Raw genomic sequence first — 144,179 nt, forward strand, 5'->3', positions numbered from 1 at the left:
TGAGCTATGATTGGTCATTGCCTTAGCCCTGAGCAACATTGATGCCATCTTCAATCGAAAGCAAGCGGCAAAATGAGATGGATAAAAATGGCTGGATTTTGCTTCATAACTCATATTCCACAAACGCAATATTAACCAGAATACTATATTTAGACCATTTGGTCTGCATAGAACATTTTTGGGGGTTGACTTCCCCTTTAAATACTCAAGACCAACAGGGTTATTTTCTTAAAGGGCCGGTGCAGTGACTAAAGTGAAGGTACAGATGTCCCGGCCACACAAACAAACACATTCTTAGGTGTCACGTTTGTGTTGCAAGGTGGCAGCAACACAAGTGCAGGTGAAGCGGGAATGCAGTCCAGCTGGGTGAGAAGGCAGATTTGGAAAAGGGCAGCGTGAACAACTACGTGAACCGCTGCACTAACGCTCCTCATCAGCCTTCAGGGGACCAGGAGTGTCTCGACAAGTTTTCAGAAAAATGTTCACCATCAACTGGAAAGACCCTCAAGAGCCGCGGTTTCACACAGCTATCGCAAAATTGTTATGCCAATCTCTTTCACATAAACCCTCTATAAAATGGTCACCCCAGTGCATCTTTTTCATACAGAAATCTTGCAAAAATACCACATCAGCTAACCAAAATGTAAAAATTTAACCAAAATGCAAGGTCAATACTACTGATTGACACGAAGCATTAGTTAGATAAGAAAACAAGATTAGCTAGGTGCTAGCTAATAGCAATCCAAAAGTGTTTTCCTCTGCGATGCTACATTAGCTTAGCTTATTGTGATTTATTCACCTTTGCGACTTGTGCAATGCTGCTTCTAATTTCTTGTATCGAAATAAATGGGATTTTTGAAGCTGCGGAGGCTTGTTTGTGCGCCGAAGACGTTCTTGAGATGGCGTGCCGCAACCCGTTTAATCAGTCAGTCAGTCGTCGCGCTGGCCTTCAATGGCCCCGGGACACCTTCATCTTCATCATTACCTTTTAAGCTTCTCTGATGCTCCACTCTTGTAAAATGTTTGCCCAAAAGACCAATGGTGACTTTTTATTAGCTTGCTGCTCTTTTTTCTTTTGTAACTTTCGAAAGGCTGTTTTTTGTTGCAGCAACATGATTATGAAACCAAATCCTGTGGGCAAATTCTTGCAAAAGTTCAAATGATTTTTTTATTTATTTTTTTTTTTTTAGGGCGGTGGTCACACTGTCTGGACATGCATTGCTGTAATTTTGCACCATTTTGAAACTTTTTTAGATACAATGTAGCTGGCAAAGCAAAGTTCAAGTAAATAAACAATAATTTAATAAATACATATATATATATATTTTTTGTAAATGTAGGCCACAGCACATTAGTAAATAAATACATTACATAATTTAGATAATAATAATTTACTAATATTGAGATTAACTTTTTATCAAGCTAACATACGCCGATGAATTAATTAGAATTTCAAAGTAATTATTTAAAATGTTTATGATGATCTAGAGTGTTACAATATTCCATCATATAAATAGGATTGTAAATAATAATTGGATTAAAAGGTTAACATTAAAGCAATCTACAGCACACAAGAACATTTTAAAAAATCAATAAAATATTTAAATAAAAAAAACATAAATAACTGTATGCATAATCAAGCAGACTGTATCACTCCTGCAAAAATAATAATTGAAATGAAAGTAATATATAGTTATTTAATAAATGGTGGTATGGAGAATGGAGAATCAAGAAAGGTAAAGCATTCGTTACTGGTGTGTTTATAAAAAATATTATTAGTATAGATAAGAATTTAATAATCAGGCAGTTTGAGCAATGTAGTATGCTATTGCAACAGTAAACATGCAACATTAAAACAATATTTTTTTTAATAATAATGAAAATAATAATAATATTTGCATTCTGTACAATCTACTAAATTAAAATACACCAGTAAATAAATTATAATTTTAAAGTAAAAAAATAATTATTTTATGACCAATCTAGCAAGTTACAAGCTACACCATCAATTCAAAAATAATTTAATAAGAGTAAAGACAATCTACAGTTGCCTGTCAAATTGCGATAAAAATCAGACTTCAAAGCATCATGAAATATATCATTAAAATAATTTAGCGTAATAATCTCATTCATGAACTGAATGCTGATATGGACAATCCGGTGAGGTTAAAGGCACTCGTAAACGAACCATAACATCATCATGATTTGGAGAATGCAGCAATCGGCTCCAAGATGTGTTGGATGCGTCATTATCGCCTGTCACTCAACCACATTTTCCATGAAGAACATTCATGCATCCTTCAGGAGCGTCACACCTTACTCACTGCATTCCCAATACACACACACACACACTTATACACACTTGTTGCAGAAGTCTGTTTAAAGAGGTTCTTGGTTGGTCCTGCTTCAGTCAGCCTGGGGCAGGCACAAGAATGCATGCAGGGCCTGGCTGGCTCTCTCTTGGCAACAACAGTGTGTGTGTGTGTGTGTGGGTGTGTGTGTGTGTGTGCAGAACGAGCCTATCACTGGAATGTGCCGCTTCACACAAAATAATAATGTGGACAGCAAATCAGAAATCAATAGATGGGGATAAACGTGTGATTGCGATTGGAGCACATATGCGCTACAGTAAGGAAAATAGTAAATAAATAAATAAATGGCATCTAAACATGGGAAAGGTCCACTGCGATTTCCCGTTTGGGACCATTTTTTCCCCATTGGAAATGGTGAAATATAAATAAATAAGAAAAGCCATATAAGTAAATAGTTAAGTGAACTAGACAATTTCTGCACAAATTGTGTGGGAATGCTAAAAGCTGAATGATTATGAAGTAAACTGAAAGATAAATCAAGTATTAATTGTAGTTGAAAGAGAAAAAGAACACTTGACCCCGGGAGGCGTGAATTTTTGAAGCAAGTTGAAATTTATATAGAAAAGCGTTATCTGAAAGTACCCTCCATTCATTTAGATGGAAAAGGGGAATTAATGATATCCAATGGAAAAATTCAACAACAACAAAATCACTCGATAGCGCCACCTAGGCATGGAGTACCCTCCATTCATTCAAGTGGAACTATGATAGTCAGTTGGTATACATGTACAGTATATCCCTTAGCATAATTGCATTGGATATATTTGCAATGGACAGTTAGAGATAATTGAACCCGCAACCTCCTGATTACTGGACAATGCAATTTACCAAATGCGCCACTGAGCAGTAGCAGACAGCTGGTTATGATGATCATCTGTATGCATGAAAGTGGGCGTGATAAGTGGGACTTGTCAGTCCCATTGAAAATGAATGGGGAAAAGTTGATATTTAACGTTAAATTGTGTTACTATCGTAAGTAATGTGCAATCAGACGATAAATACCCCCGGAAGGCGTGAATTTTTGGAGCAAGTTGACATTTGAACGGTGTCAAGTATTGTGCGTGAGTCGTTTCACGGCAAAAAATTGTGGAGATTAAAAATCACATTACCATATGTGGGAATGCTTATTGTGATTACATACATACATACTTACACGCACACACACACACACACACACACGCATACACAGGCAGAGTATTTTTCCAGCGGCCTCCCATGTTGCCGTGTGAATGCTGCTTTGACTTACACGTGTGTGATGGTGTCCAAGTAGCACAAAGCTTCTTTTAAGGCACAAGTCAAAAATGTGAGTGTGCTTTTGAAGCGCCCACTGTGAGGAAGAAGAAGGGCAAGTGTGCCCAAATATGGCAAAAATGCACCCGTGAGTCAGTTTTTCCCCACAAAATTGATTTTGAACGGGATATTGTTTGTGTTTTGGACCTTTCTTTTGGGTAACCATGGCAACGTTGTGACAAGTATGCGATTCCTGTTAGCCAGATCTAGGTGGAGGAATCTCCTGCTGAGGGAGTGGCGGCCATCTTCTCCTCCTCCAAGAGGTGTCATGGGTAAAAACGTCCCAACTTGCTCTCTAATTATGAGTCATCATTCCGCACTCACATACTCGCTTGCTCACACACGCTTACATACACTGGCTCTCTCACACATACTGAGACACATATGTTCACACACTTGCACAGACATTGACTGGCATATACTCTCCCTCACAAACACTCTCTCACATCATTCACTCTCTCGCATCTCTGGCATACTTGCGCAGGCACATATTTGCTCATGCACTCCCACACACTCCCTCTCACATTGGCACTCTCTCACTATCATTCACTCATACTCTCTCTCTCATTCCCATACACACTCCCGTGCAATACACACACATTCATTCTCTCACACACTCACTCTTTCTTGCATAATTGCACAGGTACAAGTTTGACACATTCTGTCTCTCTCCTTCAGATACACACTGACGTACACTCGCTCTCTTACAACATTGACTCTATCGCCCTCTTGCTCTCTCTTGCATACTTGCACAGGCACAAAACTTGCTCATGCACTCACACATTCCCTCTCACATGAGCACTCTCTCACATTCATTGACTCATACTCTTGCTCTCATTCATATACACACCCGCTTCCACTTGCTCTCCCACACACATTCATTCTCTCACACTCTCTCTTACATACTTGCACAGGCACAAATTTGCTCATGCACTCACACACTCTCTCACGTAAACACTTTCTCACATTCATTCACATACTCTCGCACTCTCATTTACATACACACTCGCACAAACTTGTTCATACACTCACACACTCACTCTCATGTAACATTCTCATTTTTGTTCACTCATTTTGTCGCTCTCTCATGACATACACATTCGCGTACACGCACACTCTCACACACATTCACTCTCGCACTTTCTTGCTCTTGCTTGCATACTTTCACAGGCACAAACTTGCTCATGCACTCCCATACTCTCACATTAGCACTCTCTCACTGTATTCACTATTCACTCACTCTTGCTCTATCATTCACATACACAGTCGTATACACTCACGCTCTCATGCTCACATTCACAGACTCACAGTCACACACCTAGAATTGCTCAGTCACTCACACACAATCACTCACGCACACATCAAAACACACACAAACACACATTGAATTGCTCATACACTCACACAAACTCTCTCACATTTATATACATACTCACACAACTCTCACATGCTTGGTCACACACTCTCTCTCACACAAACACTCTCATAATTTCTTGCTCACACACACACACACACATGTTCTGTCTCACAATTTTGCTCACACAGACACACACTCTGTCATACACTCACATGCACTCCCACACACACACACATGCATACGCACATGGAGCTTAGCTTGTAGCTTTTCCCAAAGTAGCAACAAATACACTTTTCACACATTTTTCTGTGGGGAGTCACAATACTTTTGTCCCTGTACACTTTTATCAATTTTGCAACATTTCTGTGTCAGAGTTACAGAATTACGCCACTTGTGTCACAATACATTTGCCCCCGTTGCGCATTTCTGAGAATTTCAAGAGAATTCCCACACTTGTGTGTTGCGCTAATTGGTCGGTGAAGCGGGGAGTGATGGAGGGAGTGTTTTATTATGGCGGTCGGGTCTCCAAGGAAGCATCTCCAAGGTTTCTGTTCAGCCCGCTCGTTGCTCCTCCGCCTTATTTGGAGTGAGCGCTTGCTGAACGCGCGCCAGGAAAGTCTGCGTCCACCGACTTGACCGGGATGGTGGGAAGAAGGCAAGCGAGGCAGTGAGAAGAAGAGCGCTTTTTATAGAACGCCATGCACTGGAACATATGTAAAAAGGTGGTAACCACTATAGAGATTCCCATAGGAATCCCAGAGAACCTTAATTAAGTGTGCTAGCAATGTTTTAAAGCACATTCAACAGTATAAAATAATTAAACCACTGTTAATAGTTACATTCTTTTCCCCATAGGAAATAACGTGTCAAGTTGTTAGCCGATTAGCTGTCAACAGTGATGTTATCACTGTCAGCATTCCAGTAGTTAATGTAGTATCCGACCGGGGGGGCCTGAGGGTTCGCGATAAAGTCTCCACTTGCAACAATGACAACAAAGTGCACACTTCCTGCTTGCTAGCATCAATTAGCTGGCCCATTAGCGCATGAATAAAAGCAAACACGCACAAACTCGTTATCGGAGCTACTACACACTTCCTGGAAGTTGTGCTTATGTGTGCGCGCGTGTGTGTGAATTCCTGCATTGTGAGCTCATCACTTGAAATGACCATACTTTTATTTTGTTGAATTAGTCACCATATGCATGTGAATGTTCTTGCTTTTATTTTGTAGAATTTCGTAAGCTAATGACGTTCATGCTTTTATTTTGTTGAATCAGTCACTTGTGAATATTTATGCTTTTATTTTGTTGAATCAGTCACCATAAATGTGTGCATTTTTGTGCTTTTTTTTGTTGAATTTGGTAATATAATGACGTTCATGCTTAATCAGTCACTTGAAAATAATATGCTTTTATTTTGTTGAATAAGGTGACCTAATGAATCGTTCATGCTTTTATTTTGTAGAATTTGCTAAACTAATCCCGGTAATGCTTTTATTATGTTGACTCTGTCACTATATACGTGTGAAAGTTTGTGCTTTTATTTTGTAGGATTTAGTAAATTAATGAATCGTTCATGCTTTTATTTTATTATAATCAGTTACCATATACTTGTGAATATTCATGCTTTTATTTTGTAGAATTGGGTAAACTAATGACATTCATGCTTTTATTTTGTAGAATTTGACAGCTTGTCACGTCGTTCCATGGTGCTCACTATTTGTCATACGGATACTACTGGATAGCACTGTATGCATTTATGTGCTGCTCAGTATTTGTCAGGTACTCCAGCAGATGTTCTGAAGACACACCCAGCAGGTCTCCCACGTAGCGTTAAGAACAACAAGGGAGAGGTCGCCTCCCGACTGGTCGCCTCCTCTTTTCCCAGGAATGTTGAACACAAGCACACGGAGGAGGAAAGAGGAGGAGGATGACCTCTGAACCTGCACTTGACTCTGTTCAAAAGTCAGCAGCTCCACCAAAGAGCTTCTGAAAACATCAACACCATGCCTACAAAATAAAAGCATCAGCCATACAAGTTTATATCCGCCTAATTGTATTTGAGAAAATAAAAGTTTGCCAAATTAAAAGCATGAACACGTCCACTTAACCCCTGGCCGTTATTTGACCATTTTTTGGCTTTTTGTTGGTTCTGACCAAGCCATTTCAAAATAAAATAACGCCCAGGGGTTTTAACAATGAGAACGTCAACAAAATAAAAGTGAGAAGATCTCCACTTTATAGTGAGAGATTCAACAACAACAAAAATAGTGCTCTTGATGATCCGTCTCTTCCTGTATTTGGACACAGCAGCTCTCTTGCATGAAGTAGTGTAAACTTTCACTGCCGCCTGTTCCTTTTCAACTTCCCTTGGATGCTCCATTTGTGTTCAAATACTAAAACAAAGCTCTTCAGTGTTGGAAAGCGGCCCATACACTCAATATTTCACATTTAAAACACACTTTCTCAAAAAAAAAAAAAAAAAACTAAAAATAGACGTCATACTACTTTCCTCTCAGTGACTCACTCTTGCCCTGTGTGTCCCATATGTAGTTGTGCATAGGTTTACCTACTATTTATTTGGTCTAACAAACTTGAACAGTAACACCAAAGTGATGTCACACACATATGCACACACACACACATTCCCCTCAGCTGATGTCAGTGGGAACGCTCCGGGCTGGTGTGCTGCCCATGATTTTTTTCCAACCCCCCTGACTAGAAGATTGTTGTGATGTGGTTGCCATGGTGACAGAAGGGAATCACAGCTTTCATAAGAGCCTTCAAAAAATTCTTTAAAATGTTATTAGTAAGAACTCTCAACAGTATCGCACTTTACGAAAACATACCGTAATAATATATATATATATATATTTTTTAATAATTAGTGCTTTAACCTCCATCAGGGTCACAAAATTTAGTTGAAAAATTCAGCTGTCAGAATCTGTGAACTCGGGTTTTAAAAGAGTCAGGCTTTCAAAGTAAGGTTTGGGTTCCACCAAGGGTCCTAATTTTTAAGGGAGGTTACAAAATTTAGTTGAAAAATTCAGCTGTCCGAATGTGTGACCTCAGGTTTTAATGGAGTCATGGTTTCAAAGGAGAGTTTGGCTTCCAAGCAGGGTTGTGATTTTTAACAGCAGTTATAAAGTTGAATTGGAAAAAAAATTCAGCTGTCAGAATGAGTGAGATTGGGTTTGAACAGAGTTATGGTTTCAAAGGAGACTCTGACCTCCAAGCAGGGTAATGATTTTTAACGGCATTTGAAAAATGATTTGAAAATTCAGCTGTCAGAATGTGTGACCTCAGGTTTTAATGGAGCCATGGTTTCAAAGGAGAGTTTGGCTTCCAAGCAGGGTCATGATTTTTAACAGCAGTTACAAAATTAAGTTGGAAAAAAAAATCAACTGTCAGAATGTGCGTCCTCGGGTTTTAATGGAGCCATGGTTTCAAAGGAGAGTTTGGCTTCCAAGCAGGGTCACAATTTTCAACAGCAGTTACAAAATTGCTTTGAAAAATTCAGCTGTCAGAATGTGTGACTTTGGGTTTTAAGGAGTCAGAGTTTCAATGGAGGGTTTGGGTTCCACGCCAGGTCCTGGTTTTTAATTCTGTGTCCATTTTACACTAAACTTTTAGATGGAGCAGCGAATTAAGTAAATTCTAAACTTATTTTGAGAACTGTTGGAGCGAGAGAGGCAAAATTTGAAGTGTTTTAATATGTTTCAATGTGTTTCAAGTTTGTGGCACTTTCTTTATACTGGCTCTACATCGCTGGTTTCCACTGTACAGTTGATGTTTATTATTTTTCATCAAGGAGACAAGTTCAACATTTCCCGAATCATCCTTTAAAATGTTGCTAGTCTGTCAAAACTCTTCAGTAAAAATATTTGGACATGAGGCACTGGGAGTGAAATGAAGTATGATGCCATCCGCCACATGCGTACGGGAATTCCGCCCGCCTTGGAAACCGGGGGGAGAGTTTGTCAAAAGGGCCGACAGGGAAACCCTCACATCGCAAGGAATTCCTTCCAAAGCCACTCACCGCCGCGCATAAACACATCAAGACGCGCATTGACACACACGCTGGCTGACACAATCTCACATCTGCTCCACCAACAGGGAAAACCCTGGGAGAGGCCACGTGGAATATCCAATTCAGGGATTTCCTCACCCGCCCTCGTCCTCGCCGTGTCCCGACTATTGTGTGTTCCGGAGACCCCCGCCCCACCCCGGGCCAAAACGACACCCCAGAGAGGGTCCTCCTGGCCCCGCTTTAAGAGGCGGGAATCAGCTGGCTGCTTCCGTCTATTGTTAGAGCACGGAAAATAATATCCCGACAAACATCCCAGCTGTCAAAAGCAAAAGGCCGGAATGTTGTGAGGCTTGGAAGAAAAAAAAAAGGTCACCAGAACATCCTTTTGCCAGTGATACTGAATATCATGATACTGGCATTGTGATACTGAAACAGCTATAGCAACTTTATACCAAAACAGCCATATTGATATTTTACATATTAGTATCATGTATCAATATAAAGATGTTTTGCCAATTATACTTTTGCCCTTAAACACGTCAGTTCAAAAAATAAAAATACAATTTGATTATATTGGTAAATGGAGGGCACTATTCACCTTTTTGACATATCTTAACATATCGGAGACACAGCCGCTTCAACCTACGAAAAGGTTTTCTTTTTAGTTTAACTTCCAGTATCCTTCATCATACACTCGCCAATGGCAAGACCCAGGGTGCTTGCTTGTTTGTTTTTCATTTTTAGTAAAGCTTAAAATAAATCCATCCGTGTTCCGTCATACCCGCTAGCTAGCGCTAAGCTAGCCTAGGAAGGTTCTTCTCGGTTCAGCATGAAAGTTTGCGAACTCCTTTCTTGCTAGGACGGCGTCAGAAGCCAAAAAGTCAAAAAATGACACTAGACTAATAAGCAAACATACAGCAAAAATATTTTTAAAACATTTTGATAATTATACCGATATCACGACAAAGAGATAACCAATAACTTACCAGATAAACGAAACCAGAGATCGAATCCACAAAGCTACATAACCGGAGTTGTGAATGTATTTATTTATTTTATTTTACACTAACACAATTTTTCCTGGTAATATCAGAATCCTGATAATGCAATTCTTTGAGGCAGCAAAATAAAGTATTTCTGCATAAAACAATACTGTACTTAGTGCTATCGCCTCTGTGTTCTGGGGGGAAAATATTTTGAGAGTACCTGAGCGATGATGGAATGTCCTGACAGGCCCCAAGGAAAATAGCTGAAACAATGTGTGGAGATGAGAGACTGGGCGGGGCTCGCACACTTACACAATGGCCACACAGTACACATAAACACGCACACATTCCTGGTGTAGCTCCGTGGAGCCGTGCTTTGTGAGTTGGCGCGATTTATTGGAGCCATTCGGGAGGTCAGAGTGGATCCTGACAGGAGCACTGAGCCTCCCGTTCATGCGCCTAAGATTTATTATCTTCACTCTGAATGACATGGTGGGCATGCCTTCCAGAACCAAATTCTGAGACCGTATCAACTTGTTTAACCATATTAAAACATATATTTTAAACATATTGTGAAAGAGTTTAAACAAACAAAAATATATTGCAAGCATATAATGTATAGAATGAGCTGTATGTGGTGATTGGTCTGTGTCCATGAATGTACACTCTAAAAACAGTTAGGTCAAAAATGGACCAACCCAACTTTTCGAGTTATTAAAGAAATTATTAAATACAATTATTAAATTCAAATAAATTTCAAAAATAATCAACAAAACAACCTAATTAGTTTTGGCTTCTTTTGTGGTTTGACCCATCTTCTTGGGTTAATGGAATAAACCAACAGAATTTGGTCAAAAATGAACCAACCCATCTTTTTGAGATATTTAATCCAAAACATTGGGTCAAATTAAATAACAACCCAAAAAGCAACCCATTTTTTTCTTGTTTTTTTGTGGGGTATTCATTTGACCCAAATGTTTGGGTCAAATGAATAACCCAATATAATTGAGTGAGAAATGAACCGACCCAACTTTTTGAAACATTTTTAACCAAAAAACTTGGGTAAAATGAATAACCCAACGAGCAACCCAATTTTTGGTTTCTTTGTGGGCTATTTATTTGACTTAACTTTTTGGGTTAAATCAATAACCCAAAAAGTTGAGTTTTGGGTTATTTTTGACCCAACTGTTTTTAGAGTGTACCTATAAGATAGTCAGTACACTGTAAAAAGCATTTTAAAAAAAATCGCTTGAAAAACATTTTAAAAACGAGAGCACAGTAGTGCTTTATGTTATGCTTAATGAAACGTTCATGAACCAAAGCAATTTTCCCATTAAAAAGAATAGAAATGTAATCAATCCGTTCCAAATCAACTACCAAGTCGCCTTTGAGAGCTCACCGTTTGGGCTATTTATTATCTCGCATCAGTGATTCTCAAATTGTGCATGGGCTCCCTCTAGTGGCACTTATTAAATATTGAATCTCTGCATAATGTTATGGTTGCTTTCTGCAATTTGGTAAGTTCCCTAGGAGTCTCATTAGCCTCATCTGCTTCCTGTCATCGCGGCTTGTGCTTCAACACATCATCCCTGACATGGTGCACACCAGTTGTGGTACCACTTGGAGACGGGGAGGTAAAAGGCGGCCAGTGGGTGTGGTGCTAGAAGCTCCTTGGTGGGCTTGGGGATGTCTTCAGTAGGAAGATGGAGGAATTTCCTAGTGTTGAACTGGTTACGCCGTGATATCTCCGTATCAGTGGGAGTGAGTGAGTAGCACATTTTCCAAACAATTCCCTCCTCACCTTTCATCAGAGAGTGGGGGAAAAATTTCATTGGTAAAGGTTGTTTTCCTGAGGCACAGCTTTCACGCGTCAACAATTTTCAAGTAATTTTCATTTTGTACATTTGTGCTGGTCACATTGTGGAAAGTGTCAATGAAAGCCTTGTTTTCCAAGGGACTTTTTTTCCCCTCCAATTTGGGAGTTGGCCCTTTGGAACTGCTGGTTGGGAATCACATGACCAAGTTGGCACACAATATGCCATATTTGGGTGAACTGGGTGACTGAGAAGCTATGTAGACACAGTGGATTAAAACAATATACAGTAGGCTACAGTGGTGGCTTGGCATACTAGTTCAATTCAGTCCACGCTTGTAATGCAAAATAGTTATACAAGTGACCGCCCACTCCATTTGCCACAAATTGCGTAGCGTAGCGTTCCTAAGGAAACAACATGCATTGGGAGAGTCACCCTCCCCTATGCTGTGCTCTTGTCGTTCACCAGACGCATTCAAGAGTTTTGATCGTCCCTTTAGGAACGCTACGGAGACTTACTTGCATTCAGTATAGGCGTTTCACATTGCTCGGCAGAGAGCCAGCCGCCATTCTACGTAACTATGCACTGAATGCGTTGCGACGTAAATAACAATGGCGGCGCATGTCCACAAACTTTCTACAAAATGTATTAAACTGAAAATGAATCTCATAGTTATGTTAGTTACAACCAAATAAATAATATAAAGCAAACTTGTCATTACAGTCGGGATTCCTTTTAAATTACCTCCTTTTATGAAACAGGCTAGAGTTACCTCTTTTCCTTTGGTTTCAGTTACCTCCCTTTCTGAAACGGAAAACGCAGAGTTTCCCACATTTCAGGGTTTCTTGACTCAGGGTTCTCACTATACCTAGTTTGTGAAATAGTACCCTAATCTACTATAACTCTAACCCCAAACCTAAACCCCACCCTGACCCTAAACTCAACGCTCGGTTTAGGCTAAGTTAACATTTGAAGATAATTGCCTGGCTTGATCTCCCACTTCTCACTTCCCACTAAAACATACAAACTAAGCGCATGTTGTTTTTGCAGCCGTGCTGCTAAATGTTACAAAAACTAAGAGGCACCATCCCGTCTGCTAACAGGTATGATAGCGATGCTGCAAGATGGAGGAGGAGGAGAAGCAACAGCCGGTTTGGCCAAAACTCAAAAGACGTAAACCTGACAGGCATGCTGGGAATGAAGTAAACAAAGTACTGTACAGCCTACTACACGCTACGTAACCATGAGAGACACTGTTGAGTTGTTTAGTCATACATTTCTCCTGCGTTTGTGTTGAAAGCATTTTGTCACTTCCAACAGTTGCGGACACAGATGGCTTTACTAGGTTTTTGTAAAAGATGCCAATGTAAGACCAAAAATTGGGGTGTTCATCTTGGGCCGTTCCATTTTAACACCCAACACTTACTCTTCGATAGTCAGACTTGCTGGGTTATGTGTGAATGGTGAAGTCAGGTAAAGATCTTCTGTTTTGGCTCTGATGCGCCAATTTTGCACATCTCTTTGTGGCTTGTAAAAGCCGGAGTCATTTCCCAGTTGACTCGCTCCTACTAGCGCCCTCTGCAGGATGCACTGACAAAAACTACGACAAGTTCACTCTCTTTCCAATGTTTATGGGAGGGAGCTTCCAGAAGGAAAGTTGTCATTCCATAATCATCTCTTTGACCTGCTCTGGTTTACCTCTAACCCTGGCTGATCCCTTGCTACAAACTAATGAGTGCAAACCAGATAAGTTCCTCCTCTTCCTCCTCCATGTAGAAGAAGTGTGGTACCGTGTCCATGAGAGAGTCAGGAATGTGTTGAGGCCTTGTATGGTCATAAACATGGAGCAGTGCCTTGGCCTCTCCAAGCTGCTGTGTAAGATTGTTCTTACAAAAATGGAGGATGGATGTTTGTGTCTGAGCAGCATGTCAACACGAGAAAACCAGAAAAGTCAAACAAAGTGAAAACTCACAGACCCATTAAATTAATAAACTGACTGACAAATTGACATCTAATTAAACTTATGATCAGAGTTATTCCCTGGCTGACCAACTGTCGAGCAAACTAAACTAGCAAAGGGACTGATCGACATCTAGCTAGCAATATAAACAAGTGACTAACTGACCTACAATGGTAAACTACTGTAGAAGACATATAGAATAATGTCTAACTAACAAACTAACCATTGTTGGTAAGTTAGCATCAGGCCAACTGACTTATTGACTAAACTGTCTATGACTGACCAACCGACCTCTGACTAACTGACACACTAATTAACAAACTACTGGAGTGACTGATAAACATAACTGACTATCTTACAGCAAATAATTAACTAGCAACCAAACTGACTAACTAAAAAATAAACAATAATGAACTAACAACAGTAATTGGCGAACTGACTTAAGTAACAATAAACAATAATGAACTAACAACAGTAATTGGTCCATCCATCCAACTAACAACAGTAATTGGCTTACTGACTAAATAACAGACTGACTAACTAGCTAACGTAAGCTTCTGACTGATTTGGCAAGCCAACTGACTTACTAACTAAACTTACTTGCCGACTGACTGACCTACCAAACAACTTAGTAGCTGACTGGCTTACTGAATAAATAACTGGTCAACCAATTAGCTTGTAACCTGAGCAGCTAAATAATAAACTACAGTAACTGACTAACCATCCGACTTACCAAGTATCTCACTAACCAACTAGCTGACTAACAGACTTACTAAGTAAAGTACTGTAAGTTATTGAATGACCAGCCAATTAATTAATTTTTCTAACTAAACTCAAGTTACTGACTGACTAACCTACCAACCGATTAACTAGCTGACTTCCTAATTAAATATCTAACCAACCCACCAGTTAACTACCAAAGCGACTGACAAATCAATTACTGTAACTACAGTAACTGATTGACTAACACCTGAACTGACTATTGCAATAAACAGTAATTAATTAAGTACATAACTGACATACTAGCTGACTTAAGAGATAACATATTAACCAACCGAACAAATTGCTAAGTTAAGGTATTGACTGATAGGCTACAGCCAACCAACAAACTTATGTACTCAAGTATGTTGCTGACTGCCTGCTTATACCAACTGATCATAACTGAATGACTAAGTGACTTTTGCCACAACAAACTGACTTACTAATTCCAAAACCAACCAACTTACTAGCTGATTGACTCAATAAACAACTGACTGATAATCTAACTAACTAACTAACTAACCAAAATGTCTGACTAAGTAGGCCTGATGACAATAATTAACTCCACTATCTGACTGACTGACTTAACTCATCTAACCGACCGACCAACAAAATGAAATTAACTGACTGTCCAACTAACTAACTAATCAACTGGCCAGCTACTTGACTAACGTTACTGACTAACGGGCCAAATCTCAGACTTACTAACAGAACGGATTTACTGACTGACTGATCTACACACCAATTAGTTGAGTAACTAGTTAATTAATTCACTAATGAACAACTGAACCGACTTGCTGACTAACTAACCGAAGTAACTGATTTACTCGTTGACAAACTATCAGGCGCTGCATCCAAGTCATCAAAAGTAGTCACGAAAGTGCCTGAGTGACTGCAAGGGTTGCATTTGTCACAACATGGTGTAAAAAAGCCAAAGACGTTTAGAGTCTTCAGGTTCTGTCCTCCAAAATCTTTTTACGAACATTTCCCATCCTCCTTCCACACTCGCTCACAAATATTCCTTGAGTGGACGACACCTCGTGACCCGCCACTCACCTCGCTACCTTTGCCCTCACAGGGAGGGTGCCAATGACAAAATCCACACTTCCACAGACCATCCTTAACATATAAGTGACACACCCACACACATACGTGCTATATTCATGTAACATTATTGCTGCTATTTTGAATTGTGTAATTTGTGGAAAATCGGTAAGAAAGGGGTTAATGGCCTTTCATGCTTGGCGGAGGTAATGAGTCACACCAACAGCTGTATTGTATTTTCACAACACAATGGAAGCACTCATCACAGTCCAGCTGCTCACCGATGTTTGCTGTGAGGGACAATTGTGCACAATTTAACACACGCCGGCGAAGGTCCATAAAAGCATCGTTTGATTGCTGGGAGTTTTGAGCTTGTGGAATTCTGCTGCACCCTTTTTCCAACTTTCCATGTTTGTCAGAGCAGCACACACAATAGCAGGAAAGGGAAACTTCATGGGAAGCGTGTGTGTGTAACACTACAAAGTTACAAACAAGCAGCGCCACAAGCTGGCCTTAAAACGCTGTTCTTATTTGTACATAAGTATCTTCTTTTTTTTAATCAAAAAAAACCCCCCCAGCAACCTAAGAAACCAGATTTGGTTGAGATTGTGTGGCCTAATTCATACTGAGGGATTTTTATGACTCTTATACATATTAATTTGTCTTTTTATTTTGGAGAAAATAAGAGGAATAAGGGAAATGTCACATTTTGCTTATTTGTAAGAATTCTGATATTTAGCTTTTTGTATTTAAAAATATTTTTGAAATGTAGAGAAGTAAAATTAGATGTCATTATTTATTTTTGATAATTATTTTTAGCTTTGATTTTTTTTTAATTTAAAAACACATCCTATGTTTTACAGTTAGAGAAATATCTAGTTTGTTATGATCTCCTTTTTTTTTATCATTTGCAGTTTGAAAAACATAATTTTGACAGAAACAGCAGCAAAAAAATATTAAATGAATGATGATTGATTTTAATTTAATCTGAATTATTATTATTTTTTTAAATGTTTCGTCAGGAAGAGAATACAGGGGAATTTGGTGGCAATATTAATTTATATTATTTATACTACTACTCTACTTTCATTTTTGTGTAATGATATATATATATTGTTAGAAGCAGTGAAATAAGATATATTATGGCATACTTTATTTAAAGGCATTTTTATTATTATTATTATTATTATTTTATTTATTTGTATTTTTATTTAAAATATACTTTTAAACTTTTAAACTTGTGTCCATGCAAAAATATTTAGAAGAAACCAAATTTTATTTTAATAATTATTTTTATTTTATTTCCACGTATGCATCCTTGTTTTTTCTTTGTCAGACAGGGAACTAAGTAGAATTAAAAAAAAATAATAATACTACTAATAAAAATATCACTCCATAAGAAGCCTGATTTCTTTGGAGGAATTTTGACAATGCTAAATATAGGCACAACCTTTTATGTTCCACTCATTCTGTCTGACCAAATTTACGTTTCAAAAGTAAAAGATAAATAAAATAAACAATTATAATTAAATGTTTAAACGAAAATAAACAAATACAAATATAAATAGATAAAAGTTAAGTAGATACAGCTCATAAGAAATAAAAACTAGCCGTCCCTGGGTGGACTCGAACCACCAACCTTTCGGTTAACAGCCGAACGCGCTAACCGATTGCGCCACAGAGACGATGAACTTCAGGCACTCAACATGCATATTTGTTCGGTTTTCTCTTGACGGCTTATGTTATGTATTACACACTTGCTCTTATCATGACACGTAAACGGCGAGCAGACAAAATCGACAAAGCCAAAAAAAACGAGCATGCATCAGGTATTCTGACAGCGATGTGTTTCCTGCAAAGCGCCACTTTCCGAAACATGATCATACGACAAGCACTACGCTCCGAGCCTTTTCCACAGCAATTTACAACTGCACTTTCGTCATGGAAATATTTTAGTGAGGAAAGGTGGTTTTGATAAGAACAAGTCAGTCGGTTCACATTTGTTCAACAGGTGCGCTAGCATCAATGTGAACATTATAAAACTTTCGAAAGGTTATTTACGAGTTCAGAGTTTTGACTGGAAGAACAAATGAAGGCGGAAGATTTTGGGTTTTGAGGTAAACGCTTAGCGATTTGCATCATGCAAATTACCGCCATGCACATAGGACGCAAATCTTTACATTCAACAGCAGCAGCTCCATGCAAATCTAAACGCCAAAACATTACATTCTGACTTCCTGTCACATTGATTTGGAAAAGGCAAAACACTAGCCAAGTTCATGGAAAAGTGACTTTTGTAGCATGATTTACGTTTAAATTGTTTCTAAATTTAAAAAATATACGTTTTCGAAAATAAATATTTTGACAGGCTCAGAAATAAAGTAGGTGAAGCATCACATTTTGAGGTCTGATTTATATTGAGAAATAAGTGTGTGCGTGTAAATATAATGACTGAAGCTGCTACGTGTCTACCTGTCAATCCCAACCCTTCTCTGCTTTGACCTCTCAACAGACTCGTTATCAAGTCCAGCAGTTCCCTTTACTTCTTGCGTACACTGGCGTCCCCTGCAGGCCAATGGAGCAATTGCAGAGTCATTGAGTTGGTTGACAAAGTAGTGGTCGTCACATCAGGCTTGAATGAAGGGGAAGTAACCGCGGGGCCATTGGAGACAGACGCGTTCCTCGGGAGATGACGCTTCCTGGAATTGTCAATAGTTTCCAACCCCAGGAGAGTAAAAACATGAAAGCTACATGGCAACTTTTCCATCACGCCATACATAAAGACAGTAAATGACAAATACTTTTTGGATATATTTAATGTTGATTTAAAAAAAAAAATTTTTTTTTTGCAAGATTTCTGCTGACACATTTGTCTCTGAAGGATCTCTGGAAATGGAACTAAAAACGACCACTGCAAAAATAAATGGCAGACTTCTTGTGTCTTTTCGGGCATGGCTTGAGACTTCTTGATGGACACGCCGACCAAAGTTCATGTTCCATAACATTTTTGAGGGCCCGCTTGATATAGCAACCAAAATGACATCCTGTGTCTTTTCAGGCATGGCTTCCTGAGACTTTTTTTGTGTGTCTACTCATGATAAACATTCCTACCAAATTTAATGTTGCCATATAAAAGTGGTTTCAGGGACAGAATTTCCCTAAAATTTGAAAGTGCTACAAGGCAAGTAATGACTCCTAAAATGGCCCTCTAAAAAACAAAATGGCTGACTTCTTCCATCTTTCGGGCTTCATTTAAGACTTTTTTTTTTTTTTAAATGGCAATCAAATTTCATGTTGCTATGTCAAACTTGTTTCATGGAAAGAATAAAAAGAAAAAACATCACATTTGTTATAAGCTGACAAGTTCGTCACTGGAAATGACCCCTGAAATGGCTGCTTGAAAATCAAAATGGAAGATTCCGTGTCTCTTCAACATGCAGACTTTTTTTGTGGATCCATCAAAAACTCTTAGAAATGTCCAAAATGAGCCAAAAATGGCTGCATCACAACAAAATGGCCGACTATGAAATCAGCAAATATTCAGTCATAATCTCACATTTTAATGATACAAGTTAATGACGTTTTCAGTAGTTACATGGCTGAGACCTGAATAGAAAAAAAAAGTGCAGAATTTAAGGCACTCATACAAATCCCTTCCCCTCACCGCCGCGCCGCCATCTTGAACTGACACCTGCCGTCTGGAATTGAGCATCTAGGCGGGGGCGTTCTTCTTGCACTCCACGGAGCAGAAGAGCCGTCCCTGCGCCGCCATGAAGCGCTGGCCCATCAGAACCTTGGCGCAGCCCGAGCACTTGAAGCACTGCGGCGCCGCGTGCCAGTGGTGCTCGCCGTACGACACGCGTTGGGCCTCGGGATCCACCGCCTCGCCGCACCCCGAGCATTTCTGTGGAGGTCAATTATTATTTATTATCAAAGATAATTAAAAACAAGACAAAGGTTTTATTCTTGTTAATTGAATGTATTGTAGGCTAGATGAAAAAGTGTCATTTACCACAGCGTAGTTTTTCATATAGCAGGGCGTGCAGACGGGCTTATCCTGCTCCATCACGTACGTCTCCCCGGCTAGGACCAGGTCGCAATCGAAGCAGCAGAAATGCTTCAGGTGCCAGTTTTGGCCCTCGGCTTGCGTGTACTCGTTACTGAAGATCAGCTACGGAGGCACAAAACCACTAGATTAGCAAAATCTCATCACCAGGGGGTTTTCCTGAAGAGAAAATTGAAGCCTAATTTGTAATCAATCTCACCTCATCGCAGCCGCCGCAGCGCGGCTTCTCGCTATCGCCGTAGTGACGTCCGCAGTAGAGCTTTCCGCGCTTCCAGAAGTAGATCATGTCCACCAGCAGCTCGTCGCAGGTGCAGCACACGAAGCAGGCCGGGTGCCACAGCTTGTCGTAGCCGGCGCGCTCGGCGTACACGGCCGGGTCGCCGACGCGCATCGGCTGATTGCAGTGGCGGCATGACTGCGAAGAGGGACATGAAGAAAGATGATTTTATTTCTAAACTTTCTTTCAGTTTTAAGTAGAAGGAACCAATGGCGCCAACACCTCGAACTGTAAGGAAACCTGGAGAAGGTCATTGCCTGAAATGTTATGACAATGGCAAAGAAATAGTTACTGTACCTAAAGTTGACTATTGTTAAATAAAGCATAAAAAATATTTAACAAAAAAGAAAAAGAAAAAAGGAATAATAATTAGATGTATGGTACATATAAAAATAATAATGGAAAAAAATTATAAAACCCATAGAAAATGTGGAAAAATACAATATTAATTAAGCAAACTACAAAATATAAAGAAAATATACATACAAATAGATTAACAATGAATTAACCCCATACAAAATATGAACAAATATAAATAATATAGTAAAAAATTTAAATGTAAGTTAACCATTAATAATAACAAAATGTAAATGAATAATAACTGCCTAAAATTAACGACATGAAATAAATGAAATCAAAATTGAATAATGAAATGGAGTTAGCCTAAGTAACCAACTTTAAACTGATCAATAAATATGAAAATATTAGGTGAAAAAATAACAAAAAATAATGAAAACCACGAATATGTGAAAACTTAGCTGAATTTAATTCAACCATTCAAAAATTGGAAGAATAAAAAAACAATAAATACTGAAATTGAGTTTGCAACAAAACAAATTTTACAAATAATGAGTAGTGTTGTTCCGATACCGGTTTTTGGCCCCCGATACCGGTTTTTGGCCCCCGATGCCGATTCCCATACCCAGCTTTGCAGTATCGGCCGATGCCGATACCATACCGATACTTAAGTTTTTTTTTTTTCTCAACATGAAAAAGCTGTCCTGTCATTGGTTCAGAGCATTCAAGGGCCAATAGGATATCTTAGCTCGGCATGTGTCAGTGAATGTCGTGCATGAGCAAGACACAAGATGCTGCATCCAAAGTCCTATATTAGTGTAAGAATGAATGGTATCGGCATGTTACTTGTTAGTATTCACCAATACCACTGTTTTAATGCAGTATCGGGGCTTCTGCCGATACCAGTATCAGTATCGGAACAACACTAATAATGAGTAAAGTGCAGTAACTTCTATTTAACCAAACAACTTTTTTATACCTGGAACCAATAACAAATTGACTTATTCAATTGACAGATGCTAAAAAAAAAACACAAGTACATTTTTCTTAACTAGTTAAAGTGGAGGAGTTAAGTAAGTGCCTTGGCGTCCTAACCAAAGATGACTCAATGGCTATCCTTAAATTTACAAAAATATATTATTTGCACTGCGATGGGCTGGCAACCAGTTCAGGGTGTGCCTTGCCTTCTGCCAGAACCCAGCTGGGATAGGCACTAGCACCCCCGCGATTCTTGTGAGGACAAGCGGTTAAGAAAATGGATGGATGGAAATTATTTGCAAATTGGTGAGTTACGTTTTAATTTCTTTCTACTTTTTGTGCATTATTTGACCTATAATGCAGTTAGCACACAGACGAAAGTCCAAAATGCCCATAAAAAGTCCTTTCGCTAGTTTGTCAAATGCGAGGAAGTGTCGGCTAAATTGTTGCTGAAAGATTAGCTGCGTGTCGCGTTCATTGTTGCGCGGATAACAAAAACCCCGTTCAGTGCCAATGAAACACACAATGTGCCGCACGCACACAACAGCAAAACATCCGTTACGGAGTCACACCGGAACGCTTTGATGGGACTTTTGCGACCGGCTGCACATTTTTTACTGCCCCGGCCGGCCGCTGCATATTCCAATAATACAATTGAAGGCGGCCTGCTTGAATGTTACAAGAAGATGTTAAATCATTGGGAGACAGCACAGTTGAAAAAAAAGTTGCCCTTTCATGCGATAAATTTGTTTGTTGCAAAGACATTTTGCAAGCTTGCAAATGTCACGTGTACAAACTCAAAACAGGTGAGCCGTGACTGGTCGTTATCTGAGATCTTAGGCACTGTGATGTCATTTTCAGTGGGCAGCAAGTGGCACAATGCCGAGATGGATAAAAACGTGATTTTGCCGTTTAACTAATTTGAACCCAAAAACGTGTAATACGTTCTAGTTTAAATAGTACCATGCTCCTAAAGACGAATTTATACATTTTTATGCTAGAGCATACAGAAGGTTTTTATGCAGCCTCTGAACTGAAGAGAATGCATGAAGCAATTGTAGTTATTACAAAAAAAGAGTATAAGAGATCAACCAGGGCCATGTTGCAAAAGGCTCTTTCCCCCAGTGTTTTGAACAGATTTTTGAATAATGATGAAACTTAGCTATATTCTAATGCTAATTGCTGCAAAACGGAAATAGATACAAATATACTTTTTTTCCTGATAAAAGAAGAGACTCTAATCTTTCTTTTGGTAGGTTCTGTGTTTTTATAGCAATAGAACAGAATATACTGTGGGCCTTGCAAAATTAGTCAAAATCCAGTAAAACAGCCGCGAGCAAAAGGGGTTGCTTCAGTGAAAATGGCTGGGAGTGAATGAGTTAATTCATATTCCACAAACGCAATATTAATCAGAATGCCATGTTTAGGCTAGCAAAGGCACATACAGTAGGCCCTGTGGCATCAAGGACCAAAACTGCCAAAATTAAAATAAACAAATAAATACATGATTAAAAGTGAAAATAAAAATAGATGTAAAAAATTGAATTCAAAATTAAATACCCAAACTTGCTCACTCAACCAATGAAAGGCAGTTTGCAATGGCAGAGTCCAACCCAAGACTTGCTTAGGACCGCCCCCTCATTTGAATAACATTTCATCCTGCGGCTGCAGCATGAAATAAATAAATGTGAGAGCAGAGTGTTTTTATTGATTGATTGATATTTATTTCTATTTAAATATTTATTTTTGTATTTATTTCCAATGTATTTTTTGTTTTTGAATCTCATTGTTTATTTTTGTATTTATTTTTACTTTTATTTATTTATGGATATATAGAGTATATACATTGTTTTTATTTCCATTTATATTTATTTTTTGTATTTAATTTTTGAATTAATATTCGGGGGGGGGGGGGGGGGGATGGGTCACTTTTATTTTGGCAGTTTTGGTCCTCCATACTGTGTTTACTGCACAATGTTGCATAAGAGACAAATACGAGTAAATAAGAACATGAATGCATTCACTGCCAAAGTCAAAAGTCCTTACGAAGTTTTGCAGCAGGGCTCCCGGGGCGGCCATGGCGCCAGCGGTGGCCGTGGTACCCACGGCGCCTCCAGCAGACATGGACCCTGCTCCTCCAGCTCCAGCAGTCCCCTTGGGGCCCACTGCTCCTGGTCCCGCTGTTTTAGCCCCTCCAGCAGCGCCTGGTCCACCCTCACCCGCCGCCGCCGCTGCCGCCGCCTGCACAAGAGCCATCTCTTCGGGCAGCCTCACGTCGCCGACACCCAGCGCTTCATCCTTGTACTTGCGCACAAACTGTTGCATTTTTTTAACTTCGGCCGGGCTCAGCTCGTGGCACTTGTCCGGGTCCTGGTCGTGCTCGGGCAGCTGGCGGGCCATCTGTTGGCGGCGGTAGGCGGCGCCTTCCGTGCCCGCCACGGGCCGCTTCTCGGGCGGGAGCAGCTCGATGTAGCGTACCGCCTGTAAAGGGAAGCAAAAAAATGGACCAATCAAGAACGAGGGAAGGGAAAATATTTGGGATTAAGATATGACCGTAGACCAAACCACCAGCACGGCACATTCAGACCTTTGCAAAAATAAAAATAAAGCATAATTGCATCTTTGAATTTCTACCCATAATGAAAACTGGTTTGACATCACCTCATTTAAAAGTTGTAGTAAGTTGTTGATATAATTACATAATATACTATAGCTAGTTGGAAGGGTTTTGTTGTTGTTACCTGACTGAACTTTGGCGTCCTCTAGTGTTTGCTGGCGATTACTGCCAGCATGAAAAAAACGGGTTTAAAATAATTGCTGATGTAAGAAAATATAAAAACACAGTTTAAAGATAAAAACACATTAAATAAAAAAAGTGAAATCACTTTAACACATTAAATAACTAGAGTTTTACAGTTAAATGAAATTGTGAAATTTAGTATACAATTAAAGCTATGGCTATTTTAAATATATTTAATATTAATATAAATAATTACACAACATTATATGTAGAATAAAAAATACAACAATTTAACATGCATATCGTCGCTGCTATGTGAAAAACACATATCCATTTTTTTCCTTCATTTTTAAGTTTTTGGGGTGAAACTGAATGCAAAAACCTAAAAAGAAAAAAAATGAACATAAGTGTTTTTCACATAGTAGCGCTGATATACAAAAAAATAATGAAATACACATACACACAAAATAAACTAAAATTACAACTAAAAAACAAAAATAATCACAAATACTGTATCTCTAATCGGGTGGACATTAAACTGAATCATTTTTATTTAATTGGGAGAATTAACCAATTAATTATTATTTTACTTGTTTGTGATTACTTATATTTATATTTACTGTACATTATTACAGATTATGTGTAGAGCAGAATAATGTTGTCAGAGGTCTGCGTGGGTGTTGTTTTCTTTCAAAAGCAGCCAGTTGAGAATGCACTCCAATTATCAGCCAATCAAATTCTTAATAATCAATAGCTAGATTTTTATGCCCCTCTCTCAAGCGCACACATAATCAAACTTACCACATATTTGTTAGCCACAGGAGGCGCCCACTCATACGTGACAGACTTGAGAGGCGTTCCTTTGGTGACCGGCACCACGTTGGCTGTGGTGGAACCGACGGAAACGCTCGCCGCGTTCGCCTTGACGGGGGTGACGCCAGCCGGCCGGGCCTGGACGGCGCCTGGCGCCGTACTTCCTGAGGTTGCCTGGACGCCGCTGGACGCTGTACCTCCAGAGGCCGCAACAGGTGGGACTGAACCTGCAGCCGCAGTGGTGGTGTGAGGTACGGATGCGTTGGCGGAGGCAGGAAACACTGTGTGGGCGGTGCCCGGCAACACGGTGTGGGCCGTGGCGGGGCCGCCTAGCGTGATGGTGACAGCGTTGCCGCGATACGTGGGGACACCGTCTGTCTTCAGTTTGGCGATGAGGCCGGTGTACTTGGTGTCCTCAAAGAGCTTCCCCACCTGCAAGGACATCCGGGACAATCAAAAAAGTCACAGGAGGGCACTTGAGGAAAAGACCAAAGAAACAATAGGGGGAAGGGGGGGGGGGGGTGGGGGGGGGCTATTCAATTCATAAAGAAATGTGTAGCAGGACCAATTGAAACAAAATTGAGAAATGTAGTTACTCAAATATAACCACTGTTTAAAAAAAAAAAATTAAAACTGTTCATTTAAATTCATTTTAAAATGCAAAAATAACAAAAATGTTTTTCAAAAAAAACATTTTCTTAAATGTGAATAAATTAAACTGATTCAATAATGACATTTTTTTAATGGAAATTTAAAAACAGACATTTACTGTAAATACATTTTTAAACATTTTACACATTTTAAAAATGTTTTTTTAAAAAAAAAAATTAAAAAACAAAAAGCTAAAACATTTTTGAAAAATTAACAAAATTAAAGGATTAATTAACTTTTTAAAATGTGGAAAAAATAAATTTACCTAATTCCATAAAAAAAGTTAAATAGTAAATAAGTAAACACATTTCTTTAGGAAAAAAATAACTAATACCAATAACATTCTTTGAAACATTCATAATATTAAAAAAATAATAATAATCAAATGTAATCAATTATATTAATAAAAGTGACTTGGCGTTTGCAAATTGATTTTTTTATTCTAAAATGATTAATCAGCTCACATTTTAATGTGGAAAAAAAATAGTATTCCGCAGAGTAAAAGTTAAATATAACCATAGAATCGTGAAAAACAAAAACAAATTATTATATCATTCATAAGGACATAAGATCTACAAACAATTTGTGAAACACATTTTAAAAACATGAAAAATAAACACAACTAAACAATCTTAAATTTGATTTGAAAAACAATTAGGTAAACCCATTTTTGAAAATGTGAAAAAAATTGAATAAATAATTAAATGGATTTACTCAAAGTTAACAAAATGAAACACATAGAAAGTAAACAAAAAAGTGTCTAAAGTAGGAGGAGGAAACTTTGGGAGCTCCTGACCTTTTTGTTCTCCTCTGAGTTCATCTGCACATTGTGCTCCGCGAGGCCGCACTTGCAGTTCCGGCAGATTTTTCTGCAACAGACAACGATGGCCATCCAGACGCAGGCCAGTCAGACATTTTGTCAACATCAGCGATTATGAACACAATTGTTTAGGACTGCTATTACGTGTACAGTTGGGTAGATCATAATTACGGTTAAACAGAAACCTTGCGAAGAAGGTTACGAAAGCATTGACTCCACCATTTAAAAAAGGCAACACTAGATTCCTGACATGTTCAAGAGCAAAATGGAGAGCTCAGCTTCTGTTGTGTGTTGCTAATTAGTTCTCCGAGCCGCTGATACGAGTCTGAGCCCACACGCTGGGAATTTGCCCGAATCTTGCAATGAGTCATTGTGCGAGTCCATGTGTTGTCTTCAACAAAGCGGCCTTGTCACTTGCTCATGAACTTCACTGCTGGAGAATGTTTGCTCCTCAACAAGAAGGATATGCTCAACAACAAAAGCAGATTCATGTTTTTTCACCCCTCTGTTTTATTCTCTTATTGTGTGTTTACATTTTTCTTACAGTTTGTTTGTGTGTGTGTGTCTGTGAGATTTAGGTAGGGGAAGGCTAAAGGGTAAGCTAATAGTCAAGACTTAGGAGTAGCCAGTTAAGTTTCTAAAAGGGACACGTTCCTGACATGTTCAATAGCAAAACTGAAATCAATGTTATTATTATGATAGTTAGGTTTAAGTTTTTTGTTTGTTTTTTTAGGGTAAAGGTTAGCTAAGGCGAGAGCAAGGGTAAAGGTAGCAAGGGAAAAGGTTAGTCTAAGTAACTGTAAGGGTTTGTTAGTTAAAGAGTGAGAGTTGGGGTTAGTTGTACGCATACAAGGTAAAAGTATGGGTAAAGGTTAGTTGCATTAGGTAAGCGTACGGGTAAATGTTAGTTAAATAGTTAGTTAGCTAGTTCGTTAATTAGGTAGTTGGTTAGTTAGCTAGTTAGTTAATTGGGTAGTTGGTTAGTTAGCTAGCTAGTCAACTGTCCGGTTAGTTAGTTAGTTAGTTAGTTAGTTAGTTAGTTAGTTAGTTAGTTAGTTAGTTAGTTAGTTAGTTAGTTAGTTAGTGTAAGGAATAGGATTTTTACAAATGTTTATGTTTGGGGTGGTTAGCATGCCAATTAGGATTAGTAAGTAACCAATTTCTAGTAGTGCTTGTGTCAATAACAGTTGCACATTTAGGGATTTCTATTCAGTGTGCGAGCCACTAAGGCCCCCATGGAAAGAGCCACAGCGTCCACAAATAAAAACATGGATGCAGAAAGTAGGACAATAGTTGATGATCAATTGATGAACAAGTTCAGCCTTGGTGGAGGTCTCACCTCCAGAAATGAAGCTCGAAGCCTTCACACTTGTCTTTACACTTCAAGCAGGCGGCGCCCGCACCAAACTCATGTCCCAGCGTCATCTGAAACACAAACATTACATTAAGGAGACACTTCATTTGACCATATATGGTCATGGAGTCAGTCAGTGAGTCAGCGTGATTCAGGAAAGCCTCGGAATTTGTCACTTCCTCCGTTCTAACACTCAACATGTTTTGTTTTGTTTTTGAGTCAAATGATATTTTACCAATAATCAAATTATATTTTACCAATCTGATGTAGAATGAGTTATGATATTTCACTTATTTTTACACTTGTAAGAAGTATAAGCTGCAACTTCAAACCTTGCCTGTGCGATTACTAAAGGTTCTGCAATGGCTGTATTTTGACTAAACGAGATTATTTTTAGCTTCATTATTACAGCAGGTAACTTCTTTTTATATTTGTATGACACGTGAGAGTGCATATGTCATCGAACATATTAAAGATTGGGAAAACATAGAAATGGTAAATTAATTAAAAAAGGGGAAAAATACAACAAAAAATATTTATTACAAAATATTAAAACAAAATTAACATCAGATTAAATGTGGGAAAATAAAAACTAATTTTAAAGAATGTAAAAAAATGTCATAAATGAAAATGACTGATGATGATTAAGCATGTTTATTATATTATCATTTCCTGTGGGATTTTGGAGGTTCCACAAAAAAATTAGGCACATCCCCGAAGAACATCTGCAATTTCACATCTGTCAGACCACGTTTGCAAGAGTGATTTCCTTTCTTGTGGGTGCAGATGTTTCCATGAAACATCTGTTTGATGACACAAAGAAGAGCAAAGACAGCTGTGGGGCTGAGCAGTCAGTATTCAGCGTTTGAGAGTGTTTATATCTGCCGGGGATTAAAATTCGACGCCTTAGCAAGCATGTCTGGGTCATCTGGCAGCTCAACAAAACATCAGTTCATGCGTCTCTGAACACACTAACAAAGAGGCCCCTTAATGGGATTGGCTATTGACACACTTTTTCTAAGCGTTGGCCCCCCCACAAAAAAAAGTGTCCCGACAACTGTTTTCTCCCATCAAAACATAAAATTGGATTATTGTCTAGTCAAAAGCATGCTACATCTCATTATGTTATTTGCGGGTTTGACTGTTTATCCCGTTCAATAGATGGCTGAAAGTGCATCAGTGGCTGTGGGTCTCCTTGCCCACTTAGGTGGGCATTACTGGACCTTGATTGCTCCATTTTGTTTTAGCATTCAAGCATTCACACAGATTTCCTGTAGACCACAACTCCCCTTTTACTTCAGACGTCAGTAACTAGACCACGCCTCTTAAAGGCACACACCCAACACACAAATTATACAGTACGTGCAATATTTACACATTATAAAACCAGGTTATGCTTTATTTTTTACATTCTCTTATACTGTCGTATTATATTTCTATGCAATGCTGTGCTATTTTACTGTTTAAAAAAATTATGTCAAGTTTCCACAATTGCTCCCTTTAGGTTTGCTAAATCTTAAGTTATTTTGAGGCAAATTCGCTGTAAACTGAACCATGAATGGTGTCATACATTAACAATAGGTTATGCCAGAGTCACTAAAGATACACGGTTTAATAAAAGGTGTAAAAATAACTAGTTTGAACAACTTTTGTGAGTGTTTGTTGTCTTTTACGGCCAGAGATGACCACCTGCACTGTGCCCTCCTCGCGCACCTTAGCAGGGCGTTGACTCACCTTCTTCACTTCCTTCTCGATCTCCATGTTCGCTTCCCTCGGCTATAACAACACACCAACCGAACCGAGAGGAACCCGCCGGGAAAGCTGTCACGTTACCCGCAATAAAGACAAGAGACGGACCAGAGACGCCAACCGTGCCGGTCTTAACACCACTTTCGCTTTTGGGAGCAAGCCCGCCACGCATGAGCGTCGAGTTATAACAGTTAAAGTCAACATTTCCGGTGTTAACAAACAAAATCAGATTAAATCATATACCTTTACAACGAATAAGTCGGTCGTTTGTGATGTTTTTAAATGTTACATGCCAAACTAAGTAAAAACATAGTTTCTGGATAATCAAACATTTATCGTAAACTAGCTGTCATCAGTGCAGAAGTTTCACTTGCATTTTATTTTGAAACTAACTATGCCATACTTCTTTGTTCTTTACGTTAACTTAGCACGTCTTACACACTGCGGGTCCCGTTGGTTTACTTTCAGCTGTGTCCCAAGCATCGATGACAGATGTTTCGTCAGGCCAATAAAACGAGGCATACAAACTGCGATGATGAAATCAGCCAATCGGCGGTCAGAGAAGGCGGGCCTCATCCTGACAAAGGATTGAGGCAAATTCACTACTTTGAACCTGCAGTCATACTCAATCCCTTCACCAAAAATAATTGTACGTGTTTATTGTATTATAAAGACAACCTGTAAGGATATATTACTGCCAAAGCAATCGTTCTGAAGTTACATGTCTCGTACCAATGTGTTTTCCTGTGAGAACTTGTTCATGCTGCCACACCCTGAAAAGCTATTAATCAGTGAACTGTCAAGTGTTGCTCTCATTGCAGCACACTGACATTTGTTGCAGATGTTACTTTGAATGCAGCATTATGTGTAAGTATAGTGGGCTATGTTTATTAACTACAGCCAACGTTTGTACTGTAGTGTCAAGACAGAGAAGGTTAATACTGCTGATAGTAAAAGGTAAAAAAAAAAAAAACTTTTTAACCCCCTCAGAAACTTTACCCACAAACCACAATATTGTTGTATTTTTAAAAAATGCATGTAAACCAAAAATATTTTTGTAAATATGGTTGCATAGTTTAGACATAAGCACACAGACACAAGTATACACACATATACATACATGCAGAACATACAGTTACATACCCTTGCACAATTAAAATAACTGCCTCAAAATAAATTTGACAATAAATATAATTTAACAGACCCGCCCGGTCAACAACAAAAAAAGTTTCAACTTTCGTTGCTTGTATTGGTTTAGAATGGTACGGCATCATACTGCAAATATAATAAAATGGTATAAAACAAACATGTTGCTCCATTAACACCTCTGTTGACCGTGTAAATTAACTCCTTTCAGACCCGTAGAATGTCCCAGAGGACATGACACATTCGCATAACTAAACCAATAAAACACATAATTTGAATGATGTCAACACTTCTGGTTCATGATTGGATCTTAACTCTTTGACTGCCAAAAACGTTAAATAACGTTTAGTAAAATCCTACGGAGGAGTGCCAAAGACGTTAACCAACCAATCACAATTGCAAGTTGATTTGCATGATGTTCATGTTAAAAATGTTGCGTATAAGCTTGTAACATATAACAACTAAAAACATGAGATACCCCCCCCCCCATTTTTTTTTATTGTTGTTCTTATGTGGGGAAAAAAAGTGAAAATCAGCAAAAATAAATAAATACATTTTGCCAGGCAGAAAAAAAAATGGGTTTGAAGGGGCTACAAAACATTTAACTATTTTCCAGCCCCCTTTTTTTTTTTTCATTTATAAAGAACTATTGGGGATGCAACCGTTTTAATTCTTCCACCTCACCTTAGATCAGATTCTCTGTACATTTATGCGACTGACAGTTAAAAAAAAAAGGGGGGGGGAGGGAAGTTCTGTGTGAGTACGCTGTCTCACTGTGACATGAAGGCACACAGAATAAGAGGACACTTCATAAGTCAGACATCTTCAGTGAGCAAGGTACGTGCTAACATCAAAGTGTGTGTGTGTGTGTGTGTGTGCGTGTGTGTGTGTGTGTGTGTGTGAGATCGAGGCAGATGTTTTTACCACCTGCATGGTTTTACTTTGCTATCAGTCGTCTTACATAAGGCAAAACTGCAGCTTGTGAGCATAAGGTTGCTTTTCTCCTAAAGGAAAATAAAAGTTGAAGGGAGGCCAAAGTATTTCCACTATTTGCACATTCTCTGCAGGAGAACGATGTGACTTAAAAATGTGTTATCCAAGTATGTTATCGATGCTATTAGATGTTCATTCACATCAAAATTATTTTTTATTGAAGTTTTTTAATTAGCAACAGTATGAGGTCGCAAAAGAGGAAGACGCATCTTCCTGTTGTCTTGCGAGAAACTATGTCTTCTCATTTGGTTACTTGATTTAAAAAATATTTTTTTTAATACTATATAAATCATATTATGCAGGTGCTCCCATTGAACTGGTTGATGTGCAGATTGTTGATCACGTCACCTATTGATGATTGAAAAAAAGTATAAAAGTTGTTTTATTTTTCTTAGGATTGAAAGAGTCAGAAATCCATCAAAGGTGGGCTGTCAAGCGTTCCAGTTGGCGTCCGACGTTGCGTGGGAATCGTCGCAGCTGCTGACACACCTCCCTGCCCTGGCTTGACCCGGGCTTGACCCGCTCCTGGTGGGTCCATAAAGGGGCGAGCGGGGGGTCCCGGGCGGGACTCTTGAGTTCTGTCACGATGAGGGTCTTGCTAGTGTTGGCCGCGCTGCTCGTTGCCGCGCTGGGCAAGGAGACATTTGAAGGGTGAGTTGATGTTACTAGTACTCTAAGCCTAGGTTGAATTGTGCACAAAATAACAATTTCTGAACCTCATTATAATCAGCAGCAGCAGTTTGTGCAATTGGCAGTGTGGACTGGTAAGAACTAGGCAGAGGATGACGATTAGGCCTACATGATCGTACTATATATATTTTTTTACTCTAGTGCAGGACAGAATGTTCTTATTTGTATTTGTGACCCACGGGGGTCAATTTGGAGCAATACATTCCATGGACAAACATGAAAAAAAAAATCATATTTGTGTAGCTATCCCGCCCACTTTGAATTGCTATTTACAGGTATGCTTCAGCTAAAGGAGCATGAGAGTGGCCTGCGAAGTGAGTGTATGTTGACACAAGTCTTTCCTGACTCGTGTGTGGAAACTAGCTCTTTCCTACTGGTGTGTTAATGCTGTGACACTTTGTGTGTGGTGTTCAAAGACATCTCTTCACCCGTATGTGCGAGTTGTTCTATTCAAAATAACAGGATCCGGTTAAAAAGTTTGTGCTGTGATGTCTTTTACACATTTCTGTAAAAAAATAAAAAATAAAATCAGGTTCTTTGCCTTGTTGCAAATTGTGTTATGTTGCATTCAAATACATCAAGTTCTTCTGATGGTTGTGTAAAAAGAAACGTAGAAAACATTGCGGGTTGGGTTCAAAGAAATCAGGTTTTCACCATTGCCGTGTAAAAGTGTAAAACATTGTGTGTTATGTTTAAAGACATCATGTTCTTCATGACTGTGCTAAAATGTTGTGTGTTGTGTTGAAATACATCAGGCTCCTAACGACTTGGCATAGACGTGTAAAAAAAAGAGAAGAAGAATGTGTCAAGAATTGTTCTGTTTTCAAAGAAATCAGGTTCTTGTACGGCGAAAAAATAAATGGTATAGCATATATGCATAGTGCGGTTTTGGCTTTGTTGCAATGTGTTTCATTAAAAGATGGCACTGTACCAATAAGTTGCGTAAACCATTGTGTGCTATGTTCAAATACATACGATTCTTCGTTTGGTTGTAAAATCTGCTGTTATGATCAAAGACACCAGGTTGTCCATACAATAGTGTTAAAAAGTATATTGTTAAACACTGTGTGTTACGTTCAAGGATATTAGATTCTTGTATGGCGTAAAAAGATGAACAATCTCTGTTGTGTTCAAAGGCATCAGGTTATTCGCATGGTGGCAAAGGATGAAGCGCAGCTGTCTCTTCTGAATCAAATGGAGGACATGGAGGAGTATGGGGTGAGACAAGATCCCCTGGTGGCAATAAAGTATAAAACAACACCTCATCAATCGATATTGTATTGATAATGTAGTGTGTGTGGGGGCGTGTGCATGTGTGCATGTTAGCTGGACTTCTGGATGGAGGCGAGAGACGTGGACACTCACGTGGACGTCAGAGTTCCCCTCGGGAGTCTGGAGGCCGTCAAACTTTTCCTAGAGACCAACGACATTGAATACTCCATCATGATTGAGGACCTGCAGGTCAGAACACCCTTAGTTTGTTAGTTAGTTAGTTAGTTAGTTAGTTAGTTAGTGTTCCCAGTTTTGGTGAATTGGTTGTTTCACCAATTATTTTAGTTAGTTAGTAGTTAGTTAGTTAACAATTCAATTGCTTATGCAAATATGTTAGGATTTGCTTAGTCACATTCCTTAGTTAATCATTTGTTTGTTTACTCATCGTTTGGTTTTGTTAGTTAGGAACGTGTTTTGTTAGTGATTTAGTTTGTTAGTTGTTCATTAATTACTGTCTCACGATTGTCTTTAGTTCATAGTTGTTCATTCATTCCTTTGATCGTTCCTTTAATGGCTAGTTAGTTTTGTTTATTTGTTAGATGTTTCTTTTATCCCTTGTTAGTTGTTTTTTTCTTTCATTACTAATCAGTGCATTCATTTATTTGCTAGTTATTAAGATGACTGGTTACTGAGTACTTGCTTTGTTTATGTTTTTTTTTTTTTTAAATACCTCGTTGGTTAGTTGTTTGTACTGACTTTCATTAGTTGTTTTTTGAGTTAGTTGTTTATATTTAGTCATTAGTGAGGTTTTTGTTTGTTAACTCATTCACTGCCATTGACGGCTATAGACGTCAAAAATAATTCATTTGAACTTTTTCTATTTAACATTTTTTCCAACTTTTGTCAACAAGAGTATGAAAACCTAGATTTGTTTTATTGTATTAGAACAGATATAAAATCTGTGATTAATCGTGAGTTAACTGGTAAAGTCATGCAATTAATTACGATTAAAAACTGTAATCACCTGACGCCCCTAATTGTTTATATTATTTTCCTTATAAAAAAAAGATTATTAAAAATAAAATTAAAAAATATTTAAAAAAAAGAAAAGATTATTAAAAATTAGGGGCATCAGGCAATTATTTTTTTTTAATCGTTATTAATCACATGACTTCACTAGTTAACTCACGGTTAATCACAAATTTTATATCTGTTCTAAATGTACAAAAACAAATCTAGGTTTTCATACTCTTGTTAACAAAATTGTAAAATATGTTAAACTAATAAGAAATAGTTCAAATTAATTTTTGACGTCTATAGCTGGCAGTGAATGAGTTAATTTATTATTTCTGTAGTTAGGTAGCTGCTTGTTTGTTTGTACATAGATCTGTTAGTCATTCCTTTCATCGCTAGTTAGTTAGGTAATCAATCATTCACTCTGCCATTTGTTTGTAGAATTTATTTTCACTGTTGGTTGTGACGGTCCACTTGCATTGGGGCCAAGTGGGGGCAGTGACCAAGTGGATTCAGCAGATTGAGCAGTGGTGGAAAAAACTTGCTGTGTGCAGCAGCTGGTCTACACTGCAGAGATTGACATGCTAGTTGTTTTTCATCAGGTGATCCTGGACGAGGAGCAGGAGGAGATGGACGCTTCTGCCCGTGATGCCGAGCCCAGAAACACCGATAGTTTCGACTTGTCCAGATATCACAACATCAACGAGGTGTCACTCACTGCTGTTCTTCACTTGTTAGTGGCTGATTGCTGGTTGTTGTCTTCAGCTTATTGACATGGTGCGTGTAGCTGTACAGGTTCCAGGACATGCTGGTGGCCGAGAATCCCAATCTGGTCAGCAAGCTGGTGATTGGTCAAAGTTACGAGCGGCGTCCTCTCAACGTGCTCAAGGTAACAATGCTTGACAAGTTGACACTTACATGAAATCTACAGTTTCAGTATTAGTTAGTTTGTTTCGACTGATTGCTTAAGTTAGTTAGTGTAAGCATTTAGTTAGCATCATTAGCATGATTTGAGCAGATAATCCTTTTCCTGACATTTTTTATTTTTTTTTTGGTTTGTAGTTCAGCACAGGTGGAAGCAAGCGTCCAGCTATCTGGATCGACACGGGCATCCACTCTCGTGAATGGGTCACTCAGGCTAGCGGCGCCTGGTTCGCCAAGAAGGTGATCCGATGGCACTCAGCTTCTACGTGAATCGCATTTAGCTCCGTATTTTTCACCAGTATGTCATTTTCAGATCGTCGACGATTACGGCCGTGATCCTGCCCTCACCGCCATCCTCGACAAGATGGACATCTTCCTGGAGATCGTCACCAACCCCGATGGCTTCTACTACACGCATACTAGCGTGAGTCTGCATTGCAACACAATAACGTCAACAATATTACTAACTAGTATACAGTTCTGGCTTTTTTTAACGTTGTTTTTTATTTTTTCAGAGCCGTATGTGGCGTAAGACTAGGAAGCCCAATCCTGGTTCCTCTTGCGTGGGCGTGGATCCCAACAGGAATTGGGACGCTGGTTTTGGAGGTAATGCGCAGGAACCAACATAGTCTTCTCATACAGTAACAGTGGACTAAACAACTTTGTTAGTTGGTCGAATGTTTGTTCTCGGTTGGTTGGTTGTACTTTCATTATTTTTAACATAATTTAGCTTTCTTGCTTTGCAACCTCTTATGAACTTTTCTTAAATGATGTTACTTGTTTCCAGCTAGGTTATAAATGAACAAATAGAGTTAGTTGATTGTTCCTCTGTTGGGTGGTTAGTCGTTCTTTTTTTCATAAGTTAGTCAGTTGGATGGTTTGCTAGTAGCTCAATTATTCATTAATTAATCAGCCAGTCAGTCTTTGTTAAATTGTTACTAAGAGAAGTTATTAGTCAGGCAGTTGTTTGCGCCTTCATTACGGACAAATAAGCTAGTCAGTCGTTTGTTCCTTTGTTAGGAACGAACAAGTGACTAATTCCGTTCATTAGTTAATGTCAGTTGTTTGTTCTATTGATAGTTTGGTAGTCATGTTTCTTTCATCGCTAGCTTAGTTGTTCCTTGGTTAGTTAGTTGTTTGCTACTTTTGTTTAGTAGTGTTTGGCCTTTCGCGCAGACAGTCGCTTATTGTTCATTTAATCACTGGTTAGTCAGTTGCGCCTTGTATTGTTAGTCGCTTGTTCGTTCCTTTTATCATTTGTTGTTTTCTTTAGTTAATCAGCTAGTTAGCTAGTTATTCCTTTCAGTTGTCAGTTCCTTTCATTGTAAGTCACTTGTTTGTTACTTTTAGTCAGTTAATCCATTCAGTCGCATCTTCCTTTTTTCCATAAAAAAAAAAAAGTTTGTTGATAACTTAGCTAGTTACCTTCCCTCTCACTGACGGTAAACTTTTTTATGAGCCACTAGTGTAAAGCGCCAGTATGCTTCTTCATTATCGTCTCTTAGGCCCTGGTGCGAGCGGCAGTCCTTGCTCGGAGACGTACCGTGGCCAGCGGGCGCACTCTGAGTCGGAGGTCAGCTCCATCGTGAACTTCGTCAAGTCTCACGGCAACATCAAGTCCTTCGTGTCCATCCACTCGTACTCGCAGATGCTGCTGTATCCCTACGGATACACCAGGACGCCCGTTAGGGACCAGGCTGAGCTGGTAGGCCATCAACCCAAATGTTTGTATGATTGTATGATGATGCTGTGTTATACTCAATATAAATTTGTTTGTGCAGCACTCTTTGGCTAGGAAAGCCATCACCGACCTGGCTTCTCTCTATCGCACTCGCTACCGATATGGAAGCATCGTCAACACCATCTGTGAGTTCTCTTTATATGTACATATTGACGGAGGCCTGCGCTAACCTTTAACACTCTGTCCCGTGTTCCAGACCAGGCCAGTGGCGGAACCATTGACTGGACGTACAATCAGGGCATCAAATACTCGTTCACCTTCGAGCTGCGCGACACGGGTCGCTACGGCTTCATGCTGCCCGCCAACCAGATCGTCCCCACTGCCAGAGAGACGTGGCTGGCCCTCATGGCCATCATGAACCACACCTCCAAGAACCTCTACTGAGATGCACATCGTTCTCTACAGGAAGAGGAACGTCATTAATAACAATAAAGCAACAGTCAGGAAAAAGCACTCGTTCTTGTCGACTCTTTTGTCTGGAACGAAAAATTAAGCAAAATAAAATGTAAAACTCAACATTTTGTACAATATTTATATTGACACAAATAAAACACAAAATTATATATATATATATATATATATATATAAGTGTGTGTGTGTGTGTGTATTTTAAAAACTGCAATTAACTTCAACAAAAGAATTAAGCAAAAAAATGAAATCAACCAATTCAGAAATAAATCTGGGAAAAAAACAAGTTTTAGTAATTGAAATACAAAAAAAATGAATCAAATTAAATACAGTGTATACTAAAATTAAAATTTGATAAAATATTTTTGGGGACAAAAACATAAAATATACAAATAATCAAGTCAAATTCTATTAAATCAAATAAAATGCTATAAACTTGTAATTTTGGAAACTGACCAACAGTTGTACAACCTCAAAAAAACATTTCATGAATACTCTTCATAATTAGCTAAATTTAGCTTTTGACATATTTTCATGTCAAGGTTGAAAGGATCTTTGTGCACTTTTGTCACTTTTTTTTTTACTCGCGACTCATCTCTGGCTCAAAGCGTAACTGCAGCATGTGTCAGGCTCGTTCATGGTGAGCGTTGAGTACGTGCACGATCTTAAAGCGACATGACTTCAAATGAGGTCAGAAAAACTCCACCCTTCACCTCCCCAAAGAAACTGTTCAAAACAGTCAGGGCTCTTCGTACTCATCTGGGCATTGGTGGAGAACGCATGATGTAGAAAAAGCTTTAACATTAGGAAATTAATAAAGTCACACTGAAGAATTTCAGCAAACACTTTATTTAAAGTTCACCACATAACCTTTGAGTGACACCCTCAATCCAACATACACACGCACACTTCACTCATTAAGGTTTGCGATTATTAAGACGTGTTGTGATGTGATTCACAAAAATGCAGCATTCAAATGTGTCTTTTGCTTTACACATTTAATATTAATAAAAATAAACAAAACAAATCATCATCATGATCCACTGACCCTTCATTGGAGTGCAAAAGACATGTGCAAACACATTCAAATGTTAGAAAAGGAGGAAATACTACAGATGAGCACCAGGAGGGGCTGTTGGCGGTGCTATCACTTCCAAGGCCTCTGAACTCTGACGCTGTCCCTGCTGGACACCGAGGATGCGGAGGAAGCCATGCGGCTGCTGCGGGCGCTGCCCACTTTAGGCAAACTGCTGCATGTCGACAGGCGGCTGGACGTACGACCTCAAGAACACACACAAAGAACCATTCAACATTTTGTATGATATATGTTTAAATTATTTTGTTTATGTTGTTAATTACATTACATAAGAATTTTAACTTTTGTTTAAAATCAATTTTCTTTTCTTTTTTTGTAATTCTTTTTTCCATAGAGTGAATCATGTAAAGTGAACTGTATCGCACTTAGAAGTGATGCGTACGTTGTCAAAATGAATCAACAAGTAATCAATTACCAAATTAATAAACAACTATTCCAAGTAATCGTTTGGAACCATTTTTTAATAAAAAAAATGATTTCTGTAGTCCTTCATGAAAGAAGACTAATTATCTTCTGTGTTTAATCAAAATAAAGACATTTTGCAGAAATCTGTTTTTACTTTGGAAAACAATGACCAAACCGGTAACACCGTTTTTCAAACATTGGGAAAAATTTGTGCCTTTGCGTAGTGTTATCTCACTTGTGGGTAATATGTGTTCCCATAAGATTTGTGTGTGGATATTCGTTATTTGAAGGAAAAACACTCCAGAAGTCGATGCTAACTTCCTGTTGGCATTTGAATGGGATCCTCCCTTCGCGTTTAGCATTAGCGCTAGGCTAGTGATGTTTTAAAAACAAAGCATGTTTTGTATTTAAATATACAGTGGATGTAATTCTTAACGTCGCGTGTTTAGTTTTACAGTTAACTCCAACTGCAGTGTCATTAAACAGCTTAAAGGACGCTTAGGGACCATAAAATAACATACGCTACACACTTGCTAGTTGCTAATGCTACGCAAGCAAAATGGTGCATTCAGGGTACTTTCACAGCGTTGGAAACTTCGGTTTTCTTCGATAACGTTTTAAACTGAAAATAATTGTTTTGGTCAATGTTTGAAGGCCAATAATAATCGGCGGACGATTAATTGGTCAGGCCTTAATTACTATACATGGCACTTGTTGAGAGTTTCTTACTACTGCCCATCATGGTGATGTTCTCCAGCTGGCCTTCAATCTTGGCAAGCTCATCGGGGCTGAACCTCCATCTTTGCGCCGCCGGCTGCATCATTGGCGGCGGTGCTGGCGGCGGGGCGCACTTCTTCCACTTGGACGGCACGGCGGGGGGCAGGCAGGAGGCGGGCAGGATGCCCGTCGTCATGCCCTCGGGGAACTTCTGAGCGATCACCTTGAGACCTGGCAGATGACAACAGTAGCGGGCAAAGTTGCGGCGGTGAGCTCGTCGTCGCGAATACCTTCGCGTCCTTACCTCCGCTGAGCAGGAAGAGGTTCTCGAAGCCGCGCTGGCACATGCTGGTCGCCGCCTGGCTGGCGATGCGCTCGTCCTCGTCGTAGACGATGATGATCTTACCCTCGGCGTTTTTCTACATGCGTGAACCGTTCAAGATCAAATCACACTTCTGTTTATATTTACATTATTTAATAAGGGGAGCAATTTTTTGTGGGGAATAAATTGAAAGAAGGATACATATTCCAGCACTTCCTTGGTATAAGGATTCATGCAGCGTGACAATGAGGCGATGGGAAAACTTTGAGCTGGAAGGAAAGAAAGACATCATGAAAGGATGAGGTCATGCTCCAGATGTTGTCATCGTATAATTTCAATAAATATACCTAAACCACTTGGGATGATAGTTTGGGCTATAGTGAATTTACTAGGGCTGCATCTATTAAATATTTTTAGAATCTGGTATTCTACCGATTATCCCATCGATTAACTGAGTAATCGGATAAAAATTGATTTTGCATTTTTAAACGCCATAATATGCATATGATCATGTTTTGTACATTTGAGGTCGCCATATTTATGTTTATGTAGTATCTGAAATTTTAAGTGTGCATGGCTTTAAAACAGAAGACTTGGTCTGGCGAGTGACGTGGGTGCCAGCAAACGAGAGTGTAGAGTTGGATGGCTCGTGTGTGATTTCTTACTGTTTGCTCAATAAATAGATTGATACATTACCTATTGTTGGCAATGAGGTACACTTTGCACTTTTTTTCTTGGTAAGTGTGAAATGTACGGAAGAGGATTATGGCCAGTGAAAAGAGAAAAAAAAGTTTGACAGAATTCTGACTTTATTCTCAGAATTCTGACTTTATTCTCAGAATTCTTACTTTAATTTCAGAATTCTCACTTTAATCTCAGAATTCTGACTTTATTCTCAGAATAAAGTCAGAATTCTCGTTTTAAAATCAGAATTCTGAGAATAAAGTCAGAATCCTGCCAACCTTTTTTTTTTGTATCTTCACTGGCCCTAATCCTCTTCCGTAGAAATGAGCCCAATTTTGGGAGATTTGTTGCCTTTTACACACACTTTCCTCCTGGCTGACCATCATTGCGCAAAATAATTTCTTGAGTCAAAAATGTCATATTTGTCTATTTTTTCCCATTAAAAAAAAAGTTTTCTACTTTGATGTATTATTATGATAACGAGGTTGAGGGTGGGGCAAGGGGGGAAAGAGACCCTACCAGAGATTATGTGGCACTGGTCAAAGAGCTCACGCTCGCGCATGTCCAGCAGCAGGTAGGGACAATCCGGGTATGGTTTTTCAGCGTCCAGGTCCTCCTCCACATTCTTTGCTTTGTCGCCGTTCATGTTCAGCTCACCGATACCGTTGATGACGCTGCAGATTTTTGCAAATGCAAAAACTGCCAATTAAGCACAATTTGGGCAAATCCCGCGAGACTTCGTTTCACTGAGCATCTGGAGCAAGGTGAGATGGGCAAAGTATGGCTGTTGGCCATGTAATGCAAAATCTGTTGCCTTAAAATTCATTCAATGACAATGTTTAAATTGAAAGTCAGACGTTTACTGCCACTAATGAGTATACTCGTGCCGTACTTGTTTGTGAAATTCCAAGCCTGTACATAAATAATAATAAAGAGACGCCAGTAGATGGCAGCGGTGCATCACTTTGGATTTGAGTTCAGAGTGTGAGATGAGGGTTAGAGATCGAAACTTGTCTTATCATATTAATTATGATAGAGAAAAATGCAAACATGTTGGATGTCAGATAAGTTTAGAGACCATACACTTGAACACAGTATGTGGAAACAAATATTTGTAGTGAAAGAAGAGAGTCTACTCTTTTATTTGGTAGGTTTGGTGTCAATATTGTCACAGAACATAATATTCTGTGGGCCTTGTGAAATCAGCTCAAATGCTTTAAAATGATTGCCAACATGAAAAACAGTGAATGAGTTAATTTAGCTGTTCTTACCCCTCTAAAATTGCTTACGCTAGTTCAAATACATTTAATTTTAATTTACTTTTTTTTTCATTAATATCATTACATAATCTGCGAATTGATTCTTGTACATAATAAAAAATAATTTTACATACACATTTTGTTTTTAAATAAAGAGATAAAATTATTGTTTCGATGAGTCAGACCATAGCCCTGTCTAATAGGAAGTAGTGCTTCGCCGCCATCTTGTGACATCTATAAGCAATTCTAAACCTTTTTGAATAGCAGAGGAGCACAGTACAACATTTCCATTTCTATTATCTCCTACATGAAAAATCCAAAGAAATCCAACAAATCAAAAGGCCTTTCTCACTGCACTTAGCAAAACACGCTGTTGACAAACCCATTCTTTGTGTATGCGCTGTGAGGGCGCGAAAACAGAACGTCATGTCACATCATGACGTAACTTAAAAGGCGGCCGTTTGCCACAACACGACTCAAGTTGAAAAATATTAAACTCAACAGTGGCACGGCGGCAACGTCACAAGTCGCATCAAGTGAATTCAGAGTGCTGGCACTAACAACCAGGAATTCTTGCAAGGCTGCTATGCAATCACTTCCAAATATGGGCAGGCTTGCACCGGAGCGCTCCCCGCACTGAACACAAAGAAAACTAAGTGCAGTGTGAAAAGGCCTTAAACATCATCCCTTTTTAAATGATAACTCCACACAAGATGGCTGTTAACCTTAGCAATGTGGACCTCATGGGTTGATTGTGTTCCTGATCCTGCGCTGCATCCTTGGGCTCCGACGTCTCCACTGAGCCGTTCACGTGTCCCGCCAGCAACTCTGGTTTAGCCACCATCATGCTGTCACCACTGCCGTCATCTGTTAGAGACATTTAGCTTGTTAGCATGGCAACGACAACTATTAAGTCTGAACGAAGAATATTATTTACCTTGAAGGTTTTGATAAGAATCACCGCTGACACATTCTTGCAGGTCCGACACTGTCGCTACCTGAAGTACCTGAGGTACAAAAACCATGGTTTATTATCATTGGTGATTAGCTTCACATGACAGGTTCAAATAAGGTCATACAATTCAGAACTCCACCAATGTATTTAGGGCAAAAATAAACCTTAAAAGCCACACGCGAAAAACAACATGTCTCACCAACTCTGCAAACGTTGTCACTTTAAAACGCTTGAAGATTTCACCTTTGTTGAACTTGTAGTCTGAAAGAAATTACATTAAACCAGTCATTTATTTAGTGTTGTCGCAGGCGAGACACATATTGATAAATGCTAATGCCTCACTCACGTTGTTTTATCTCCTCCAGGCGCTCCAAATACTTGGTGATGCTAACGCCTGTTTTTAAGGGACATCACACAAATATATCACATGCAAATTGATTCCTAATGATCTGTAATAAATATAAATATTAGTAGCCAGAACCTAACCTGTGTCCAATTTTGTTTTGATGTGCTGATACTTGGCGTTCTTTGGTATCTGTTTCCTCATGTACTGTAATAGTTAAGATGAGTTCATACACAAAGAAACAACAGAAAAATGAGTTTTGTCACTTAAAAGCGGTTTGCTAGCTTGGCAGCATAGCTTGCACTTGCTGTGCGGTTGCTATGGCAACCGAACTCCAAGGTACTCTTATCTAGCTACATAAAGCATCGACGTTTGGTTTAGATTTACAGGCAGCTTCGTAACGTCGATAAACACTCAATAAATTCCATACGGGTATCAAATGCATGTGTATAACACAATTATTCCAACAAAAATCACCTGATCGCCGCCGATGCCCCTGTAGAGCGACATCTTTCACCGAATCCTCCACACCAAAGGCGTCGCTTTAATGTCGTTCAAAAACGTTCAACTCTTAAAGCCACGTTGTCATTCATGAGCGAGGATAACTTCCAAGTCAATTATTTTAACTTAAACGAGCTCCCTTTATTCGATGTTTTCCTCCCGTATCATAGCCTATCAGGGGCAGACCCGACTAATCAATCGACTGCACACATAACATGTCAGCGAAAAATGCTAGAGCTGTGTAATGTAAGGCGGACGTCGGCGACACGACAAAGAGACGCGTTTGTAAGGAAATATCTCAAGGTAACTGTCTGAGCAACGGCGTGACAACGGCGTCCTTTACATCATCACAATCATTACATCAATGCCTTACGCCTCCAGCTTCGGGACATCACGCTAGCGAGAGTTTAGCGTCAACGTCGCACTCCACTTGGGTCATCATGTTGCAAGTTACCTTAGTTCCCAGGAAAGGTAGCTTGTTAAAAATATGATGATAAACTATGAAAAAGTCAAACGAGTCATGTAGCGCTATCCCCTATTTCCCCACTTCTCTACACAGTGATCCAAAGTATTCCAACCATTTAAAACCGGGTCAAACTGTATACAACGACAAAATGGCAAATCACGAACTAAATTCAGAATTACTAAACATAAAGCAACAAGTATACGGTACAATATTAACCCAACTTTTTGTGAGCGAATTGAATCTGCAAGTTCTCATCAGTGGTAACGCTGATTGGACAGTGTGTACCCATTTGAACCAATCCTAAAGGTTTATGCAAAGCCGGGACGTGATATGTCAGTTTTGAGCCAATCGTGGACGTCGACACTGCTCCTTCAACGCGATTGGCTAAAGCGGCAGAAAGACTCTGACTTCATGACCAGGTTGACGTAGGCTATACATGTACATCATTTCATGTCATCATTCATTCACTAATGCCAATTACTTATGCACATGTCATTTTTCCAAGAACGTAGTCGATATTGCTACATTTGCGTCTACGAGTTTAGCTTCTCGCTGCATATGCCCTAACATGCATGAATCTGCTTAAAGTGGTTGCTAAGCGGCTGGAAGACGCTTTACGTCAGGGCTGCGATGACGACGAGGGGAATACATCACTTTCACCCATTTTTAGCTGCGTAACAACCCACGTCGTCATTATTATTCACAAATACCAATTACCAAAATCTATGTCATTTAACGAGCCTTAATCGTTTTCCCCCCACACGAACGTAACTGATATTGCCACCACTCTCACTGCTACGGATTTGGCTTTAGCAAAAGCACCAAATCGACAACATTGTGAAAACACAATGCACAAAATATAATTGAACTTGCCTATCTAGTAGATTGTCGATTGGAGCTAGTGGAGTTAGTCATCAATATATCCGTGCTTGACTTCTCAGGCCTAGATACTTTCCTGAAGGCGCTATGTTTGAGCACAATGGAGGAAACGTTCAAGTAGGTCAACTTTAGCATCGAATGACGCAAAAACACCCATGATGGCCTCGGTGCTGGTGAGTAAAAGTTGTTTTTCTGGACAAATAAGGCTCGGTTAGAAGTAAACGTGTGTGCTAATAGAAGCTGAGTAAGCGATATGTCTGCTAAGAGGATTTGTTAAATCGAAATGCCAAAACAATCCCAACTTCCTGTATTTGTTTTCAACAATGTTTTGACTTCACGACATAAGTTAAACTAAAAACATTCAAATGCGTCTTTGTCGTCAATACAGGATGACCCTAGCTTGGATAGACTGTTTAAGGGTCACAAGGATGCCGTCACCTGCGTGCATTTCAGTCCAAACAACAAAATACTCGGTAAGCAACCATAATTTATTGATTTTGTTTTTATTTCACCCGTGACACAATAGGACTCATTATGCAAAACAATAAAGTACAACACAAATAATGCAAATGTAATTGAAACAAATCTTTACTGCTGTGATATATTAGAAAAAAGGTCATTATCTGAAAACAAGTATGTAAACACAACCCATAACAACACATTTTCAACAGGTTGAACAGTTTAATATTACCCACACCGACTCTATATTACTTGGATAAAAGGTTTCCAACGTGGAAAAATCACTGCTTTTGCAACGTGTCTTTTGGCAATGTTCAGTGTGATTGATGGCTCCTTTTTTCTCTTTCTATTCAGGCCGTTTATATTTTTTATTCATACAAAAACTGAAGCAGTGTTTCCTGTCAGAAACAATATAAATCTAATTACCTATTCCAGACACCGAAAAATGTTAGCAAAAATACATTTTATTGAGAATAACTATAGTGTAACATGAAAGATGACAAAGAGGAAGCGGGAGGAGAAGAGGATATTGTTTAGAAGAGTATTGCATAATTTTCATAATTTGAAACAGTTTTTTTTTCTTGAATTTTATGGTATTTCTCATCTTCTTTATTAAAGAGCCAGCACTCTGAACCCTTTTTGGTCCCTTGGTGGTCCCTTGGTGGCCTAATGAACTGCTGCAGTTAATAAATATGCACCCCCAAAAAATCTAAGGGATTACAATGGGTGACGCTCACTCAAGAAAGCAGTCAATAAATTTGCGCATGGGATGCTTTGAGCAGGGCTTGATTCCAGGAAATCAATGGCTGAGTCATGTGTGCAGGCACATGAGTTTGGTACAGATACATATTTTCAACTAAACAAAAATGATCATATGTACGAAAATTGGGATAAAATTCTGGCCCCCCCAAAAAGCCAGAAACCGAATCGTACGAAAATTGAGGTTCGACTGTACCATCAAAGTTTTTGTTTAGAACAGTGAAGTAAACTTTTAATTGAACTGGCAGAAAAAATATCAAACAGCAGAGGATGTTTAGCGCCACCCCCCCCCCCCCCCCCCGATGCCTGAAACCTTGTGGAGAGTATTTTCCCTCATGGTAGATAAGGCACAAAAAAAAAAAAAAATCATCCTGAAAAGCATACTTGAATACACCAATAATTTGGAGGATTTTTTTTTCCTAGAAATTTTGGATGAAACCTCTAATTTCAATTATGAGCTGAAGTGATTTGTTGATATTCTGTGTGACAATGCCATCAAAGTTTCTGTGTCTTTTTTTTACCAGCGTCGGGCTCAGTGGATAACAGCCTGATGATCTGGAACCTGCCGGCCAAGGGGAGGTGCTTGCGCTTCGTCAACCATCAGGATGCCGTCACGGCCGTACAGTTCTGCCCCGTCGGCAACCTGGTGGCGACCTCGTCCTTGGACAGGATGGTGCGACTGTGGAAGCCTTCCTTGTAAGTCGCTCAAAACTTATCATAAAGTCTATTTTAGATTTGGACGTTTGCAACCTGGCACATGAAAAACATCAGCATGAATCTGGCAATTTTAGTTTAAATTTGTTAGTGGTGGGGCATTCCAATAAGTTGATAGATTAATAGTTGTAATATTATGAGAAAATTGTCAGAATGTTATACTAAAAATATTGTCATTTTAACAGATAAAAGTCAAATTTTTTAGAGTTTATTTTTGTATTAGAAAAAAAAAGTTTTTCCTTTTAAAAGAAACATTATTTTGGGGGGAACTAGGAATATTACAAATGCTTTTGTCCCATGTGTTGTCCAACTTCAAGTGAAAAGTTGTAATGTATTTATGAAAAAAAAGTGAATGAAAAATGCTATATTACAAGAACAATCTCAACATTTGAATAATTAAAATATCAAAATATTAGATTTATTCAGGTGAAATTTTTACACTTTTCAAAATGTAATTCTTGAAAAATCTGAAGTTCTTGCACTACTGGAATAATTAAAACAAACAAACAGAATAGTAAAAAAAATATATATATTGAATTTTAACGTGTGAATGTAAAAATAGTCCACATTTATGCTTGGAACATTTAGACTTTATCTCTCTAAAATTGTGCCCTTTTTTGTTATATGAAGACTTTTATTTTGGCCAAGGTTGGCTTTTGTCAGAAATTGTAATATTTTACCCAAAATGTTTGCAATGTAACATAATAGAGCTTGATAGAGCCTTTCTACTGTATAGGTTTTTATGTATACAAAAAAAAAAAGAAGTCATATTTTTTTTTAAAAATCTGGAAAATGTTGACATTTTTAAAAATTAGCTCTTAGAAAAATATTACATCATATGTCCCACCTTTTGTTCACGTTTGTAGTACAAAAGAGTTTGTTCTTGGAAAATATTAATGACTTTTTACATTTAATAGTGCGACTTTGTCATCCAGGAAAGGTGAGTCGACGGTGTTCAAAGCGCACACAGCTGCCGTGCGCAGCGTAGCGTTCTCCCACGACGGCGCGAGGCTGGTGACGGCGTCTGACGATAAGTCGGTGAAGGTTTGGAGCGTCAGCCGGCGATGCTTCATCTATTCGCTCAACCAGCACACCAACTGGGTACGCTGCGCTAGGTACGTGATCGTTTACTTCGGTCTGGACGCTGATTTATTGTTTAATACAATAACAGTTTTCATTTGATCTCTAAACTTTTAGTATTTCTCAGATCGGTGATTGTTTGATCGGGTCTTGATGCTTAATTTAAGTGCTAATGGTCTTAAGTTTAAAACGTTTTCTACCTGTCACAGTTTTCACAAGATCTTCAAGCTTGCAGTGACTATTCCTAAGATCGGTAATCGTTTGGTCTGGTCTGGCCATTCATTTAAAGTACTGTTGTGTCACCTTCTTGCGCAACAGTATACAAGGAATCTTAAAACTTTTCAGTGATTATTTCTCTGATGTAAACCATAAGGTCTTTTGAACATAGAGCCTGATGGAGCCTATCCACCGTTTAGGCAGTGGCGTAGCAACATTTCTCAGGGGCCCGAAGCAAGAAGGGATTGTGTGCCCCTGCGGTTATTGGTAGTATACATAGTATGTCATTTTAAAGTTGCACATCAGCATCTTCAAACACCATTAATTGTGCTTCATTAAAGTGACTTGTTTGTTGAACTTTAGCAAGAATCTTTCCAAGTTAGTCAGAAAACAAGAAAATCAAATGACTATTACCATGGTCATTTAAAAAAAAAAAAGCCTTACTATACATGGTCGTTTAAAAAATAAAAGATGCTTTACTATATATGGTCATTAAAAAAAACAAGACGCATTACGCCTCACATGGTTGTTTTTTTTTTTAAACAAAAACACTTTACTGGTTGTTTAAAAAAAAACGCCTTATTTTACACTACGCTATATGCTATGCTATACATGGTCCTTTTAAACAAAAACACCTTATGCCCCTGGTCGTATAATCATAAAAAAAAAAAAGCCTTACATGGTCGTTTAAAAAGAAAAAAGATGCCTTACCATACAGCCATCTTTTTTTAAAATGCTTTACTACATGGTCGTTTAAAAAAAAAAACCTTACTGTATACATGTTCGCTTAAAAAAAACAACCCTGCCTTACTTACTGATACTTACCTTACTATACGCCTTACCCCCATGGTCGTTTTTTTGTTTAAAGATGCCTTACGATAGATGCATGGTCATCTTTTTAAAAATGCTTTACTATAATATGGTCGTTTACGTAAAAAAAAAAACCTGCCTTACTTACATGGTTGCTTAAAAAACAAAACACCGTGGCCATTTAAAAAAAAAAAAGACGCCATGGTCATTTTTCTTTTTTAAATAAAAGCTTGACTACTATTCATGATCATTTACAAAAAAGAAAACATAATCAGCCTTACCATGGATGTTTTTTTTTTTTTTTTACCATGGATGTTTTTTTTAAAGGGGGGGGGGGAACACCTGACTTAGGGAATTTGAGACGGTCAATTGTCATTTGCACTGCTAATGTGAAGGATATGCGGTTTGTGTCAAATGTAGGGGCCCCTGCTAGCTAAGAGGCCCAGAGGCATTGCCTGCCTTGCCTAATGGCAAACTACGCCTCTGCATGTAGGTTTTCCCCAGACAGTCGCCTTGCGGTGTCCTGCGGTGATGATCGCACCGTCAGGTTGTGGGACACGTCCAGCAAAAACTGCATCAACTGCTTCACTGATTATCGCGGGTAAAAAAAAAAAAAAAAAAAACCTCCACATTTCCAGGATGTTGCTGTGCTTTTTACGCTCTTCTCTACAATCGCTCACATTTCAGACCGGCGACTTACGTGGACTTTAACTCGAGAGGCACATGTATCGCGTCGTCGGGGGCGGATCGCACCCTTAAAATCTGGGACATACGCACCAATAAGCTCATCCAGCATTATAAAGGTAATGGAGCAGCACAGAAGCAACTAAACGACCGTTAATTATGTCTGACGTGTGCGTTGTTAGTCCACAGCGCCAGCGTCAACAGCTTCTCCTTCCACCCGTCCGATAACTACCTGATCAGCGGCTCCAGCGATGGCACAATCAAAATCCTTGACCTGCTGGAGGGACGCCTCATCTACACGCTGCATGGACACAAGGTCTTTTATTTTATTTTACTTTATTTGTTAGAAGGAAGTTGTAATATTGCAAGTAAAAGGTGTAATGCTATGAGATTTAAAGTCCTAATATTGTATTTTCTTATAATTTTATAAGAATAGTGTCTGAATATTATAATAAGTAATGTTGAGATTATAAATATATAATATGAAGGAGTTGTAATGTCATGAGAATAATGAGTTTTTTTTGTTTTTTTCAGGGTGCAGTCCTCACTGTGGCATTTTCCAAAGCTGGAGAGCTCTTTGCTTCTGGGGGCGCCGATTCTCAGGTAGGTGTGTATAATACGGACTTAATTGGCCCAAAAATATTTATTAAAAAAATCATGTATCATAGATCATCTATCTATGCCATCGATTTATAGAACCAGCTAGAACAAAAAAAATTATCTTCTATTAGAGGGCAGAAAACCGATATGCAATTTTTGAGGCCGATACTGATTTTTTTCAGAAAAAAAATATCGATTACAGATTAATCTGCCGATTATTTAAAATTATATATAATGCATAAAATTACCCCCCTTCCCAATTCCTTTTCAATGAGTGTCACTTATGCGCAAACTTTTATTAAGATTTTTTGCTTTCACAAGTCTTGGATATTTTGTGCCATGTCGTGGAAATGTGTGTTAAGACAATTTGTATTTATTTTTTTAAATCCTTGGATGTTTGCATCCTTGAATTTTGAGAAAAGTCTTTGAATCCTTGAAATATTAACTTTAAATATAACTTGAAAGTACAATGACAAAATTAAACAATGAGAAAGTGAAATAAGAATATATATATATATATATATATATATATATATATATATATAAAATAGCAATTGAAAAACGGTAAGAACAATTACTGACTGTTATGTGCGTTTTGGCCTCCTGGGGGCAGTGTGGTGCCGTGAGTACAGAAGAAAGTTGCGACTAAATTCTATTAAAATAACTTGTTTTTCACACATTGGGAAGAATTTGTGCCTTTGCGTAATGCTATCTCATGGGTGGGTATGTGTTCCCATAAAATGTGTGTGCGGATATTCGTTATTTGAAGCAAAAACACTCCCGAAGTCGATGCTAACTTCCTGTTAGCATTTGCATGGAATCCTCCAGTCGCGTTTAGCATTAGCGCTAGGCTAGTGATGTTTTAGAAACGAATCATGTTTTTTATTTAAATATACAGTGGATGTAATTCTTAACGTCGTGTGTTTTGTTACAGTTAACTCCAATTGCGGTGTCATTAAACAGCATAAAGGATGTTTAGGGGCCACAGAATAACAGACGCTACACACTTGCTAGTTGCAAATGCTATGCAAGCAAAATGGTGCATTAAAGGTACTTTCTCAGCGTTGGAAACTTCGGTTTTCTTAGATAACGTTTTAAGGGGAAAATAATCAAACATTTGGCCCAATTGACAGATTGTTTTGTCAAATGTTTTAAGGCCAATAATAGGCCGATTATAATCGGTGGCCGTAATTACTATACATGGCAGTTGTTGAGAGTTCCTTACTACTGCCCATCATGGCGACATTTTTGCTTGGTGATGTGCCATGAAATTTTTCTAACTTAAAATATTTGCCTTAAATCAATAAAAGTTGGGAGTTACTGTGTTACTGTGTTAAGTTATGAGACAGTATCAGCACACCAGCACCATATGATAAGACACTAACGAATTAACAGGCATGGAATATCAATATTCTGATATGCCATATCACTATCTGATACAATAAATATCAATACTGATGCCATGATGTATGTTAGTTATCTGTTGCAATATATTATCGTCAGAGTATCCACTACCGTTTTCAGGATGTATCATGATATAGTACAGTATTTATTGATTGAGGGATGTCTAAGCAGGGAACAATATGATTGGCTGCTTGCATAGTTGAGTAAACAAGCCGCCTCTATGAAGTTAATTGCCTCCATTTAACCTTCTCCTACTCAGCACATAATGGAGGAGGAAGGACGCAAGGAGTAGGATGAAATACTGCAAACACAAATGTATTTTGTGTTAACATAGTTGTCCTTAAAAAAAAAAAAAAGTCAGCACGTACTAGTTAGCCCTGTCTTTCTTCTGTCAATCAGGTGATGTTGTGGAAGACCAACTTTGACGCCAAATCGTACCGGGAGGTCCTGGAGCAGCACAGCCGGCGGGCCACACCCAACCCCCCGCCTCACCTGACGGATATCCATCCCCGGGTGCCCCACTCTCACCAGGCGCACACATCGGGCATTCAGGTGATTTCTGCACTAAGACGACCATCTCGCAGTGTTGAAAATATCAAGTCTTGTCCATCCTTGCAGGTCAGTCCGGGGGTGACGGACACGCACTCAGCGGAGCCACAAATCGTCGAGGTACGAGAAGGTAGCCAACAAAATGCGGTGAGTTATATTAAAGACTTTGTTTAATGTGAAAATGATGTAATGAGTTTTCAGTGCATATGACTTCATTCTCATTAAATTAAAAAAAATCTTCACATTATTGCAACTTCACAGCTACTAAAATACAAACTTAGTTAAAATAAACTGCTCACAAATTGTGATTTTTCTCACATCACCTCTTGTTCACCAAATGTAAGAATTTTCTATCAATGTCACAATTTTTCTCACAAATTATGATTTTATTACTGCATTTCTTGCAACATTATGACTTTCCTCGCATAAAAGCTTTCTCACAATATTATACTATACTATTTTTGTAAATAAATACAACTTTTTTTTTAAAATACATTATAATACTAATTTTCAGGCAAGTTACAACTACTCATAAGTGTTTTTGATAACTGACTACTTGCTTAAAATTGCCAAATTAAGATTTTTGGTGCAAAACTATCTTTTGCTCACCAAAAATTCCGCTTTACATGCATTAATAATAATAATACCCTCTATTGTCGTATGATCAATATTTTGATTTGTTCTCACAAATAATGTTATTCATAACATTACAATATTTCTTGTAATATTATGACTTTATTCTCATAAAATTGTGAGTTTTTTTTCCAATTTTACTCATATTCTTGTAACATTACAATTTCTTTTTATGACATATCTTAATGTTTCCTTTGTAATGTCCTGAATTAATTCCCTTAAAACCAGTATGTTTTTTTTGGGGGGGGGGGGGGTGTCTCGGAATATTCTCATAAAATTGCAACCTTTCTCACGATATTACAACTTCATTCTCCTAATACAACTAGTAGCATTAGTGTGAAATGCAAATTATCAATAGGACACAGGCATTAAATGTTGATATCAAGATATATTGTATGGTTTACTGTACCAGAGCAATGATGAGGGTCATTGTGATGATAAATGCCTTACCTTCAATGGCCACTAGATGGTACTGCAGACCTGCCTGTGATTTTGGACCCTCCTGCTGTAGCACTTCTAAACATCCATTCGTCTATGCATCTTCTCTTGCCAGCAAATGATAAAGGCACATATAGACAATCAACTGTACAGGCAATGCACTGGTCGCCACTCACTGTCAAGCTGCACATCGACAAACTGTTTACCAGTTAATTTACACTATATCAATATAATAAGATAACATAATTTGTCTTTGTGTGTATGTGCTGTGGCCTACTTCTGTCACTGCATGGCCTGTGGCTGCAATGTGGGAGGACGCCATGAATGGAGCGAGCCAAGTCATTGCAAAAAGTCGTCTTGATTGACACTAGCAGCCACCGTTATCCCACCAATGACAGGGCACTAATTGTGGCCTGGCGAGTGGGCGGCACATGAGGTAGTAACCTCCAAGCATCATATACGCAAAGATCACTTACATACGCTCATGAAATAAATGAAGGCCTTCCATGTCAAATTTGACTTTCCTCTTCCTCGATCCAGAGGTTGTATTAAGCCTAGCGCCCCCTAAAGGTGATAGATCATATTGCAAGTTTTGAGTCCATTGCCTTTATGTGACCTGCCATTGGCTGGAGACCAATTCATTGTTTCTAAATAAGTGCATTGTGATTGACTAGCAACTGCTTCATTTTTTGTCTGTATGTGACTTTCCATTGGCTGGCTACTAGTCCATTGCTTGTCTATATGTGCCCTGATATTAAAAGGTAGCAGCCTCCACTCAAAGCATTCATATGGAATGTGATTTGGAATATCCACTCAACTCCCACTCCTCCTCTTCCTCCTCCCCTTCCGGGTGCTTCTCTGGCGCATGTGAAGGCATGTGCTGTGCGAGTGAGAAGTGGCGAGAAAAAAGAGTGAGATGAAAGCAAAGTGGAGATCACAGGAAGAGGGAGTGCAGTGGTGTGGGGGCCGTTGGGGGGGCGGGCGTTTGAGGAGTACACGTGCCGGCGCCCCGGGACCCTGAGGGCCCTCTACCGAGCTCTAATAATAGATGAGCCAGAGTGGGTTTAAGTCACCCACTCACTGAGAGCATCCAGGCGTAGTGCTCGTTTTCACCACTGGAGGTGCTATTGGTCACATGCATGTCAAACTGGCATCACACGTGATCTCGGCAATTCTCGTGAGACTTCAGATTAATTTTGAAATCAAATTTAAATTTTCAGAGATGCTGCTGACCCTGGGAACTCTGCAAAATTTTAATACTTGACATATTTTGGAAAAATATTTACTGTAGAAAACAATAGGGAGCTATTTACTTAACTTTTAAAGACATGCTAGTGCCCCTGGGCGATCCATGAAAGATGTTTATTGACTAAGATTTATTTTTTAACTCCAATATTTTACGAGCCTTAAAAGTTGCTCAATAAACATATGCTTAAATATATATTTTTTCAAATTTTGATGCCAATATTTTCTTTTAGTGAAAATGAATATCGCCTCCAAATATCGGTTATCGGCATTCTTGACTACTAAAAATTGGTATTGGTATCGGCCCTGACAAAACCATATCGGTCTATCTCTAGCCAGCAGTTAAATTTTTATACCCAAGTACAACTTTCCGTGATCAACCATTGCATTCGTGTGCCTTGATGCACCTTTTTGTGGTCCCGCCTCCATCACCGGGAGTCCTCAGTCACACTCCATCCCCTCAGAGTGTTTTCCACTCTCCATGTTCCGCTCTAATGGTTCCCAGCGTAGGCGGATATGTGATGATTGGGAGGGAGTGCGGAAGTAGCCTGAGGTGGGTGCGTGGGTGGGAGATTTCACCACTTGCAGTTCCGACGCCAACGGTCAGCATCGACCCCGTCTTAGTCTTTGTGACTCGGCGGTTGGTTGGTAAACTTCATTAAACGTCTGTTAAATTTAAATGATTATTCAATGACACAGCAAACACCTGATACATTTTAAGTGATATTCTGCCCGAGGTACCATTATAATTTTTGTTGGCTTGAAAAATTCTGGATCAGTGACTGCTTAGCGAGGAAAAAGTATCACACACACTTTGTTGTTCAGTAGAGATCAGAAGTTGTGATGACCTTAAAGTTTACATAATTCCTTAAAAATGGCCCCAAGGGGAAAGTTTCAAATGCTGCGCCATGCGTCATTTCAACTTTTTTTTTCACAAAAAATTAAATATAAATATGTTCTATTTTAGATATTATCATGCCCCCAAATACGTATTTATATGTTTTTTTTTAATGCTAGAGCAATAGTGAAGGCTTTGATGCAGCCTCTGAACTGAAGAGGGACACTTGAAGAATGGTAGTTATTACAAAAATGGCCAGCAGGTAGCAGCAGAGTATAAGAGATCAACCAGGGCCACGTTACAAAAAGGCTCCTTTCGTCCAACAGATTAATGATGAAATTTAGCTATATTCTAATGCTAATTGTTGCAAAACGGTAGCAGTTAGAAATATTATTTTGGTAGATTCCATGTTTTTATAGCAATAGAACACAATATTTTGTGGGCCTTGCAAAATCAGTCAAAATCCAGTAAAGCAGCCGGGAGCGAAGGGGGTCGCTTCAGTGGAAATGTCTGCGAGTAAATAAGTAGCACTAAGGAACTTTTCAACCATAATGAAATATTTTCATAACTCTTCTGATGAAACATCAACTTAAAACTAGTTGAATGGTACCTTTGCCATGGCCTGAGGGGGTCTGTATCGTTTTTACGGCACTTTTATGGCACTAAGCAACTTTGAGGAGGATGGTAGGAACAGTACCACACAAAAAAATACAAATGTGCTGACTGCTTTATAGCATACATCAAAAGCTACCCCGGATAAAAGGTCAAGGATCAACATTGGCCCGGATTTCACTTGCTGGTGTGAGCTACAAAACGACGCAATGCGTTTGTCCTCATGGGAAATGTGGTCTTCCATATGGCGTCGCCATAATCAACGTAAAACGAAAGTTCCTGTTAGTAAAAGAATGTTTAAAAAAAATCTTTTGAACCGCAATTGAAAAGCATTGTCTGCTGTTGTGTGCATTTGTGCGTTAAAGAGGTGATTAGCCAGCGGACGACAGAGCGCGATTGAGTTACCGGACGTCGTCTCGTGTGTCACCGCAGACGCTCAGTGTGACGCCAGAGTGAGCCGAGCGGGTGTCCTCTAGCCAGCGCTCTCCTTTGCGGTTATTTGTCCTTTAGCATTGTGTGTCCACTCTGGAATTCCGATCCCTCCGTTAGGCCTCGCGCATTCGCACACACGTCGCTGCACCTCATGCGGCGCTTCCTGCGCAGAGGGGATGCTGGGAGATTGAATTGCGCCGGGGGTTTAGTTTCCATATTTAGATGGCGGAGAGGAGAGCCGGAGTGACAAGACGCGGCGGAAATGAGCTAAAGATAGCAAAACCTCTAGGGGGGAGGAAGGAAGGGGAAGCGGGGATTCTTCGTTTTACCAGGAGAAGGACTCCTGAAAGCTGTAAAACAAAAACACACAAGTACAAATGGACTAAATAGGGACATTTATGACAATAATATCCGAGATGAGTCCGATATCAAGACCGAGTTGATATCTTGGCAATATATTAAGAATACATTTCTACTGTACATTAAGTATTCACAAAAATGTGAAATTACACAACAACAAAGTAGATTTTGACATGTGATATCACAAAGCGACAAGCAGTCTTGTGTGTCTCAGTGTGTGTGTGTGTGTGTGTGTGCGCGTGTGTGTATATGGATTTCGACCCCTGGTAGCCCGCCATTCATTCCTATGGGGGAATTTCGATCCCTGGTCGCCCGCCATTCTATGTATATGTTTATATACATATATACACACACACACACACACACACGCACACACACACACACACACACACACACATTATTTCCTATGGGAATTTTATTTTTTTTTTCAGAGGTTGAACAATTCGGACACTTCGCAGGAACAAATTATGTTCAAACTCCGAGGTACCAATGTATATGTATATGTGTGCGTGTGTGTATATACAGTATATATACACATTTACAGTACATATATACACACACACACATAAGACTGTTTTTGTCGCTTTGTGATATCACATGTCAAAATCTACTTTGTTGTGTAATTTCACATTTTTGTGAATAATTGAGTGTTTGAGTATCCATATTTTCATTTGATCATTTTTTTCTCGCCTGTTATGAGGGAACCATTGAGGGGAAGTGACTGATGGGCACAGGTTGGCTCACAGCAGTGTAGCCGCCTAACAGTTTTGTTATGGCCATGCTCAGTTGTCCAGAAACTCAATCGTGCTCATGAAAAAGAAAGAAGGAGGGCATGCTCTCCTCTCTTTACTAATGCAGCAGGATTCTCTTTGCGCCGTCCTTTCCGTCCTTCCCTCCCCTCTCACCTCACCTCTCTTGGCCTTTATCTCCTTGTCTTATGCAACGCACATTTAATACGTCTCTGGGAGGCCCGGGGGGTGAGTTTGGGCGTCGCCTTTGACACTACAGGATCCTGTTCTACGTTATCAAGGGTGCAAAATGGGCAAATAAGCATGTTTAAGACTTTTATTGCAGCTCATCATCTTGAGACGGCGCTTCATTATCACATCGGATGTAACCAAATAGACTTTGAATGGTAAAATATTGTGATTTTGTGGGGAGACTTCATTTTTCAAAGCCTAATGTGGGCTGTAATTTTTTGTATTTGTACTCCGTCGGTAAACAAAATAATCTAATACCAGTCATAACAGACATTATTACATGAGTATAAAGTAAATAGCATTTAATATTTAGTGGCATAACCCTTACTTGTGACAACTGCATCAAGCCTGCCACCGATTGTCTTGACCAGACTGTTTTGTTTTTTATTTGAAATGCTTTTTCAGGCCTTTACTGCAGCCTCTTTCAGTTCTTGGTTGTTTCTTGTGGTTTCTTCCTTCAGTCTCCTCTCGGAAGATAAAATGCAGGCTCAATTGGGCTAAGGTCCGGTCCGGTGATTGCCTTGTAGGGATAGTGGTCTGATATTGGGCCTTTTGACGAATACCGGTATCGGCCTTTTTTCACAATCTGACGGCACATAAAAAGTAATGTTAAAACCCATTTTAATCTCAGGAAACTATTTAAATTTTCAGTTAACTTTATAAGAGATGCTGCTGACCCTGGGAACCTTCTGAACCTTTTGTTTTTGTTTGACATTAAAACAAAGAAACGAGAAAGTTTAAGAATTTAGGAAAAAACAGAGCTATTGTATTTACTTCTTTTAGTGTCAATTTAACTTATTAAGACGTACTGATAACCTTGGGAGCTCTCTGAACATTTTTTTTGTTGAAATTTTAAATGAAGTGTATTGTCTAAGATTTAAAAAAAAAACTTCTACATTTTGAAAAGTCTAAAAAATTGTTCAAAAAAGCATGAATGCTTTAAGACATTATAACAAAGTCAAGATTGGCATTTGTATTTAAAAAAAATCCTTATCTCCCCCCCCCTTTTTTTAAATTATTTTTTTTACTGAAAATGAATATCGGCTTCAAATATCAGTTATCAGCCTCCTTGACTACTAATAATTGGCCTCGCGAAAAACATTTTGGTCTATCTTTATTGCCTTGGTCAATCTAAGACCTTCCACTTTTTGCTCCTAATGAAGTATTTTGTTGTGGTGTCATTGTTTTAGGTCATTGTCTTATCCTCTCGATTAGTTTGATGCATTTTTCTGTCAATGGTTTCGTAGACGTCAGAAATCATTCTGCTGCTACCATCATGAGTTTGCCTTGCTGTTCCAATACTTTTGGAGGGGACTTTATGAACGTTGATGTGTGACTTTTTGCCGCTTTGTTGCTGCATTTTTAGATTCCGTTCCGCTTTGCATAAGCAAAGCGAGACAACAACGTCTGTGTTTAGTACGAGCTTCAAAGACATTCCTGGCTGTCCTGTTTTATCGCGTTAGATATACTTGTGGAATGAAACGCTGGCTTTAAAGTTTTCTTGTGCGAGACTCTCAACAGAAACCGTTTTCTGTATTATTATTTTTAGGGGTGTCAAAATTAGTACGTTAATTTTTAGTTAATTTGAAGTTTCTTTAATGGCACTAATTTTACTTGGAAAGCCTGTACTGGGGGAATTCCAGTCACAATGTCAAAATTTAGCAGTATATAAGTTAATACTACATATATTTGTGGAGACGTTTGGAGATGTTTAAAAATGTGCAGAATTTCACAAGTTACTTCATGTTAAAGATTAGACAGCTCTTAATGTGAAAAGAAAAATACACTGAGCTGTCTCCAACGTCTTACAAATGCAATTATGCCATCTAGTGGCAGAAAATGACCTAGACACAAATCCTTATGTTAACAAATGTATGAAAATTTTGAAAATAAATATATTGTACATTTAGAACAGATGTAAAATTTTTTGATTAATTGTGAGTTAACTATTGAAGTCATGTGATTAATTACGACCCCCCTATTTTATTTATTTATTTTTAACAATTGCTATATACTTGTAATCAATTTTTGTGCCAAAATGCAATTTTTTTGTGGTCAGCTGTTATTTCCATGCCAAGCTTCTTAGTCATCATCTGTTGCAATATTTATTGTATTGTGTTTGTGCAGCTATTTGTTAGAGTTAAAGGTCCCCATGTAAGGCGCTTATGCGTTTGGCAGGGGACGCTCGGCCGGTATGTGTGGGAACGTGGCGAAGGTTGGGGTGGCTAGCGTAGCGTCTGAGAGGCTAACCCAATGCCCGCATTGTCTTCTTGTGGGACAATCAACAATTAGCCGCAAGCTTACGCTCAATGAAAATGATTTTCTCACGGGTTCTTTGCCTTCCTTTTGGTATTAGCTCAAGTGCTAAAGCTGATTAGGGGGCACTTGTGTGTGCGTGTTTGCGAATGCACGTGTGTGTGTGTGTGTGTGGCAGTGCAACTCAATTTATTTAATCTTCCCCATCTGGATGCCGTAGAATACTGCTTGGTCATATCATTGAAGATCTGTGTATACTTCAGAGCAAATAAATGTATGCGCTCCAGTTTTAGGGCCTGAGCACAAAATACATTTTTAGCTTTCTTCATTGCATTCATGTGGCCCATTGGTGAGTTATTAAACAATTAAACATGAAAGTCTCATAAATAAGCTCCACAAGACCAGCTGTTGACTAAACGTTCTACTTAACTGCATTAAATTAGGCCATCAAGAGTTGATCCAAAAGCCTCAAGAATTTAAAAAAATATATATTTAAACCCCAAGGCCAGTTTTTATGTTTTAGCAACGTGAAATTTGGTGATTATGTCTTTCGTCCGTCTTCCTTGCCTTTCCTTAAAAAGTTTTAAAAAGCATTGAATCGATGAATCTACAAATGAGGCCCTAATTGGCATTAAAATGTACATGGAAATATTCATGTAAGACATTTTAATGCCAATTTAAACAAATGTTTACACGTGAAAGTAAGATTTTCTGTTTGTAAGTAGTCTGAAATTTCAAATAAACACGCAGCCATTTTCAAATGTTTGGCCAGGCAAAACATGGTACCAAAATTTAAGGCACGTAAAAATGCAGTCAGGCTTCTGACAAAATTTCCTGCTTGTGGAGACTCACAAAAAAAGTCTCAAGAAGCCATGCCTGAAAGGAAACTTTTATGTTTGTTTGAACCTACCATTTTAACGGAGGACCAAAATTCAAAATAAATAAATGACTAAATAAATAAATATAAATAAAAAATTTAATCCAATAAAAAGAAATAAAAAACACTATCTATATATATATATATATATATATATATATATATATATATATATATATATATATATATACACACACATATACATACAGGTATACTTAAATAAATATATTTGTATTTCATTTTTGAATTGTATTTTTTATATCCGTTTTTATTTTCACTTTTATTCATTTATTTACTTATTTAGTCGTTTATTTATTGATTTAATCATTTATTTATTTTTAATTTTGGCAGTTTTTCACTTAGGACCGCCCCCTCGTTTGAATAACATTTCGTCCTGGCAGTATGGACCAAAATAAATAAGTGACTGACTAAATAAATAAATGACTAAAAGTGGAAATAAAAGCGAACATATGGTAAAAATATAATTTAAAAAATTTATACAAATATATATATATATATATATATATATATATATATATATATTATTTGTATTTTTATTTTTATTTTTATCCGTTTTTATTTTCACTTTTAGTCATTTTCTAATTTTTTTTATTTTGAATTATGCCAGTTTTGGTCCTCCATACATTTCCATTATCCTTGTTTTAATTCAGACCCCGAAGCCAGTCTCACAAGAATCCATGTTTGAAAAGGCACAGGAAGTCTGCCATTTTGAGTTCAAGTAGCCATGTAAGGTCAATAGGACAATAATCACTTCATCCCGATATGACTGCAATAATGTCATTTAATCTTCCCCATCTGGATGCCGATGTCACACCAGAACGTGACACCATGATAATTGGCGTGGAAAAACAAATGGGCGAACTAGAACACCCCGATCCATTCCCTCTCAGACTAGCGGAAGTCACGGTTCCGGCCATGGGGTCGTTTTTTTCGGACTGGCACAATTGATTTGAGTGCGAACAGCAAAAGTGAATTTCCATGAAAGTGCCCCACTTTCTTCCATTGGACTCACTTGAAGTGTGCAAAATGTTTGCCGGTCACAAGGAGGCTTGCACATGGCCGAAGGTTTTATAGATGATAGTCAAGTCAAATTTATTTATACAGCCCTTAATCACGAAAGAGCATCACAGGTCTGCAGTGGAAAAACATCCACTGATTTGAACCCCTCACAATAGAATAGAATACATTTTCCCCCAATACATATTCAATACATGCTGCATACAGTATCACAAATTGACTACCTGTTGAGCTGTTCGAAGCAAATTCCACTCCTGACAAAGATTCTAGAGTTTTTCAACAAATGATGGTTAGTCATCAACTTGTGCTGACATCGATGCCTGATCTTCCGCCCTGGCTCCGATGCACCTAAGATGGTGTAAGCAACCGCTTTTGACATTTAGTAGTACCGGAGAGAGACAATGCCGAAACGTCTTTGTTCTAAATGGCAGACCGTGGGATGCTAATAGCAGGTGGTTAAATCGGAGACAAGAGCAGCCAGCATGTCCGCCACAGGCATGGACGGCGGCGTGATTGACAGCCGGAGACGCGGGGGGGGATTAGAGGTCATGCGGTGTCTTTGGCCTTCACAGTGTAGTGTGGGGGCATAGAGAGAGCTGCCCCCCCACAACCACTACACACACACACACACAAACCCGGGCTCTGACAGCCACAGGTGGGCTTTGTCTGTCATCAGGGCTCCTGTTGTACAAACATGCATTTCGGCAACCAACAACATTGTAACCTTATGTGAATAGTCTGATTTTATTTTGAGATAAATCAAATGAACAAAGTTAGTTGCATTTTATTTATTTAATAAGTCTTGCTTTTTTGTTTTTTAGAAAAAAATAGTGCTCTTATCACAATAGTCTTTTTTTTTTTTTAAGTTAAAAAGTTTTTTTTTTTTTTTTTTTCAAGAAATCCTACAAGGCTAAAGTCATATTTTCTCTTGAATTAGTCAAAATTTTGAGAAAGTTAGTTTTATTTTTTTTTAAATGGCGGAAAAGTCTCAAGAAGTAATCTTATGAGAATAAAGTTATATTTTTTAGGGACTGATCTATTTTTAGAGTGAATTTTTGATTTAAGTAATTTAAGTAAAAAGTCAATCATTCGATTAAAAAAAATTTGCATACTTTTTCTTATGCGACAAATCCTTTTTCTTTTTAAAAGACAATTTTTTTTTTAAGAGAATAATGTTTAAGGTCTATTTTTTGTCCAAATCTATGCATTTTTGTGGTGGGAAAAAAATCATACTCTTCTGAGAGCATGATTTATTCTATTATAAGAGATAAGAGGATGAAGGAATATTTTTTGTTGTAATTGTGGAGATAATAAAGGCATTTTTTTCATGTATAAAATACATATATTAAAAAAATTGTAATTATGCGAGAATAGTCCATTTCAAGAAAATATATCAATCTGACGAACTTTTTTGTTTTTTAAGAAATACCCTCATTACAGCGTTTAAAAAAAATAAAGGCATATTTTTCATGTTCTTATGAGAACAACCTTTTTTTCTTTTATAGAATTAGCCTTCAGAATAAAACTGTTTTTTTTTTCGTGTTTTGAGAAAAAAAAAAGTGTGAATCTTATAAGAAAGAAAGAAATGACAAAAGACAGCAAGGACCATGACCTAAACACATACATTGTGTCAATCTGAAATATGTTTTACCATTGAAACGCTCGCTCTGGATTGTTGGTTTTAAAGGAAGTCCTGTCTGGGAAGTATTAAGCCTGTATGGCATGTGCTCTACCGCCAGGCCAAAAAAGCTAAGATTAACAACCAAGCATTGTGTCCAAAAGCTGATTACTCAAGTGGCAAACGGCTGATCGGGCCAATTTTTCATGTCAAAGCGTCACTCCTTCTGCACTGTGGGCGGCGGATGCATTGAATGAGCTGTCGCGGCGGCGCGGTTCAAAGTGAGGGCTGCATCAATCAATGCGGCCAAGAGGGTTTGTGCAGACTTGAAAGTTGACTGTGGGCGCGTTTTTCCGAGAAGTATCCATCTTTTGGACTCCTGAAGATGTCACAGATTAAGCTTTAAATTGGTAACTCTTGCGCTCGCCCACCTACTCTCAAAGGCGTTCTAAATAGCATCACGCTCCATGTGCAAATGTCGCTGACTGACAACAACAAAAAAGTCTGTTTGTTTTTATTTTTAGAAATGAGAATGTTAGATTAAAAAAATTAAGAAAAAATGTTGATAAAAAAAAAGAAAAGGCAATGAAAGGCAACATTATTTAAATTGCACATTTCATACACAAGGCAATACAAAAGCACATCTAAAAGTGTTAACAGAACAACTGCGTAAAGCAAAGAAACAAAAGTAGCTTAAAATAACTACAAGAATGTACATTGGCAGCATTTAAGACCGTATAAGATGTAGTTGTTTAAAAACCAAGGAAAGAAATAAAAAGTCATTTTCTGAAATTAATAAAAGACGAGAGTGATTTTTTTTTTTTTAAATCTGTTAACTCTTTCACTGCCACTGACGTTTAAAGACGTCAAGTAAAAACCTACGGAGGGCTGCCAATGACGTCAAAAGACGTCATCCAATTTATTTTTTTTATTTTTATTTTTGAAACGGGTGGGGGGAAGCCTTCCGCATCTGTGGTGAAAGTTTCAATTAGGTCTGTTGTGCCTAAGGACTATTTTTGGCCCCTAGAGGGCAGCGATGACTCTCTTTTGACAAGATCGGGTGGGGCGTCAGTAGAAGCGGAGCTAGAGCGTCGAGCAGGACATCAGAATGGAAAACAAAGGAAAAATGGCGACTGGTTGCGAGGAGCTCACGCCCGAGCCGTTTTTTTCAAAGACCAAAAGCATCGACCAACGCTAAAAGAGCACATTGATGACGACAATGATCATCATCGATGATGATGAGGGTGATGACTCCGTGGATGGAAAGCATTGACGCGGCAGTAGGAGACGTGGGGGGGGAGGAGCTAGATGGCTGAGGAGGAAACGGAGAAGGCGCCCGTTTGCAGGCAGCTCTACACTTACATGACGAAAGGCATCGACCAACGCTAAAAGAGTACATTGATGACGACGATGATCATCATCGATGATGATGAAGGTGAATCCGAGCTTGACGGTGAAATTGGAAGCGCTGACGCGGCGGCTATGACGGCGTCGTAACGCGGAGCACAACCGAGCACGCACAGGCGGACGTTCGATCGGACGACGAAGAGTGTCCCGAGTCCAATGCATATTCATCGGAGGAGTGTGTACAGTCTGCTACTTGCTTTTTATTCCCCGGAAAAAAAGGCAGTCAAAAAAGTGTAACGTTTGCATGCGAAACGGACAAAGTGAAAGTAAACTGTTGTGCGAGTCCAGCGGTGTCTCCTTGCACGCAGGAGAGCGTTATAAAAAGAAAAACTGTATTTGAAACATCCACATAATTGTAAGTAGTACCACAGTTGCACACATTTGTAAATAGTTTGCGAAATTGTTTTGTCAAATTGTTACACTGTTGAATGGAAATAAACATATTTTGCAATCTAAAAACACTTTTTCATTGTTGGTGAAAGCGTTTTACAGAAGTAAAGCACTATTTAGGTGTTTGTGGCATCATTCATGGACAAAAAGAAGTGTACAATTCACTAGAGTGCATGAAATAATATCGTTTCACAAAAAGCTTGATTTCTCCGCTTTTTGTTTCAAAACAGAGAATTTCGGTGAAAGTAACCATTTTCTATTGTTGATTACTGAAGAACGGAATAAGGTAGAAACAAACTTTTTTTTTCTGATGAAAGCTGAGAGTCCAATCTTTCATTTGTATGTGTGTTTCCATAGTCCAAACACAACATTTTCTGTGGACCTTGAAAGATCACTCAAAATGCTTAAATCGGCTGGCACTGGGGACAACCCGTTTCTGAAAACGTCTGGCAGTGAAAACCTTAGTCTAATGAACTTGGATTTCAAAATAATTATACTTGGAGCTGATTTCATTTCCATTGGCAACTTTTTCCATTCGCGTGCAGCATAACAGCTAAATGCCGCTTCACCATGTTTGCATTGAAACGTGTGCTACATTAATAGACCAGAGACTGCACATTAATAGTAATCTTATAAGGTTAGTCATATTATACAATTTTTTTGAGAAAAAGTATTATTATTAGGGGTGTGCCAAAAATCTATTCTCATAAGAATCGCGATTCTTATTTAGTACGATTCGGAATCGATTTTAAATGTCCCAAAATCTATTTTATTTAAATTATTTTATACTGTCTAGCCTTTGTCTCTGTGTGCCTTTATTTGGAGCGCTGTTCATGTTGTACCTGATTTGGCCACAGAGGGGCAGTGTGGTTCCACGCGGTCTAATCCATTGTTAAATTGTAGCCACATTAGAGAGTAGAAAGAGAAAGTCATGATCAAGTTATTCCAAGAAAAGTTGTTTTTTGCAGTGTGGAGCCGTTCTTTTGAGTGATAAAAGTGCCGCGAGTAGCGCGCTAATTAGCATTAGCGAGTCAGACCGGAGTAGATCATTAAAATTCCTTGCACATCTGTAGATTAAAGTCACTGTAATTTTCCTAGAATAAAGTTTTTAGATAGGCTTGTTTTTTCTCTCCCATTGTTTTTTTTCTCCCATGAATAAAAATAACATTTTTGCAAAAAAGAAGTCATCTGACAAAAGTAAATTTGCACCTTTTTCACAGCTTGTTCCTTCATGTTGAAAGTAAAAGCTACATACCTAATTATCTAAACCTGGGAAGCCGCACCAGCTACTTTGGACTCTAGCAGTGTTTTGTCTAAACATGTCTGCTATGTGAAAAAAATTGCAACACGAAGGCTAGAAATCTTTTTTTTTTTCTTAGTCCTACATGTTATACCTCCTCATGCGCATGTGTGTGTGTGTTAAAATGTGAATAATGTGGGTAAGTCTTACTTACTGAGGAGCTTTAAAATGGGCTAATCCCACGCCGAGCCACAATGACGTTCATTCACTTCCTCGACGTGAAAGGATTCGCCTCCGCTTGCCGGGAAAGTAACCGTGAGGGGCGGGAAAATAAATCATAAAAACAACAGCGGCAGCGGTTGGGAAGTGACTAATCTGACTGGTCGCGCAGTGGTGCCATTTCACGAAATTTACCAAGACAAACAAAAATTGCTTGACGTCAAGCAAATCTCGTGAGACTTCAGCTAAAAAGGTAACGAGCGCCTTTTTTGTGACGCCACAAAAGCATAGAACATGGAAAAGGGTTATATCACTGCAACATACAGTAGATGTTATTTAGCGTTAGCATTAAGCTAGCAGCCTTAAAAGTTGCTATGTGGTCGCTTTAAATAATAAATAATTCTCTTTTTTTTTTTAATCTTCTTTTCTGAATAACAGTCCTTGCCACCACACAGCGCTCATATCTCAAGTCTGCACTCGCATGTCATCTTGAAAAACTCACTAGTTAGTATTTGAAGGTACGACTGCATATCCGTCGAACCGGAGACAAATAACAAACCTCAATGTTACGGAAGATGTCAGCAAATCTTGAACGCCACAAACATAACAATGCACGGTGACAATCAGCAGGGGGTGACTGTGTTTTCATATCCAGATGAATCACTCTGTGCCATGAGTGAAAACATAAGTGAAAAGAGGAAGTGTGGTGTAGTCGGTCGGATTATAATACAAATAAAAAAGAGGAACCTGAGTAAATGAATGACTTGAGTCATGTCAAAAGGCGGAAGCGAAAGTTTGTCAGCTTGCGGTGTCGCCAAAGATGCTCCACTTCTGTTTCCGTCGAGTTGAATGACATCGTCTGTTATTTTTACATATAAACTCATTTAAAGTGTTGAAAATAAGATGATAAAATAAAATAGAACTTGAGATCTATGAGCAGACTTGAACTGTATTCTGTGGGAGCTGTGCGGCATTATGGCGCCTCAAGATTATAAATTTGGATATTTTATACACGCTAACGTATGAAAATAATTTAGTTACATTTGAGTAAGCATGTCTTGTTAACTCATTCACTGCCATTGTTAGCTATAGACGTCAAAAATTCATTTGAACTATTTCTTATTAGTTTAACACATTTTTCCATTTTTGTTAACAAGAGTATGAAAATCTAGATTTTTTTTTGTACATTGAGAACAGATATAAAATAAGTGATTAATCGTGAGTTAACTAGTGAAGTCATGCGATTAATTACGATTACAAATTTTAATTGCCTGACGCCCCTAATTTTTAATAATTTTTTTTGCTTTTTAATAATCTTTTTTTATATATGGAAAAAATTATTAAAAATTAGGGGCGTCGGGCGATTACAATTTGTAATTGTAATTAATGGATTAATCACAGATTTTATATCTGTTCTAATACAATAAAAAAATCTAGGTTTTCATACTCTTGTCAACAGAAGTGGAAAAAAATGTTAAACTAATAGAAAGAGTTCAAATGAATTTTTGACGTCTATAGCCGTCAATGGCAGTGAATGAGTTAAAAATGAATAGCTGTAATGATTTCAATGATACCGGGTTATCTTGTCTCATCTCAGCAACCTGTGGCCTGGCAAGCACAAGACAATATCTCATGGGTTTTTAAGGTCATTGTTGTGTAAGGCTAAACTAAAAATGGCTCCAATGTTGAAAGGAAAGTGCTCGAGATGAAAACCGTTTAAAAAAGCTCGAGCAGTGGCTGGAGTGCACCCCCCCGCCCCCGCACCCTCGAGAAAGAGCTCTTCAACGTTATTGTGTTTCTTTGAAGAGGATGAGAATCGTGATCCACAACGTCCTTGTCATCGGACTCTCGTATCTTTAAATAAAATGATTCAGCCATGATGGAAAAACAGTTTTTGTGACTCCTGTGAGGATTTAGGGATGCTAAATGCATTAGCTTAGCATTCAGTCTTCACTAAACAGTTGATAAAAGTGAGCCTGTGAGCTGTTGTGGTAGATTTCTAATGAGACCTCTTTATTGTACCGTTTATAAAGTAATTTAAGATCTGGAAATTATTTTCAATTGACGTTACATTTCACATCATCTTGAACTTTTCGACAACCTCAGATGACTCATGACATCATACAAACTAAAGTGGTAACTTTTCAGAAAGAGGGTGCAGTTGTGCCCCGACGCTAAAATCATTAGCCTAGCATAAACAGCACACTAAAGGGTTAATAGCAAAAGTATGCCTGTGAGCTGTTGCGGTTGCTTTTAAAGAGGAAGCTCCACCTGCTTATGTAAGAACGTGGCGCCAAGGATGAGTCATGGTCATGGGACTCTGAGGTTAGTTGGTCCTTACACTAAAAGCAACCGTGTCGCGACGTTGCCACCTAAACACACAAAAGCGGATACAGGCGGCATGCCAACGCATCTTTTTAGCGCGTTTCAGGATTTTGAGCAACAGCCAACGCAGCTGTTATGTTAGCCTGTTTCCAAGAGAATGACACCGTGTGTTTAAAATAGGGGGAGTCAGGCCATTCAGATGTTTAATCGTAATTAATTGCATGAGTTCAATAGTTAACTCAGGATTAATTGCAAATTTTATATCTGTTTTAAAAGTACAAAAAAAATTTTTTTTATATGTTTTTATACTCTTGTTAACATAAAAGTAGCAAAAAAAATGTTAAACTAATAGAAATATGGCTGCATCTTGTAGTCATTGATACAGTATTGAATTGTTAAAATTAAAAAGAGGGACTGTACTTTAAAAAAACGAGCGTGATATTGATTTATGTTGACTGTTGAGGTCATTTTTCTGCCACTAGATGGCATAATTGCATTTGTAAGAGGTTGGTGATAGCTCAGTGCATTTTTCTTTTCATATTAAGAGCTATCTCATCTTTAACATGAAGTAACTTGTGAAATTCTGCACATTTTTCTAAAATCGTAAAATACCCCAGTCTCCACAAATATATGCATTGTTATTAAATTTATTACGGCTAAAATAAAGTTTTTAATCGTAATTAATTGCACGACTTTACTAATTAACCCGTGATTAATCACAAATTTCATATGTGTTCTAAATGTGCAATAAATAAAAACAATCTAGGTTTTCCTACTCTTGTTAACAAAAGTGGAAAAAATGTTAACCTAATAGAAATAGTTTAAATTAATTTTTGACGTTTTGAGTTAATCGCATGTTGAAAAAAATGTGTGCCGTTAAAGGAACTTTAAATTAACTCAAATTTAACGCACTCATTTTGACACCCCTAGTTTAAAATAATCTCGTGCGTCATGCTAATGCTAAATAGCATCTGTGTTGCTATGATGCTAGCCCTTTACGATGTAGCATGGTTTTACAGTCAATACAGTCAATGCAGATGTTACGTTAGCCTGTTTCAAAGTTAATCACACCTCAAGTGTTTAACGTAATCGCATATCTTAGCCTTTTTGTCTGCTAGCGTCATGCTAATGCTAAATAGCATCTGCGCTAGCTCCTTGCGCCATAGCTTGAGAACAAACTGTGTAGCAAGGGAATTAGCATGGCCATCCTTGAAGGAGGTCTTGCCCAGGGCCTCGCTGATGGCAGCTAATGGATTATTCCGGCCTCAAACATTTTCCCACTGGAACATTTCCTTGATTTTGGACTTGGTGGGATGTGAATCACATGTTTTGTGTGGTATGGCGTGTCGTTAGCACCTGGCGCATATGTCATGTGTGTCATTCATTCTAATTTACTGACATTTTCTCACCACTGGCTATGAATGGCGGCTTTGTTGTATCAAGAAAATTACAAACAAATATATAAGATGATGATGATGTATTGATGCTGATATTTATTTTCGAATAATAGAATAGTCGCATTTAGGTTTATTTATTTTTTATTGTCGTGTATTCCATGGTTTATAAAAAAGGAATATATAAACAATTTATCACAAAAAAATAGTCAAAATTTAGAATAGAAACTTCAACACTTAACTGTATTTTAAATGTATGCCTTTACGCAAATGTTTGTTAAACATCTTTTCAGCTTGGCAACCTGTTTTTTTTTTAATCTTTGACAATAGACATCTTTGTTTTAAAATTCAAACAAAAACCGCAGGTTCAGCAGCATGTCTTAGAATGTTAAATGGATATTTTAACAAATAAATACCTCCCTAATTTTTTCTCAAGTAAATATAAGTTGTACCAAATTTCAATATAACTGAAATTTAAGTCTTTCACTTGCCTTTTGTTTTAGGTGCAAGAGTTCCCAACATTTTGGCTCTGATGCTGCACCAAAGTAACTTCATTTTTAATTGATCTCTTTTCGGCCATCAGAATTTTAAAAATGTCCGATGCTGATATGCTTCAAAATGCTAAATATCGGTGATGATAATCGGTCTATCCCTGCTGCAAACTTTTCACTGTCATGGGATCAAAGTGATTTAATTCAATAATTACGATGCAAAAAGGACAGTAGAAAATTAAAGAAAAAAAAAGTAAAATAAGAAAATTATTACTTCAAATAAGCAAAATTATCTGCCAACAGAACAAGAAATTTTTACTTAAATTTACCCGTAAGGTTTAAAAAAAATAAGAAAATAATACCAGGCCCATATCAACCACAGCGGTCTTGAAAATAATATTTTTAGACTAAAAACAAGTAATTTCAAGCTGTAATAAATAGAATTATTTTCTCAAAATACATAAGTATTTTTTTACGCTTGGATAATGTAGCCCGAGTGTCAAGCAGAGGGGTAACCGGTCCCATTTTTATTTTCTTTGGTATGACCCAGCCGGGGATTGAACCCACAACCTCCAAGTCTGAGGATAGCACTGGACCACTGCGCTGGTACTGGAGCAAGGAAAAATTAACTTAGTAAATATAACGAAACAAACCACTTGCATGTTTGTCAGATTGTTTTCATACTTTTATTTTTTTCCGTTTATCGTATTACTAGATTATGCAAAATCTTAAAATAAGAAAATTCAATTTATGAAGCCCCAGTTCAGGCCTTTGATGTTGGTTTGTTGTTATCTTAAAATGTGGAAAATGCTTGTTTTAAGCTGTTAATACTCAATGCCTGATCAAATAAGATAAGTAATAACAATCAGCACAATGATCTTGCCCGACAATTTCATTTGAAGTAAAAAAAATAACTTGTCAAAGCTAAATAAGCACATTTAGGTTAAATGTAAGAAATGATATCTTAAGATTTCGTTTTTTGCAGTGTATGGCACTTTCACTTAGATTCAAGGCATGAATTCATGCAAATGGTTGGACTTAAAAAGTTGCATTATAGTTTGAAAATACACTTGCTGATGACAAAAAATGACAAGATTCAGTATTTTTGGCACATGAATCGAATGTTTCACTACCAAAAGCTGTAGAATTTACATGGATTTAATAGACTTACATTCAACTTGCTTGTTTGGAAAGAGGAACTCCTCCTTCATTTCGACCTCTTAGTGGGTCAAAGTTTAATGTTGCAGGAGAACAAACAGTTGTATTTTTTTCCCGTATGTGTGCTCAGGGACACAGGATGTTTACCGTCGTGATGATGACCGTGACAATGGTGCCCGCCCGCCACCAATAACGTGTTTGTTTTGTGTGTCAGTTCAGCTTGTAGAGTTTTATTTTCATACGCAACAAGTACAATGTGAATAAGTGGCACAGGATAACCCAAAAAAAAAATGGTATTCTGTCATTAAGATGCAATTTTTGACCAGCAAAAATGTAACGGCACATTTCAGCCACAAAAGTTGTTTATTTTGCTTTTAAAATACAATGAATGACCACAAAAAAGCGTCTTCTCTGAATGGCGTGCTGCCATTGAGCCGTGACGAGGCCTTGGCTGAGACATTTGTGTGTGCGTGCTTGTTTGTGCGTGTGTCATTGAAAGGCCGCCAAGCAGGATGTTTTGGTTTGAGCGTGGGCGGATGTCGCCGAGATAGACGAGCGGATGTGTCGGCTTCCTCTCCCCCCCCAAAGGAAAGAAAAAGTGAGAAGCGCACCTCTGGCAGATATTTAGTTTGTTTAGCCGGCGACTCTCACAAGGTTTGTGGGTGGCGCATCTCCCGCAGGTGTTTTGTCGTCCTGCGGCTGCGGGCGCGGCGCCTTAACAAACACGTCCGTGCAGTCTTTGCACGAAAGAGTCGTTAGACGTCTGTCACCTGACTTGCAGATCAAAGCGCGTTGATGATTATCCGCGCCTGTCGATAAGCATCAACAACACATGCTTTTTGCTGTGGAAGACATTTTGTGGAACTCGTACCCGGTTCCAGGACAATTTGCGTTAGTGAGTCGAACGTTTATCAACGAGCCTAAAGTACGTGAAATTTAGTCTTCGGTGAAGCTAACGGACATGTTTTTGTAAACACGACTCAACCTTAATTCGAGGTTATGAAAACACTTCAATAAACCTACTTTTTCCAATCAAGCATTGACTTTTAACTCATTCACTGCCATTGACGGCTTTAGATGTCAAAAATTCACTTTATTTCTATAAGTTTAACATTTTTTTCCACTTTTGTTAACAAAAGTATGAAAACCTAGAAAAAAATAGTTTATTGTACATTTAAAACACATATAAAGTTTGTGATTAATCGTGAGTTAACGAGAGAAGCCATCCAATTAATTATGATTAAAAACATTTAATCGCCGGACGCCCTTAAATTTTAACAATCTTTTCTTACTTTTTTTTAGATCAAAAAATTTTTTTTTTTAGATAAAAATATATATTCTTTTTTTAAATAGAAAAGATTATTGAAAATGTAAAAAATGATTACATTTTTTTTTTAAAGAAAAGATGATTAAAAATACAAAAATAATTAAAATTATTAAAAAAAGATTCAAAATAAATAATTACAATATTTTTTTTTAAAGAAAAGATTTTAAAAAATACATATTTTTTAAAGAAAAGTTTATTAAAAATTTGAGAAAATAATTAAAATATTTTATTAATTAGAAAATATATATTTTTTAAATTTTAAATAGAAAAGATTATTAAAAATGAGGGCCGTCAGGCGATTAAAATTGATTTCACTAGTTAACGTACAATTAATCACAAATGTTATATCTGTTCGAAATGTACAATTAAAAAACCCAGGTTTTCATACTTTTGTTAAGAAAAGTGGAAAAAAATGTTCAACTAATCAAAATAGTTCAAAATGAATTTTGACGTCTATAACCGTCAATGGCAGTGAATTAGTTAATTGGTCATTCCTGTGACAGTTATGAAAGCCACAGATGACCTCGGCTGCAGAGTGGGACGGTCAGCTGTGATGTTTGCGATCATCATCAAAGTAGCCGCACCTCAAGCACCATTTGGAATTCCGTCCACAGATGTGGGATCAAAGGCGTCATTAGCATGCGAGCTAGGATTAGCTTTGCTCTCTGCTTCGACGTGGAGGAGCTGTTTGATGTCAACTCAAGAGGCTTTTTCGCTCTCATGTTGTTGTTTGCTACCTGGAGGCTGGCTCCGGTCCTTTCAATGCTAAAAACAACACCAACAGCAAAGTGCTACTTTTTGGGGGTTTGCGCCCAAATAGGAGTTTTATTGCAGTCATTTTTGTGCCTTTATGGGGTGAACCATTCATTGCATGTATGTCCAAATTAAACTTTTTGTGATAAATTGTTATGTCCAAAGACAAGTTTTTGGTTTTAACCATTTTTGTTACCATTACATTTTTGGGCCTACAGTAAATGCCCAAGGCAAGAAAATAAATAAACAAAAAGAATAATAATAAGCGGTTCGGAAAATGGATGGATGGATTAAGCAATAGCAAAATAAATAAATAAAAGTTGCAATTTATGCTAAAATATTGAAAAATAAAGTTTATTGTGGTCAACCATTGTATTTTATGCCAAAATGCAGTTGTGTGTGTGTGCATGTGTAATTATTAATGGATAAATATAAGGTATTTTTATTCCAAAATGGAACTTTTAATGGTCATTTTTGTCTGAAATTTTTTGGGGTGGTCAACTGTCATAATTCTGTCCCAAAATGCAACTTTTTGTGGTCAACCACTGCAAATTTGTCCAAATTAAACTTTTGTGGTCTTTAATTATTATTATAAAGGGACACTTTTTATGGTTACTTTTTTGTTGTTGTTGTCAGTTTTGTCTTTGTCTTCAACTGTTGCTTTTGTGCTTGAATTAAAACACAATTTGTGATCACCCCCCCCCCCCCCACGGACTGCCCCACCCACCCCCAAATTGTGTGCCAAAACAACTTTTTTGGGGGTGGGGGGGGGGGGGGGGTAACTGCATTACTGTGCCAAAATTTACTATTTTCTTAAGTACAAATAATGTTTGTGGTCAACAATTGCATTATCGTTTTATTATTTTATTGTCAACCATTGCACGCGTTTGTAAACAATGTTACTTTTACCTCCTGCCATTTATGTTAACCTAAACTGGTATCCTTTTCAATCATGCTTCTTAATTAGCAAGCAGGTTAATTAGTCTGCCTCTTGAACGAGTTTGATTGCGGCCACTCTTCCTGTGTGGGGTGGGGTGACACCAGGGGGCTCGGGGGCGGGGTCTACTTTGGATGCACTCGGTGTAAATGAGCTTTGCAGATGCCAACCAGATGTGCTCCTGAGCAGCAGGAGATGAAGAAAAGATATCCTGGCCAGAGACACACTGACAGCTTTGTTCACCTCCGTTTAATACTTCCCCTCCTCCTCCTCCTCCTCCTCCTGTGTGTGTCTTTACACTCTTCCTCTCCCTCCATCATTAACGGCTCTTTGAAGCCAAGGCAGGAAGAACGCCGGAATCGATTGCTCCGTGCATTAAGTGTGGAATGTGTGACAACCTCCTCTTCCTTCCTTCCTCCCTCCCTCCCTCCCTCCCTCCCTCCTTTTTTGTGCGTGCATGTGGGGACACCGGATGCTTCATTAGGTACACAATCCAATAAGATCTAATCATCATCATGTTAATTCTGATGGTTAGTTTTTGCCAAAATGCTACTTTTTCTGGGTTGACATTTAATTTTGTTGCGTTTGAGAGCCAAAACGTAATTGCAGTAGTTGTGTTTAGCATTTGTATTTTGAAGTCAAAAAATACTTTTATTGTGGGGATTTTTGTGACAGAATTCAGCTTGTGTGGTATTTTTTTCATCTTTGTGCTATAACTTATTATTTTGTAAAAAATATAAAAAAGAAGGAAAAAAAATGAATTTTTGTACCAAAGTAGATATTTTTCTGTGGTTAAATTTTGGAAAATCGAACTTAACTGTAAGTTCCAAGTATCAAGGACAAATGTTTAAATGTTTGTACTGGGGTGGTGCTGTATCAGGAAGAAAGCAGATCCTGCTTAGGAGGGTAGTACTTTTAAGTGGTCTATGTACCTTTGGGGCAGGTTCTACATTGCTGATTGGAACATTTTAGGTCTAGGAACTACAAGTACCAAGAACATTTTTTACTTTTAGTCCTGTGGTATTGTATTAGGGGATAGTAGTACCTTTTGAGAAATCTAGGAATCTTTTGGGCTCGGGTGGTTTTGATAGTTTTGCAGCGCATCTCAACCAATGGAATTTTACCCCGACATGAGGATAAACAATTAACTAATTCACTCCCAGCCATTTTCACTGAAGCAACCCCCTTCGCTTCCGGCTGTTTTACTGGATTTTGACTGATTTTACGAGACCCACAGAATATAATGTTCTATTGCTATAAAAACATGGAACCTACCAAAAGAAAGATTAGAGTCTCTTCTTTCATCAGGAAAAAAAGTATATTTCTATCTGTTTCCATTTTGCAGCAATTGGCATTAGAATATAGCTAAGTTTCATCATTATTCACAAACCTGTTGAAAACACTGGGGAAAATAGCTTTTTTGCAACATGGCCCTGGTTGATCTCTTATATGCTGCTGCCACCTGATGGCCTTTTTTTGTAATAACTACCATTGCTTTAAGCCACCTCTTCAGGTCAGAGGTTGCATCAAAGCCTTCTGTATTCTCTAACATAAAAAAAAACATTTACATTTTTTTTTATAAATACATTTTTGGGACCATGGCAATATTTAAAATAGAACATGTTTGTACGTTTTGCTAATGACTTAAAAAAATTATTTTAGATATTTAAAAAAAAAAAAAAAAAAGAACAAAAAAATCAACAATGACTACAATATGTGTAAATTGCTACGTATTCCCTGCAGGCCCGCGACAGTCAGTCTTCCATCACCACGACAGATGACGAAATCTGGATGAGGGAGGACATCATGGCCGACGAAAGTCGACGGAAGCGGCGAGGGCACAGGGGCAGGAATCAGCCGCCTGCTATCAACTCCATCCTGCAGCACATGGTCAAGCAGCTGGACGTCCTCACGCAGGTTAGTGATGGCAAGAAGGTCCATTTTGAATTTGAATTGAACGTTAAGGACCCTCACCCCACCCGATTTGGATGATAGCCGCGACAACGAGGCACTCTAAAGTGGCCACTCTAGCTGTCTGCATGTGGCTGTCATGTTGTTGTTTTTTCTTTGTTTTCTTCCATTCATTTCCTTTCCAATCCAACAACGAGGCACTCTAAAGGCTAATGCTAATCTTATAAAAAAATTTAGACTGTTTCCGTGCTGGAGGAGCGTCTCAGCCTTACAGAGGACAAAGTTCAAGAGTGTCTCGCCCGAACGCAACACGATGCAGGACCATCGGATACACCACCGGACCACCTCACATGAGGTACAATAAATGCGTGTGTGTTTGTGTTTATTCTTCGCTCACACAAAACCCCGTCCAGAGATCCGTTCCGCTGGCAAAGGACGGGTTGTGTTGAAGACATGAAATGCGTCTCCATTTATTCTGAAGATAAATAGAGTGCGCAAGGTGAATGAGAGGAAGATCCTCTTTCCGCCTTAAGAAGCTTAAGGTGTCCGCTGGGCCATTGATCATCAGAACCCCCCCCACTACCACTTCCTGTCTGCCGACGGCCTCGTGGACGCCGCCTCACACGGCCGATCCTCTGAAGCTTCTTAACGGTGCTCGTTCTTTCGCTTAAGCCTGTCGGCTCGTGCACTCGAGCGACGCGACCTCACCGCCTGTCACTACAGTGAGTGACGTGGATGTGCGAGTGTGCGTATGCTGCATCTGGACCCGGACTTGATCTTGATGAAGCAGGATTATGAAAAAATTACAAAATGCACAATTGATTTTTTTCATCATCCCGAATGAACTATAAATCTATGAACTCATTCTTATTTTGTTTTTATATTTCAATAACAGATGACGTGGGGACAGACCAATCGTATTGCTTTGTGAAAAAAAAAAAAAAAAGGACAATATTTAGCTAGATGAGGTTTCTGCCCAACAGTGACGGGAAACATTTTTATTTGTTTTTCCACCACACAGGAAAAAAAAAATCCTGTTAAAGTTCACGGGGATCTGGAGCCGATCCCGGCTGACTTCGGGTGAATGGCAGACATCACCCTGGACTGGTCGCCAGTCACACACAGGGCACTTATCAAGACAGACAACCATTCACACGTCAGGCGAATGTACTTCAAAGTCAGTGACCCTACACAAAATGTTATATTTAGTGTAAATGAATTTTTGTTTTTAATGTTGTCTATTTATATTCATATTTTTTGCACTATCTACAAAATAAGGTTAGATATTGACCACCATGTTATTTTATTTTTTTATCTGTAGATAATACTTTCTATTACCTACATCATGTGGTATAATAATAATAATAATAATAATATATATATATATATATTATCAAGGTTATCTGTAACAATTTTTCCAAGCAATTTGTTAAAAGGGAAGTCAAGTCAATGCACACCATTAGTCAAAACACGGTATTCTGATTAATAGTATGTTTGTATAATATGAATTAATCAGCATAATCCACGTGTTTCTATCCATCTCAGGGGGGCGGCCATTTTGTCACTTGCTTTCCACCGACAATGACATCACCGTGCCTAAGGGCTCGGGTAGCGACTGTCATGGCTCACCTGACAGTGACATTTGCAAACTGAGCCGTGATTGGTCATCACCTGAGCCCTGAGTAACTGTGATGTCATTTTCGGTTGACAGCAAGTGGCAAAATGGCCGCCACCTGAGATTAAAAACGGGTGTATTTCTCTCTCTGCTTTAATTTATATTCCACACTTACACAATATGAATCAAAATGCCGTGTTCATATTATAAAGAAAAATCTTGACTTGACTTGCCTTTAAGAGTGGCTTTTTCTTAATTTAAGATGTTTATATTTGCTATACTAACAAAACCCTTTTCAATAAAACTTGAGTTAGCGACTGCAGTGTTTGCCTATTGACAGTTTTGGGGGCTGTGGGTCATGTCCCACAATGCATTGCTGCCGTGGCATTATGCCTGCTACGTGACTGTGAGGATCTGCTGTTGTCCTGGCTTATCCCTCTTTCCTCTGCCCTCCCTTCATCCCTCGATCCTCTTTACCTGCACTTGCCTAACTGGATTGACCAGACGCCCACCTGCTTTCACTGCGTGCACATACACCAACACACTTTTTTGCAAGTGGACACTTTAATAGGTGCAGGAGAAAAATAAGAACTAGCAATAGCTAATAACTAGCTCTCACTTTCTCTTTCCTGTCAAACGTCCATCCTGTTTGTCATTTTGCTCTCAGAGCATCCCGTCCTGTTAGTCACACTTTTTTGGTTGGGGGGGGTCTCCCGACAGGAAACGGACGACATTTATGCTCAGGCTGACCAGAGAGGCAGGAAGTGAGCGGGGTAAACACATAAAAGTCAGCACTTTTCAAGGAACTGTTTGTTCCCATGAGAAGGAAAGGAGAGAGCGCGTTGGGCTAAAGGTGGTTCAGCCGTTGGGCTGTGAGGTGTTGTAAGCGCTGATCTTTCCTCCGCTGTGGAGCTTTGAACTTTTAAGTGGTTTAACAGCAGTGAATCTTTTAAGACGAGCAACCCCGCACGAGACCTGCGGGCAGCAGTATGCAATGTAATGACCTGTGAACTGGAATGTATTGTGAACACAACTATGTCATCTTTTTGAATGTAAATCCGCAATGCCTTCACATATGTTGTGCATGAACCTGTGATGTGTTCCATATCAGCCCAGGATCATTGGATTGCTTTCCCAGTGAAAATTCCCCTGACTTCACCTTGTGAATGCAACCCAAATTAAGTGAAGTGCCAACTGCTTCACCCCTGTGTTGCATGAAACTGAATTGGATGTTGTTCCCCAACATTTCCCCTGATATTCATCCCTGAACACAACGATATAACACCTTTATAAACATAAATCCGTCAAAGTGCTAACTCCTTCACATCTTTGTTGCATGGACATGTACAATGGACAATCTTCCCTAACCATTAGCCTAAATATTCCCAGTGAACACCACTGCTTCACATCTGAATTGCATGGCCATGTACAACGGACTACATTCCCCATTTATCCCCCTGGATTTTCGCAGTAAACGACAGTTATCATTTTCAAGTGTGTTAAGTGTCAAATGCCAACCGCTTCACATCTGTGTTGCATGGACCTAAAAACTGTTGAACTTGTCTTTGGTAGCAATTAAGCTTAGTGTGCACTCTCATAGGCAGAGCCAATTAAAAATAATTCCACAATAGTTCCTGTCCCAGGAAGGCGTGTAACACTCCCATCTTTGTTCCCTCCGAGCGCCCCCTGATGTTTCCTGGGTGGTCCGCAGCAAAAGCAAGGAAGGCTAATTGGGGTCAAAGAGAAAAAGAAAAAAAAAACGGACCTCCTTCAGCCTTATACTAACATTTTTGACACCCGGCGGAGACACGAGTCTAAAGCACAGTGAGAGCTTGGCAGTGTTTGATGTGGCCGCTCCACAATATTGCATGCGTCCATGTTTATGTTCTGTGGAGCTAGTTAACTTGTTTGTCACACAATGTCTGCAGTATTAAAGATACATTATGTGGAAATGATAACATTAACATTCCAGTAGGCTTTGACATGGGGTCACTCCACAATGTTGTGTGCGACCATTTTTATGTTCTGGGGACCTGTGCTACACAATTATTTTTTTTTTGTGCTACCAAGTTTTAAAGACAATCTAACTTTATTTAGTTATGTGTTGGCTCCACAATGTTGTTTGTGTTAACCTCCCTAATCTCAGTTTTAAAATGAACTTTACTGTATGTGGAGGCTGAGTTCCATTAGACACTGACGTGGTCACTCCGCAATGTTGTGCACATCCATGTTTATATTCTGAGAAGCTAAGCTTTTTTAAAAATTTATTCCACGTAGTTTGTAGTATTAAAAATAATCATATATGGTGACATTAAGTGTTCCAATAAACTGTCGTGTGGTCGCTCCGCAATGTTGTGTAGGTCCCAGGTAGCTATGAGATTTATTTGTCCTGCTCCGTCAGTCTGCGGTATTAAAAACAATCATGTAGAAAGCGTCTTGAACAATGATTAGCATTTCTGTATTCAAATGTGTTTGCTCCACGTTGGGTGTGTCCTTGTTTATGCTCCGGCGACCTACTAGACTTATTTGTTGCACCCAGTCACCACTGTTAAACGTCTTACGTAACGTAGAGACTGTCGTGATGTGTGTATCCACATTCATTCCGCATGTGCCAATGAACTCTAAATTTTTGAGATATGAATGAAGGGAAGTACCAAAAGACACACACAGCAGAGATAAAGTGATGGAGCCGCAGATAACACTAGAGCAGCCATTGTCCGTTTGTGTTCATGTGTGTGTATGTAAATGAGATTGTGTAGCATTAGCATGTGAATAGCGAGCGGACGGCAGCACAGACAGCAGCTGGCCGCGTAACAGCGTGTGTTGAGCAAGTGTTGTGGTTGTTCCCTGTTTTTTGGATTGTCGGATCTACTGTCAAAATCAGTCACGAACACCAAGTGTCATTCAAATCTAAATCTGCTTAGTTAACATTTTCAAAATGTGTTGATTTGACATGGAAGGATCCATATACTGTTAGAAGACAAGACACATGGTAACTCAATGTGCTCCAACATTTAAAAGCAAAAATAATTGGACTTTTAAAAGCTAAATAAAAAGTTTTTTCCCTGAAATTACCAAAACAACGTACAGCGCAAGAACATTGATTATCGAACTGCTCTAAAAGACCTGACTCATAAATATGGGATAAACCCCCACCCCCTGCCCAGTTTTTAACCTGGATTTAAAAATACTTACACTTGGGGCCCAACTTCAGTTTTGTTGACATCTTATTCCAGTTGAGTGCAGCATAACAGCGAAGCGCTTATCCACCATATTTACTTTAAACACTGGGCTCCACTAATCGACCCGAGTCTGCTGACCTCAGAACCCTACTGTGTTTATATTCCAAGAGCATTTCTTTAATGCATTCAGGGCCGGAGATATTCAGTGATTGATAGGCCGTTAGCATCATTTTAACTCAACTTTTCAACTTTCCTGAAAATCTGAGGACTATTGATGAACAACAATTGTAACTTTTCTTTTTTTAACTTTAGACCCCAGCTATGTGTGTCATCGAGGACGATCAGCCATACCGTAAAAATTTTATCGCCTTTGTCTTATCTGCCTGCTGATGACATCGCCAGCACAACGTGTTTGCGTTGAAAGTTGTTATCGCAAAGTACACACGCGCCTTATCTGTCGCGGCGTGGGCGGAGGGACAGGAAGTTCAGAACTCTGCCGCCGTCCCGTCTCGCGAACCAACTCTGTCTTTGCCTCCTGTGTCATGTGACACAGGGACTTCCTGTTTCCAGGACGTTGTTTCCTGTGTGTGTGTGTGTGAACATAACACACACTCTTCTCTGTCGGCAGCTAATCTCGTCCGCCTCCCTCGCGTCTCTCTGCCCACCGGCTGCTCGTCTCAGACGGGGAAGTCCTTTGTCCTCAAACAAAAGGATACACACTATACACACACACTAATCAGGTTTGTGTGCGTGTGTGTGTGTGTGTGTGTGTGTGTGTGTGTGTGTGTGTGTGTGTGTGTGTGTGTGTGTGCGTGTGTGTGTGTGTGTGTGTGCGTGTGTGTGTGTGTGTGTGTGTGTGTGTAATGTGGGTCTGAACAGGAGTCACATGAATGTTGTTGCTTTATGTCCTTTTTTTTTTTTTTAATTTATACCTCAGACGTCCCCGCTGACCCTGGATCAGCTGCTCAGTTAATGTGGAAACATACAAACAATGACAAACTGTGCTTTTACAAAAGTTAACATGTAAGTAAAGATTAACTCGGGCTAAGCGGTAACCAACGGCTATGATGTTTTAAACAAAAGGTACAAGTTCACGTTGGGTACTTTTTGTCATGAATTCTCATCAAACAACTTTTTCCGCGCTACCTTGACTTACAAGCGTCCCAACTTTATTTCGACTTACGAGCCGTCGTGCTGTTGATTTTCGTGTGGCTGATTGATAAAAAGAAGCAACAAAGGTAGCATAATGCCCTTGAATGTGGGCAAGGAGAGCCACAGTCCAACAAACTGCCAAAGACACAACTACAAAAATGAGAACACTCACAATGTAGCTGCTGTAGGCCACAACTCTTGCCCAAACGCTCACACACAGACTACACAGCCAACCTGATTCCAGCTCTTGATGTCACTCGCTAAGCCACGCCTTTTCAAGGCACACTAACACATGAATATAGTTCTGCAATATGTACAGTAATTGCACTTTATACAGCCAATTTATTTGTTTACATTCTCTTATATTTTTTTATTACAATAAGGTTTTTTTATTTATTTTTTATTTTAAAAAATCTATTTTTCGAGGAGCTGTAACAGATTAATTGCATTTCACTTCATTACAGTGGCGGAAATGTATTGGATATTTAGGTTGAACAATTTTGAAAAATGTGATCTTCAATATTACGCTTACGGTTTAATATGGGATTTTTTCTTCTTCAAGGTCCTCTTCCTGTATATTTTTCAACAAACACAAGCAATACATTAATCTGTATTACAGTGAACAATATCACATTTGTTAATTAATTTGTATTATTATTATTATTATTGTTCAGTCCTCTCAACTTTATTTATTTATATAGTGTTGATTTATGGAACAAGTTTAACTCATTAGTCAAGATACCACAATATTTTTGTTTGGATGTCAAATCAACATTGTTGATTTTGAAGCCGTCAATGACGTGTCTTCAGATGCGAATTGGCTCGGTTCTGATCCAAAGTCTCCTTTCCTAGGCTAGTAATCAAAAATCCAAATATTCCTAATATATGATGGAGACGAACATCTATCAGACAGCAAGGAGCAGCAGTGAAAGAGCACAAAAGATGAATGCAAACAGCTTGGCTCCATTCACTGTGTGTAGGATGACAGTGGGGTGGCGGAGGGAGGGGGGGGGCGGTTAATAAGGGCCCCGCGTTCAAGCTGGAGCCGCTTCACTTTATGCTAGCACACACACACACACGCGCTTTGTTCCCAGCCCCATGTTGGACCCTCTCAGTGGGGGCATGCTTGTTACTTTAGAACTAGAGCAGGACCTCTGCGGGTACAATTGGAGGCCATGGGGGCCCGCTTTCCACCAGGAAGTGCCACGCTAATGTCATCAAATGTGCTTCTGGGGCCAAAAGAGGACCCCCGACTAGCAGGGGGTAGTACGGCAACCAGGAGATATGTTCCAGATACACCCACGGTGAAAATCCGTTCTATCTATCTATCTATCTATCTATCTATCTATCTATCTATCTATCTATCTCTGTAAAAAATGTAAATGCGCTTAAACTAACATTTCAACACAACTTTTTTTTAAAAACTGCAAGCATAAAGTATAGAGAAAATACTGTATGTAGAGTTGTGTCTGCACATTGTCTGCTGTATGTGTTGACTTTTACTTCTGTTGTAACAACAACGCACTTTTGAGTGATAGGATTGTGTTGGTGCAGCATGTGAAAGCCGACTCCCCCCTTCCTCCCCTTGTCCTCCACCCACCCTCCCTCCCTCCCTCCCTCCCTCCCTCCTTCCTTCCGCAGTTCTCCATCGTGTTTGCACTCACTTGATCCGGAGCGGAAATTCCTCTCCCTTATTTTTTTTTGTGAATGACAAACTCATTAACAATTCATCAACACAGAGGGGGGCGGGGGAGGAAGAAAGGAGGGCGGTTCGCGCCTTCCGGCCCCCGTTGCCAGGACGACCGCCACTCGGGCCTGCTGCGATTGGCTGGCGATCGGAATGCCGAGCCGAGGCCACGCCTCGTTCCCCTCCTCCTCCACCGCCATTCAGGAGCTTCGCGCCGCTCTCCGGGCTTCAGTGAGAGAAAAGAGGGACGACGAGGAAACAAGGCCGACGACTCATTCAAGCTTCGGGACGACGATTGTTAGAGATTCGAACTCCTCGGACTATATTTGGCGTGGGCTCGTTGGGAAGAATCGGTTCGAATGAGCAAGAGCCAGCCGTGGGATTCATTCACCATCCCGACATAACACGGAGCCCACCCGCCCATTGATTTAACATCGTTTCCCCCCCTGGAATCCGTCTAAATGCTGGACAAGTTCAAGCCCGTGGCCCCCCCGCAGAAGCAGTCGCTCGACTCGGTGGTCATGGCGGTGAGCAAGACGTCAGCGTGGCTCCGCGAGCAGCTGGACGCGCCGCGCCGCGATTGCCTGCTGCTGATGGACTGCCGCGGCCAGGAGCCCTACGAGTCGTCGCACGTCCAGGGCGCCATCAGCGTGGCGCTGCCCGGCCTCATGCTGCGTCGACTCCGCAAGGGCAACCTGCCCGTGCGGGCGCTGCTCGCCGACGGGCCCGACCGGGAACGCTTCGCGCGGCGGTGCAAGAGCGCCACCATCGTGCTGTACGACGAGTACAGCCGCGAGTGGAACGAGAACGTGGACGGAGGCTCCGTGCTGGGGCTGCTGCTGCGCCGCATGAAGGACGAGGGCTACAAGGCCTTCTACCTGGAGGGTGAGTCGGTCCCCCGGTCCGAACCACCGCACTACCGCTGCGTGTCTTGGGGTTTAGTTACCTGGCCATAAGTGACACAATAAACAAGTCACAACCTTTCTTTGAACCACATACAACGGCCTCAATTTAAAATGAAACAACATTTATATATTTGTATTTATTATTAGCATATTTTTAGAATCGTATTTTGCTTAATAGTCACACTTCGTGTATTCTCAATACACACAAAACATATTTTTTTACTTTTACATTTCTAAATGTTTGACTATTTTAAAAATGTATTTTAGTAAAAAAAATATTTGTAGATAATTTTTTTAACGTACATATATTTTTTATGCAGCTACTTCCTAATCTATTTTTATTTACGCAGTGGATATTTTGCAGAAACCGGCAACTCGCCACCTAGCGTTATTTTGCCGTGAATCAAACTACAAGTAAAAATTTTGCACCAATGATTTGCCCCGAAGGCACTGCTTTATTCTTTCGCGTGGGTTCGAATGCTGTTCTATGCCTTTTTATCTTATTTATTACTATTAACTACAATTTCAGTCCGGAATTGTAAAGGAGCCATTTTGTTTCATGTATTTATTGAAGAATTGCGCAGTTATGCAGTAGAAAAGCTTCGTAGCTTGTGATGATATTTGCAGACCGGAAACTCAAAAATATTGCGCTGACGCTGCCCTAACGGCCACAGCTCGTATCAGAAGTCACTTAATTAGGAAGCCAGTTTAACCATAACACGGTAACCTACACAGTGCCAAAATAACCTATTCGCAGCAAGCTAAGAATTTCTCGCTCCGGCGATTAGCCAAGCAAAGCATTCACGGCAAAATAACACTAGCATGTGACTTGCTGGTCACGGCAAAATAACCACTGCCAAAAAATAGGCATATTATGTTTCTATTATTAGAAGCCAAGCCAGCAGCTAATGTTGAGGTTGACTTACTTTGCGCCAGCATTATCTAATGGTAAATGTGGACGTCGTTAAGGGGTTGGTATTACACCAGCGGTGGGCAACCAAAGGCCTTCGGGCAGTATATTGTCCCATTGAATTACTGTACGGGACCTGTATTGACATGAAAGTGCTATATAAATAAAGTTGACTTAACTTGAATGTTCTGTTTGTAGGTGGCTTCAGCAAGTTCCAGGCCGAGTTCCCCAACCTGTGTGAGACCAACCTGGACGGCTGCTCCAACAGCAGCCCCCCCTCCACGCAGGTACTGGGCCTGGGCGGCCTGCGCATCAGTTCTGACTCGTCGGACATAGAGTCAGACGTGGACCCGAGCAGCGCCACCGACTCGGACGGCAGCCCGCTGTCCAACCCGCAGCCGTCCTTCCCCGTAGAGATCCTGCCCCACTTGTACCTGGGCTGCGCCAAGGACTCCACCAACCTGGACGTGCTGGAGGAGTACGGCATCAAGTACATCCTCAATGTCACGCCCAACCTGCCCAACCTCTTTGAGAACGCCGGCGAGTTCAAATACAAGCAGATCCCCATCTCGGACCACTGGAGCCAGAACCTGTCGCAGTTCTTCCCCGAGGCCATCAACTTCATCGGTAAGTTCAACCCTGAACTCCAAATTGATTGTGATTGCTTGAATGCATGCCAAAGCAGCAGGTGGCGCTACTGCTTCAAATGTTTACTTGTGGATAAAAGTAGAAAGTACTTTGTCATTGGCCAATGACAAGCAGCCATCTCCAACTTTTTGTTTGAAAAACAACAAACAAGACATTTCTTCATATTTTGCATCTGGAAAAGACCAAAAACCTTCTACACCTCTTAAATTAATGCGCGTGGATAAAACAACAAAACGGGAAATCTCCCTAATCCAAAAAAACCCAAACATGACATTTTACTTAAAAAGGCATCCATCTTAATGTTTATACACGTCAACATACAAATTGAGCCCAATGTGAACGTGAGATTTTTCCAGAGCAGGAAGCGTGTTGCCGTTCTTACTTGTTTTGTGTTAGCGTAGCTTATTAGCGCTCGCCTTTCCGTGACAATGGCGCCATTTGGGCTGCGAGCGGCAGCCCGAGTCATGAGGGCGCTGTCAAGGCTCACAGGATGTCAACAGGGCCTGTAAATGGCTTCTTTTGTTCATGTAATGGGGAGGGGGGGTTGCATGTCCTAGATTACTTTCAATGGCGCTTCCTTCCTGTTCCGCTCAAATTACCGTCCGGTTTGTTGCTCTCGGGTTTCAGCCGGGACCTTTTAGTGTTAGTGTGCCTCTTACACAAGAGCGTAACTGCGACGAGGCTGTTGATCATCTCCGCCGCTTCCCTCAGTGCTGATAAAAGGCCAGCGCGTCAAAGACACAATGTTCCGGAACATACACAACACCGTTCAGCAAAAAGGAAACGAGGACAAAGCTACACAGACAAACCATCACAGAAACACTTCAGTCACTACACGGTGGACGGCCAACCCAAAAAAGTTCCGCTCTTCGACATGCATTAGTCTTCATGTTATGAGTCACCACAATGGAGAGCTTCTTGAAAGCTGTCATCTATATGCAGTCGTGACGTCAGCTCTTGGATAGCTGTCCGCTGTACTGACTGATGACATCAAGACTGACGCATATTCAAATTATTATTATTTTTAAAAATATAACTTTCCACTGTGGGAACTGATTTGATTGGCTGTTTGTTGCCAGCCATGACATCAAAACTAATGGCAAGGTTACTTACAATTTATAAATAATTAAAAGGAATGTAATTAATTAAAAGCATTAAAAACATTTAAAGTAGTTAAAGTAAATAAAAAGTAGCCAGTAACTTGTAACTGATGATGTCATGATATCGAGTGAAACAGCTTTTGATTGGCTACCGGCTGATGTCATCAAAACTAATGCACGTCAACTAAGAAAGCAAAAGAAAAAAAAACTTCAACTAAAAAATGGTGTACTGTAGTGACTGATGGCATCAAAACTTAAGCCTAGGCAATAAAATTAATTAAATAAAATCGAAAAATACTGGCCACTGTAGTCAGTGTTTTTGCTTTTAAAATTAAATTTCGATGAGGGAAAAAATAAAATTATCAATGTCCAAAACAAACCCTCCTTCCTGCTGGATTTTCAGATGAGCAGATTTTTGCATCATTCGAAGCGAAATTCCGCCAATCAGCAAATCCAACCGATACAGAAAGTTTTGCATTTCTTCCTTTATTAAGCTTAAATAAATCAAAGAATCAAGCACACTTCCAAATTTCAAGCGGTGTGCGTCTCCATTGGGTTATCAGTCTGAAAAAAAGTGTTATCCTCAATCATCCCTAGTTTCCACATTAACGATCCCCCCCTTTTTTTTTTCCTTCCAGACGAGGCTCGGGGCCAACACCGCGGCGTGCTGGTTCACTGCCTGGCTGGCATCAGCCGCTCGGTGACGGTGACGGTGGCCTACCTGATGCAGAAGCTGCAGCTCTCCATGAACGACGCCTACGACATCGTCAAGACCAAGAAGTCCAACATCTCGCCCAACTTCAACTTCATGGGCCAGCTGCTGGACTTTGAGCGCACGTTGGGCCTCAAGAGCCCATGCGACAACCGGCTGGCCAGCACCGCCGCCGTGGTCATGCCGCCCGGCGGACAGCCCCTCTACTTCACCACCCCCACCAACCACAACGTCTTCCAGCTGGACCCGCTCGAGTCTACGTGAGCGAGCGGCGGTGAATGAAAATGTGAAATTTTGACGACCTCTTAACGTCCTGGAAGGAGTTTTCTGCCGGTGCGGCTGGACGCTGGCGGCGGGCGCTACAAAGCCTGGACTGGTGGGGGCGGCGGCGGCGGCGGTCCCTCCCATGAAGCGTGTTCAAACTGGACCACCATTTTGAGTCGTGGACTCGATCTGACTTTTGCCATCGTCTTCTGTGAAGACACAAAATGAACGCTTGTGTATATAATTGTTGATTATGCCAAAAAAAAACAATCAATCAAAAAGGAGGATTTTCTATCTATGTGTAATCTATTGCAGTGTTTTCCCATCCACAAAATATATATTCTGAAATATCGCATTTTTCTCACAAATTTACAATGTGGGCCTGTTCAGGACCAATTGAGTGAAATAATCATAATAATTTTCAAGTGTTTGGGAATCACTTCTCTGAGCCAAAAACAGGCCTTGTCTTCGCGCCTCCCTCCGAATAAATCAGTCCAGCTGAGGTTGCCTTATTTATTTAGCCTCCTCATGTGACTTTGTATGGTGGGGGGGGGGGGCAGGTGTTTTTGTTTTTTCTTTTGGTGAGAGGGTCCCTGGAGGCTACGTGATCTTTGTGGCGATGAGGGGACAAGAATGTGGACACCTCACCTCCTTCATCCTCCTTCGTATGAATGTAAAGATAAGTTATTAATAAATGCATATTTTGTCTACGAAATCTGCTGTGCCGTGTGTTCTTGATGCCTCGCTGCTGTGAGGGGTCCAGACTGGTTTGTCCAGGTGCAAGCTTTTTTTGTTTTGTTTTTGGTTGGTTGGCCCTCAGGCACTTCCCATGAGACATCAAAGTATGTGTGGAGCCGCGTACGTGTGTGTTTGCACGCGACTGCACACACGCCTCAAGCGTCGTACAAATTTTGAAAAGGATTTCGGGATTCAATTCAATCAGCGTGCAAATGCGCACCAACATTTTTTTCACCTTGGTTAGGAAAACAAACTGTTGCTAAGAGGAACAATAACGCTCAATTATTATTTATTTATTTATTATTATTATTATTTATTTATTTTTTTTCCAGGAGAGCTCAGTATTGTTCATTCAATTTGACATCATCATTGCTCTCCTTTTTTAAAAAACAACAAACAAATCAATTAAAAAAAAAATTAATAAATGTTTTATTTATTTTTTTATGTAAAATTATTAAAATAAAGTTTTTTTTGTTCAAATTTAATGTAATTAAAAAATATATATTTCATACATTTTTTATGACAGAAAAAAACTTTTAAAAGATGATTTTGCATTTCTTGTTTTTGTGGAACATTTTTAATGTTTAATTATATGCAATATATATATATATATATATATATATAATTTTTGCTAAAAATGGTATTCTGAAATTATATATTAAATCACATTTTATGTTAATACTGAGGTGTTAAGTAGAAAGGTAAAAAGAAAAGGCGCTGTTATGTATAAGCAGAAATAAAAAAATAAAAAAATCATTGTTAGATTAAACGTTTTCCTTCATTTTTCATGGCACAAATACAAAATAAATCATATTTGTAAAGTCAGCAGGTTGCTGTAACAGTTGGAACAAGAAAATAACATTGAGCCACATGCTGCTCCACCAAGTCAAGAAACCTCATGGAAGCAATCAAAAATGATTTAATTTCATGTATGTGGCAAATTTCCATTTTTTTGCGGGGGCGATGTTGCCGTCCCTTTATTCAATAGGACGCAGTGTCGTTTTGATCAGGCACCTTTGCGGACGGCTACAGTGGCTCCTCGTGAGGAAGAAAAGTGTTGCCATGGTGAGCTATTCATTGCTCCGAGAACAAATAAGTAATGAACAAAGTAACTTTTTGCTACACATTGACGTCTTGTTATGTCATAGAGATGCCTTGAAATTTTCCATCCAGCTGCTTTGTATTTTTTTTGTGTGCCAATTTTTACATTGTAGTTACTGTAATGCCCTGGTATGTGGGAAAGGAGAGCCACGTGCCATTTATTCAATGCTGGTAGAATAGTAAAACATAAACACAACGAACACACACTCAGCAGCTGCTTTCGTCTGCAACTTAGACACTCGCATGCGCACCCGCTGATCTCACAAGCCACTCCACTAGGCCCCGCCTCTTAAAGGCACATACACGTATACAGAATGATGTTACAATACCGACAGTATTTCTATAATGTTGTTTTTTAGCATGTTCAAATCAGTTTACAATGTGTTAATTTTTTCTTAAATATATTTGAAATTGTTTAAAGCATGTGGGAGGTGTAAAAATATGACAACAAAGAACAGGTTTTGCAAGTTGGACTCTGGCAACAATGCTTAGAAATATTTCTGACATTTATGAATGACGTCCTGAGACATCCTGCTGGGTTTTTTGGGTATTTTTTTTTTACGTTGTTCCTATGCAAGTCTCCTTTGGAAAAATGATTACGCACCAAAAGGAAAAAATAGCAACACTTATGGAAAGTAAGAATGAATCATTGTGTGTATGTGCGGGTGTGCGGGTTCATGAATCATTGTGTGTATTGGGTTAGACAGCCAATGATTGACTGGTATCCAACGGCTACGCCTTAACAAAGACGCTTGGGGGTTGGGGGTTGCATTGTGTGTCTTCATACTAGATTTAATAACAATATGACTTCATAGTTATTATTAATACCATCTTTGATTTGAACAGTGGCGTGCAAAAGTGGGGGTCCAACGGGGCAGTTACACCATCTGAGGGGGCATCAGCCCCCCCGCCACCCTTAAAAAAAAAAAAAGTGAATCATAAACTGCAACATAGCAGGGGTGGTTGTCAAATGTTCCTTAAATCACAGATTTTAGCTTATTTTAAGAACTTTAAATAAATTCCCAAAATTGTAAAATTTAAATAAAATTAACAGATGTAAATACCAAACTACCTCGTGATCGATTTTTCTAAGTGCCTCTCAGTATCTGAAGCGATATTCTGCGGCTAAATAAGACGGGTGTGATTGACAGGCAAGGGTGGGCACGCGGGGAACGCCCGGCAGGCACGGACCCCCCGCTCCGGCGCTTCCTGTCGGCAGCCACTGCCGGTGTCGGGCATCGCGGGCCAGAGCCGCTAATTTTAGTTTGGCATGCCAGAACGCTCCACGCGGCCCGTCAACGCCAATTGCACATTCCAGTCCTGCTCAAACATTTTCCACCAAGTGCCACCTAGAAGAAAAAAAAAATCCTTGGCTCTCTAAATATCGACATCAAGGCTAACATAGTTAGCAATAAAGTGGCATAGTAGGCCTCGGTGTTCAACACACATGGATCAAAGGTTTATTCTGAAAAAGTATTTTTAATATCGTTGTAAGCTTTGTACGATTTATTTAAACCGTATCATATAAACATTAAATAATTGTTTTTAAACTGTAAAAAAAAACATAAAAATAAAATAATCTATATTATAATAAAAAAAATAAAACATATTTAAAAATAGTTCTTAAAAATTAAATGCAAAGCGAATGAACACAAAGTTAAATCCAACTGAACAGCACTTGGGCAGTTTTTATTTTGTGTATTTTTCTGTAGAGCAGAACAAAAAAAATATTAGCTTTTTTGTGTGCACTGCATGTCCAATTATTATTATTTTATTTATTTATTTATTTTTACCATTGTACGAGGGACAATGTTCACAATTAGCCATTTGACCAAATTACCTTCATCAACTACACTACAAATTAATAATTACTTAGTCTATGACTTTATAAATATTATTTATTAAATTTTTTGTTTTTATTTTATATTTATAATATTTATGTTTTATAATTTTATGCATTTTTGACTGAACTTTTAACATTTGGTTTCAATAATATATTTAAGCTTTATTTTTATTGTATACATTTATTATTTTTACATTTCTATTTGGGTACTTTTTTGACTGCCACAAATAACCATATTGAGACAACAGCTCCTGAGGTCACACGAAAACTGGTCCTCCAAATGTTCCAGGAAATTACAGACATTGTTTTTTTATTTATTTATTTATTTTTTACATTTATTACATAGTGCTCAAGATTGCTTGAGAATAAATTTATAACCATCTCGAACGCGCCACTGTCTGAGAAGTAATGCAAAACTCCGCCTCTGCAGGTGCCATGCAGCATTAGGTCGCCTCAAGATTTGGAAGTCTGTATGTTTTTTGAAAGACAATAAGAGGTGACAATAGTTAGCTAAGATACATTTGTGGAAGTGTAACGCTTCAGTGTAGAAGGAACTAGTAAGCTATGAAGGTAGGTTTGGTACTTTGGAGACGAGGGAGGTACCAAAAATGAAAAGTTCCTCTGTGGAATTGCGGCTTTTATGCATGAATGAGGACGTGACATCGAGCCTCCCTTTGGACCCGGCGTCCATGCTGCTAAAATTGGCGGGCCTGTTAATCCTCTGCTAACACTTCCAGTCCACTGCGACACCCCTGCCGACCCCACCTGGTGTTGACAGCTGCCCCTCCCCCCCTTTTTTTAACCCGCCTATCCGATGGCAATATTTCGACAAACTGTGGGACCTTACACAGACAGTGTGCCTTCCAAATCATGTCCTATCAACTGTATTGGCCACAGGTGGTGGACACTTTAAGTGTGGAAACATCTCAAGGATGATCAGTGGAGACAAGATTTTTTAAATTTACTTTAATCTACATTCATTTTGTTGGATCAATTTTCAATTTGTGGAGCCCAGGGTTCAAAGCAAACATGGTGAAGCAGCTTTTAGCTGTTATGCTGCACACAAACGGAGTGACTCGCCAACAGAAGTTAAAAACTATACCTTTGAACTTTTTTTTGTAATGTTATATATGTCTATTTTTTAATATATTTTTTGTTTTATTGACAAATATTATTCATTCTTATTTTTTTTGTAAGTTATACATTTTGTTTAAAAAAACATATTATATATATTAATTGTATACTATATATATTAATATATAATATTACATTATTATTATAAATGTTTTAATTTTTTGTTTGTACAAACATTTATATTATTTATAAAATAAAATAAAATTCTAGATATTTTTTATTTACACATTAAAAACAAACATTATATACTAATCATTTGATTAATTAAATTAAATTTAGTTTGTTTGAATGATACAGCATATATTTTATTTTGATGCTGTGGGCCACCCCGCCCCGCATTGACAGCTGGCTTCCCCCCCCCCCACACCTGTCTCATGTCAGTCACCCCCTCCTCGTCCACGGCAGCAATTTCCTGTTGCCCTCGTAGATCCTGTTACACGTTCCAAAAGCCCACACACACCCACATGGAAATGCACATTCTCCCTCTGGCATGCCAGCCACGCTATCATCATCTCCACCGGCAGGCCTTGTAAACCCAGCGCTGCTGCTGCTTCCTCTCTAACACACACACAAGATTATTAATCCCACTCAGGGAACAGGCTGTGACCCAAAATCTCATCGGAAGCAACAGATGGCTCACAAAACAACAACAAACATCGAAGACTGCGTCTGTGTGTTTGTGTTTATCAAAGCTGCATTTTCACGTCAAGATCTTAAAAACTTTTGGTCCTTGGTACTTGTGGTTCCGGAACTGATGGATGAACAGAACTAACAGATTTTTGTAGCACTTCACTATGTCCACAGCAGAACTTCTGGTGCACAGTTGGAAGTGGAAAAGAAGACTTCCTAAAATCAATAATCACTTCTTTGGTTTTTGACAATTCAAGAGGACTCGTCAGACCACATTACAAAGTCACCGCCGTGTCATCAAAGGTCAATCTGACTGGCATGGGGCTTCTGCCCCTCAAGATGCCTGAATCAAAGTTATAATAGTTCACCAAAACTAAATACCTAAAACTGGAAATGAAAAAATAGTTCTCATTGGCAAAAGCTGCACTTTCACTTCAAGATCAAAGAACTTTTAGTCCTCGGTACGTGTCGTTCCAGAACTAACAGATATTTGTAGCTCTTCACCATGTCAACATCAGCACTTTTGTTTCAACAGTTTGTGGAGGAAAAAAAGAAGACTTCCTAAAATTAATGATCATGTCTGGTTTTCGACTCAACTCAAGAGATGACTCGTCAGACCACAGTACAAAAAATAATAATAATCGTGTCACCAAAAGCCAATCTGGTATGTGTCTTCTGCCTCTCAAGATGCCTGAATCAAAACGTAATTATAGTTCACGAAAACTTACGAAATAACTAAACCCAAAATAAAAAATATATTTTTTTATTAATGAATATTGTTGTTTTGGGAAAAAAACAAACTCTTTAATTAATTAATTTTAATAATTTTATACATTAGCTTTCGGGGTTCATTTTAAATGTTTTGTTTTGTCGTACAGAAGGAGGAAGGTAGAAGAGTAGTTTACGGTACTTGAATGTATTACACATACTGTACATAAATAAATATCAATAATAAAGAATATATGCCTGTGAGTATTCTCATACTACATCGTTAGTGTTCAAATGTTTGTCGCGTCAAGTTTTATTACTACTACAAAACCGATGCTACTTTTGTGAGCCCTTCTATGGCACTTTGCTTTGTGTGTTAGCATTAAGCTATCAGACATTCGCGTTGTTTTCAATCCACAACGTGCGATATCATTAGCTTACAGACATCCTGAAACGTTCTCACAATGTCACTTGTCATTGGAGCCTGAGACCATTAATTGTTCCTGAGTTCAGTTTTTTTTTCTTCTTTCCTGTGTACGGCAGGTTCAAGTCGTAAAAGTCTCACGCCACCTCTGAAATTCTGGGAAGGAATGTGTGCAGTAGGAGGACAGGCGTGTGTACATAGCGGCTTCACTTGGCTCCCAAACTGGCGTCAACCGCGCCATCATCTTTGATCGTCTTGCAGAAAAAGTTGGACAGCAAAAAGTTGACACGTGGGTCCCGACTTTTTCTGCGAGACTATCAAAGGCTAACTTCTGGCAGAAAAAGCCAAGCGTGTGTACATAGAGGCATCACTTGACTGTCAAACCTTCGGCAACCTCATGCTTCCCGAAAGAGTAGGGAACCAGGCAACATCTCGGTGTGAAAGAGGATATATTTCGAGTAGAGTAAGTCGCCACAACAACACCGACCACAAAAGTACACAAAGCATAATTTTCCCACCCACAAGAACCGTTGATAGTTTATTTGAAGTACATTAGGATTTACTAAATTTGTGTCCTTATTTTGTGCGGCTTGAACCTGTTGTACATCATGATTTACTGCTGCAAATCAATCCGATGTGTTGCTGATTCTGGCATTCCCGCTTTGACCACCAGGAGGCAGTATAATACTACAGTCATACAGACAGAAACAAAGAAGAACAAGACATCTTATCCTACTACTCAAGAAGTTGCTATAATATTACTAATTTGTCCTCGAGGATAAAGTTTTAGTGTTGTGTTCAGATATCCGCTGCTTCTTAAACCACAACTAGCAATGCTAACCGCTATCTTGTCAATGATGTTTTGCATTGTTTGCTTTAAGCTAATCTAAGGCGAATCTGTGGTTGTTTTAAAAATACAACATGTTATTCTGCTTGTTTGCGGCTTTGTTTGACTGTAAACTTCAGCGGGGAGTGTCAATAAACATCTTGAAGCCTCTTTTTTGGAAGAATCTGCCAAACTGCTGATGACTGTGACATTGAACTGACTTCACTACGCTGTAAAAACCCATAAAACGCTTATTTAGCAATATAGCGTAGGAAGACGTACATTTGCTGGCTGACGTTTGGCCAAGCGCTTTCATCATGGATATTTGACGTTCGTGTAGTGATACATTGCGATTCCGAACATTTTTCCCAGCGAGCGTTGGCGGTCCATCCGTAACCTGTCGGCTCTCTCGCGAGTCACGATGCAGACTCGTGAAAGCTTTCCGTCCCCCAAAAAATCTTTGGCTCCTCTTCAGCCTTTGAGTCATCCCAACTCTCCTGCCCACGCCGCTAACACTACAGGGCTCTCCAACACAACGATACATGACTACATGAATACATGGATGGATGGAGAGGGAGAGAAATGCGTCTATTGAAAAAGGTAAAGCGCGATGGCCCTGAATCATGTGTGCTGTCTTCATGCAGCCCACAGAGTGTAAAAATAGACACACAGAATGCAGCCTTGGTAGGGAAAAAAAAGAAAGAACTAAAACCGTGTCCAAAATAAGGAGAAAAGAGAGAGCAAAGGACACAGATGAAGCTTATTGTCAGTTCAATCATTGATTGAGTGTCCACTGCTCACTCACTCCATTTTTGTACTTTCACCTGAGTTCGGATCCTAACTCACTAGATCTGCACAAAACACGTTTCCATGGAAGAATGGACGAATTAACCAATCATTACATGGATGAATGGGTGAACTGATAGATGATGGATAGATAAATGAATACATGTGATTGATGGACATTGTATGTCTGTATGGATGGATGGAAGAATGAATGGGTGAATGTTCAATCAATAGATGTTGAAGATGAATGAATGAGTGAATTGATGGATGAATGGAGGAGTTAATAAATGTGATTGATAGATGTATGCGGCATGGCTAGTTAATACATAGATGGATGGATGAATATGTAGATGAATGAAAGGATTAACAGGTGGGGATGAGTGAATGGGACAATTTATGGATGGGTGAATAGATAGAAAATGATTAATGGTTGGATGAATGAGTGATTTGATGAATGGACTCATAGGTGGCTGGGTGAATAGGCCGATTGATGGATGAAATGATGGATGAATAAATGAATGGATGTTTAATCAATAGATTGATGATGAAGATGATGAATGAATGAATTGATGGATGGATAAATGGAGGACTGAATAAATGTGATTGGTGGATACATGTTCCATGGTTGGTTAATAGATTGATGGATGAATGAATAGGTAGATGAATGAATGGATTAACAGATGTATGGATGAATAGGTTGGTGGACGGGGATGAGAGAATGGGCAATTTATGGATGGATGAACAGATGAGGAAATGATTAATGCTTGAATGAATTATTGGTCGCATGGTTAGTTGGACAGATGGCTGGATAATGGATGAATATATGGATTCATAAATATTGATGTTACATGGGTGGATGAATGGATGAATTGGTAGATGCCTGATGAATGAATGGGTGGCTAGTAGCTGGGTTAACAAAGGATGAATAAATAGGAAGGTGGATGATGGTGGTGGACAGATAGGCCGATTAATGAATGGATGACCAAATAGGCCAATAAATGGGATGCATTTATGGATGCTTAATGGATGAATAAATGATTTTATGGGAAAAAATGCAAGTCAGACATTATAAAATCAATGCTAAAGCCAATATACTAAATAATAACTCGCAAGTGAAAGTTCACTGTACTTATTTATTGTATATGAATGACACAAGCACATTTTCAAACTTTATGACTGTCATTGAGTACAAATACAGTATGTTGTCATCAGCGCCTTTTTTCACGATTGCATAATAAGCCAGTGAGACATTTACCAATGAGTTGGGAACGCTGAAAAAACATGTCCAATAAAAGTTTACTAAAGAGCAAAGTACAAGAGTAGAAAAAAGTATAAAAGCAGACAGAGGATATTTCCGTAATGGAAGCATTATGGAACTGCAGAAGGAAAGCAACCATTTCATCATAACGGTAAGCGCTTGCGTCCTCGCTTAGCAATAATCGTCCGTCTGTGTAAAATATGGCCAGGGAAGGTGTACATCTAATGTATGATGCAGTTCTTTGTTTATTAAATCCATATCACTTCATTTACAGTATTTCTTTTAATTTGATTTTAATTTTACTGTATTTTAATTTATTTGTGTCTGCTTATACCATAGGTGAAATGCTATTTCCCCCCCAAAATTTTAAAAATATTCTTTATTAAATGTATAATGGATAGCTATTTGTATTTGTGTGTGTATGTGTGCGTGTGCATGTGTCATGGTTTATATATTTGCATCACTTGCTGTTCTGTGTGCTTTGGAGACAAATACTGATAAGAAATTACAGTACACAGTCGTGTGCTTGGGTTTGTGTGTGTGCGTGTGAGTCTGGCTGCACACTCATAAAGACGATAAAGGGTCCTCAAGTGGGTTAAACTAATTCCTGGTGTAGGGAAGAGGATGTACTGTAAGAGATATTGAGTAAAAAAAAAAAGTACCTTCTTTTCTTGACATAAATATGCCTTTATTGTTGTAAATTTCGTATTTCACAAAATAACACTTGCTTGTAGTGATATTGCAACTAAACAAATACCAATCAAATACTACTTACTGTAAATAGTATATGACCTTTTTCTGTGCAAAAACAAAAATATATTTAGAGGTATAATATTATATATTTACTTTATTCCATAATGGTGCAACTTTTAAAGTAATTGGCCCCGCCCTAAAAATATGTCTTAAGATTGCAGTTACTTTTTTCTTTTTTTTTTGGGGGGGGGGTCGCATTTTATATTTTCTTCTATGATTTTCTTCTTTAAATGCTACTTATTTCTTCTCATATTTTTAAAACCGTTGTAGTTCGGCTTCACTTGAGCTTGCAGCTTAGCTGCTGACATTTTGCGAAAAGCATGGCCAACAACACTGAGACGAGCTAATGGCTACAGGACGCTGAGTCATTAGCAGTGATAACAAGACGAATTAGAACAACGCCCACTCAGTTTCCCAGAACGCTGATTAATATTCTCAAGTTCTTCCCGCTGAGTTGTTTTTTGCTAAGAGGGCGTGGTCAGCACACGGAAACAAGGAAGTGAGTCTTTACGAACAAGGGCGTGGTCGAGCGGAGAGTTCAGTGGGATTGCAGCACACCCGGAAAGGCCTTGACAACCCCGTTACTAAACCCAAATGGGCACTCACCAGTCCGACACTTGGTTGGCTGGTTAATTTGTGAGGGACAATCAGTGACTGAATGAGTTAGTGAGTGAGTGAATTCCTTAGCTAGTGAGTGAGTTAGTGAGTGAATGAGTTAATTAGCAAAAACATAATTGAGATAAATAATGTAATAGTGAGTTAATTAGTAAGTAAATGAGTAACTTAGTTAGTTTGTAGTTTAGATAATTAGAGAGTGAATTAGTTAAGCAGTGAAAGGGTGACTGAGTGAGTTAATTAGTATGTGAATGAGTGAGTGAGTGAGCGAGTGAGTATTTTGTTGGTTTGTTAGTAAACGAGCTAAATGAGTGACTTACTTAAACACTGAAAGAGTCACTGAATGAGTAATTCAATTAAATATTAAGTGACTTAATTGATTAGTGAATGGGTTAATTTGTTAGTGATTTAGTGGGTGGATTGTTTTCATATGAGTGAGTGAGTTAGATTTGTTTTAGTAAATAAGAGAATTAGTTAAATAAGTGAGAGAAAATTTGAGTTAGTAAAATAGCAAGTAAGTGCAATAACTAGTTAGTTGGTTAAAGCGAGAGTAAAATTGTGTGAGTGAGTTGGTTAGTGAGTGAGTGAGTGAGTTAATTTGTGAGTGAATTAATTTAGTGAGTGAATTAGTTATTTAAATGGTGAGTGAGAGAATAAGAAAGTGAGTTAGGTTACTAGTGAGTTAGTTGGTTTATGTGTGAGTTAATTACTGTGCTTTTTGGTTAGTGAATAGGTTAATTAAATAGTGAGTAAGTTAGTTAGTGACTGAATGAGTTAAATAATGAGAGATTACAAGATAGAGTGAAAGAGTGAGTGAGTTAAAAAGTGTTTTCGGTAACCAGTGAGTGAGTGAGCTAGTTTACAGTATGTGTGAGCCACATATTGAGCAAGAGTTAGTTGAATAGTGAGGTAGCTAAATAAAGAGTGAATGAGTGAGTGTCTGTGTCACCTGTTTGTTTGTAGGGGGTTCCCATTACTTTTGCCCACTCAGTTTACGGTTAAAATAGATAAAACGTTGTGGGGTTGGTATTATACAGTATGCAGTATGCTATTATTTGAAGGGCTAGTTGAACTTGCAATTTTGGTCTCAGTCGAAGTTGAAGTTGCTGTCGTACATAAAAGAAAAAAACAAGTCAGACTTCCTGTCCCTACAAAAGTGAACAAAGAAAACAAAAAAAGTGGATTCCCCCCCGCCGCCCCAAAAGTTCACCATGGTCAAGCTTTATTGAGTCCACCTCTGACCTGCGACTCCCCTCCCCAACCGCCCACCCCAGGGCCCCGTTCAGGCTTTCAAGTGGAACTCTTCGAGGAATTCCCGACAGACTTTTGGTGCCGTAAAAATTCCTGAGCATCTTGGCAAACAGAGCTGACCTCATCTACGCAGGAAGTTCAGAAGGTCGCCATTGACGGGGGGGGGGGGGGGGGGGGGGGATGGGGGGGGCTTTTCACACACACGCCTGATAAGCAAGCAGATTACAGCCCAGCTCAACTTTGACCCTTTTACACTCTGCCAGGACAACACAGCTGCTCACAGCCGACAGATATACAGTAGCAACTCTACCCAACACTGACTCAACATCACAAACACCAATACAATGTTTTCCACACTATATTGTAGTCACATAAAAAAGGTAGAATTTTTTCCTTAAAAAAAGGCTCATTTTTTTCAAGAAAATTCACATTATTTGTGACTAAAGTCAAATTGGTTTAGGTTATCTTGTCACGAGTTTCTTTGTATGGGAATTACGTTTTGTACCCAAGAAAAAAGTACTAACCTTAAAGAATGAAGTCACATTTTTTTTTGTAGCAAAAAAGTTTTTCAAAAAAATGCTGAGAGAAAAAAGTAATATTTTTTCAAAGGAAAATAGACTTTACTTTTTAAGAGACCAATGTTCAGTTTTTAAAAAAGAAAAAAAAGGATCTATTTAGTTTGCCAAAAGTCATATTTCGACAAGCAAATGTTTTTAAACAAAATGTTTTTTTTGGTGGACTGGTTTTTTTATTCATGAAAATGTTTGTCGAGAATAACGTGATAATTTATTATAAAACTCAGATTTTTTAAAATTATTATTAAAGAAAAAAAATTCCTTATTCTAGAAAACATTTTCCAGGGAAAGGAGTTTTTTCCAAGAAAAAGAGGAAAAGAAAGAAAAAAAGTGGGAAACATTTTTTTTTCATGAAGAGCTATTTTTCCAAAAAGGGATTATTTGTAGAAAAAAAATTTTTAAATTAGAAAAAAAAGATATCTTTTTTTAGGGAAAACAATATTTTTCACATAATCATAAAAAATTACATCGTGAGGAGAATTTTTTTTTAAAAAACAACCGCTTCATGGACAAAATAAGAAATGAAAAAAAGTATAAATCCAAGTGTATTACAATGTTTAAAAAAAATTCACCATGGTATTTTATTTTTTTAAATGTGTACGCTCCGATTTAAAAGTACCAGTCAAAAATAAACTCAAACACAAACACAAGTGTGTTTGGCTTTTTCTTATCTGTGTGTGTGTGTGTGTGTGTGTGTACGTGTGTGTGTGTGTGTGTGTGTGTGTGCGTGCGTGTTTCCGATTACAGCAGAAAAAGAAAAATGTAATTGTAGCCATGGAACATCAAAGAACGAGTACTTTTACTTCATTTCTTTTTTGGGGTCAGTACTTGAAAGATTTAGTTAGGTTCAACAAGGCTGTAAGCAGATTTACATCAAGCCTATAGGAGCACTTATGCAGCTATAGGTCAGTGTGTGTGACTATTGTGTATTTTTGTTTTTTTGTTTATGTTAACTCTGCAAGTATGTACCTCCGTGTAATCGGATTACTGCCATCATGAGACAAAGCTACATTTCCAAGAATGATGACCACACCACTTTTGGAATGTTCGGACAACCTCCTTTCTGATTGGACAAGCTTCACTTTTTTTATTTTATTTACTGCGATGCCCTCACACGTGGGAAAGGAGAGCCTCAGCTAACAGATACATTTTCTTTCATGACAAAGTTCCCGCAAGAGTGGGCTCAATGCTTTAATTACTATGTGTTTTATGCTTTTCAATAAATGGCTGAAAAGTGCATCTGCATCACTGGCTGAAGCTCTCCTTTCCCACATGTGAGGGCATTGGAGTAAGTAAACTGCCTGATTCCCACTATGACCTTTATTGTTGAAAACCAACAAGTACAAATATTTTAACAGCTTAGATGCTGCACTTGAAATGCGAAGGTTGAAGTCCAGAATTTTTACAAGCGCGTTGCTACAGTATGTCGGACAGTTCAAACGATTCATTTTCTACAATGTCAAACACGCATGGTTCATTCCCTTGTTTATCATGTGAGGACGGTCTAGATGATGATGTCATCATCTTAATGCCTATTTAAGAAGATGACGATAGTGGGACTTCGCTGGGCCTAATCAGATTGAGTCACTTACAGCAGTTGAGCAACACTCTTCGTTTTTATCCAATTCACAGAATGGATCCAAATCATAAATCAAGTTACCAGTGTACTGTACGTATCCTCGTCTTGTGTCTGTGCTAAATGCTAAAGCGCAGTGCACCATCCACAATCCACAATCCACGTGATGAAGGAATCCTCTGTAGCATCACGGGGAAGGGAGTGTGAGGCAGGGGGGGGTCGCATTTATCTCCAAATTCCCCCACCCCTCCACCACGTCCTTCACTTGACCTCCCTCTATCCATTCCTCCTCCTTCCTCCTCCTTACGTAACACAGCGACTGCAGCTATGAATGAACGAGTGACTCAATGAAGGCCTTAAAATGATGAATGAAAGCCCCCCCACCCCCCACCCCCACCCTTCCTCCTCTTCATCCATCCTCTTCATTTTCCTCAGATTAAACTGTAATCCTGCAGGATGATGTCGTTGCTGCATGGACGTGGGGGAGGGGGTAAAAAGTAATGATGTCATGCTTTCTGGGCTCATTCATGGTGATAGAAAAGGAAGGAGGGAGCACAAAATATGATGCCTTTTCCATTCAGAAAAAATAATATGGCCCACTTGTATGACAATTAAGAACTACTTTAAGCATTATTTGAACAATCCATAAAAATTACAGTTTTATTTTTTAAGTTGCTAACTTCCTTTTCTAACACTTACATGTCAATAATAATAATAATAATAATAATAATAATAATAATAATAAATTATATTCCTTCCTTTCTTCCATCCATCATTCCATCCATCCATCCACGTAATGGGTGCTGACTGCTTGGGCGCGCACCAAACCAGACTAGTGCCACCTGATTTAGGTTGCACTACCACCTGGTGGATAATAGTGGCAATTACAAGTACAACTAGAGAGATTTTTTTTTCCTTTTGTTTTTCTTTTTCTTCTTCTGGAGAGCTCAGTATTGTTCATTCGGTAATTTTACCGATTTGACATGTCATCATCATTGCTCTTTTTTTAAAAAAAATTTTGGTATGTGGGTGAGAATGTGTATGTGCGCGTGTGTGAGTGTGTGTGTATTCATTAGTTCACCTAAAATACAACTAGAAAAAAACCCTAAAAAACAACTAGAGAGATTTGCTGACATCTTGCATGATAATGGTTTAAATTCCGCGTTTTGGTTGACTTCTCTAATATATTCTCCCCCAAATTGGTATCTATATATAATACCAGGAAAAAGTTCCCCACGGGGAAAATAAAAGTATATCGTATATATATATATATATATATATATATATATATATATATAAAATAAAGATACTCCAAATTGTTTTTTTCTTAATAAGTTCCAGTTCCTGTTTTATGGTTATTATCACCGTTGCTACGCTGTTTTAGATGATTTGCTGAAATTTAAGTTGGTGTTGTTGTTTTTTTGTTTTGTTTTTTAACATTTGAACTACTCTTTCAAAGAATTCTGTTTGAACTCCAAATTGCGGGTGCCACAATTAAGTTCCTATTTCCTATTCAATAGTTGTCATTAACATCACAGAGCTGAATTCTCACAAGTTTCGCTAATGTGTCATGATGATGGCTTGAAGTCCAAGTTTGTTTGACTTTTGAAACATATAACCCCCAATTTGGATGAACTCCAAACTCCTGACATTTGGGTCATCACAGTAACTTTCACTTCATGTTCTTTGGTAAGTCTCTTATTCTACTTTTGAAGCATTAAAAAAAAAAAAACCCTAAACAAATTACTTTTGGAGCAACATGTTTGAACTCCAAGTTTTGTTTGACTTCTGAGAAATTTTAGGTTGAACTCCAAATTTTTTTGACTTTCACAGTAAGTTCGAACTTCCATCTCCCTTTTTTCCCTCTCATCTTCACCCACATCGGGCTGAATTTTCCCTGGATTTGCTCTCATAACTAGCTAACTAACTAACTAACTAGTTATGTTTTGTTTGAAACATAAAAACCATTGAAGTTGTATTCAATTTTTGGGAATTGGAGTGTGTTAGTCAGCTGGGCGCTCACATTATTTGTCCTCCTCATGACTGACTTGGTCTGCTTTATTTCTGGTCCATAATGCTAAAGTTAAGAATAACTTTATTGTGCAAGCATGTGCTAATAAGCCTCGATTCTCTCTCTTGCTGTAGATTGTCACACATTTGCATTATCAAAAGTGATGATGGTAATGTCACAGTACATTAGAAGTGAATGATGATGATGTCAAATCATACTACAATCTGTGATCTCACCAGAAAAAGCAGCAAAAAATAATATTATGTAACATACAATATTAACATATATTATTTAAAGTCTACTCATGTGCTTTACAGAAAAGGTACTGTCATTACGGTCATTTCAGTCCTCTCACGGAAGCCAGGGAAGTCAGTGAGTCACGACGAAAGAGTACAGAAAAGAAGAGCGTGATTTTCAATACTTGTGGGTGAGGTTTTTCTAGAATAGTACAATATACGTTGCCACGTCGCGTTTCTATCTTATTGTTATGCAACAACTATCCACTGTTATTGTAACATATTGATATCATTATGCATCTTCTATACACGGCTAATGTAGTATATTGACATCATAATTAACGTTCTATACACCTCTAATGTGACATATTTACAGTATGTTAAGTCATTTGTATAAAATAGCATTTAAATGGAGTGTGTTGGACAATAACAAGTCACAGGTGTTGTCACGTTTTCGTTGTGGTACTGACATTTTTTTGTCGTTTTCAATCGATGGCGAGGGTCCTCAATGTTGAGTTCCACAAAAATGGACAACAAACTGGTCGCATGTCAAGGTCAAAGCACATATAAACAAACAACGATAATGTTACGCTATTGTTACCACATTAGCCAAAATGCTAAAGAAATGCTATTTAAAGGTTGGTTTTGAAAATTTGAAGCTCCAAGTAAAATTTGGATTCTCGAGTGGTAGGTTGAGCTAGCTCGCTAAAGGTCTATTATCTTCGCACCTGAGGTTTCTCAGCCCGAAAGTACAGTGGCCATAAGTCTGAAGGTGATATTTATAAAATAATGCCACTTATTTGCTCTTTAGCCAACGCTAACGCTACGTGAGCCAAGCTAACATGACTTGGAACTGGATCCGTTCCGCTATAGTTCTTGAGGTCACGTTAACTTCCTGTAGCAATGACATGCGCTAGCTAACTCGTGGCGACGTTTTAGCGGGTGTAGCGGGGCAACATTTGATGCGGTCTCGTGTGCGGCAGCCATGGACTCGCAGTCACAAGGCTTGGGAATTGTTCCTGTTGATTCTTTATTAGTCACACTCGTTGCTTGGATGCTACGCTACATTTAAATCCATTAGTGGTAGGTGGGCTTCGGTGGTGACCTCAAAGACGTGAAAAGCACAAAGGGTCTTTGTAAGCCTTGCCAGGGCGTCAAGTGGCTTCAAACGCTAGCTGCAGGTAGCATCGCTAAATCAAAGGCTTTGATGTTTCGGTGGCATGTGAAAGGAGCTATTTACGCTACACTGTTTGTATGCTGGTCATGTACCTAAAGTACTTACTTATTGTATGGAAAGACATTCAATCACTCTGAATGACTTTGTGCATTCAACGCTAACCAGCCACAATGTTGTGTTTTGTCAAGCACAGGGTTCGAAAAATGGATAGATGGATGGAAACAGTGCATGCATTATGAAAATAATATAAATTAACTAATTAAAATAAAATACAAAATTAATTAAATATAGGTATAATATATAATTTTTGACTAATCATTTCGAAGGACATTTCTGTCATTTGGATTTGTTTTCAATAAAATAGGGATCTAAATTATAGAAATAATAAAATAGGGATGTAAATGATAAAAAATAAAAATAATAATTTCATCTTCTCTATCCCCCATTTTTCTACTCTGTTTTAAAAATAAAAATAATTCAAAAGTATTTCTAAAAACAGACATATAGACATCTTGATAATGAACTACACTACAGTAAATGAAAAACAATATATAGTTCATTACAGGCAATTAAAAACTTCCTATGTTAACGCTTGCATTTGAGCCGCTTTGACCCCTTCATGGTTATTTAACCGTCCATTTCCTCTTTTATTTTACAGTCTCTTAAGCTTTTTAGTTCCATTTTTGTTCTTTGTTCTTTGACGCTGCTTCTCATTGAGTATTTTAGCTGTTCTTTGTCTAAGTACTTCCTCTCTTGTGACAAAATGGCTCACCGTGTCATCGAGCCATTGGTCGTGCCTTGAAGGACAAAAAGAGGAGCACTTTTTCCAACACTTGGCAGGTATTTTCTAGAGGTGGGAATCTTTGAATGTCTCACGATTCGATTCCGATTTTTGGTTGTGCGATTCGATTCAGAATCGATTTTCGATTAAGAACGATTTTTGATTCAAAATGATTTGATTGACAATGATTTTTGCTTCAATTCAAGGAATCGTAATGATCTACTCCAGTCTGACTTGCTAATGCTAATTAGTGCTCTACTCGTGACACTTTTATTAGGACACTCCTATATATATATATATATATATATATATGGGTGTGTGCAATGTACTTCTCTACACATGTATACTTCTGTGAAGACTTCTGGGAAGTCTTCTACTTATTGCTGCACTTCTTATTTATTTAATTTTAATTTTATCTCTTTCTATTCTGTTGTTTTCTCTTTACTGTAAACTGCAGCTGGACGGAGTCCAGGAAAAAGTTCCCACGGGGAAAATAAAAGTATACCGTATTGTATCGTATCGTATCACTCAAAAGAACGGCTCCACGCTGAAAAAAACACTTTTATTGGAATAACTTGATCATGACTTTTTCCTTCTACTCTCTAATGTGGCTACAACTTAACAGTGTATCAGACCGCATAGAACCACACTGCCCCTAAGTGGCCAAATTGGGTACAACATGTACAGCGCTCCCAATAAAGGCACACACAAACAAAGGGAAGACAGTATAAAATAATTTAAATAAAATCGATTTTGGGACATTTTAAATCGATTCTGAATCGTACTAAATGAGAATCGTGATTCTTATGAGAATCAATTTTTTGGCACACCTCTCGTGTGGACTTCCTCTATGGTATGCAAAAGAAACACTTCCTATGCACGGTTCAGTTGGATAACTTTTTTATTCATCATTTTAATTTAGTTATTTATTTTATTTTTTAATTAGATACATTTGCATTTTTTAAGATTCCAACAGTGAAGACGATCTTCACTGATGGAAGATATTTTTATTAAGTCTAGTTGGTGTACAAAGTTTGAGAACCACTGCGTGGACATGGTGTGGATCAACATTTGGAAAACCTAAGTTAGAACCTCCGCCAAGGCCAGACAGTCAAATAACACTTGTTAGCCTGAATGTGACACATGATGTGTTGCTTGTTATGTCAGATGGTGGAGACCCCGCTGAGTCTACTCTAGACCGTCCTGAGTCCTGTTTTCACTGCAGCGCTCATACTTACCGTGGCCCCATTTTGTTTACAAAGCTGGTTATTTCACTCAGTGAGACCACAGCTATTCATTTATTCATACCTTGTTGCTTTTCATCTAACAATCCATCCATTTATCAACCCCTCATCGTCCATGTGTCATCCTGCCAGCTCCCAAGCAGTCATTCATCCTTTCAGCCTATCATGCATTGATTCAACCAATCTTAAATTATCCATTCACAATCAATTCAACTTTTCACCAATCCGTTTAATCTATCATTCCATCATTCATTTATTTAGCCGTCCACCTGTCAACTTTGCATTCATCCAACAACCTTGAATCCATTGAACCGGTTCTCCAGCCAATCGTCCATTTAGTCGGCCATCCATCCAACCATTCATTCATCCTGCATTTTTAATCCATCTACCAACCTCCCAATCAACCATCAATACATTATCCATCCATGCAACCAACCACCCGTCTATTCATCCATTGCGCCATCCAAACAATTGAGTCATTCATGAAAACATTAATTTGTTCATTCATCCGACCAACCATTCATCATCCATCCTGCCATTTATTCCTCCATTTATTCCTCTACCTGTCCAGTGTTTATCTGTCTATCCATTCATTCAAACCTATTCTTACCCAAAAGACAATTCATATTTCAAATGTTAGCAAAAACGTGACCTGTACAGCTAATATAGATTTTTAAAGGAATGAATTATAGCAAATATAATTGATCGCAATGGTAATTTTTCTACATTACTGTTTGTTGACAAAATGGAACATCTGGTGGTGGACCCGTCCAGAATACATTTCAGTTCTTTACAGTCAGATTCCTTCTGATGATCTCCACTAGGGCCCGACCGATTAATCGGCCGCCGATTATAATCGGCCAATTATTGGCCTTAAAACATCTGTCAAAACAATCTGTCAATTGGGCCAAATGTTTGATTATTTTCCCCTTAAAACGTTGTTGAAGAAAACTGAAGTTTCCAACGCTGTAAAAGTATCCTGAATGCACCATTTTGCTTGCGTAGCATTAGCAACTAGCAAGTGTGTAGCGTATGTTATTCTGGCTATTCTGTTGTCCCTAAGCGTCCTAATAGTTGTTTGATGACACCACAGTTGGAGTTAAGTGTAAAACTAAACAGACAATGTTAAGAATTATATCCACTGTATATTTAAATACAAAACATGCTTTGTTTTTAAAACATCGCTAGCCTAGCACTAATGCTAAAACCGAAGGGAGGATCCCATTCAAAAGGTAACAGTAAGTTAGCATTGACTTTGGGAGTGTTTTTCCTTCAAATAACAAATATTCCCCACACAAATGTCACCCAAAGGTGACATAACACTACGCAAAGGCACAAATTCCTCCCAATGTGTGAAAAAGGAGTTATTTTAATAGAATTTAGTCGCAACTTTCTTCTGTACTCACTTTAAATGTGTACACCATGGATGCCTGGCACCACACTGCCCCCAAGAGGCCAAAACCCACAGGAACAGTCAGAATTTGTTCTTACTGTTTTTTCAGTTGCTATTATTTTAGTTAATTCTATTCTTATTTCACTTTTTTAAAATTGTTTTATTTTGTCATTGTCCTTTCAAGGTACATTTAAAGTTGGTATTTCAAGGATTCAAAGACTTTCTTTTCTTAAAATTCAAGGATGAGGTAAGGAATGAACTGTTATCTCATACACTGCCATTGACGGCTAAAGACGTCAAAGTTCCATTTTCATTGGACTGGCAGTAAATTTTTTTTTTATATAGCGCCTTTTTAGCTGTAGTGCCTCACATTCACCCATTCATACACCAGTGGTTGGCTGGGGCAAATCGGGGTCTTGCTCAGGGACGAGCTCTCTACCACTGAGCCACGCCACCCCCAAGTAGATGAAAATACTTGAGAAGTGTAGTGATGATCAGTCTGTGGAGAAAAAGGGCGACTCACGCTTTTCCGTGACTCCTGAGTTAAGCTGATGACGAGGGTGACCGATGAAGCGACACATGTGACGGACGTGCTTTCACAGGACCAGCCCTGGTCACGCATCACATGACTGTACAGTAGGCCGAGGGGGCGGGAGGTCCCAGAACCACTCGGCCACCTTTCTTGTGACTTGACTGTGAGCTTCAGTTGCCGTGGCGACCCGTCGTTTTCGTCCCACACTTTTTTTCTGTACTACTCTTGGGCCGGTGTTTGTTGATTGTCCGCCGGCGGCATGCACCTCAACGTCAAGGAGGAGCACCTGGAGCTGGGCCTGAAGGAATTGGGAGCTGACAATCCAGTTTTTGGGGTGAGTTCACCTTCATGGTGAGCAAAAACGAAACAAAAAGGGATTTCTAAATTTTAGTTGTAGTGTTTGTCCTTCCTTACAGTGTTACAGTAAGCCACTGTGGAATGTGGAATCAACAAAGTGGGTTAAATGTCAATGGGATCGATTGCACTGTGCTTTACTTTGTTGTATATTAGACTCAAAGAACGATTTTCAGACTTTTTGACAGTTTGTCACATACAAACATGGCAAAGCTATGTAGCTTTATTTCATTCTATCAATTTTACAACACTACTACTATTCAATAACAATTATTTTTTATCATAATTCCTAAAAGGACTTCATCACGTAAGGCGTTGAGCCCTTAATATCCTTCAGGGGATTGATTCATCGATCTCCCTCTGAACTTGACCAACAGAGTTTCCTGCTTTTTTGGAGCAAGCAGACAAAATCGACGAGTTAGGAGCTCCAGAAATAGACAAATACTCGCTAAATTGTTACAGGGCTTCAGACTGCCCCTAAAGGGGTGGAATTTTGCCCCTAAAATTGAAAACACTGCACCTGAAAAATGTCATCCACTCGCACCAGTGCAACCAGTAAATTTGCTGATTAAAAAAAAATAAAAAATAAAAAATAAAAAAATAAAAAATATATATATATTTTTTTTAAATAATTACTGTTGTTAAGTATTTTTCATTACTGTCAAGCATTTACTCCACACATTTATCAATAATATAGTGAAAATGAGTGGGATGAATATTTACCTTTGCAAGTCAATTTATAGTGTTTTCCCCTAAATTTTCTGCTTGTGCTGATAAAATTTCAGGTTAGAAGCTACTGTGTTCCTTAAAAAAAAAAAGTTAGTTTGGAGCCTTGTGTTTGTAGACTGACGATGCACTTTGTTTGTTGCTTTTTCTGATTTTTTGGTGCATCTTGTAATGATAAAGAGTAAGTCCAAATTTCATGTTGTTGTATTAAACAATGTTTGGGGGCTGAATCCCCCCCCCCCCCCAAAAAAAAAATAAAGTCCCTTTGCTCAACATTGTTTTAGAGTGAGTTTTCAAACTTTGCCGCCATGTCCCGCCCACACGCAACTACGAAAACGCTTCTTTGAAATTTAGTGTTGTCCACCTCCAAATTGGTAGCAGTGGAACCAAATCTCTAGGGTGAGTTCATTTTGAAAGACCCATAGAAATTGTATACTACAATTGTTGCTTCAACTCAAATGAGAGACATCCTGAGTCTTTTCAGGCATGGCTTCTTGAGACATTTTTGAGTGTATACTCATCATAGACGTCACCACCAAATTTCATGTCGCTAAGTGACATTAGCTTCGGGGCAAAATTTTCAAAAATGTACTTGGCGCATGTTGAAAATGTTGAGTAGAGAACATAAAATAGTCATACATCTGCAAAATGTTGGTATTCATGGTAAAAAAAAGAAAAGAAAAAGAAAATTTAAAAAAGTAAGAAAACAACTGTTCCCATTTTATTGATGTAACAAAGTTCATTTCAGGAGTTACAACTCTTAAAACCTTTATACCTTTACTCCCACTCAGTTTGACTGACCTTTCAAAATGAAGAGTAAGCATGTCTCTTTAGCTCATTTGTGGAACTCACAAAAGCAGTTTTTTTTTCTTTTTGGGGGGGGGGGCACAAATGATCGTTGCACATTTGTACACAGTCTGGCCTTTACAATTTGGACAAAGATGTACAAAAAAAGTGTTGCATTCATTGCAATCGGACATTTAAGTTCTCGATCGTAAATGTCAAATTCGTCGCTGCAAATTGGGGTGGCAGCAGGGGTGGCAAGGCTTTCTTTTAGGGTGGCATCTGCCACCCCATGCCACCCTGGTAGGTCCGCCCATGCATGCAACTATGTTTTTAAGAAAATCATGGCTCCCAAAATGAATATGAAAAAAGTAGACAACTGACCTTTGAAAGAATTTGAGTGTACAATACACATCTGTCTCTTGGAAGTGTGTGATTCAGAATAGTGGCATGAAGAGACTCCGACATCTTTGCCATCCTCAACGCACATGGCCCACATGCTTGTTTCTTCCTGAAACAAAAACATTGAAACCATTTGACTTACTATAGAGCTTACCTCACATAGCTTTGTTTTTCTACAGCATAATAAAACTTTTTCGGTTGCATGAATAAATAGATGACATGGTTTATGTGATCAGCAGCACAAAAAATCAATGGCATTGTGCACGTGGGCCAATATGTCATAAAGCCTACAGGTTTGTTTACGGGCCGAGCGCTGTGGCTTGCACCGTCACGGACTGCCTCAGCTAGCACGAGTGGGGTGATTTTGACAAAACAAACAGCCCTAAGCACATATACTACTCAGTTACTCCCCTGGATTCATTTATGGACGAACCACTCCTACGTTAGTCATCCCAGTGGTTTATTTTGTACTAAAATAAATATATTACTGACAGTTCACGATATTACTTAGAATGTACACCCAGAGGTTCAACTTCTGTACACTTGGTATTTTTGAACATGTTACCAAGAGCTAAATTGGAGTCAAATGAAATGATGAACTTGTATAAGACACTGCATCTTTTAAAATAAAAATGTGCCATCACATGCAAGCGCGATAACGTGCGACGTCAACTGAAACCAAACAATTAGCGCAAGCGAAGAAATCAGTTTTTTTCAGCCCCCTAACATTTTTATACTTCCCTAATTGTTTGTCGGCAATCGGTTCCAGGCTCAGCCTCAAACCATCGCCACCATCAAACCTTTAATGTCCCCATAGGCCCCCTCATCACTTTTGCAAAGTCTTACAAACATTTGATCATTCTTAAGAATCATACAAGTATAAAAAATACATTAACGGCAGTTCATAGAATTTCTTTTACAATATGAATCTTTCATAGCACACTGTAAAATACACACTATGTATCAGACATAAGACACAGCACATTCCACACACTCTGGTGGTCGTGTTCACAACAAACCAGCTAAATCCAAAGAAATCCAATCGGCACGGCAAATGTCAGATGGACAAGACCACTTTTGTTCACTATGGGTTTCACTTAGCAAAGTCATCCAATCCATCCATCCATCATCCAATTTGGTTTGAAGCGGACACTTTAGGTTCATTTTGGACATTTCTAATTGGCTAATAGCCAAACATGAAACTTTACTAACAAAATTCACAAACTTGGATTTGACCAAATGTTTCCTTTAGCAAAATGAAGTTTGGTAGGAACGTCTGTCATGAGTAGAACAACAACAAAAAAAAGTCTCAAGGAGCCGAAACGACCCATGAAGTCTGCCATTTTGAATTAAAGCGGACATTCTAGGCTCACTTAAGAGCCAATTTCCAATTGACTTGCTTTAAATCATGAAACTTTACTGTCTCAACTACTGTACTCAATGTTGTTTTTGAGCTAATGTTTCACTTAGAGACATGAAGTTTGGAAGGAATGTCTGTCATGATGAGTAGACCAACAAAAATTACTCAGGAAGCCTTGCTAAAAAAAACACAGGAAGTCTGCCATTTTGAGTTAAAGCTGGCATTTTAGGTTCACTTTGGACAATAGGCTTGCCACAAAACATTATTAACTCAAGTCCACAAGGTCAGATTTTGACCAGATGTTTCACTTAACATATTACTTATTAGCACAAATCAACATGAAGTTTAGCAGGATTGTTTGTCATGAGTGTAGACCAACAAAAATGTTTCAAAAAGACATGTCTGAAAAGACACAGGAAGCGAGTCATTTACACTTCAAGCAGCCATATTCGGCTCATTTTTGGCCTTTTCAAAAGTGAACTTTGCATAAATACGTTGTTTGAATACTATTACATTTGAAGCTTGTAATACTAGAGAAGTGCTTGATGATCCCATAGTCTGGACGGGCCGTGAAGGCAACACAAACTTTTTTTTTGTAAGCTAAGCGCGTTCGGAGCTGTTGTATTCTGGTGTGGTTACGGCCGACAGTTACTTGCAAATTGTCATTAAAGAGTTATTGTTTGTTCTCCGCTTGGCCTGATTTGTTTGCTACAATACATGTACATTAAAAGAGGCTGCATCAGCGGCACCTAAATGATGGTGAGTAATGACGAGCAATAATAATTTTGTCCGTCCTCATTTTCATTCATGAAATTGGACGACACAACATACGGCCGCATACAGACCCATTTAGCCTCAAAATATAGGACGACACAAAGTAATCAGCCGCTGCCGCACACATGCGTGTACACTCGGTTTACAAAACGCGCGACACTATGGCAGCCAAAATGTCATAACCAAGATAAACATGTTAGACACTCGTCTCAAGGTCTCATGAGACACAAAAAAACCCCCACCAAAATTACGTACACTCATGGCACCAGGCTTTAGTCAGACGTTCCGCCACCCCCCCTTTCCCTCCTTCCGCTCCGTTCAAAGAGCTTTTAAATCGCAGCTTTTCTCGATTACGTAATCGAGTTTTGTCAAACCGCGATTTAATTGCAAATGCAATTCATCCTAATGGAAACCCATTCATCATTCCTTTATTTATTTATTTATGTCACCAACTTTTAAAAATGTAATGGAATCATCAGATAAAGGATAGGCTTTTGCCACAAGATAAAACATGATGACACGGGCATGGGGGAGAATGTGTCGGGTTATCGACTGTGAGCGGAAAATCGGTGAGGTTTTGTCAGGCCAAAGTTTATGACTAGCGCCACATTTGTCTTCTGGAAGAGATTAAAGGAAACGATAGGTGGCATTTGTTGTTGCTTAGTTCCTGCCTGTGTTATGTAATCAACTGTCAACACTTACAAAATAATAGTAATATTGTCACTGATAGGACTGTGCAATTAATCAAAATTCAATTACAATTTCAATTATTATACTCCATAATTAAAAAATTGGCATAATCGTAAAAAAAATAAAAGCTTATTAGTACTAATTTTGAGTTGTTTAAATTTATATATTTGCACCTTTTTTAAATTTTAAAATGACAAATTTAATGAATCTTGTTTGGTCCTAAAGGAACTTGCATAATTAAAGTGTTTCAAATAAATGTATTTGTCTTAGTATTTTTTATATGTTTAAACATTTTCTTGGTTTATAGGCTACCAAAAAACAAATGATTGTCCTAATCGTGATTGCAATTATTAGCAAATTAATCGTGATTACTATTTTTCTTTCTTTCTTCACAATCCAGGAGCCCTAGTCGCTGATATTATGTCTATGCGCTTGTGACGCTGAAGATGCACATGATGCTACTTGGCAAATAATCAATTAACACAACAAAATTTGGTACACACTGGCAAGCGTTTATGCGCCATATATTTGTTATTCTCTCACAGTATAATTTCTACCTTTTTCAACTCTGAATCTGACAGTACACATATTGAAGTTGAAATACACAAATCAGATAATCTTTTTATTTTATGGAGCTATTGTTTTCTGATACGCTTCATTTGGGTAACAGGACTGAAGGTAAAAAGAGTTTAATTTTAGCATCGAATCAGCAAATGCTTGAAATACAGACACATGTCAGTTTGTGTCCAACAAGGTAGTTTGAATTAATGCTTTTAATTGTTTTCATTAAACAACATGCAATCAGTTCAATGTGCAGCACACTTCCAAAAATACAGTTAATTTTATCATGCAATTTACATTTTATTTCTAGAAACACAAATGGCAACGATTTACTGAAATGACACTTTTGAAGAAAAAAATACGAAAATTGTATATTTTATAATAAAAATTTTAACATTAAGGTTTTTTAAAATGGGAGGAAACCCTGCTTTTTTATAATTGTTTTTTTTTTATTTCATTGTTTATTTTCTTTAGTCTTGTTAATTATTATTATTATTTATTAACTTTATTCTTCATTTATAAAAATTCAGATTCTCCTTAAAAACCCAACGTTAGTGCAGTGCAGGCAGGACCACCACCAGATGGCCACATAAAGCCACGAATGACCTTTTGTAGGTTGCACAATGCAAAGCCTTTCCATTACAAAAGTAGCAGATGTGTTTGTTGTCGTTTGAACTGTACCCTAAAGAACTCATGCTTTGAAGACGGCCTTGAACTCTGAATCTCCATAAATCTGCGTGCCTTTGTGACATGAGGCACGCTGGTGGTGACAGCGTATGGGATCACATGCCTAGTGTAGTGATCGATGTGCAACACAGACATCAGCACTCGTGCGTGTATGGAACATAATGTGTATAGAAGAGCATTTGTATAGCTGTACACTGTAGTCAATGATGATATCATGCATATCTGATAAACTAGCTTTTAAAATGATGTTTGCTGCAGTGATGCACAACGTTGTGTTAAAAAGACAGATTTTGCATGAATGAGTAGTAGTGACTGATGCGCAATACAAACTCTGATACTGAGCAGGGGTGATTGATGATCTGGGGGTGAAAATGGGAAGACTTTTTTGGGGGGCTGTAGAGCATGCATTAGTTGTCATATTTATGAATAAAACATGATGACATCCACCACACATATCACAAATATGTCTGCTTGCGCATGGATCAAATTCACAGCACCTTTTACCACAACTTAGACCTGCTCTGAGCTAGTCTAATTTCTAGTCTAATTTCTAGTCTACTTTCTGTCACCAAATTGTCAGGTGTGCTGGCGCTGTCCTGGCAGCGAAAGAAAAACGCCCTCGGTCTGTCAGAACGGCCAGCTAAACACGGTAAACTAGACTTGTCCCGATGAATGAAAATGACGAAGCGACAGTTTTTACGCCGAGTGCTTATGTGCCTGTCTATGCAAATACAGTCCAAAGATTCATGCATATCCGATAAACTAGCTTTTAAACGGCATAGAAGTCCAAGTCGTAGATAAAAAAAAGAAGGCAAAAAGCAGTTAAAAAAAAAAAGCAGTTGCGAAACTTATATATCTCTAGATGTAGAGCAACTTTTTCCAAAGAAAAAAAGTTGCAGTTACATGAATACATTTCCACAAAAATGTCTAAAAGTTAGTAGTTTATTTCTATGAAAAAAAAAAAAAAACATTTTGACAAAGATCTAGATACAGTGGTGCTTTGAATTAATAGGTGCCCCTCCCCATTTTGCAAGTTTTTGAAGTCACGAGTTGAAAAATTAGCTAAATATTTAAATAAAATAATTACATTACCTACTATCTGGGAAGGGCTCCCAAGCCACTTTTTTGATAGGGTGGGGGGTGGCCCCAATGTGCTTAGCCCCCCCCCCCCCCCCGAATGCATGTACAGTAATTATTTACACTTTACAAAAAAACATTATTATTATTCTTTATTTATATACTTATTATTTACTTTCTCTTTACCTGTATATTGTTTTTATACAATTCAGCGTGCTTTCCCTTTATTAAAAGCATGTAACAAAAACACGTGCTGCTTTCTGGGGCACAGGAAAAGATGAATGGCTTTTAAGTTCATTTCAGTAAGGAAAATGTATTTAGACGGAACACATTCAATTCTTAAGTCAAGGTGCCGCTGTAATAGAAAATTTTATTGTGTTTTGCTATCATAATTTTTCCAGGAAAAGTAAAGTCATATTTTTTCAAGAACTTGCGCTATGCAGGTGCCAGGTGGAGATTGCCCAATGGTATCGTTTTTCACCTTCCAGATGCTCCTTAATGATTTGCAACGCGTATCCATTGCTGGCAATGGTGGTCGTGTGGGCATCCAGATGAAGAAAACGCCTAGAATATTTTGCCAACCAAAACATTTTTCTTTATCCTCCCTTGCATCGATGTTTCACCACAGTTTTCAAGTGTTACATGAGGAAGTTAGAGAATTTGTCAGTGACTGTGTTGACAACAAATGGGTAGCCTCGAAACCAGTCAACTTAATAGTTGACCGTGAGTTCAAAAGTCAGAAAGTGCTTGTTAAAAGGATGACCACGCCACGGGAAAGTCAGGTTGAGTAGGAACTCTGGTCCAGATCCGGGATGGATTGATTTTAACTGCGGTCTGTGACAATCTGCTTGCATCGGGAGACCAAGCGATGACAGGGACGCAACAGATCCAGCATGCGGGTGGTTTCAAGTGTCAAATGTAAACATAGGAGATTTAACACAATATTAGGCCTATACGTTTGTACAAAAGAAGGAAGATCAAATAGTCGTTTGATAATTGTAGTTTAACGATAATTATTGCGAAAATGTTCTTGGTTTTCATATTTGTCAGTTAACATCAAACAGGAACTTTTGGGGATCGTTTTTCACGTATTTATTTTGGTATTACTGTAAAAGGAGAAGGAAGGTCGGTTGTTTGAAAATTTTATTTTACTTTACTTTATTACACAATACTTTGGAACCTTTTGTTTACTTTTATCTTGCATTTGACTTTAAACAAAAGCTAAAAACTAATACTAAAACCAATATAAACTTAACTAAAATAAAGCATTTTCACCAAACCGTTTTTACCAAACCTGCTCTAAAAATGAGTAAAACTCACTGATTTTTTAAACAAAGGTCAAAACAAAATAAATAAATAAATAAAAATCCCAAACTACTCTGACCCTGGTCGTAAAAAAAGATTTATTCAGAATCGTGTTTACCTACTGTACATGTTTTCTCCATTATTTCAGTGAAAGATGGCGCAAGGAGAAATAGAGCAAATCCCAGAAGGGGTGGAAAAAAGCAAAACCTGTTTTTAACAACGTCACTGTCATTTTCTTTTTCTAGCAAAGTGGGGGAAATCTGGTCAAATGGGAAAAATGAGATTTAAGTTTAATGCCACGTTGACAAGGCGTGGTAGGATTCAGGCGATATGAGTTTGCCGCTAAGGCAGATATTTATTAAACATTAAACTCCTCATTTAGAGGGGGAAAAAAAAGGCTATAAAATATAAAAGGCGCTCCAAAAGGGAGGAGGTCTAAACTACAAACAAAACAAAATCACTCCTAAACTAAAACTATACTGTGGCTGTACAAAGTTACAAACAAAAGTTCACACAGAAGACAGGACAAGGCTGAGGACAACGACTGTGAATGGCTAGAGTGACTCTGACGAAAACACTTTGGCACAAGACTGGGGAGACGCAGACCATTTAACACGTGAGGATAATGGGAAACAGGTGGACACAATCAGGAATCAGGGTTGTAAACGAAAGGAGTCAGAATTTTCAAAATAAAACAGGAATGACAAGACAGTAAAAGCCCAGACAAGACAACCTCACCGCGGTGTGACACATGTTACCCAGCCCTGGTGTTTCCACGGCAGAGCGACTTGAATGTTTGTACGGTGCCGAGGAAAGCGATCTGTCCCATGTGGCCTCTCTGAACGGGGAGATGACCTCTTTGTGCTTTTTAGACACCCCCTCAGTGCTGCGTATCAGGTAGCCCCTGCTCCTAGTGGTCATAAATATGCCAACACCTACCATCCAGCAGTAAAAAGCACAAGGATACATCACATTTTTTGCTTGGGTTGAATGAAGTTTGTGCAGAGTTTGTTCCTTTGGTATGCATCAGGGTTCCTTATCAGGGTTTTCGGTTTTCACACTGGTAAGCGCATACAAGCCAAAAATAACAAACAGATAAAGGGAAGCTCCGGGTGATAAACCGCAGGTGTGTGAAGTTAATAGAATATTTTTTAATAATGTAAAAGAATAAAATATATAACTATGTGCGCCATCAGACCTCTTTTTGAGGGTCAAGACTTGGTTTTAGAGTTTAGGTTTGAATTGGATTTTGATTGGGGTTAGGGTAAGGGTTAGGCAATGAGTTGTGATGATTAAGATTAGGGTAAGGGGCTAGGATTATATGCATTTTGTCAATGAGATGTCCCCACTAACATACAAAGACAAACGTGTGTGTGTGTCTATGTGCGTATATGTGTGCGTTTGATGCCAGCAGTTAAGACTTGTGAAGGCCAATTTGTTTACATGGAAACACATAAAAGCTGAAATCTGACTGGGATGCCAGCAGTTAAGACTTGTGAAGGCCAATTATGTTTACATGGAAACACATAAAAGCTGAAGTCTGACTGGACTGGATTCCTTTACATTTTCCTCTTGAATGAATCCTATCCAGTCAGATTACAGTTTCTATGTGTTGCCTTGTAAACATAAGGTTTACATGTCAGTTCTTCTGACATGTGTTTGGGCTATCTGAGAAAGCCTTGAAGGCCTTGACTAATTTTTGTTAGCTTGTCTACAAGGTTTTATGTTAGCCTTAGATACACACATCATCATTTGGGGCGCACCAGGGTTCATGGTTGCAGGTCTTACATATTTGGTGCGCACCATAGTCTGCTTATGTGTTGCCCATGGGTCAACCTTTTGGTACGAAATCAGGGTTCACTAGTTTGGTGTGGTAGCAGAGCTGAATTATTTATATGCATGTTTGGTATGCACCAATGTCGGCTTATTTGTTACGCACTGGTTTAGTACGTACCGGGTTTCTGGTTTGGCACCGACCAGGGTTTTCTTATTTGATACGCACCGGGCTTCCAACCGTCGGTGTGCACCAAGGTTTCTCAGTATTTCAATCCAGTCCAGAGAACCAACTTTGAAGTGTGTATACGCCCTTATCATTTAACGCAACGTCTTGTTAAAACCAGAGCGCGAACAGAATGCTCTGTTGTGACATAAAGATGAGAACAAAAACGACAACAAAGACAAGACAACAAAGGCTATCGGATTCAACGTGACAACAAAAGAACCCTTGTGGCTATTTCTGAGAGCATTGTGCTAGTAGAGCGGTGTCTCACTGGACGTCATGCTACGTGGTGGCGAGGTTAGGTATCAAAGGCACCTTTGTGGAGAGCAGAAACGTGCTGACACGGCAAAAAAAAATGGAACATGAATTGGTCTTCATGTTTGACATGAAACCCAATCAAGCGTCTGTCAACCGACTCACAGCTGGAAGCGGCCGTCAAGCAACCATACAGAAGAAGGAAAGCTCAACAGTCGGTTGGCATTTGGAGATTGCTTGAGTACACAATAAATACTCTGACATTTTTTTTGTTATCTTGCGCCTCACAGTATTTTTTTTTCATGTCCATTTGTGCATAATTCAATCCTAAAACTAAACGAGGAGTTCTAAAAATCACTCAAATTGAGGCTTTAACGGGAGTAGTCAAGACTAAAAAGGCAATCGAGGCTCCGGAAAAAACCTCAAAGATAATCAAGGCTAACCTTAGCTGCTCTTTCCAACGAGATTGGTGATTTAGTATTTTCAGTGTTTTCATCATGCCAATGTATTAAGTCCATCTGTTTATCAAGAGGCCGACGTATTACCTTTTAAGTGCTTCTGTCTTTTTTCAAGTGCACTAAACCTTTGCAGTGGATATCAAGCATCTATGCATACCTGTTCGAATGCCACGTTTTTGTGATATAAAAAAAGTTTGACCAAGATCAATCATTTCAAAACTTTTTCTACCAAGGCTAATGTAGCCTACAACATGTAGAACTATTGTGAACGGCGCACTTCAGTTCCAGCTGGGGAAAAAAAGCCCAAAAAACAATAGGCGTGGCGTTTAATTTAAAAAAAAAAAAAATTCAGATAATAAAAAAAATAACTAAATTAAAATATGCCATATAACAAATGCTTGCTATGTTTTTTTATTTTTCTAAAATAACTTATCAACAAATACTATATTTATTATTGATTAACAAACAATAAATGCAATTATAAAACTAAATGTAAATATTCATGTCATAACTGCTTTTGTTTAAATTTGTAAATCAATTAACATTTTTAACCCATTCAATTTGATTATCTAAAACACACAGAAACAAAAAAATTGTCTGTCAATCTGTCCGTCCGTCCATCTATCCATCTATCCCATAGTTTCAAACAAATAAACAAAAACAAATCTCAGAACAATGTGCAAGTCCAAGGAACCCGATCAGTTGCTCAAACGAATTACAACATTTTATCCATTCACCCCCTTCAAACAAACTAACACACCTATGCTCAGTGGCATGTGAAGCACAGTTGACAGTTGACACAAATGTTGCCCCCTAAAAAAAAATGCAGGTGCAGATGGAAGAGGGGGATGCCCCGTTCCCCCCTGCGCTTTGCATTTAAAACTTTTAAAAGGTCAAAGCACTAATCAGAGGCATTTGAAGGTATATAAGGTCTCAAATAAACGCCTCAAAATGCCCATGCATTTTTTTTTTTGTCTGTCTGGACGTATTATGTTGCACCCCCCACCTTCTTCAATCCAAAAGGAACAACCTGGAAGCAGATGTTTTTTCATCTCTGTTGTTGGAACACAGTAAAGTTGCTTTTGCACCTTTTTTTCTAATACCAGTGAATTTGAGGAAAAAACAGTAATACTTTAAGGCAGAAGTGCTATTAGTCTTGATAAAAAAAAGTAATCTTTTTCGAGAGAAAGAAACGCTTAGCTGGCCACTTCCGTTGCACATAAAATGAATAGATTTATTGCTTGGCAAGCTGGCATTGCATTGTTTGTTTGCAAAGCTCTCCAAAGGCACATGGGAGACACGGTAACCCGGACCCCCGCCCCAGCCCTAACCCTAACCTGAAGACACTGCACTGGTTTTCATTTGCTCACAGACCACAAGACAGTTTCAGTTAAATTGACCTTGGGTGCAATGACGATGGCCTCCATGCACTAATGCAAGCCATGCTGAGTCACACTTTCATCTCTGGCCCGTAACTCAAAGTGAAATGCCCGCAAATTGTGCTAAACCGCATGTCAAACATGATTGTTTTGTACTTAAATCTGCTACTCCTGAAACACATGGTGGCGGTCATTTGTTTGCACTGCCTAGCATTTGCCAACGCTGCAGGAATCATCTTATAAAAATGAGTTTTGCTCTTTCCAAAGCAACAGGGGGTGCCACAAACACAAAGCCAACTTACCCATGCTCACGTTGGGTGATCTGGCCTTACGATAAAATCCTGAATTTTATTGCTTGGTGGTTTTTCATACCCTCAGGGATTTGTTTCTATTGATATAAAAAAAAGCTTTGAAACTTTTTTTCCAGCAAATTTTCAACTTCCTCAGAAATAATTGATTTTTTTTGTCTTTATTGATGCAGCGGATCCTTACGAATACCTTATGAGTTCTTCAAGTTAATAATATGTGGGTGGTTGTTGATGACAAAATCACCACCACATATTAACAGAAGCCCAGAGGTGTTGATTGAGAAGGATTTCATGTATATCCAGTGTATAAGAAGTGTTTATTTCCGAGTGAAAATTTGAGACCCCACTTTTAACTGAATCAAAAATGAATGTGAATCATTAATCAAATCGGGCCCTTCTGAATCAAATCGAATCAATTTGGGAAATCTAAATCGATACCTAGCCCTAATCAATACCCCTTTTAAAAAAAATTAGGGTCAGTCAGGGGAAAAATGTTTTTGTAATACACTTTAATGCAAAATTAAAATGAATCCAATTAGTCGATTAATCGACTGAATAATCAATAGATTAATCGATTCTAAGAATATTCGATAGTGACAGCACTAATGGGCTCTTTGCACAAATCCACTACTTCCTGAACTCAATACAACTCCTTCCTTTCCTGTCTTTCTTTTTTTTTTTTCACAGAAGAGCTCAGTATTGTTCATTCGATTTGACATCATCATTGCTCTCCTTTTTCTTTTTTTCTTTTTAAAAAACAACAAATCAATTAAAAAATTTTTAATAAATGTTTTTTTTTTTTTTAAATACATATACATATATATATACATATACACACATATATATATATATATACTTTTTTTTTGTATGTGGGTGAGTATGTGTATGTGCGTGTGTGTGTGTGTGTGCGTGCGTGCGTGCGAGCGTGTGTGTATTCATCAGTTCACCTAAAGCCCATTAAAAAAAATCCCATACTAATAATATAATATAATAATAAATTGCCAAATACAGTCTTTCATGATTGGACAAATTGATTAATCCAGGTGTGTCTAGCCATTGTCGCCGTGGTTACTGAGGTCAGGCACCTACCTGGGTTAATCAATTTTTCCAATCATGAAAGACAGGATATGAAGGAATGGTACTGAGTTCAGGAAGTAGTGGATTTGTGCAAAGAACCCATTAACATCATATAAATGAGCACGATTAGGCAGTTATTTTCATACCGACTGACACCTTGCACAATACAAACGATTATCCACGTGACAAGAACTGACCTCAAAGCGGCACATGTGAATTGAGTAGTCACCTAAAAAATGACCCCGGTCTTGATTGAAGACATAAAGTAGGAAACTAGGTGTATGGGGAGTCTCTGACCTACGCGTATGAACAGATTCCATACATACAGTATATCATTAAATCCACAGCAAAATATAGTCAAGGTGGAAGGTGAGGAGGACTACCCGGACTGAAAAAACATTTGTGGTATGTGTGAGTGTGTGTGGTGGGAGTCTGCCATAGCCCCCCTTCTTGCGCATGCCACAAATCAAAATGAATTTCAGCGCATATGCTCAGTATTTGCTTCTCAGTGGAGCCAAACGGCACTGACGGCATTCAATTACACACACCAAGGTTTAAACCTAAATAAAACCTTCTGCTGTGTTGTCCTTGTCGGGTGGGATTCGCGTGTGTTCGATGTAGCATGAGCATTGCTTCTAGTTTGTTTATTGTTGTTTTTTTACAACCACTAGGTACTGCCGAGGTACCGTTAAACGTGTAAACGATGTGAAAAAATTGTGTTTATTATTAGGCCCACCTTCGATTTTTGTTGTTTAGAGTTAATCACGGGATTTGACAGTAGTTTGATGATGCGGTTCTTTCAAAGGGTAAAGATGCTGACGAACAGCCAGCGGTGGACGTGGAGGCCCGGCAGGAGAGCGCTGACTCGGCCGCCGACCTTGTCTATGCTCTTAATGACCGCCCGCCCTGGTACCTCTGCATTCTGCTCGGATTCCAGGTAAATTAACCTTGTGCTGTTTTTTTTATTTCCACACAAGTTTTCGGAAAATGTCTGTTTAGCTTGTGTTGAAAGGCTAAACACAGTGATGGACAAGGTTACATACAGCTCGTGAAGAACTACTGACAGACTATAAATGACCAACCATCTGCCTATAGGGTGTCCTTGGCAAACGACCATTGTGAACTGAGTACCTCCTGTAATTTACTCGCTAAAGCAACTAACTGACCAATTACTAGGTCCTCAGTTTATGATGGTCCTGACATACAAATTTTCAAAGTTTACGAAAGGCGGGATGGCTGAATTACTAACAAAACTACGTTACTGATTGACATACCATAACATACCAACCGATCATCCTACCAGGGTAGTTGTTTTACATGTTTTTACTTTTTAACAAATTGATTATAATTATGACTTGACTACCACGTAGCGTAAGTTACTAATAATCTGCAACACATTCTGACTTTATGTACTTTAGGTTACATTGCTAACGTATGCATTGAACCCTTGTCTTAAATCGAGGAACCCTTGTCTTAAACCGAGGACCTCTGTATCTTTAATCGTGTGTGTCAAAACTCATGAATTTGTCCGGCACAAAACAAGGAAACATCAAACAATAGGTTACTGATAATAAAATGTTAGATGGTAGTATGACTATCACTTGTAATCTATTCGTAACAAGTTATTTTAGTGTTCTTGATGTTAAATGTCTAACGATTAATTATGGCTGAGCTTGGGTTTACATTAGAGGTGCGCCCAAAAATTCGATTCTGGCATCGATTCTCATAAGAATTGCGATTCTCCTTTAGTACGATTCAGAATCGATTTTAAATGTCCCAACATTGATTTTATTTAAATTATTTTATACTGCCTTGCCCTTGTTTGTATGTGCCTTTATTGGGAGCGCTGTTCATGTTGTAAACATTTTGGCCACTTAGGGGCAGTGTGGTTCCGCTCGTTCTGTTACACTGTTAAGTTGTAGCCACATTAGAGAGTAGAAGGAAAAAGTCATGATCAAATTGTGGCAATAAAAGTTATGCAGCGTAGGAAGAGCATATGCCGGTGAGTAATGTTAAGATGCTACTCTGTATACATTCCTGAAACGTTTTGTATGAATAGCCGTTATTTTGAGTGATAAAAATGTGGCGAGTAGCATGCTAATTAACATTAGCGAGTCAGACTGGAGTAGATCATGACGATTCTATGTACATCTATAAATTGCAGCAGAAATAATTGTCAATCAAATCATTTTGAAACAAAAATCTGAATCGAATCGTGAGCCAGTCAAAGATTCCCACCCCTAGTTTACATCATACTCAACAATGGTTTGAAGTGAATTTCTGTCAAGACTGAATACTTTCTTTTGATGTGATCAAATGCAGCTGGTGACCTTGTGGCTAATTGATTGGCATGGCATAGCTGCCCACCCTGCTTGGTTTGAACGTAAACATCTTCTGGCGGCATTCTTTTCACACAGAAAGCTTTTAGTAACTCGAGCACAGCTGCGTAATAAATTAAGTAAAAACAAATGACACGGGATTTTAATATTCAAGTGGAAATCAAATAAAAATTTCTTTGCAATAACATGTTCTATTTTCGTGTCGCATTCACTCACCAATTAGCTGGCTAGATGAGTGGACCTGACCGATATGTCGCTTACGGTCCTGAATATATACTAACTCAGTCTGGTTTTGTCAGTACAGGCATGGTGGGCTGACTGAACACATAAAATGAAAAAAATATGGCTGCCCAAGTAGATGCTGTGTTAGATTTAAGTAAGCAGTATCATAAAAGTAAGATATGTACATTTACAATCTAACAGGACGTTTTGACATCTTAGGTTGAGGTCACTAATGATAAAAGGGGCTTGCACCGATGACGAATGGAAGTTGAAGGAAACTGATCACACCGCAACACTTTCTGCCCCAAAGCAAGTTTAACTTAGCTGCATGTCATTTGGTAAGTATGTTTGCAAAAATGTCTCAGGGAGTTCCGGAAGAAAATCTACAGGCCTTTTCGGTTAGAAGGAGCTATTTTTAGACATCTTCAAAAGACGAAACTTCTTACAATTTACTTTGTCTCATTGCTACTAAATTATAACCATGTTTATTACACTGATGATGGGTGATGCTAAATATAGAAGAAGACAGGCTTGGAGGGTTTCTATTTTCCAAAACTTGACTGAAATGATGAGTTGCAAGTCATGCATCGGTTAGCGGTATTGTTTTAGCATTGTTACTGCCAACAGTAATCTCATTTGTTCCCATTAAAGAGCTTGTTGCTATCTTGCCACTTGTCCTGATTCATTCTGCAACAGTTCAATACGTCACATATAATGAAATATGAGTGATTCCACCCAAATATCCCTCAGTACCAATACATGCGACGATATGTGATTCGGCGTTCGTTTTTAACAGTCAATTTGCTTCTTTTTTTCGAGTCACCAAGCACAGCCATACTCATGATAGACATGTCAGTCAAAAACTGGTTTTTGAAAGCTTACATTTTGAGAATCATAATTATCACCAGGAAATTGGTAAAATGTCCCAAAAATGCAGTCCTACCGCATCAGGCATCGCTGGCTTGCTCACAGTGAGAGACTCGAATACATATATCGCGATTGTCATCCTTTTAATAAGGTTGGTCAGAGATCACTGGAATGGCGATACCGCCCTAAGGCTCTCGGTGGCGAACATTACCTCCCAGGAGGCTTCGTCCGTCATCAAACTGACATCCCCGTGCCGACCTGCTGTTCAGGCATTCAAATAAAAAACACCATAAATCTGTATAATTTAAAGTGGAATGTCACGAAAACAATATTTGTAAAACAGTGGGATCGTCCACAGGGGTCAAAATGGAAGGTAAATATCCCGGCGAGAGACGGCATGTGTTTGACTTTGAATGGCCTGTTGCGTCAGCGTGGTGCGAACACAGAACATTGGCTGCGTGAGGAAGTTTCAAGCTTGTTATGACGATAGGAACTGGCTGTGCCTTTGAGGTACGATGTCAGCTTGGCCTTCATTTCAACCACCTGCACTTAATCAGCCAGGGAACGGGAAGGACAGGGTAAGCCAGGGAAGTTTTGAAAAAAGTACAAGACGGAGACTATTCGAATGAAACACCAAAAAGATGTTCCCAGTGTGTCAATCTTCATAAGAATTGCAATTCATAAGAAATTGGTAGAAATTCGCCAAAAAGGAGAGTCATGCTGCTTACTGCCAAACTGCTTGTGTTTTCGTGCTGACTACTTTCTTCAAAACACTAGTGACAAAAGACTGCAAGTAGCGCTGCAGTCGTTCATTTAAGTATGACTGATAGGTAATTTCACGACATATGAGTAAATCCCACATTGATGGAATATAGATTTGTTTTTGTAAATTTAACACAGCTAGCGCTGACATCATTACCTGCAAGCCAAAGAGCTCACGGAGAGTTTGAGCATGAAAAAAAGTCGCTACTTATTCACACGTCTGACATTTTTGCACCGGGTGGTTATAAAGTCTTACCACACGGCAGAAATATTCTTGTCGGCAGGCTTTCCTCATCAAACCTCATCATATGTGACAAGCAATTATGGTTCTCTTCATGCTTTGTGGTTTTTAAGTACCTTAACTCAGTCACTGTGCTCCTTTCATGTGTGTTTTACTGATCACATAAAACCGTTAATTGAAAAAAGTACACGGTGAGGCGGACAGTACTTTGCCACTTTGTTGCCGTTCTTGAGACCTAGATCGCTGCTATTAAAATTCACATTTTGATATTAAAATGTGTGTTTTGCGCAGCACTTAGAAATGATATGTTCTAAAATGCAATGGTCCTTCAGGATAAATATTATGCACGAGAAAAGAATGCTGATATAATTATTTTTAATTTAAACAGTTTTGATTTCTGTCTGGCATGCCACTCTTTTGGCTCGTAAATGAGTAAAACTGACTATGTCAGAACCTCTGAGCTCATCAGCCATAAATATCTCGTCACATCACTGAAAAGGCCAACATTTGCCCTCTTTTTTAAAATTGATTCTAAAACTTGCAATTCAGTTTTGTTTGGTCAGACACAAAAGCAAATTTGTCCACTTCATGTTTCTTCTTCCTAAAATACATCAATTTTAAAAGTGTCTTCACCTTTTATAAAGCTGGGAACTGCAAAAGTTATTTGTTACTAGTGTTAACATTATTAACATTTTTACTTCTTTATTTTATATTTTAACCATGTTGAATTTAGTTATAGATGTGTAGAGCAGGTGAAATAATGTTAAACTCAATATAACTCGACCTTAACCTATCTGTTATCTTGTTTTTGTCTAAATTCCCTTTCCAGTGTCTTACTTGAGAAAGCACACACACACACACACACACACACACACACACACGCACACACACACACACACACACACACACACACACGCTGTTCCCACTACTACAGGAGCTGTCAAGTTCAATCTGACATATTGAGATTCTGTTTTGGGAAAAAAGTACAAACTGGCACACTGAGAATCTGTTATGTCTAAAAAGTGTAGAAAGTGCAAGCTGGCATATTGAGATTCTGTTTTGTTCCCACATGAAAGATCAAAATAGCATATTGTGAGAACCAATATGTTTTTCTTATTCGATGGGAGGAGAAGAGGCGTTTTTCTTTCAAACTCGGATTGTAATAAAGGGCTGTCTCTCAGGGGGGGAGGCACGCACTCTTGGATGGCACTCTTTACGTGATATTCAACTGTGTGACCGGAGATCTCTGTAATAAATCATCCTTGCAAGGACCCTTTTCACAAAGAAGGCTCATCTTCAATTTTTTGGATACGCAAAAGATTACAAATGATATCTTACGCCATCAATAGTCCTTTTTAAAATAAAATGAATCATTGTTGAACAGTTTTCATTCACCTCTAAATTTTAAAGCTAGTAATTTATCAATCGGTTGTGTTTCTGTAATAATATGAGGCGATTATATATTTATATGGTCAGTGACAAAAATAAGTTTGACAGCATAAACTAAGCCGCATGCCCCACTGTGCTGTTAGTCAATCTCAGCCTGATTCTGTATAAAAACATTCTGGGCTGGTAACGTGTACAGCTATTTGAACAGTTTGTGCTGTTTGTGTACAAACAATAAGGCGCTATGGCAACACAACAAACCTTGTGAAACACCTCAGGTGTTGAAGAAGGTATATTAAAAATCCATACTTTTGCGTGTCCAATAAATCAAATTATGGGATAAGAAATGAACAGAGTTCCTGCGCAGGATGATTTATTCCGGAGATCTCCGTTACATCATTGAATCAAACTCCAACAGTTTCAGATCAATAATGCCACTCCTCTTTCGAAGAGCCCACACTTTATTACAATCACATCGCAAGAACAGTGTCTCCAACACCGCCCCTCATGAATAAGTAAATGTGTTATATAATGGAAAAATACAGGTTGAAAAACAGAGTTCTCAGGACACAGATACAGCTGTATTCGTCTCTAGTCAAAATATACTTTCAAGGCACTTCTCAGTACTTTCTCCCATAACAAAATCTCACAAACAAGTTGAACTCAACAGCTCCTAATGTAACATAGTTATATGAGTGTGCGCTCTCTCTCACGAACAGAAATGTGTTTTCGCACAGAGAAGGAACTTCTAGACCAAACAATGGGTCCCACCTTAAGGTCAAATTATACTGAGTTCAAAACTACTTTACCTACTTCACATCTATAAAACATTTCCACATGGTTAATATAAAGAATTAAAATGTTAATAATGTATAACAATGGTTAATATATGAAATAAAGTATTAAAAATGTTATAATATCTTTCAGTGTTAAGACACGGAATATGCTTCTCTTATAACTTTGTTTGGTTTTGCTCATTATCAGATTTCTTCATAGGAGAAGACTCTTAATTGCTACTGCAGGTATTTTATGCTAACGTCTCCTTACATGTTTTTACTGTGTCCCGACTCACAGCTATCAATTCTTACTCAAACAGCTGTCTAACTCACTTCCTGATGGGTTATCTCCCTTTTATACCTCCGTCCATTATCAAATAATCCGGTTGTTGCGAGTACATAAACAAAATATCTTACCAGTTTGCGTCTTGTTCTACTGCTAGAAAAGTCCTCATTGATACTACAAGTCCCATAATGCATCGGTGTGCGTTGTGACGAATGTTGCCGACCCCTCGAGAGCTGACGTCGTTTATTTTCAATTAGGTAATTCCATGAAATGGATAAACATGAGCGTAAGGTTCAAGTTATGTATACATAATAGGCAAATGTGTTACTTGTACTTGTTACTTGTTTGTTTTTGAAAAAGAGCACACAAATGCGGGCTTTTGGCAATGTGGCTACTAAGCATGCGCAGTAAAGCTAGCATGTTCAGGTAAGTTTCTTACATTATTAACTTTTTTTACTTCCAAGTCTTGTCTTTGACGTTGACTTTAACACTAATTAACATGGCAGTGAATGTGTTCTTGATTTAATTGAGTTAAAAGTAGTGGTGGTCCAACAATTAAGGCTTTTTTGTTGTTGTTGTGCACACTATCAGAAGCACTGACTAACTCACAGTCTAAAATTTCTTCCATTAAACTGTATTAAATAATTACAAGCAGTGTATTCTATTCACTTCTCTTCAATTTGAAGTTGAATTGAGGTAAAAGACTTAGCTCAGGGGTGACCAACCCTGGTCCTCGAGAGCCACAATCCAGCCTGTTTTCCATGTTTCTCTCCCCTAACACACCTGGTTCATGATCAGGATCGTTATTAGGCTTCTGCAAAGCTGGCTGATTAGCTGATCATTAGATTCAGCTGCGCTACAGGAGGGAAACATGGAAAACAGGCTGGATTGTGGCTCTCGAGGACCAGGGTTAGCCACCCCTGACTTAGCTGCACATGTCAAGCGCTCCATTTTCTTTGATACAAAAAAAGTTATTATGACTTATTTAAAGATTCAACCTAAACAAAGATGTCCGCTCTGTCGCAGCATTACGTCCTGGCGTTCGGTGGCATCATCGCCATCCCGCTCATCCTGGCTGAGCCGCTCTGCATCGGCGATAACAACGTGGCCAAAAGCCAGCTGATCTGCACCATCTTCTTCGTGTCCGGCCTCAGCACGCTGCTTCAGACGAGTATCGGCGTCAGGTAAACATTTGATGAGATGAAATAAATGAAAACGTACATTTTATTTAACAATTTTTTGGGAAACAAAACAAACCAAAAATGATCAGCCTCTACAGTTTTTAAGCAGCCATTTTGACCAAATTCCAGGGCTCGCAACTAAGGAATTCACCCCTAATCAGCAGCAATCTGAAGCAGGTATTAGCCAGGTATTAGTGGTTGATACTAAATTCTCAAGCTTTTTTGCCTATGCCATGAAATGTGTGTTCATGTGTGTGTGGGTAACAACGTAGCCTTTAAGCTCCACTAACTTTCTCATTGTACTTTCCACCCTTTTTTTTTTTTTACCATTTAGTGGTAATTGTACATCTTCAGTTTCTAGTTTTGCACTATTCATTCTTTGCCGTCATCTTGTGGCATCTACTATATTGTTAATTCCAAATTTTTGGGGTGGGCAGCAATCAATCACTTGCAGATTTTTGCTATTCACGACAGGTACCACACCTACAAATAGTGGGCTAACAGTTTACATTTAAAAGTTTGCAGATGAAAATCCTATACACATTATAATGATTTTGACTGAATCAATGAAATGCCTAAATTAGCCATTAAACTGGATTATGTTCAGTTCAAAACTTCAGAACAAAATGTAAAAGGAACACAAAGCTTTGATGACATTTTGAGGGTGGCTGGTTATCTCTGATGTCAACCAATTACGCCTCAGTGTTTCACACATTTTGGTGAGAACTGAACACACACACACACACACACACACACACACACACACACACACACACACATACAAACTTTCTTTAACTTCACGTCCAGACATATTTCTTAAGTCAGGCTCACGCGCTCCCTCCCTCCTGCGCCATCATCATAAATAAGACGTTCAATGTGTACGCAGCTTAGCGCGTATAGCTCATGTGTGTATAGAACACCCGGGAGCCATTAAGCACAACCGCGGGGGAGTGAGGAGATGATGATGATGATGGTGATGCATCCATCTTTATGAGTACGCCGCTGCCTCCCACACAATTGAGTTGTACGTGCACCGTACTGAAAAACCTGAGCAAATAATGGAGGCTTTTGTCTGAGGTGCCAGCCCACGCAGGCCGCAGGAAGACAAAACACAACATAAATGCAGATCCTGACAAACACTTTGGTCACATCTAATCTTTATTTACTTTGCATCGTTTACACATTTGCAATGGGCTCGAAGACAAACTGCCTCTTGTTAAGGTGGAAAAATGGGTACAGTTGACATACATTTTTTTCCTGTAATGCATTCCTAGGAATTAATCAGTTAAAGGGGGGGGGGGGGGGGGGGGTGAGACCAAATTTTATTGCACTTTTCTATACCTACACAGCAATTTCTGCCACACCGTTAGACTGTCTTCCTTTACAGCCACAAATATCTTCTTTAAATTTCTTGTGAATTGTATGCACACTCATGTTTCTAGCAACGAGAGGCGCAAGTTAGACCTTTGCATGTTTATTTAGCGGTATTATTTTTCCCTGGACCAACAAAATACAGGCATATTTTTTTATATATATTTTTTGTCCATATTTAGATAGCATTTTTTTGTCATACATCTAGTTAGGAAGTGCATGGTCTGATGTTGAAAAATTGCTTTGGTCCAAACCCCATCTGGCTTCTTTTGTAATTGTATCTGATGGATGGTTGAAACATAATTGGAGTGAAACGTATCATAATTAGGGAACAGAATACAATCATACTTCACATGGTGGATAAAAAATTGTAATTTTGAGGTTAAAATATGCGTGACTCATGACATGGAAATGCAGATCAGCTTCACCACATTTCTGTCTTCTCTTGTAAATTAAATGTTGTTCTGATTGACTACTGAGGCTTTTAAGAAGTCCGCTCTGATGTTATGTTGATGTAAGAGTATACATGCCAGAGGAGAGAATTTAGATTCCAGTCCAATAGTTAATTAAACCAATGTTCAATATATTAAAATATTTAAAAGTGCAGTATATAAATGTATACCGCAAATGTCAAAATACATCTTTATATAGCCGATGTGTGAGGTCGATACTTTGATGTGCGCCAACGTCAGCGCTCCAGTGACAGTTGCTTTCAACTTGAAAACGGCATGGACAGCAAGTCTCGGGTAGTAAAGTTCACATCTGGTGGAGGAGGCATTTCGCCTATAAGTTATGTTTCTGGTACTACGTCAGAAGCCGGAAAATTCCCGGTTTTAAATGGCCTAAGCTATCAAAGCAATACAAAACCTATGCAATCGCCTCAAAATAAAACATGTCATTGTGGCAGTGAGCACAGACACCAGAGCTATGTTGGCCTCGGTCTTGCTCTGAATTAGTTTATCATAGTCATGTGTTTAGATGACATGCTTCACATTTGGTAATAGTGTGACAAAAATCTAGGACAAGTGCGTGTTTGACAGACTTCTGGAAATGACCAAAATGTCCCTGAAATGCCACTCAAAACCAAAATGTCCTTTTTTTTTCGAGGAAAAAAAGTTGTTCACATAGGGCTGTAACTAACAATTACTCTAATATTTGTTTAAACTTTCAGTTATTTTGTCGAATAATCCATGAATTGGAAAAAAATCATCCCTTTATAAAAAATAAAAAAAAACAGGGGAAAAAAACAGGACATTATTTCTGCAATGTCAAACATAAATTACACTAGCGATAACGGCAATATCGCGATATAAAAATTGCCACAATATCGTCACTGTCATGTTACAATATTAAAAGCAGCACACATGTTAAAAAGGCAAGGTTGTATTCCATTTGTGCAGTTCTAACACCCTCTGGTGGTTAGTTTCTTCGTGCAGTTTAATTTTAATTAGGAATGTTTTGGCCACTGCAGCAGTTACGACTTCCCAACTTCCCCACAATGTTGCGATAATTACCGTATTGTGAGGTTCATATCGTGATATTTATCGTATTGTGACGTTTGGATATTGTTACAACAATAATTGTATTTTACTTTTGGAGTGCTGAAGATATTTGAATAGTTTCTGGCTAATATTGGGCTATTGACTCCATAAATTACATCAATTTCTTTGAATCGGCACTAGTTCTTGCGCTGTTATTTTTGACAATTAATTGATTGATAAGGGGATATCAAAAATTCTCATTGTTTATTTTCTAATAAAAGTGTAGCACCCGTGAGCCCCAATACGATCATAGTAGATGTGTTTCCAGTGCCTAAGTAATAAGTCATCTTCATTGGTATGCAGGCTGCCAATCCTCCAGGGCGGGACCTTCAGTTTCATCACTCCCACCCTGGCCATCCTTGCGCTGCCCAAGTGGAAGTGCCCCGCCCCACAAGATTCCGCCATGTTGTCTGTGCACAACAGCACCAGCGCGTTGCAAATGGTGGAAAGTGGCGACGAAGTGTGGATGTCGCGAATGCGTGAGGTAAGTCCAACATGCTCACAGTTTTGAACTGACATGTAAAGACACACCGGCAACATGAACATTAGAGATAGACTGATATGTTTTTTTCTGGGCCAATACCGATACCGATTATTGTATGATATTGTAATTTGGGTGTACTGTACCCTATTGTAATCAGAGGGAATTGTAGTGAAATCTGAGAGTATCCTAATTTGTATGAATATAATTGTAAGTGTGATGATCCGTATCATTATTGGAGTGAATCGTATGTAATTGGAGTAAATTGTAAAGGGATCAGAATGAATTACATCGGAATTACAGAGAATCATATTGCAATAGAAGTGATTCCTGTGTGAATCGTGTAATTTGAGTTTCAAAATTTTAGCTTCAGACAACTGCATCGAATCCGGGATTGAGTTATTTTCACTTTTCCAGTTGTACTGTATGTCTGAAACTATTAGTGAGAAGAACATTCATGACAAATCCAATTCTCCCCTCCGCGGTATATTCATCTAGTGTAGGGGTCATGAATTGAATGACTGTCTTTGGAAATCATCTGTCATTTGTTAAAAGCACATCAAGTCTTTTTGCAGCCATCAATCTCAGCTTTAAAAGCACAGTGTTGCAAAACAAATCCTCACAGGAGGAAACTCATGTGGTCAGTAAAGGGTCGTAACTAACTACAACATTATTCAGATGTATTCTGTTATGTGTTAACAGTGTAATTCTGCATTGACGTATGACCTTATAGATTACTGTAGGTCGACTTCTATAAATTAAATTCAGTGTGAGAGCTGCCTTGAGAATTGTGCAGATGTGAATTGCAATGAATAAATAGCATCGTAATTGGTGGGAATCTTATAACTGTTGGAAAGAATCATATGAGATGGAATTGTATTGTAATTGAAGAAAATTGGATGGCAATTGGAGAGAATGGATTCGTAACTGATATGAATGAATTGCATTGTAATTTGAGGTGATCGCATCAAAAATGGACTGGAGTGTAAATGTATAATATTTGGAGTGAATCCTATCAGAATCACAGAAAATTGTGATGTATTTGTATTGTAATAGGATAGGAACATGTTGTAATATCAGAGTAAAGTCAATCATAATTCCAGTAAATAGCATAATCCTTGGAGGTAATCACATTTTAATTGGAAGTAATCGGATTTGTTATTGGAGTGTATCGCAACGTAACTGCAGCAAATCGTATTCCATTGATTTTGACTGAATTATTCAAGTGAATCATATCAGAATTGTAGAGAATCCTATCGTATTTGGAATGAATCCTATTGTCGTAGGAGTAAATCATATGATCTAGAGAGAATTGTAACATAATGGGAGTGAACGTAATGGAGTGAATTTCATTGCAAGTGGAATGAAACGGAACAGCATGAATCACATTGCATCATAATTGGAGTGAGTACCATAGTTTGAATCATATTATAAATGTACTGAATCATCTCACTGCAAACAAAAGTGGCTGACCCAGCTCATTTTCTACCTCACTTGACAGATCCAAGGCGCTATCTTGGTGTCGTCGCTGGTCCAGATCACGCTGGGCTTCACTGGCCTGGTGGGCTTTGTGCTCCGATACATCGGACCGCTGGCTATCGCGCCCACCATCAACCTCATCGGCTTGTCATTGTTCACTGAGGCCGGCAAGAAGTCAGGCGGCCATTGGGGGATCGCTGCTCTGTGAGTCTGCACAGCTAATACAGTAACTGATGAAAAGAATGCTAATGATGACCATTTTGAGCCCAGCTTTTTGTTTTCGTTGCAGGAATAGGCATAGAAAGACAAACGTTTGTAGTATTGTGTTTAGCGCAGGCAGTTTCACGTTAGCAACACTGATTAAGGTACGGGTAGGCATGTCTGTCATGTGTGTGAGTGGAACATGACGGGGAAAATTTGAAGACTCACCATAAACGTACTTAGGAGTCTGTTTGAACGTATTTGAGAGTATGTTTCAACTTGTATACAAGTATATTCGAATGTAATGCCAAGTTCCAGGAATTTGTTTTTTTTTTTTAATAAAAAAAAAAAAAAGTTTAATGACTACAGCAACACTATTGTGACCAGGGGACGGCCTCACAAGAGACATAAATAACGAGACTCCAAACTTTAAAATTTAAAACTGAATAAGCTTTTTGGAAAAAAAGCCAATATGTCTTCAATAAACAAGAAGAGGGCTGTTACCTTGGTTCAACTTGTGCGGATTACCAAAACCTGAATTTAGTCGCAACTTTGCAAAGACAAATGTGGTGGTCGTCCGTGTGAGTCTTCTGTTCTCAGACACAGGAAACACATCAAGGATGTGCGGTGAAGTCATCTATTACAACAGCACATTGCATTACCATCAGTAGCCCCCTGTTCAAAGTGGAGGCCTTGAACAAGTCCTTGGGTCTGCTTTTGGCAAAGGCGCTATGCCATGTCTGTCGCAGTGTGTTTCGATGGCGTCTTTTCTTCTCCGCTGACTGTGCTGCTGAAAACCTTGTGGCATTAATTGGGATTTGTCAGTTCAAGTTGTTTTGTCACAGAGGTCAGGAGGCTACAGCTGCAGACGCTTAACAAGAAGCGCTTTTATTCACTTATCTTCCAGCTTGAACAAGAAAACATCTGCAGACTCTCCCGGCGTCCTGGTGGACCTTCAGTCAGTATTCATCAGTGAGGCGCAAAGTAGCCAAATAGTCGGCACAGGCCAGCTCAGCTGTACTAGACAAGGCACACACGCTAAGCTTACTCAACGCTAGAAAGAAAGCTATTAAGGAGACTACTATTTTGCTTGTACTATTTTGCTTTGTTGGTTTACAACACATGATGTAACCCGGGATGATCGGAGATTGTGGTGGAGGGAAGGTGTCATTTTGTGATCATTTTCATATGACAGACACGTCAACCTCTGAAAGTGTAAAAAAAAATTTATTGCACCAATCATTTGTATTTTAAGGACATTAAATGAATGAATGAATGACATTGTCGCTTAATGGCACTAAATGAGGAAAACGCGTTTGCACTTCCTCGGTCCAAGCTCGCTTTGTTATAATTTCATCTTTTTCGCAACTGTTACTAAACTGCTATGTTCGTCGCGCAAATCCATTGCCATGTGTGGTAAATCAGGTCGCAACTTGGTTCCCAACTGTCAAACTTTGTGGGCGTGTTTTTGCCGGTATATCATTAGAGCAATATTCTTAATGAAAAGGACGGTAACAGGGTGCAAATGTGGAGCAATTTTTTGTGCTCTCAGCAGACGCATTCTTATTGATTTGGTCCTCAGTTTAGTCTAATTGAGGGTGACCAAACTTTCTCTTTTACCTGGAACTGTCCACTGTTTTTTTACACCCTTGTCTGGGCATTTGGGAGGGGAAGACGACGTTTGGGGTTGTGGGGTGGTTATATATTGATTTACATAGTTTTTCACAGGACTAATTAGGATGTGTTGAATTTGACTGACGCTTTGTGCGACAAATTGGAGGCGGAGTGTTACCGGCGCATGTGATTTACGACGTGTTTGGCGTGGACACAAGTAGCAGTTGAGAACCCGGGAAAAAAAAGCATGCTGTGGGAGTTAGGGCAGCTACAAGCGATATATATAAAAAAAAATCCTAATTATAATGCAATGACATCCTGATGCTGTTAATTAATCTGTCTTTCACCACCCTTGTTGCAACCAGAAGTTCAAATGTGGTGCTGGGCTGTGTCAGCGGATCAGAAATTTAGCTCACTGGTAGTCGCTGCACGCCCAAACCGAGGATCCATCCCCGCCCATGAAAATAAAAATAATTCAAAAGTCAATCATGAAAGAGAGTGTTGTTTTTTGTATTATTTTCTACCCATACAGAGGAGGCATACGTTAAAATAGTTACAGAATAATGTATGGCATCTTAGAGTAAACTTTGATATAATTTAAGTATCACGACGTCTGGCCAAGTGTCCTTTTTTGGGGGGCGGGGGGATCAAAATGGTCACACTAGCCTAACTAGTAATTCTAATAATTTTTCTTTATTCTTTGATTATAGGTTATCTAGAAGTTGAGTTGTGTGCACATGCTTTTTTGTACAATAAAGATCAGAGACAATTTCGTCTTCAAAGAATTTAATCTACTTCTTTTGTAAATATCTGAGAATTTATGGTCTTCGATGAACCTAACATACACATTTTTGTAATCACCAAAGATCGTTTAGTCTTGACTGAACCTAATTCAAGTGTTTTTGTAAGTGTTTTGTAAATTTACTGTGTTCACTTCACCAAACATACAGGTTTTTGTAATCACAAAGACTATTGTTTTTTTCCCCATCCAATTTTATTTATGATTTGTACGTGTTCACTCAGTGCAGGTATTTGCAGGGATTCTCACAGTTGTTGATTTAGAGTGTGTCGAGATAAAATGAATCTCGAGCACTGACGCTGGCCAGGTTGGACCAAAGTTTTGAACAATTCCCTGGAATTAACAATGTTATTTCCTGTCTTGAAAGGACAGACAGCAAAATAATTAACGGTAGACAAAATTAATTAGGGATAGTGCGTTAGGGGTTGCGGTGATGAGGAAGTTATTAGCTTGTTTTGCTGTCTCATAACGAGGAATTACAGCAGCATCATGCCCGGCACACATGGTCGGCATTAACTTCTTGTCTTTCACAAAGTGTTCTTCACAAGTTTGATTGTTTTTTGTGCAGGAAAAATGTTGTTGCTTCAAAAATGGCAGCCTCCTTTCTTTAATGAATGATTCACTCACATAATTCAAGCTTGGCCTGCGTTCGTCCCCCCTGCCAACGAGGGAGGGTTGCGTCTGTCTTCAGGCACGTAAAGGTTAAACGTTTTTTTGCATCAAGATGTAATTCATTCCCAGGAATACGTTGCCACCTGAGCCTGAGGAGTGCTGCGGTGCTGCTGCCTGTCAACACATTAATTTCAACATAATACATCACACTGCAAGAAAGTGTAACACAGTTTCAAACTTTTCCCCACAGGAAGCAATGGACATAATTTAACAATGTCTTCTACCAGTATTTAAACATTCTATGCAACACGCCACTGAAAAGATTTGATTATTAGGCAGTGTGTATAAACATTAATGGTGCAAATATGTAGTAAACATTTTTGACTGGCAAGTACCCTCTGTTATGAAAAATGCATGGCCCAATCATATTGAACGTGTATCATTGTAAAAATGCTTGTGGGAAAGTGGGAAAAAAATGCAGGGTTGTGATTTTAAATTGGCTTCAGGTTTCAAGACCAAGTTAAGAATAAATTAAGATTTCAAATTAGATTGAGTTTAAAATTGGGGTTTTAAGCCAGAATTAGGGTTCTAAATCAGGCTCCGAAGTCAGGGTTGGAGTTTCAAATTACAGTTTAAAGACAAGGTTAGGGTTTTACATTATATAGATTAGAGTTTCAAGCTTGGGTGAGATTTCATATTAGGGTTTCAAGTACGGATTTTCGATACCACTTTTTAAATAATATTCAAATCTTGACTAGTCACGACACAGTATTGATACCACTTATACGTTTGATCCATAAAACAAAACAAAAATGCAGCATTTTTTTCTCCTGAAAATTGCATGACATTAATGGCAATTTTCTATTCTTCAAATTTCTAATTCCTAGTTCCTGATCATAAAACGGCCACAAGTGGGCACCATGAGTACCAATACCTTGAAATAAGGACGGGTATCAGCCCACTACCGACACCTGGTATCGATACTCGGTCATCCCTAGCTTCAAGTCATGGTAGGGTTTCAAATTGAAGCCAGGGTTGGAGTTCCAAATATAGTTCAAATGTTTTAAATAGTACTGTTTTAAATTAGGATTTCAAGACAGAGTTAGGGTTTTTAATTAGATATGAGTTTTACCTTTTGTGTTAGCTTTCAAATTATGGTTTCAAGTAAAATTTGGGTCTGAAGCCAGGATTAGTGTTTCAAATGAGTGTTTCAGGATTATTGAGTTAGTTCGGGTTAAGGTTTCAAGTTAAGACTGAAAGTCAAAGTTGGTGTTTCAAATTGTTTCAAGACAAGCTTATGGATTCACATTAGCTTTTAAAATGGTGCTTGCAAGTGTATCAAACTATGTCTGGGTCTCAAATGAGTCTGTGTTGCAATTTGTTGTAAATTGGCTTTCAGCTTTAGCGCACCACTGTTGTGTGTCCACAGCACGGTGTGCCTCATCCTGCTGTTCTCGCAGTACCTGAGCAAAGTGGACGTGCCGCTGATTGCCTACAAGGACAAAAAGTGGAAGGTGTTCCACTATCCTCTCTTCAAGCTCTTCTCGGTGAGTCACCAGCTTCCACGCTTGAACTCCTTCGCCCTAAGAGTACTCTGCCATACAAACTATTATGCTTTTATATTAATGTTGAGTAATCGCTGACACACTCGCACCTGTGATGCTGGCCCAACTCCCGAAGCACGTCAAGCGTGACACTACGGAATGCACTCTGGCCGCAGCGCCTGTGTTTCTTCATGGAAATGACATGTCAACCTGAGTGCCAGAGCATTATGTTGGAGTCATTCAAGAACTCTGAGTCACTCCCGCTCCAAGCGTTTAATGTTTGAACGCGGAAAGAATCAATACAAATCTTTCAAATCTTTCAGTGTGCGCTTTAAGATTAAATACACAAACGATATAGGGCGTCTTGGCGTAACGGAATGAGCTTTTTTAAAGAGTAGACAACGCCCAGCCCTTTCCAGGTTACTGAGCACCGCTCCATTTAACAGTTTTTACAGTTTTTCTCTTAAAAAGGATGAATTCTCCACTGTAGGCCATTAATTGAAATAAAAACTCAGACTTACTCTTACAGCTAAATCACATGTGAAAGTACAGTCGGGCACAGCCAAGCTCCTACGAGCTGCTGATGAGCGGTCCAAGTCAGGGTCACTTACTGATCTGCATCAGACATTAAAAAAAAAATAACACCATACAAGTAGGCAGACCTTCATTAAAGCTTAATGTGTAAAAAATGATTCAGCTTCCCGAGAAAAAAAACACCAAGCAGGCAAACAGGAAAACAAATACTTGACTTAGCTTCTAAGGTTTTAAAAAGCTTTTAATGTGGCTTCCTTGAACCTGAGCATACCCTGATCTCTCCCTGTTATCTCCCCTCTATAATCTTAAACATTCAGCAACATGTCCCACAGACCAAATCCAGGAAATCCAAATAAAATATTTCAGAGGATTTTTCTTTGTTGTAATTCCATCTGCATCTGATAGCGACGTTCTCACACAGCTTACGTCCTAATTTCCCTGACATATAATTTTTGCTCGCTCCAGGCCTTATTCGGAATGTGTGGCGGTTGGTTGGTTTGTTTCCTGCTGACCATCTTCGACGTGCTGCCATCCAAGTCGGACATTTACGGTTACTCGGCGAGGACCGACATTAACCTGGATGCCGTCGCCAACTCACCCTGGTTCCACATTCCCTACCCAGGTAACACCTCGAAAACAATCACGTAGCATTAGCATGTTGGCTCATACCATACAGCTCACACTGACACTTTTTAAATTGGGTGACCGTAGGTCCGT

General features: G+C 38.8%; 6 protein-coding genes, 1 long non-coding RNA gene and 1 other non-coding gene across 10 annotated transcripts in view; 4 read left to right on the plus strand and 4 right to left on the minus strand.

Annotated features, from left to right (window-relative positions):
• Nucleotides 1-17,221: 17,221 nt before the first annotated feature.
• Nucleotides 17,222-17,295, minus strand: trnan-guu (transfer RNA asparagine (anticodon GUU)). The gene has a single exon. It is a non-coding gene; the product is annotated as a tRNA-Asn (tRNA).
• Nucleotides 17,296-18,408: 1,113 nt separating this feature from the next.
• tes (testis derived transcript (3 LIM domains)) lies at nt 18,409-29,530 on the minus strand. Its single transcript, XM_077569529.1, has 8 exons — nt 29,341-29,530; nt 27,592-27,677; nt 26,229-26,301; nt 24,770-25,213; nt 23,275-23,709; nt 19,876-20,091; nt 19,623-19,781; nt 18,409-19,514 (listed from the first exon to the last, which is right to left on the minus strand). The coding sequence occupies exons 1-8, from the start codon at nt 29,365-29,367 to the stop codon at nt 19,323-19,325; spliced, it is 1,632 nt and encodes a 543-aa protein (XP_077425655.1). The 5' UTR covers nt 29,368-29,530; the 3' UTR covers nt 18,409-19,322.
• Nucleotides 29,531-31,235: 1,705 nt separating this feature from the next.
• On the plus strand, nt 31,236-37,528 carry cpa5 (carboxypeptidase A5). 2 transcript variants are annotated; one of them, XM_077569398.1, is made up of 12 exons: nt 31,236-31,338; nt 31,890-32,145; nt 33,321-33,402; nt 33,511-33,645; nt 35,013-35,117; nt 35,198-35,299; nt 35,473-35,574; nt 35,648-35,758; nt 35,850-35,940; nt 36,840-37,039; nt 37,116-37,200; nt 37,272-37,528. In XM_077569398.1, the coding sequence occupies exons 2-12, from the start codon at nt 32,081-32,083 to the stop codon at nt 37,457-37,459; spliced, it is 1,266 nt and encodes a 421-aa protein (XP_077425524.1). In that variant the 5' UTR covers nt 31,236-31,338; nt 31,890-32,080; the 3' UTR covers nt 37,460-37,528. The 2 variants fall into 2 exon arrangements, with proteins under 2 accessions (XP_077425524.1, XP_077425525.1); XM_077569399.1 differs by lacking the exon at nt 31,236-31,338 and adding an exon at nt 31,412-31,601.
• A 788-nt stretch (nt 37,529-38,316) lies between these two features.
• cep41 (centrosomal protein 41) lies at nt 38,317-44,476 on the minus strand. Its single transcript, XM_077569549.1, has 11 exons — nt 43,742-44,476; nt 43,408-43,471; nt 43,268-43,315; nt 43,121-43,182; nt 42,904-42,973; nt 42,692-42,833; nt 41,227-41,381; nt 40,225-40,292; nt 40,006-40,120; nt 39,714-39,932; nt 38,317-38,764 (listed from the first exon to the last, which is right to left on the minus strand). Exons 1-11 carry the CDS (start codon nt 43,772-43,774, stop codon nt 38,631-38,633), a joined length of 1,110 nt encoding a protein of 369 aa, XP_077425675.1. The 5' UTR covers nt 43,775-44,476; the 3' UTR covers nt 38,317-38,630.
• A 170-nt stretch (nt 44,477-44,646) lies between these two features.
• Nucleotides 44,647-79,201, plus strand: poc1b (POC1 centriolar protein B). Its single transcript, XM_077569620.1, has 13 exons — nt 44,647-45,283; nt 45,499-45,583; nt 46,853-47,024; nt 47,978-48,157; nt 49,642-49,749; nt 49,836-49,951; nt 50,015-50,148; nt 50,367-50,435; nt 52,236-52,388; nt 52,455-52,532; nt 77,097-77,270; nt 77,502-77,619; nt 78,286-79,201. The coding sequence occupies exons 1-12, from the start codon at nt 45,266-45,268 to the stop codon at nt 77,616-77,618; spliced, it is 1,404 nt and encodes a 467-aa protein (XP_077425746.1). The 5' UTR covers nt 44,647-45,265; the 3' UTR covers nt 77,619; nt 78,286-79,201.
• A 5,901-nt stretch (nt 79,202-85,102) lies between these two features.
• Nucleotides 85,103-90,154, plus strand: dusp6 (dual specificity phosphatase 6). The gene is made up of 3 exons (XM_077568921.1): nt 85,103-85,785; nt 86,914-87,342; nt 89,102-90,154. The coding sequence occupies exons 1-3, from the start codon at nt 85,362-85,364 to the stop codon at nt 89,437-89,439; spliced, it is 1,191 nt and encodes a 396-aa protein (XP_077425047.1). The 5' UTR covers nt 85,103-85,361; the 3' UTR covers nt 89,440-90,154.
• An 8,807-nt stretch (nt 90,155-98,961) lies between these two features.
• LOC144053394 (solute carrier family 23 member 1) overlaps nt 98,962-144,179 on the plus strand; it is a 71,831-nt gene continuing 26,613 nt past the window's right edge. Inside the window, exons 1-7 of one of the 2 annotated variants that reach the window (XM_077567803.1) lie at nt 98,962-99,038; nt 126,032-126,163; nt 133,132-133,289; nt 136,502-136,682; nt 138,181-138,362; nt 142,814-142,931; nt 143,928-144,084. In XM_077567803.1, the coding sequence (XP_077423929.1) occupies nt 99,000-99,038; nt 126,032-126,163; nt 133,132-133,289; nt 136,502-136,682; nt 138,181-138,362; nt 142,814-142,931; nt 143,928-144,084 (967 nt within the window). In that variant the 5' untranslated portion in view covers nt 98,962-98,999. Of the gene's footprint in view, nt 99,039-110,970; nt 111,366-126,031; nt 126,164-133,131; nt 133,290-136,501; nt 136,683-138,180; nt 138,363-142,813; nt 142,932-143,927; nt 144,085-144,179 lie in introns of those variants that run through there. The other variant, XM_077567802.1, reaches the window with a different exon arrangement.
• LOC144053396 (uncharacterized) lies at nt 110,884-132,283 on the minus strand. Its single transcript, XR_013294411.1, has 3 exons — nt 132,237-132,283; nt 113,279-113,405; nt 110,884-111,345 (listed from the first exon to the last, which is right to left on the minus strand). It is a non-coding gene; the product is annotated as an uncharacterized LOC144053396 (long non-coding RNA).

This window comes from Vanacampus margaritifer, chromosome 6, assembly GCF_051991255.1.
Source record: "Vanacampus margaritifer isolate UIUO_Vmar chromosome 6, RoL_Vmar_1.0, whole genome shotgun sequence".
NCBI lineage: Eukaryota > Metazoa > Chordata > Actinopteri > Syngnathiformes > Syngnathidae > Vanacampus > Vanacampus margaritifer.

What these genes read in the sequence shown, in the direction of transcription:
- cpa5 (XM_077569398.1), top strand. Translation starts at nt 32,081, where the DNA reads ATGAGGGTCTTGCTAGTGTTGGCCGCGCTGCTCGTTGCCGCGCTGGGC. An exon ending in GGCAAGGAGACATTTGAAGG is followed by an intron (nt 32,146 to 33,320) that starts GTGAGTTGATGT and finishes TTGTGTTCAAAG; the next exon opens with GCATCAGGTTATTCGCATGG. An exon ending in GCGCCTGGTTCGCCAAGAAG is followed by an intron (nt 35,575 to 35,647) that starts GTGATCCGATGG and finishes TGTCATTTTCAG; the next exon opens with ATCGTCGACGATTACGGCCG.
- cep41 (XM_077569549.1), bottom strand. Translation starts at nt 43,774, where the DNA reads ATGTCGCTCTACAGGGGCATCGGCGGCGATCAG. An exon ending in CCTGGAGGAGATAAAACAAC is followed by an intron (nt 43,183 to 43,267) that starts GTGAGTGAGGCA and finishes AATTTCTTTCAG; the next exon opens with ACTACAAGTTCAACAAAGGT. An exon ending in CCTCTTCCTGCTCAGCGGAG is followed by an intron (nt 39,933 to 40,005) that starts GTAAGGACGCGA and finishes GTCATCTGCCAG; the next exon opens with GTCTCAAGGTGATCGCTCAG.
- dusp6 (XM_077568921.1), top strand. Translation starts at nt 85,362, where the DNA reads ATGCTGGACAAGTTCAAGCCCGTGGCCCCCCCGCAGAAGCAGTCGCTC. An exon ending in CAAGGCCTTCTACCTGGAGG is followed by an intron (nt 85,786 to 86,913) that starts GTGAGTCGGTCC and finishes TTCTGTTTGTAG; the next exon opens with GTGGCTTCAGCAAGTTCCAG. An exon ending in CGAGGCCATCAACTTCATCG is followed by an intron (nt 87,343 to 89,101) that starts GTAAGTTCAACC and finishes TTTTCCTTCCAG; the next exon opens with ACGAGGCTCGGGGCCAACAC.
- poc1b (XM_077569620.1), top strand. An exon ending in TGCTTCACTGATTATCGCGG is followed by an intron (nt 49,750 to 49,835) that starts GTAAAAAAAAAA and finishes CTCACATTTCAG; the next exon opens with ACCGGCGACTTACGTGGACT. An exon ending in AAGGTAGCCAACAAAATGCG is followed by an intron (nt 52,533 to 77,096) that starts GTGAGTTATATT and finishes TATTCCCTGCAG; the next exon opens with GCCCGCGACAGTCAGTCTTC.
- tes (XM_077569529.1), bottom strand. Translation starts at nt 29,367, where the DNA reads ATGGAGATCGAGAAGGAAGTGAAGAAG. An exon ending in ACTCAGAGGAGAACAAAAAG is followed by an intron (nt 25,214 to 26,228) that starts GTCAGGAGCTCC and finishes ATGTCCTTGCAG; the next exon opens with GTGGGGAAGCTCTTTGAGGA. An exon ending in CTGTGGCTAACAAATATGTG is followed by an intron (nt 23,710 to 24,769) that starts GTAAGTTTGATT and finishes TTCCCTTTACAG; the next exon opens with GCGGTACGCTACATCGAGCT.